The sequence below is a fragment of the Camelina sativa genome, chromosome 10 (assembly GCF_030686135.1).
Source record: "Camelina sativa cultivar CO46 ecotype springtype chromosome 10, ASM3068613v1".
Taxonomy (NCBI): domain Eukaryota; kingdom Viridiplantae; phylum Streptophyta; class Magnoliopsida; order Brassicales; family Brassicaceae; genus Camelina; species Camelina sativa.
This window is the reverse complement of record NC_141889.1, coordinates 12,945,340-13,070,450: the sequence shown is the minus strand read 5'-3', so window position 1 is coordinate 13,070,450 and position 125,111 is coordinate 12,945,340. Positions and strand designations below refer to the sequence as shown.

At 36.6% G+C, this 125,111-nt stretch overlaps 12 protein-coding genes, 4 non-coding genes and 4 pseudogenes across 48 annotated transcripts; 11 read left to right on the top strand and 9 right to left on the bottom strand.

Annotated features, from left to right (window-relative positions):
- Window positions 1-651: 651 nt before the first annotated feature.
- Window positions 652-3,076, top strand: LOC104718906 (nudix hydrolase 7). 6 transcript variants are annotated; one of them, XM_087468203.1, is made up of 10 exons: window positions 708-860; window positions 975-1,049; window positions 1,163-1,310; window positions 1,393-1,458; window positions 1,559-1,699; window positions 1,800-1,877; window positions 2,232-2,282; window positions 2,370-2,404; window positions 2,490-2,601; window positions 2,708-3,076. In XM_087468203.1, the coding sequence occupies exons 3-10, from the start codon at window positions 1,167-1,169 to the stop codon at window positions 2,927-2,929; spliced, it is 849 nt and encodes a 282-aa protein (XP_087324329.1). In that variant the 5' UTR covers window positions 708-860; window positions 975-1,049; window positions 1,163-1,166; the 3' UTR covers window positions 2,930-3,076. The 6 variants fall into 6 exon arrangements, with proteins under 6 accessions (XP_010435025.1, XP_010435029.1, XP_010435026.1 ...); XM_010436723.3 differs by lacking the exon at window positions 975-1,049 and having other exon boundaries at window positions 652-807; XM_010436727.3 differs by lacking the exon at window positions 975-1,049 and having other exon boundaries at window positions 655-807; window positions 1,167-1,310.
- A 3,643-nt stretch (window positions 3,077-6,719) lies between these two features.
- On the top strand, window positions 6,720-7,847 carry LOC104720362 (uncharacterized). The gene has a single exon (XM_010438280.2). It carries the CDS (start codon window positions 6,832-6,834, stop codon window positions 7,621-7,623), a length of 792 nt encoding a protein of 263 aa, XP_010436582.2. The 5' UTR covers window positions 6,720-6,831; the 3' UTR covers window positions 7,624-7,847.
- A 7,007-nt stretch (window positions 7,848-14,854) lies between these two features.
- On the top strand, window positions 14,855-16,534 carry LOC104718907 (proteasome subunit alpha type-4-A). 2 transcript variants are annotated; one of them, XM_010436728.3, is made up of 2 exons: window positions 14,855-14,972; window positions 15,501-16,534. In XM_010436728.3, the coding sequence occupies exon 2, from the start codon at window positions 15,512-15,514 to the stop codon at window positions 16,262-16,264; it is 753 nt and encodes a 250-aa protein (XP_010435030.2). In that variant the 5' UTR covers window positions 14,855-14,972; window positions 15,501-15,511; the 3' UTR covers window positions 16,265-16,534. The 2 variants fall into 2 exon arrangements, with proteins under 2 accessions (XP_010435030.2, XP_087326630.1); XM_087470504.1 differs by having other exon boundaries at window positions 14,868-15,210.
- Window positions 16,535-19,128: 2,594 nt separating this feature from the next.
- On the top strand, window positions 19,129-30,705 carry LOC104718908 (histone-lysine N-methyltransferase ATXR3). 4 transcript variants are annotated; one of them, XM_087470216.1, is made up of 20 exons: window positions 19,129-19,550; window positions 19,717-22,330; window positions 22,493-22,549; window positions 22,955-24,076; window positions 24,299-24,669; window positions 24,750-25,283; window positions 25,362-25,462; window positions 25,878-26,925; window positions 27,018-27,089; window positions 27,212-27,322; window positions 27,400-27,500; window positions 27,958-28,057; window positions 28,189-28,284; window positions 28,499-28,666; window positions 28,751-28,876; window positions 29,022-29,075; window positions 29,208-29,455; window positions 29,544-29,652; window positions 29,736-30,038; window positions 30,132-30,705. In XM_087470216.1, the coding sequence occupies exons 2-20, from the start codon at window positions 19,873-19,875 to the stop codon at window positions 30,309-30,311; spliced, it is 7,359 nt and encodes a 2,452-aa protein (XP_087326342.1). In that variant the 5' UTR covers window positions 19,129-19,550; window positions 19,717-19,872; the 3' UTR covers window positions 30,312-30,705. The 4 variants fall into 4 exon arrangements, with proteins under 4 accessions (XP_087326342.1, XP_087326341.1, XP_087326343.1 ...); XM_087470215.1 differs by having other exon boundaries at window positions 19,180-19,375; XM_087470217.1 differs by having other exon boundaries at window positions 19,180-19,389.
- Window positions 30,706-31,423: 718 nt separating this feature from the next.
- LOC104718909 (formin-like protein 3) lies at window positions 31,424-34,932 on the bottom strand. Its single transcript, XM_010436732.3, has 6 exons — window positions 34,473-34,932; window positions 33,817-34,387; window positions 33,264-33,738; window positions 32,982-33,181; window positions 32,659-32,894; window positions 31,424-32,573 (listed from the first exon to the last, which is right to left on the bottom strand). Exons 1-6 carry the CDS (start codon window positions 34,608-34,610, stop codon window positions 31,722-31,724), a joined length of 2,472 nt encoding a protein of 823 aa, XP_010435034.2. The 5' UTR covers window positions 34,611-34,932; the 3' UTR covers window positions 31,424-31,721.
- Window positions 34,933-35,673: 741 nt separating this feature from the next.
- Window positions 35,674-38,729, bottom strand: LOC104718910 (beta-amylase 5). The gene is made up of 7 exons (XM_010436733.3): window positions 38,464-38,729; window positions 37,507-37,908; window positions 37,262-37,426; window positions 36,913-37,176; window positions 36,461-36,670; window positions 36,138-36,377; window positions 35,674-36,055 (listed from the first exon to the last, which is right to left on the bottom strand). The coding sequence occupies exons 2-7, from the start codon at window positions 37,693-37,695 to the stop codon at window positions 35,903-35,905; spliced, it is 1,221 nt and encodes a 406-aa protein (XP_010435035.2). The 5' UTR covers window positions 37,696-37,908; window positions 38,464-38,729; the 3' UTR covers window positions 35,674-35,902.
- Window positions 38,730-46,029: 7,300 nt separating this feature from the next.
- Window positions 46,030-53,464, top strand: LOC147936071 (ABC transporter G family member 41-like). Of its 12 annotated transcripts, none has more exons than XM_087469692.1 (25): window positions 46,030-46,374; window positions 46,630-46,680; window positions 46,811-47,066; window positions 47,214-47,337; window positions 47,448-47,521; window positions 47,646-47,730; window positions 47,828-47,987; window positions 48,081-48,157; window positions 48,243-48,296; window positions 48,379-48,469; window positions 48,544-49,121; window positions 49,191-49,504; window positions 49,593-49,753; window positions 49,836-49,939; window positions 50,012-50,165; window positions 50,251-50,352; window positions 50,463-50,536; window positions 50,627-50,935; window positions 51,006-51,296; window positions 51,377-51,460; window positions 51,571-51,704; window positions 51,795-52,022; window positions 52,275-52,446; window positions 52,539-52,793; window positions 53,043-53,464. In XM_087469692.1, the coding sequence occupies exons 6-25, from the start codon at window positions 47,647-47,649 to the stop codon at window positions 53,307-53,309; spliced, it is 3,693 nt and encodes a 1,230-aa protein (XP_087325818.1). In that variant the 5' UTR covers window positions 46,030-46,374; window positions 46,630-46,680; window positions 46,811-47,066; window positions 47,214-47,337; window positions 47,448-47,521; window position 47,646; the 3' UTR covers window positions 53,310-53,464. The 12 variants fall into 12 exon arrangements, 9 of the variants coding, with proteins under 9 accessions (XP_087325818.1, XP_087325820.1, XP_087325819.1 ...); XM_087469694.1 differs by having other exon boundaries at window positions 46,060-46,374; window positions 47,646-47,743; window positions 47,925-47,987; XM_087469693.1 differs by having other exon boundaries at window positions 46,060-46,374; window positions 46,625-46,680.
- A 1,010-nt stretch (window positions 53,465-54,474) lies between these two features.
- Window positions 54,475-60,680, top strand: LOC104718912 (ABC transporter G family member 43). 8 transcript variants are annotated; one of them, XM_087470211.1, is made up of 23 exons: window positions 54,475-54,934; window positions 55,011-55,134; window positions 55,224-55,291; window positions 55,375-55,459; window positions 55,531-55,690; window positions 55,769-55,845; window positions 55,920-55,973; window positions 56,054-56,144; window positions 56,225-56,526; window positions 56,608-56,860; window positions 56,971-57,284; window positions 57,364-57,524; window positions 57,610-57,713; window positions 57,809-57,962; window positions 58,039-58,205; window positions 58,306-58,614; window positions 58,699-58,989; window positions 59,057-59,140; window positions 59,227-59,360; window positions 59,443-59,670; window positions 59,764-59,935; window positions 60,025-60,279; window positions 60,369-60,680. In XM_087470211.1, the coding sequence occupies exons 11-23, from the start codon at window positions 56,974-56,976 to the stop codon at window positions 60,633-60,635; spliced, it is 2,637 nt and encodes an 878-aa protein (XP_087326337.1). In that variant the 5' UTR covers window positions 54,475-54,934; window positions 55,011-55,134; window positions 55,224-55,291; window positions 55,375-55,459; window positions 55,531-55,690; window positions 55,769-55,845; window positions 55,920-55,973; window positions 56,054-56,144; window positions 56,225-56,526; window positions 56,608-56,860; window positions 56,971-56,973; the 3' UTR covers window positions 60,636-60,680. The 8 variants fall into 8 exon arrangements, 6 of the variants coding, with proteins under 6 accessions (XP_087326337.1, XP_010435041.2, XP_087326336.1 ...); XM_010436739.3 differs by having other exon boundaries at window positions 54,519-54,934; window positions 56,608-56,895; XR_015569043.1 differs by having other exon boundaries at window positions 54,520-54,934; window positions 56,608-56,895; window positions 58,340-58,614.
- Window positions 60,620-63,421, bottom strand: LOC104718913 (uncharacterized). Its single transcript, XM_010436740.3, has 3 exons — window positions 62,208-63,421; window positions 61,362-61,895; window positions 60,620-61,287 (listed from the first exon to the last, which is right to left on the bottom strand). Exons 1-3 carry the CDS (start codon window positions 63,024-63,026, stop codon window positions 61,177-61,179), a joined length of 1,464 nt encoding a protein of 487 aa, XP_010435042.1. The 5' UTR covers window positions 63,027-63,421; the 3' UTR covers window positions 60,620-61,176.
- Window positions 63,422-66,714: 3,293 nt separating this feature from the next.
- On the top strand, window positions 66,715-67,557 carry LOC147936070 (uncharacterized). Its single transcript, XM_087468578.1, has 2 exons — window positions 66,715-67,087; window positions 67,199-67,557. Exons 1-2 carry the CDS (start codon window positions 66,715-66,717, stop codon window positions 67,555-67,557), a joined length of 732 nt encoding a protein of 243 aa, XP_087324704.1.
- A 464-nt stretch (window positions 67,558-68,021) lies between these two features.
- LOC104720361 (B-box domain protein 30 pseudogene) lies at window positions 68,022-68,614 on the top strand (annotated as a pseudogene). Its single transcript, XR_015568240.1, has one exon. The product of XR_015568240.1 is annotated as a B-box domain protein 30 pseudogene (transcript).
- A 140-nt stretch (window positions 68,615-68,754) lies between these two features.
- LOC104732125 (putative zinc finger protein CONSTANS-LIKE 11) lies at window positions 68,755-70,723 on the bottom strand. Of its 2 annotated transcripts, XM_087470209.1 has the most exons (4): window positions 70,630-70,723; window positions 69,989-70,511; window positions 69,506-69,891; window positions 68,755-69,371 (listed from the first exon to the last, which is right to left on the bottom strand). In XM_087470209.1, the coding sequence occupies exons 2-4, from the start codon at window positions 70,478-70,480 to the stop codon at window positions 69,251-69,253; spliced, it is 999 nt and encodes a 332-aa protein (XP_087326335.1). In that variant the 5' UTR covers window positions 70,481-70,511; window positions 70,630-70,723; the 3' UTR covers window positions 68,755-69,250. The 2 variants fall into 2 exon arrangements, with proteins under 2 accessions (XP_087326335.1, XP_087326334.1); XM_087470208.1 differs by having other exon boundaries at window positions 69,989-70,666.
- Window positions 70,724-71,362: 639 nt separating this feature from the next.
- LOC104718915 (UDP-glycosyltransferase 71B5 pseudogene) lies at window positions 71,363-74,405 on the top strand (annotated as a pseudogene). The gene has a single exon (XR_015569097.1). The product of XR_015569097.1 is annotated as a UDP-glycosyltransferase 71B5 pseudogene (transcript).
- LOC147936069 (small nucleolar RNA snoR80) lies at window positions 71,708-71,835 on the bottom strand. The gene has a single exon (XR_015569812.1). It is a non-coding gene; the product is annotated as a small nucleolar RNA snoR80 (small nucleolar RNA).
- Window positions 71,907-72,003, bottom strand: LOC147936068 (small nucleolar RNA Z152/R70/R12). Its single transcript, XR_015569824.1, has one exon. It is a non-coding gene; the product is annotated as a small nucleolar RNA Z152/R70/R12 (small nucleolar RNA).
- Window positions 72,071-72,160, bottom strand: LOC147936067 (small nucleolar RNA R11/Z151). Its single transcript, XR_015569833.1, has one exon. It is a non-coding gene; the product is annotated as a small nucleolar RNA R11/Z151 (small nucleolar RNA).
- Window positions 72,279-72,381, bottom strand: LOC147936066 (small nucleolar RNA Z157/R69/R10). The gene has a single exon (XR_015569817.1). It is a non-coding gene; the product is annotated as a small nucleolar RNA Z157/R69/R10 (small nucleolar RNA).
- A 551-nt stretch (window positions 74,406-74,956) lies between the features above and the next one.
- LOC104720360 (cellulose synthase-like protein B6) lies at window positions 74,957-88,350 on the bottom strand (annotated as a pseudogene). The gene is made up of 9 exons (XR_015569096.1): window positions 88,066-88,350; window positions 87,547-87,865; window positions 87,021-87,156; window positions 82,873-82,881; window positions 77,793-77,896; window positions 77,072-77,325; window positions 76,213-76,391; window positions 75,739-76,083; window positions 74,957-75,629 (listed from the first exon to the last, which is right to left on the bottom strand). The product of XR_015569096.1 is annotated as a cellulose synthase-like protein B6 (transcript).
- Window positions 88,351-110,423: 22,073 nt separating this feature from the next.
- Window positions 110,424-113,690, top strand: LOC104718916 (cytochrome P450 708A2-like). Its single transcript, XM_087467922.1, has 7 exons — window positions 110,424-110,797; window positions 111,185-111,497; window positions 111,612-111,761; window positions 112,025-112,369; window positions 112,718-112,900; window positions 112,987-113,114; window positions 113,210-113,690. The coding sequence occupies exons 1-7, from the start codon at window positions 110,589-110,591 to the stop codon at window positions 113,298-113,300; spliced, it is 1,419 nt and encodes a 472-aa protein (XP_087324048.1). The 5' UTR covers window positions 110,424-110,588; the 3' UTR covers window positions 113,301-113,690.
- Window positions 113,691-114,730: 1,040 nt separating this feature from the next.
- Window positions 114,731-116,776, top strand: LOC104718917 (cytochrome P450 708A2-like; annotated as a pseudogene). The gene is made up of 6 exons (XR_015569062.1): window positions 114,731-114,998; window positions 115,101-115,414; window positions 115,516-115,665; window positions 115,761-116,257; window positions 116,345-116,472; window positions 116,564-116,776. The product of XR_015569062.1 is annotated as a cytochrome P450 708A2-like (transcript).
- The last annotated feature ends 8,335 nt before the right edge of the window (window positions 116,777-125,111 follow it).

The window sequence follows — 125,111 nt, the reverse complement described above, 5'->3', positions numbered from 1 at the left end:
GTTTTGCAAAGTTGTGTCTATTCCACATAATCTTTTTTGTTATAAGTTTTCATTTTGATAGTTATGTTTTTAGTAATAGTTGATGTATTCAAACTATTCTATTACATTCAAACAATTTCATAATGTATAATTTTAAATTTTAAATTTAATTTTTTTTTTTTCTAAAATACTTCCTCCGCAATGTGGGTGGGGGTCTGAGTCCTAGTAAATATAATATTATATAAACATAAAAATTATTTATTAAAAAAAATATTAAACAAATTGCAAACAAAAATTAGACAAAAAATATATTTAACTATTATTAAACAACACATAAACGTTTGTTATGTGTATGGAAAGAAAAATTAATAAAATTCAAATTTATGTAGTTGAAAATAAAATTAAAAAAAAAAAAAAAACATTAAAACGAGATTCAAACGATCAAAATTGTCGTCTAAACATCATATAAGCGTTTTAATGTCTACAAAGAAACATAAACGACTACCTAGAATCCAAATCCAATCTCAAACATAAACGAGATTCAAACAGTAACAATCCAAATCTTTTCATTAAAGTACAATTAACCTGTAAATGAGAATAATAATAACCATCATGCCATTTTCAATTAATTAAAAAAAAATGACTATATAAAAAGGAGAAAAATGTCAAACTGACAAAACAAAAAGGTTCCTTTTTTTTCTTTCTTTCCTTTCTCCATCTCCCTCACTTGACTTAACGTCTCTCTCTTCCTCTCCTCACGCCATCTCCGTTGGCCGTCGCCGCCTCGGGGAGAGATCTGCCATTAACGACGTCTCTGATTCTGTGTGAGTAAGTCATAGCTCGTCATCGTCATCTGCTACCTAATTCTTCAATTTTTGCCGGTAATGATATTGGCTTTTCATCACCGGAATTTGCAATTAGATTCGAGACTTTGAATTAGAGTTTTTTTCAAATTTATGACTTAAAGTTTCAATCTTGGTCGATTTTGAGACAAGGGTTTGCATAAAGCTGTAATCTTTTCTTCTATTGTGAAAGAGCTTTAGGCTCTGTTTACGCCATTGTTGTTTGTGGTAAGCTGCTTTAACTGAACGTTTGAGATTTGAGTTTTAGTTATAGAATGTTTTTTTTTCGGTTAAGTCCTGCTGTAGAGAGTGTCAAGTGGTTTTTTTCATACTGATGTCAGTCAGATGGAAAGTAGAGCTAAGCAGATCAGTTTACTTGATGGAGAGATTGACAACTACGATGGCGTTACGGTAAACATGGAAGAACCCATGAGTGCTGAGGTTTTTACACAACGGCTTAGGGCTTCGCTTTCGCATTGGAGAGACGAGGTTACTTGTGATTCAAGCTTTATAATACACAAATCTTTTTTTTTTTTTTTTGCAAAATAGTCTTTTAAAACCTTATTTGTAGGGTAAGAAAGGAATTTGGATAAAGCTGCCTATTCAATTAGCCAATCTTGTGGAGGCTGCAGTTACTGTAAGAGGGTTTTATATGATGATGAGATTTGCATCTTATGTTGTTTTTGAATTTTATATGAGAATTAAGTGCTTATATATGTTGGGTGATTTTTCTTTAGGAAGGGTTTAGATATCACCACGCCGAACCTGATTACTTGATGCTTGTATCTTGGATCTCTCCTAGTGTTGATACCATCCCAGCAAATGCTTCTCATGTTGTAGGTGTTGGTGCTTTGGTCTTTAACAAGAAGACTGCCCAAGTATATATCTTTTTGCACATGTAGCTAACACTCTAGTTTTACGCTTGGTGTTTGTTTATGAGTTTGATCTAAAACCGAGATGAACTACTTCGATGAGCAGGTCCTCGTTGTCCAGGAAAGAGGTGGTCGTTTCAGAGGTACTAATGTGTGGAAGCTACCTACCGGTGTTATCAACGAGGTGATTCTAATCACATTTTTAATTGTGTGTTCTTTTAATGTTGCAGTACATGATGAGTTAAACCTAGAAATAGGGTTTTAGGGGAGTATTTTATAGGGTTTGTTAGGACATTTGGTTGAGAGTTGAGAGTCTCTTAACTCAAGTCTATCACGCTTTATCAATTAGAAAAGCAGTTTACATGAACAGAACCCTGAAGTGTTTACACTACTTAGCTAGTTAGCTTGGTATATTACATAATTCTGAGGTCATACAAACATTAAGTGTTAAAAATTGGTCCCTATAAAGAGGATTGATGATATCTTCTAGTTCTGATCTTTCTTTCCTACCTCTTAACTAAATTTTCCAATTTCTCAGGGTGAAGATATCTGTGATGGAGTAGTTAGGGAACTGGAAGAAGAAACTGGAGTAAGTATTTAGCTTTCAGCAAGAAAAATATGCATCCATCTTTTACTTGCTATCTAAAATCTGTGTGTTCTGTTCTTGTAACTTCAGATTATTGCAGACTTTGTTGAAGTATTGTCTTTCAGGTAAATGATTTGTGTCATTTCTTTGGACACATTTGGTCAGGCTTTTAGCGCATCAGTTTCTGATTGATTCATCTTCTATTTGCAGACAAAGCCACAATGCATTCTTGAAAAAGAAATCGGATCTGTTTTTCTTGTGTGTCTTAACTCCTCGCTCCTATGAAATCACTAAACAAAACTCTGAGATCTTGGATGCTAAGGTATATATAATCATTTTGATATATAGTTGATGATAAGCAAGAAGTGTTGTTACTACTATCACACTACTTAACTCTTATCTCCAATTCTGTTATATTGTTTTTATAGTGGATGCCGATACAAGAATACATAGACCAACCGTTTAACCAGAAGAACGAAATGTTCAAGTTCATGGCTGACATCAGCCAAAAGAAATGTGAGGACGATTACTTGGGATTCTCCATTGTGCCAACTAGCACATCATCTGGTAAAAAGAGCTTTCTCTACTGCAATGCTGATCACGCCAATCGCCTTAAAGCATCGCGTGACCAAGCCTCCACTTCTCTCTGATAACATTCTCATCTCATTCTGTTTGAACTCGTAGTCTTTTATTCTATTTTCAGTTATTGATTCCTTCTCCCAATGCTTAAGTGCTTTTTATAGATATACTCCAGTACTTGATTTATTCTTCAACCGTAACCTGATTTTAAATTCTCAGTTGTATTCTTGCCTAAGTGCACTACACACTGGTGATGAAAATGTAGAATCTAAAAAAAGTGTTAAGGGCTTTCAAGGGTGCTATTATATAACATAGGACCTCGTTGAAGCCCCACAAACTGTTATTGCCTGTTGTGTTATAAACAATAGGGAAAAACAAAATTGGGTCGTCGCAACGTTGCGTCTCCGCATAGCTGTCAGCCTGTCACAAAGGCAGTAGTAGCTAGTGATTGGTTGAATTATCAGAGTAGTGATTAAGTATTGATTTGGGGCTCAAACTAGACGATTAGCTAGACTTAGAGCTGTTTGGTTCTTTTTCCTTTTATGCACGTTTTCATATTTCCTAAGATCAATATTGATTTGATATATATTAAAAATGTCCCAAACTGATCATTACATGAAAGCATACTTTTTCGCACATCCACAACACATTCCACATACATACCAGTTTGAGTCTCTTGGGGCCATTGGAGATATAGAAGATCTAGGGAGGAATGTAGGTTACATCTCGAATTCAAATTTTGCAGCGGGAAAAACAATTTAATTCATTCAAATTTTGACATTTTTATGGAGGGGAATAGACCCTCGTTGTCACGTTTCATGTTATCTCATTCTCAAAAAAATATTGTTTAAGTGTATATCTTAAATTCTCAAAACTTTAGATTACGTTTTAATAGATAATCCGCACAACACACATTGATAACTATCCAATTTTCTTCGATCTCACAAAAATATAACACGATATATGAACTGTTACTTATTCTAGTAAGGTGGTGATTGTACATGTCTGTACTCACTCGCAAAAGTATGTGTTCAACAAAATTTGATCCTAAACAGATAGATATAGTTTAAATTCTATACATCAAACAAAATGGATACTCGCTAGTCATGATTCGCATGTTCTGTCTCGAAGAGTATTGGAGAGTTGACATTGATTCGGTAATGAAGATAATCCCGACAATTTGGGGATTTCTTACATGATTAATAAAACTTAATACGTTGGCCCAAGGTTTCAGTATAAATTAATAATGGTGTGGTCACATGCAGAGATCCATGCATGTGAATAGTGATTCATATTTTATACATATAAATCTTACAACGCTTGTACGATTCATTCTTACGTGACATTATCCAGTGCTCGTTTAAAAAACAACAATAACAAAACAATTTCTTAATTTAGATGATCAGATTCACGGGTTACATTATTTTTGCTAGACGACAAGTCTCACCGGCAATTTTGGACGCGTCTCCATACAATTCTCTCGCTAGGTACTAATTAGTAGATTTTGTATTGCCAATTAATTTAAAATAATAATAAAAATAGTGTAGACACAGAACTAGTTTATATCGTAGATATACTTGTTAACTATATTAATCCTTTATATATCTATTATCGACTCACACTATGTCCTGAAAGGACAATCCATGCCATAAGGAGATAAATATAAAAAACAATTTCATAGATAGTCATCAATCACGGACTTACACAATCGCTTCTTGTGGAAAGCTGAGGATCTTAAAAGATGTGAGGAAGAAAGAGTCTAAAACGTAAACCAAGATTTAGTTTATATAATACAAGATTGATCGGTTGCATCAATCCGGCGGCGACATAGACTGCAGCGATATAGATTCTTGTTTAAACTAGTTTTGTAGATTCTCGTTTACTGATTTGTATGCCTAAGTTCCTAGCTAATCAGATCTTTTAAATAAACCTGCATTTAGATTTAAAGAAAGTGAAGGAATGCTATCATTCAAAATGATATTCTTATAGGTTTCAAGAAACTACTACATACTATCTACTTATTAAAGTGCGTATTATGGTTTTCAGTAATTGAATCATGTATGGTTAAACTAACATCTGTCAATTTTCATGTATTGACATATATATTAATGAAAACATACAACTGTTTTCTGTTAAATTAGGTAAAAGTAAAACATATAACAAATGCCTTAAGATCTCTTCAGGCTTCAAAAGCCATCAAAATCTATAACAGTAAAGCCATCAGGATTTAATTATAGAAAGGTAAAACATATAACAGAGGTTTTGCATATTTGCTAATGGCAATCAAAATCAACCTCCCCGCAAGTCTACCAAATTTTTACGTGGATCGACTTTTAACTTTTCTGAAAAAGTTGAATAATTTCTATTTACCTTTCTATAATTAAATCTTCATGGCACTAGATTTGGAGCGTCGACAGAATTATCCATCTTCATCTCAATTCTAAAGCTGCGAAAATCCCATGCATATACAAAAGATTTTAAACTACGACTACCACCATTTTACAATCCCACAGCATAACTTTGCATGTATATATATTGCTAATTCCCATAGTCGCGTAAGTCAATCACATGTATATTCATAGGTTTTAAGTTTTAACTCATTGACAATAAATAGTTTATGCTTTTCATATGTATCCGATGATCTTTTGAATGTTTTTGAGTTTTGACATACAAAACAGGAAAATATTGGGACCGTTAAAATCATGCTAATTAGGTTACCTTAAATCAACCATGTTTAAATTTTGTTTCACTTTTGAGATACGTGCAAGGCTTGTGAAAAACGTTTAATCCCGGTGGTTAATAGAAAGCTACCTTTTGTATAAAAAAAAACTTTGACCTGAATAGATATATGAAAAACTTTGTAAGAAGTCTTAACAAACACTATAAAGTATTCGTTTCTGCATAGCACACATCTGTAATCAAGGGGCAATACAAACACTGACCACTGCCATTATTTTGACATTGATTTATACATTAAACATATACAACTAGCTAGCTTTGGACCTATTTACAAATCATTCTCTTTTATCCAATTCCTTGTTTGCTTATATGGAGTATGGACTATATCTAGGCTACAATATATAGGTATAGACAAAAATACTATATATTCCAAAACATTTGCCTAAATTCCTCATGAAACAAATGGACCCAATTAATCAAAGGAGCAAGAAAAGAGGAAGGATCTCTTTCTTTCTTTGTGGTTTTCAGAAAATCGAGGTGTCTATTCAGTCAAATGACAATGACAAATTCCATCGTTCGTTGTCTCGTCACGCCACTTGCCATTGTTGTTTTTGAGAAATTGAGAGGTATCTCTTCAGTCAAATAATAATGACAAATTCCTTCATTACTTGTCTTTGCCACTACCCATATTAGTAATACAGCAGCAGTCTCAATCCTTTTTTTTTTTTTGGGGTCAGAAAATCATAGGATAAGTACCTACCATTAGCCGAAATGGTAAACAAGGCTGTGGCAATGTCCTTTGTTGTCTCATACAAATCAATACTTACGTATAATACCATCATAAAAAATGCTAATAACCTACTTTCATTAGTAAAATAGGATTCGTAAATAGAGAAACAAATTTGGATATAAAACCAAGAAATCTCCAAAAACAAATTTGGTTATGAACATAGGTTCATAACCAAGTTAACGAAAACCTGTTTTCTCTTGAAAAAAGAAAGGACTCTCTCTACTTCTTATGACCAAGTGACCTGTAAATATTATTGTGCTTCATATTATAGTCCAACTTGATCAATCATCTTACTCGCAATTTGGCACGTTCATATCAACACGGTCACGGATGATGGTAATGTGAACATTAATATTATTATTCTTTGGGTAATGAGAACATTACTATAATAGAGAAATAAATATCTTAGAAACTTGTGTCTATAAAAAGAAGAAGACACTTAACAGTTTGATGTACTAATTCATTACCTGTTCACAAAACCAACCCTAAACTCTCTTTCTCAACATGGGGCTTCTTCACAAGCAAAACCACGCCTTTGTAATACTCCTCCTCCTCGGTCTCCTCGCAGTCTCTTATGCTTGTGACTGTAGTGACCCTCCTAAGCCATCTCCAAACCCGGTTAAACCACCTAAACATCCCGTTAAACCACCTAAGCCCCCCACTGCCAAACCACCTACTCACACCCCAAAACCACCCACCGTTAAACCACCTACTCACACCCCAAAACCTCCCACCGTGAAGCCACCACCATCTCCATACACCCCACCACCTCCCACTCCATACACCCCACCACCTCCCACCGTGAAGCCTCCACCACCTCCCACCGTGAAGCCTCCACCACCTCCCACCGTGAAGCCACCACCACCTCCAGCTCCAACACCACCAGTCGTAACCCCACCACCACCGCCAACGCCAACCCCAGAGACGCCATGTCCTCCACCACCACCTCCACCAACCCCATGTCCACCTCCCCCTCCACAGCAAGTACCAACACCTAAACCAGAGACTTGTCCAATCGACGCACTGAAACTAGGCGCTTGTGTGGACGTGCTAGGTGGTTTGATTCACATTGGACTAGGGAAAACCTACGCTAAGGCAAAGTGTTGTCCACTTCTTGACGGTTTGGTGGGTCTTGACGCAGCGATTTGTCTATGCACAACCATTAGGGCGAAGCTTCTCAACATTGACCTCGTTATTCCCATTGCTCTTGAGCTTCTTGTCGACTGTGGTAAGACTCCACCTCGTGGCTTCAAGTGTCCAGCTCCAGTAAACAGGGCTCCTCCTGCCTTGGGTTGATCTCTTTCGTGTTTCATTTGATACAATGAATATTAAAAAAAAGGGATTGAGACGTTAAGATCTAGTTTCTTCTTTTATGTTTTGCGATAGCGAAGACAGTAATTAGAAGGTTCTAAATTTCATTATATATCGCCCTAAAAATATCAAGCAAATTTTTATGTAATTGTAAGATGATTATGTACGTTGAAATAATGTTATATGAAATTCGATTTTTAAAGGACAAATTCACTACGCAGTGGTCATTACTCAACGTGTACATGTGGTGTGTGTCGTCCTTGAGGACCTTGACCCATACTAAGTCAGTCAAATCGACATATAATGTATATATAAATTTGGGTAATCCAGTGTATGTATAAAACTATATATTATAGATACGTCAGTGCAAAAAAAAGTTTATATAGATAATAGAAAACAACCAGAGATATGGTCCTGCCTCGTTTAAAGATATTTTCTTCTTCTTTTTTTTGTGCGCAACATCTCGTTTTAAAAATCCAAGCGTAAATAACAAAGAGTTGTGTCACATTGACCGTGGTGATATCTTTGATCACCGTCAGTATAATTATATATCCAGTATCCTTGCGCTATCGTAACAAAATATCGGAAACATTTGTTAAGACAGTATAAGGGTTTGATAATTGGCAATCGCAGTGGTAAGATGAATATTGTTTTTCTTGACATATATATATATATATATATATATATATATATATATATATATATATTTTAAAATTAACAATAATAAAAATAAAATTTGAAGATTAGTAGCCTAAAAAGTTGTTTATAAAAGTAGTTTCCTACGTTAACGATTTAGAAAAACGAATTAAACAAATAGTTTTTACATTGGAGGTCCGATGAATATTTTTTTTTTTTGACATATTTTTTTTTTTATTTCTTCTAAATACATAGTGTGTGCGATTGTTAAAACTTTTTTTTTAATTCTTGCTTGTTTTAGTTTACAGCTGTGATATGCTCATGAGACCATATAAGAAGATTATTGAGTTTTGTTCAACACGAACGAAGTTAAAGATCAACTCTTCCATCTAAACTACTATTTGGGATACATTCATTTTGCCAAAAGAGGTTAATCTAGTTGTTCACTTGAAGACTTTTAGGTCCAATTGTTTTAGGAGCTTCCAGAATTATGTATGGCAACCAGAAGTTGTTTTCTACTAAGTCCAAGATGAAAAAATGATACAACCCATGTTGTTTCTCATCAGCAAATTGGATCAAGAAGTAAAAGAGCTAAGAAGCTAAGGAATGCACTTAATGGTCTAATTCAAGAGCTTATGCCCAAAGAGAGTATGTGAAATTCTACTGGGGATGATGTCTATCAAGTCCATCGCACTTTGAGCCTAATTCAAGTCCAAGAAAATCCAAAATAATCACTTTATTTTGTAGTCAAAGAAGAGTGACGAAAATAGAGATACATGAACCTAGAGTCACTTTGGAGGAAGGGATACATGCACAAGAATAGGGTCTTCAATCAACTATCTATCTTAATTGTTCTTTTTAGTTCAAGACTAGTTAATACTTGACTTTGTTACCAAGTTTTCTTTCCTATATAAACTCATGTAAGAGTATTGAAATAATCAATACAACTTTTTATCAAAACCTTTTCTTTGAGAGTGATACTCTTCTGTTCTTTGTGAACAAAACCGATTGCTTGGTGTGATTCCAACAATCAAAACCGACTACTTGGTGTGATTCCAATAGTCAAAACCCTGATCTCCTTGGTGTGAGGCTGAGAAATCCAATCCTTTTGGTGCGAAGCTGAAAATATCAAATCGGTATATCAAGAGTCTTTCCGCAACTCTTGTGCAACCATTCAATCCACCATCCTTATTCTTAAGGCTTCATTGTCTTTTGATTAAGGTGTCTCTATCTTCCAACTCAAAGGTGCCGATTCCTTGGGAGAATCATATCAAGTTGTATCATCATCAATAGTTTTATGGTTTTAGAAATAAAAAATTGCTTTTCTATATGGTATTGATACTAGATACTTATTTTTATTTATTTACTATCAATTTTTATGTAAATTGTAAAGGTAATCAAATGGATATTCTCTTTATTGTGTATTTCTGTATTTTGCGTTAGAATTACTATCTACAAATTACAAAGAGACTTTAATTAAATTTTCACATGCATAGTTATATAGTTTCATAAACGACAGAATATTATAAAATACATAAACGAAAAACAAAGAGTATGTAATCTTGTAATGTACAAGGAACTTCAGTTATCGTTATTCTTTGCAATTATTCTTCATTTCCACGTAGCAGTCTTCGAATTTTTTTTTTTTTTTTTTGCTAAGAATGTAAATATTCATTTCACAATGAAAATGTAGGTTACACAATTAAGGGTAACCAATTTATGGTCCCATGCCAAAAAAAGAATAAAAAACATGGAAGCATACAACATTCTTGAACCGAATCATCAATTCTCGTTAAAGAAGACGATTTGGAACAAGATAAGAAGAATCCCTATAGTGAGCTAGAAAAAGAATCAACAAGAAAACAGAACAATAAAGATCACGAGTCACCCATAAAGCAAGATGGTAGTCCTTTCACCGGTAATCCGAGCTTAGCAAGGAGCTGCGGAATTGCCAAGCTTAATGTGTTAGGCAATGCTCATTCACTCTAGCGAGTCCCTCTAGGAGTCGGTAGCTCAGAGCCTGGCAGCATCTTAACCACAAAGAGCCATACTAACACCACCAAGTGCTTAGGGCAAAAACAGACACTTCAAGTAAAGTCATCAAGGCTTCCCACTAAAACACTAATCTGCTGCGGCTGAGCTAAGGCTTGGGCAAAAGTGACACGAGGGGCAGTAAACTCAAACGCAACATCAAGGATACAAGTGCGACATGCCATGGATTTGCACGGAAATGGTATGGGCAGCGACGTTGGGCAGACCCAGACCCATTGTCAAGCGTAGCCCTCATCTCCATCCTAGACGAAACTCACAAAATCCTACAAGAGCAAGACAAGTCTCGGACGAACACCAGTCCACCTTTTCTGATAAACACCTTTGGCTTGGGAGTTGATGTTAGGTAGCTTGCAAGTAGTTAGAGAAGCCGAATCTAACAACAAACCACAACACAAGACTACCATTTGATGACCAAACGCCCCCGGTATAAACAAAAAGGAAAATCAGAGTCACTGGTGGCTGACGCCTCAGCACTAAAATCCACACCTAAAACAACAACACCCAAGACAGAGACTCCGAGCATACCAAAGTACGCAATGAGCCAGGGAAACAAACGACATCTAATCACGGGGCGGGAGAGAAGGTGAACGGAGTGAAGACATAAGGCAAACACGGAGAGGAAGATAGCGCTAATCTCTTACGCCACCACGAGAGGAGAGCCGCCGCATGCCGGAGAAGCTACCGTTGTAATACGAAGCAACTACCCACCACTTGCCTCTGAAGAATCTTACCGCTGCTTGAAACTGGACAAGCAGAAGCTCCATCGCTAATGGAGCTTAAGAAGAACCGCCGAGAAACACCTTAAGGAGCCTCACACAAACTCAGATTGCCGTCCTCAAACAAACCGAAGGGGGTGAAAGCACCGGGAGGGAGTAATCGCCAAGATTCACAGAAGATTCGAGACAAGCTGAGGCCAATTCTCCACAAATCGGAGCCATCGTTAAAATCGCCATCAAACTCTGAAACCTAATCTCATCAGATCGCCTACCGGAAAAAAGTCAGCTGTATATTACAGTCCTTCTAAAATTGGGTATTTTTTTTTTATGTTACATGTTTTTTTTGTTTATGACTTTAATGGTTTTGGTTTTCTTAAATGGTTTGGTTTGAATTTTTTCAAAAATCCATTTTTTAATCCTTTGAGATAAAAATAGATTCCTAAATATAGGAAATAAAGATTAATTTCTAAGAGTATTTAGTAATTTTCTTACAAAATTCAAAACTCCACTTCAATGGTTTTGTGAAGTTTTCTTCTAAGATTTTTTTTTTTAAATTTTCTGTTTATTTTAATATTTTACTATTCAAAATCCAAAAACCAAAAGCTAAAATCTAAAATTAATAAATAAAATGTATAACCAGAAACCACTTTTTTGAATATTTATCGGATTTTATGTCATATAATATGCTAATTAATTAATATTTAACGAGAAGTCTTTGTTTGCAAAGTTTTTTGGCATGTGAATCAGCAAACGACTCTCTCAAAATAAATAATTCTTTAATCATTCAATCACATATAAACTTAATTATTGCATCTCCGACGTGACAAAATATGAAGTTTGAAACCTTTTTTAAAAAATGTGCGCACAGATTACACTTTTTAGGCTCAGATTGGAAGACACTTTAAACATTTTATAATTAATTTAAAGTCTTAAAAATCTAAATTTTGTCAATCAGACCTTTATTTCTTTATTATTTTTGACAGCCTTTAAAGTATAACTATCCCCTTTTATAGTTTGTACCTACAAATATTAAAAGTCATAAATTTGAGACTTTTTTAGCTGTAGAAAATAAATAATAATAAAAATGTAGTTATTTTTTCTTTTTCTTATTTTCAATGATGATTGAAACTTTCTTTTTCAATCTATGTATAATTTATCACAAATATATTTTGATTCATTAAAAATATATTTTTTTATTCCTGTTATTTTGAGATACATTTTTCATAGTTATTTTTACATCAACAACCATTATATCCCATAATCAATTATGTCATATTTTTTTATATTTATGAACAACATACAATAAAAATATCAGTCAGTGTTAAATTTTTAACAATTAAAGTTTTTATATCAAAAATTTTAACAGTTAAATTTTTTACAGTTACAGCCGTTTCCAATCAGAACCTTAATAATCTAGTGTGGCAAGCACCTGAGCAGCTTCGTAAAAAAAAAAAACTTATGCAAGCGACGTAGTTTGGTTAGGTTATATGATGTTTTACGTTATTACTAGAAAACATGCCTTGGAACGTGTTAGTGAACGTGATGGCACCATATTGGTGAACAGAACAATCAATTTCTAGTACAACATGTCAAAGCTTCAAACTTTGTATTTGGTTTACTGAACCCGATGTGTATGTAGTTCATAACAAACAATCTAACCTTATCTAACGGTTGTTAATTTAGTCAACAAACCTTAATTCTAATATGTGTAAATGATTCATAATTTACCAATAAACTATTTCTTATATGTCTAATGATTCATAATTTAATCAACAAACATGATTTCTAGTGCTATTGCAACTAATGTTATTTTCTATCCATGTTTTGAGATTCTGGTAAGAGGTTCTTTGTAGAGATATTAATAATAACCATATTGAGTAGGCTAATAAGATTATTTGGACCAACCTAAAAAGAGATCACAAGACATTGAAGGTGTGAGAAGTTGGGATACGAAACTAGATAAATAATATTTTTAGGTGAAATTTATGTAAGATTTATATATATAATGTATATTATAGGCCTTTTTTATAAAATTAATATTTCTGTGGATCTTATTATTTATATTTTTATACTAGTGGACTTTAACTTAGACTAGTTACAATGATCTATTGTAAACTATATTACAACTGTTCAAAAAAAAAATTTCCACTACAATGGTTTGTGGTAAGGAAGAAGATAAATGTGACAAGTGTTGTATTTTAACTGGGTGCTTTGATTTTTATGTTTTTTTTCATCTCAATTATATAACTTCAATTATTTCATAAGATTTCTAAATAAATATATCAAAATTTATAACTTTGATCAAAAATCAAATAATTAGTCAAATTTTTTAAACTTACCATATCAGCTCTATGCGGTAGTCTTTGAGTTCTTCCATGCATCAAGAAGGAGCATGATGAGCAGTTCTTCCTTGATCACCCATCTCTACACTCAATCACTCTCTCTTTTCTTTCTAGCAAACGATATGAACCCTGAAATCGATATTAAATCCCCCAATTGTAAGACGAAGTCGTTTTGTTTCAGAGCTCAACACATGCCAAAATGACAAAACGACGTTGTTTTGTCAAGCCGAAGTGCCACGTCAAAGCTGACTAATCAACCATTAATCTTTTGCTTAACACCGTTTGGACGGACGTCGAAATAGAAAAATTTGATGGAGTTTAGATAGAATATTTGAATTAATTTTGAGTTGGGGCTGTAATTTGCAGGGTATCAAAGTTGAGATATGAAAAAGCTAACGAGAAATTGTTGGGGTATATTTTCGCCGTTTTCCCGAGAGTAGAAATTATATGGGTGTTAAATAATGATGTGGAAGATAAATAAGATGATGTAGAGTGTTAAAAGAGAAAAAGTGGGTGTTGTAAATAAGTAACCATTGTAGATAATCTTAACAAAAGGGATCCATAGTAGATGATTAAATAATATAACAATTGGTTTAAATTTTGATTATTTTACTTGTTTTGTGTGTACAAAAGTAAAGTAAAAACAAAGATGATGGAACTATTTGTTTTAGATTATGAGGTTTTAGTATAACTTTTTATCTATATGTTTTTATAGATATGTGAATTTTCATTAAAATGAGAAATCGATTTACGAAAGAGTTTTAATATTTTAGAATCAACTAATGTTGTAATTTTCAAGTGAGCAGAGGTAAAAACAAAAATCTTTACATAATAATAGAAACACTATTTTTTCCTTTTTACTTGGAGTTGGAACATCCTAAATTGTCCGACTGATTTGACTGTCTTGCCTGATATGTCACACTTTCATTTACCCCTCCTCTTTTACCGTTTAATTATAAAAGCTGCATTAATGATTTTGTTAGTTTGCCAAAACGCGTGAGTTTCTAATAGGAGCATAATTTAGAAGATCAGTTTACGAATTTTCGAAATTGAGTTAACATAAAATTTTATGCGATAACTTTTCATAATTTATTAGAAGTTTGTTTTTTTTTTTCGTCTATAAGTTTGTTGTTTAAATAGTTAAATCTAAATAACATTTGGATACAACTACTTTATATCTTATGAGAGAGTAGATAGATATCCTTATAATAAGAAAGGTATACTTGTTTTTTTTTTTTTTAATTAAGTTTGAATGGGATATATTAATTTTTTTTTTTTTTTGAGGAGACAAAATTTTTCTTAAGAATTATATCGGGCTATAAAAATAGAACATAAATCAATCAAACTTTTATAAATCGAACTAATAATTATAAGAATTCTGAGCCGTACCCTTTGAAACGAGACTTTGGGCTTTTTGACCCATTTTCAGTTAGGCCCATTTGTTTTTCTTTTCTTCTTCTCTTCGTTTCCCTTGATTTTTCTTGGAAAACAACAAGTTCACAAGTTTCGTTTAATCAAAAGCACCAAAAAGTTCTTCAGCGAAATCAAAGAATCGAGAACCCAGAAGAAGAGGATTCAAATAGTTCAGGTAATTTTCTACTCACTTTTATTTCAACGATTTCGTTTCCTTCCTACTGGTTTTTGCTCGTAGCATCTTCGAAAACCGATTTCGTTTTCACTTGTGGGATCTGTGTTTCCCTTTACTCAGGACTGCTTGCTGTAAAATCTGAGTGATTTGCTCGATTCTCTTTGATTAGATGCGTAGATAAACCCTAGCTTGACGCGATTCTTTGGTACAATGTAATTCTGTGTTTGCTATGTATTTGGTGCGTGATTCTTACTGTTATCGTCTTCTTTAACCTCTGATACTACTAGTGTCATATTAACTATGAAATTGTTTTCTTGTTCACGAGATGTTCAAATGCAGCTGATTTTTTCTCTGCTTTCATTTTTCCCCCAATTTTTATTTTTCTAAGAATGTCAATTGCACAGAACAATGACTTATGATCTGTTTTAATGTTCTTCAGTTTTCTTTGGAAGCCTGCCCCTTAGTCGTAGAATGAAATAGAGATAGAAACTTTTGCTGATATAGTTTCGTTGGTGGGTTTGTGTGCAGCTGTTTCAACAATGTCTAGGAGGTATGATAGTCGCACTACAATTTTCTCACCGGAAGGTCGTCTGTACCAAGTGGAATACGCTATGGAAGCTATTGGCAATGCTGGTTCTGCAATTGGAATCTTGGCTAAAGATGGAGTTGTGTTGGTTGGTGAGAAGAAAGTTACTTCTAAACTTCTTCAGACCTCTACATCCACTGAAAAAATGTACAAGATCGATGACCATGTGGCTTGTGCAGTGGCTGGTATAATGTCTGATGCCAACATTCTGATTAATACCGCTAGAGTCCAAGCTCAGCGTTACACTTTTATGTACCAAGAGCCAATGCCGGTTGAGCAGCTGGTTCAGTCTCTATGTGACACCAAACAAGGATACACACAATTTGGTGGTCTCCGCCCATTTGGAGTTTCTTTTCTTTTCGCTGGCTGGGACAAGAACCATGGGTTTCAACTGTATATGAGTGACCCAAGTGGAAACTATGGTGGATGGAAAGCTGCAGCCGTTGGAGCAAACCATCAAGCGGCTCAGTCTATTCTTAAGCAAGACTACAAGGATGATGCGACGAGAGAAGAGGTGGTTCAGCTTGCTATCAAGGTTTTGAGCAAGACGATGGACAGCACAAGCTTAACAGCTGAGAAACTCGAGCTTGCTGAGGTGTATCTGACTCCATCAGGAAGTGTTAAGTACCAAATTCTTTCGTCTGACTCGCTCACTAAGCTCTTGGTTAAGCATGGTGTGACGCAACCAGCTGCAGAAACTTCCTGAGCTTGTAACACCGTGCATAGTTTGGTTTCCAATATTATGTGTTGTAGTTCTCCATTTTCCTTCTTTTACTTTTGATTTAAAGATATCGCATCAGAAACAGTTACCACTCTGGTTATGACATGATACATGTGATTGATGATCTGTTTCGTTAGGGGTTATGTTGTTATGAATGGAATTCTGAAACTTTTTATTGTTTGGCTAAAAAACACTAGTTACAGATCTTGGGAACTTGAAGCATTTGACTCAGGTTTCTGGATCTATTCTTCATCATATCCATCTGTTTTATTGATCATATCCATATGTTTTAATCGTCATTAATTATTCCAGATTTATTGAAATTTTAGTATTTATGGTATAATTATTTTCACAAACTGTAGAAATTTGTTTTGGAAGTGTATTCTAAACTATATTACTAGTACTACTCTTTTCTAGGACAGAACTTGTTTCTTTTTTCTCAGAATCTTAAATTAAAAGTTTAGACTTTGGAGGTTACATAATAAAAGAATGAGCAACCACCAACGGGCCCATGAGAAAGCCCATAACATTCATTGATTGAAGTATGTAACGGGTTCTTACTTTGTCTACGGTTTGTTTATTTAATGGCTCAGACTCAAAGAATCAGAATCTCTTTTAAGCTTCACCACGTTTATTAACGGTCAAGGTGTCTGTTTACTAACGGAACAGTGAAAATGTTACCGCTCAAAGCGTATACCTTGAGCGCCAAATGAATTTTCACTGGCTTTGGAGCTTTTTTTTTTTGTTCCTTCTTCTTCTTACCAATGACCATTGGTCGACCATACCATAGTCACCATACTTAAGAGATGATTATACTTACTACTTAGTAAGAGATGATACTTAGTATAAGTTCCTAAAATTTAATCAATATGACAATTTGTTTGTTCTACTGTTCTACTTAGTATACAAGTCCAGTGAATATATTTTGGCTCTGTTCGAAAATTGCCTTTACTTTCCTTCATCTCTTCTTCTTGTGTCGCTGTGATTTCAATTATTCAATTTCAGAATCGCTGAAAAAACCAGCTACACAACTCAAACTTTACTTTAGAAGCAGCGACAATGGCTAGATTTTAAAAATCAAATTATCATTGTTAGATCTGTAAAACTGTATCTTTATCTTTACCGTAAAACTAGAAATCTTTGTTGGGACTTTGCAAAATTTATATTTATATCCCTTTGAATACTCTTAATTACAAAATTGACATGTCAAAAAAAAAAAACCAGTGACCGATTAATCCTGCGACTGTTAAAAAAACACGGTCTTTTGTAAAAAAAAACATTATTTTCTCGAAAAATGATTCAATTTACGATTTACGATAATTGAATTTTTGTTTGTTAATTTTCAAAAGATTTCTAGTTTTCTTTTCCCGTTGTCAAAAAGTAGCCACCAAAAATATTAAGGTATCCCGTAGATTATTTTCTTTATTTTGATTATTATTATACTATAAAATTAAAAATATCAATTTAAGCTTAAAAATTATTGGAAACACCTCATCGTTGTTCAAAATCTTCCACGTACCTCTTTATTATTTGTAAGATATTTTTCCTCCAGAAAATATATTTACATCGGTAATTTTTTCCACAATAATTTACAAGTGTCAATAATATATATTTTTCCACAATAATTTACTAGCTCTATCTATTTATGTATAAACAATATTACATTAAACCATTTACTTGATAGTTAGTTCCTAAAATTTAATCATTACGAAAAAAATTCACTTCTCCTTTATATACAAATCTACCCATACTTTTATGTATACAAAAAAGTTCCTCTCGTCGAAGAAATGATTCAATTTATGTTTTGTGACAACTTTAAGTTTTTACTTTCAAATCCCGTTTTCAAAGAATTATTTTTTTTAACCGTGAAAAGATAGCCACAAAAAATGGTAAATTATGTCATAGATGTCTTTTTTTTATAGATCTGTCATTGTTATATCATATAATCAAAAATACCAATTTAAACGTAATTTTTTTTTTGAAAACACCTCTTCATTATTCCAAACCTTCCACATATCTCCTTTTTCCTCCGACAAATTGATTCACATTGATAGTTTTTCCACAATAATTTAATATAGTTATTATTTATATACTATTTAGGAAAAATGAAAAAAGAAGTAGCTTTTAAGCCTTGTTTCTTGCGTCGATAGTACTTATTTCTAATAAGAAGTAACATTTGTCAATAAAAGTTGCATCCTTATAGTTGAGGACTAGTGTCAATGTTCAAACATATATTCACCTATCTAAATGAACATCATTATACAAAAAGTGATATACATCCACCATGAAAGTGTAATTCAGTCTTCCCCCCCCCCCCAAAAAAAAATGTAAGTTTCTTCACACTTTTAAAAATAGAAATTAATAATATGCAAATTATATATGTAAATAATCAATAAAAAGTGTTACTTAGCCAAATTACCTTTGATTTAATAAATTTAAAATATACACATTTACCAATTAAAATAGTATACTAATAATAACTCTTATTTTTAGTCAACATAAAAATTAATTTGTAGTCAGATTAATTTATTATCCTAATTTTAAATAATAAATAGATTTGATCATATCTATAAAATATAATATAAATTTATTTGATAATTTTAGATATTCTCGTAAAAAGGTAACATGTTACTGAAAAAACAACATATCTCGTCGTATAAATCTGTCCAAAACCGCAAAACATGATACAATTTATGTTTGCTTATTTCAGTACATTTTGATTTCTTCCCCTCAATTATCATATTGTATTGTCATGTAACTTCATCATACTATATATCAATTCATATATTTTTTTTTCTGGATTTATATCTCAATTAATTAAGGTGAGAAAATTTTCTAAAAAGAAAAGTGAAATTTTCAGTAAGTAAAAAATAAATTATACAAAAAAAAAAGTAATTAACACACGACGGCTTTCGTCTTTCAGAGAAAAAAAAAATAAGGGAGAAAGAGAGAGAGAGAGAGAGAGAGAGAGAGAGAGAGAGAACACAAACGATACAGAAGAGAAGCGAAGGTCGCAATAGAGAGAAATAACAACGCCGCGCACAGAGATTTTTCCCGGCGAAACGAGAGCAATACATAGAGAGAGAGAGAGATTTAGTGAGAAGCTTTCTGTAGGGTTTTCTTCTCGATTTCTCTTCCTTTGACCTCGATCTAATTCCCTCTTCGTTCTTCGATAAATTATTCACCTTCTTTCTCTTCGTTCATTCGTATCTCTCTTAGCTTCCATTCTAGGGTTCTTGATCCGTTTCTCTTAGGTTTCTTTATTTACCCGGTAAAACTTTTTTAGCTTCAATTCGTTTGTTTTCGCGTCTCCTCCGTCTCTTCTATTTCGTCAATTTGGTCCTTTGTAGGGTTTTGAGATTTCTTCCTTCTTCCTTGCCCCTTTTTGTTTCGTTGGGTTAAAAGCTAACCCTACATTTACTTTTTGGGTGTTTCAGGGTTGGTGAGTTTAGTCCGGCGTGTTGGGAGAAATTGGCGAACTTTAGCGGTGAGGTTCTGAAGCAAAAGCATGAGTATTGATTTCCCCGGGAAAGGGGAGAATTAGTGGGAAGTGTTTTTTGGTTACTGAGAAATTTGGATTGGTGTTTTCCTCCATGAGCGATGGAGGTGTCGCATGCATGCCTCTACTAAATATCATGGAAAAGCTTCCAATTGTGGAGAAGAAGACGACTCTTTGTGGAGGCAATGAAAGCAAGAGTGCTGCTACTTCGGACAATGGTCACACATCTATCTCAACTAAGGTTCCAGAGTCTCAGCCAGCTGATGATAATAAACCTTCACCGTCTCAGCCAGTTAAGAAGAAGAGAATTGTTAAGGTTATTCGTAAAGTTGTTAAGAGGAGACTGAAACAGCCGCAGAAACAAGGAGAGGTTCTGTCGAAAGAACAGACGACGCAGGTAGTAGTGCAACTCCCTGCGGAGTCACAGTTGCAGCCCAAAGAGCAGGAGGTGAAGAGTGAGTTTAAAGGAGGAACTAGTAGTGGGAATAAAGAAGTTGAAAACGGTGGTGATTCTGGGTTTAAGGATGAAGTGGAAGAGGGTGAATTAGGTACGTTAAGGCCTCCTGGGGATTTGGAGAATGGTGAAATCTCGCCAGTAAGGTCATTGCAGAGGAGTGAGATCGAAAAGGGCGAGATTATTGGGGAGACTTGGAAGAAAGATGAACCTTCCAAGGGTGAGTTCAGTTATCTAAAATATCATAAAGGGTATGTGGAGAGAAGGGATTTTTCCGCAGATAAGAACTGGAAAGGAGATAAGGAAGAAAGAGACTTCAGATCGTGGAGAGATCCCAGTGATGAAATTGAAAAAGGGGAATTCATCCCAGACAGATGGCAAAAAATGGATGATCATAGTTACAACAGATCTCGTAGGAATGGAGTAGACAGAGATAAAACGTGGAAATATGAATATGATTATGAACGTACCCCGCCTGGTGGAAGGTTTGCAAATGAAGATATCTACCACCGGAGAGACTTCAGAAGTGGGCATGACAGGGCTACAAGAATCAGTTCTAAAATTGTAATAGAGGAAAATTTACACAAGAATGAATACAACAATCCCAGTAATCTTGTAAAGGAGTACTCTTCTACTGTGAACAGATTGAAGCGACATGGAGCTGAACCAGATAGCATTGAGCGCAAACACTCCTATACTGATTATGGGGATTATGGGAGCTCAAAATGTAGAAAGCTTTCAGATGATTGTTCTCGCTCTCTTCACTCAGACCACTATTCACGGCATTCTGCTGAGAGGCCGTACAAAGATTCATATTCATCAAAAACTTCACCTCTGGAAAAGTATCCTAGAAAGCATCAAGACGCACCTTTCCCTGCCAAGGCTTTTTCAGACAGGCATGGACACAGCCCTGCACGATCTGATTGGGACCCACATGACCGGTCTAGGTACTATGAACACCGGGATAGAAGTCCTGTCCATCGGGAGAGATCACCATACATCTTTGAGAAGTCTGCACATGCTCGTAAAAGGTCTCCACGTGACCGCCGTCACCATGATTATAGAAGAAGTCCAAGTTATTCTGAGTGGTCACCTCATGATCGCTCAAGGCCCAGTGACCGCAGGGACTGTACTCCTAACTATATGGAAGATACCCAGAGTGATCGTAAAAGGTCTCCACGTGACCGCCGTCACCATGATTATAGAAGAAGTCCAAGTTATTCTGAGTGGTCACCTCATGATCGCTCAAGGCCCAGTGACCGCAGGGACTGTACTCCTAACTATATGGAAGATACCCAGAGTGATCGTAACAGGCGGAACGGGCAAAGGGAAATAGGCAGGAAAAGTGGAGTACGGGAGAGGAGGGATTTTCAGACTGGTACGGAGCTTGAAAATAAGCACAAATATAAGGATTCTAATGGAAAAGAGTTCACCTCATCAAGCAAAGAATTGCAAGGTAAAAATATTCTCTACAACAATAATCCCGTGGTTGAGAAAAATTCCGTCTGTGATTCATCCAAGATTCGAAGTCCATGTGCAACGGGAAAAGAGTCTGTACAAGTTGGTGAAGCCCCTAATGAAGAGTTGCCATCAATGGAGGTAGATATGGACATTTGCGACACACCACCCCATGATCCTGTGGCGGCTGATTCATCCTTGGGGAAGTGGTTTTATCTTGATTATTATGGCATGGAACATGGGCCTGCTAAATTATCTGAACTCAAAGCTCTTATGGAGCAAGGCGTTCTTTTCTCTGATCATATGGTTAAACATTCAGATAATAATAGGTGGGTCACTATTGAAAATGCAACATCTCCTGTGGTCAACATGAATTTTCCATCAGTCGTGTCAGATGCAGTGACACAGCTCGTCAATCCTCCTGAAGCTCCTGGTAATTTATTAGAAGACATTGCAGATACTACAGAAGCAGTGTGTATTGAGCAAGAAGTTGGAGATTCCTTGCCTGAATCAGTGTCCGTCCCAGAAGCTAATGAATTTTTCGTAGAGCATGGTGAAGATTTCCAGATTGATAAGAGGATTGCAAATCTCTTGGAGGGTTATACTATCACTCCTGGCAAAGAACTTGAGACACTTGGAGGTACCGTAATAGATGTACATACATATGCTTTTGGGCCACAAAATTGATGCTTTTCAGCCCAAAATGCTAGCAGTTATAAAGAGCTTTTTTCGTAATATATTTAGCTGATTTCATCCCGAGGCTTCTATGCCCTAAGACACGCTTATTTTTATCACTTTGCAGAAGCTCTGGAGGTTAAAGTTGAGTTTGAAGAGACCAAAGGATGTGTGACATCTGAAGGTATGTTTGGTTTGCACCACTTGCACTTATGTAGCATGACATCATTTTTATCTATTTGCTTCTATTCCTTTCTGCAGTTTCCGTTCCCAACTATGCCAACTTCTCCCCCAAGCAGAAAACAGTACAAAACAAACGTTTCTACTTGTTAGATATGTTTATATTTATATATGTAGTAGATCGTCTTGTAGTGTTTGAATTCCTTATGCAAATATGGCATTTGGCACGAAAAAGTGTCGGGAAGTGTTTGATGTTTGTTAAAGATGTAATAGCTTACTGCCATATGATTGGTTTGTGCATGAGCATAGAGATTCATTTAGACGACATCAACTTTGAATACTCATAGCTTCTTCTATAGCTGCATTTTTTGCATGAAAATACTGAAAATTTATACTCTGGGACTTGCAGGTATCACCTGGCGTCACTATCAAGAGGCAAATAAATGGGATCTGGTGGATGAAGAGTTGTTGGGATGTTCAGAGCCCACGAAAAGGGGGATCGAAGAATATAAGTCAGACGATGTTTATGGTTCTGAGAGTGATGAGATAGGCAGCTGGTTTTCGGGTCGTTGGTCTTGCAAAGGCGGGGACTGGATAAGACAAGATGAAGCTTCTCAAGATAGATATTACAAAAAGAAAATTGTTCTGAATGATGGTTTCCCATTATGCCTGATGCAGAAATCCGGCTATGAGGATCCTCGATGGCATCACAAGGATGACTTGTATTATCCTCTCAGTAGCTCTAGGCTTGAACTTCCCCTGTGGACTTTTTCTGGCGTAGATGAGAGAATTCAGGCGAGAGGAGTAAAAGCTAGTTTTCTGTCCGTTGTTAGGCTGAACTCTTTGGTTGTTAATGACCAAGTTCCACCAGTTCCTGATCCCCGAGTAAAAGTTCGTGGTAAGGAGCGGTGCACTTCAAGGCCTGCTCGTCCATCCCCTGCGTCTAGTGATTCCAAGAGGGAATCAGTCGAAAGTCAATCAACAGCTTGCAATGGTCAAGATTCGGAGGGACTTTGGAGAACTGACACATCTGTTAACACTCCTAGGGATCGGCTGTGTACGGTCGATGATTTGCAATTGCATATGGGTGATTGGTTCTACACGGACGGGGCTGGGCAAGAACAAGGACCTCTGCCATTTTCGGGGCTCCAGATATTGGTGGATAAAGGTTTCATTAAGAGCCACAGCAGTGTCTTCAGGAAATCTGATAAAATCTGGGTCCCTGTTACTTCTATCACAAAAACTCCTGAAACCATTGCCAAGCTTCGGGGGAAAACCCCAGCTCTGCCTTCAGATTGTCAAGGCCTAGAGACACAGGGTTTCAAGCGTTCTGAAATGGACACAAGTCTAAACTCGTTCCATGGTATGCACCCTCAGTTTCTTGGTTATTTCCGTGGGAAACTTCATCAATTGGTTATGAAAACATTCAAGAGTCGGGATTTTTCCGCTGCCATAAACGATGTTTTAGACTCTTGGATCCATACAAGACAGCCTAGAAAAGAGAGTGAAAAGTACATGTACCAATCTTCAGGTATGCATAACAACCAGATTTTAGACGTATATCCCGTTCTTCCTAATAACGAGTACTTTCTTTTGCCCAGTTTCCTTAAACTTATTCTTGGTTTATAACCTTGGGTGGTTGTCTCCTTCTTTTCTTCACTTACTTCTGGTTTTACCTACATTCTATTCTTGCGTCCAAATGTATTTTAACATTTTTCACTCCTCTCTTTTGCTTTTGGTTCTTAAACACCAGAATTTGATTCTTGCTATACGAAAAGAGCTCGCTTGATGGCTGGTGAAAGTGGAGAAAATTTTGAAACGGAAGATACACAAATATTTCAGAAGGATGAGTTGACATTTGAGGATTTATGCGGGGACTTTGCCTTCCATGTTGAAGGATATGGATCCCCTGGCACTGTGGGGATTTACTGGGGTCTGTTGGATGGCGGTGCATTAGCACGGGTGTTTCATTTGTTGAGATATGATGTAAAATCACTTGCATTTGCTTCCATGACTTGTAGACATTGGAAGGCCACTATTAATTCATACAAAGATATTTCAAGACTAGTTGACTTATCTTCTTTGGGTCCCAACTGCACAGATTCTAGGTTCAGGAGTATCATGGTAAACACTCTAAGCTTTCCGTTTACAGAAATTGAGTTATTCCAGTATTTTTCTTGATTAGTTATGATATTCTCTTGCAGAACACTTACAATAAGGAGAAGATAGACTCGATAATTCTGGTTGGTTGTACAAACGTGACTGCCAGCATGCTTGAGGAAATTCTTCAGTCATTTCCCCGTATATCTTCTGTAGACATCACAGGCTGCCCCCAGTTTGGAGATTTGACAGTGAATTATACAAAAGTAAGTTGGCTCAGAGGCGAGAATACTCGATCAGGTGAATTGCATTCCAGGATAAGGAATCTGAAGCAGACGACAGATATTGCTAAATCTAAGGGAATAGGGGGCGATACAGATGATTTTGGTAACCTTAAGGATTACTTTGATCGAGTAGAAAAGCGAGATTCAGCCAATCTGTTATTCCGAAGAAGCTTATACAAACGCTCAAAATTGTATGATGCAAGGAGATCATCAGCGATACTATCCAGGGATGCTCGTATCAGGCGATGGGCAATTAAAAAGTCAGAACATGGGTATAAGCGAGTGGAGGAATTCCTTGCTTCAAGTCTTAGGAGCATCATGAAGCAGAATACTTTTGACTTCTTTGCTTTGAAGGTGCTTTCTGGTACTCGTGTCTGCTATCTATTCTTTATCATCTGTTATAAATAATCCTAATGTATTTTTGGGTACCAGGTTTCTCAAATCGAGGAAAAAATGAAAAATGGTTACTACGTTAGTCACGGATTGAGATCTGTCAAGGAGGATATCAGCCGGATGTGCAGGGAAGCAATTAAGTATGATTTCTTTTCTTTCTATTTTTTTTTTTCTGTCTGAGAAGCTTATCGTACTACATGATTATGCCAATAGCACTCAAATCTATTTTCTGCAAATTATGGATAAATTACTTCTTTGCTATTGATCTTCTGCCCAACAAGCAATATGTTGAATGGCTGCTGATGTCCTTTCTGGGTTATGGGTTATGATTACTCAAGTCAATATTCGTTTTCTTGCCATTTGCTCGGTTTTTAGCCCTCCATTTGTTTGGCTGTAGAATTGTTTACTTCTAACTCTTATGCCTTGCCGTTGAATAATTGAATCCTTAGTTGTTAAGTAGGAGGTAATCTTTTGTAAAAGATGTAAAAGCTAATTTTCCATTTTCTGTGCTACTGGTTTTGCAATTTTGCTTCTGACACTATCTTATGTATCCAGGGGTAGGAATCGAGGGGGCTCGAAAGACATGAACCGAACCATCACACTGTTTATTCAACTTGCCACGCGTTTGGAAGAGGTCTCTATGGTTACCTCTTCATATGGAAGAGATGAACTAATGAAGTCATGGCAAGATGGCTCAGGGCTCTCGTCAGCCTCTAAGTACAACAAGAAGTTGAGCAAAACAGTAACTGAAAAGAAGTACATGAGCAGGACTGGTGACACATTTGGTGTAAATGGTGCTTCAGAGTATGGAGAATATGCATCTGACCGAGAAATCAAAAGGCGCTTGTCTAAATTAAATCGTAAATCCTTAAGTTCAGGTAGTGAAACATCTTCTGAACTCTCTGACAATGGCAAGAGTGACAATTATAGCTCAGCTTCGGCTTCAGAAAGTGAATCGGACATCCGTTCAGAAGGTCGATCACAGGACTTGCGCGTCGAAAGATACTTCACAGCAGATGAATCCTTTGATTCTGTGACCGAAGAGCGTGAATGGGGTGCACGTATGACCAAAGCTAGTCTTGTACCACCCGTTACTAGGAAATATGAAGTGATTGAAAAGTATGCAATTGTCGCGGATGAGGAAGAAGTGCAACGTAAGATGCGGGTTTCTTTGCCAGAGGATTATGGTGAGAAGCTTAATGCACAAAGAAATGGCATTGAAGAGTTAGATATGGAACTTCCTGAAGTTAAGGAGTATAAACCAAGAAAGAGTCTTGGCGATGAGGTTTTAGAGCAAGAGGTTTATGGAATCGATCCTTATACCCATAACCTCTTACTTGATTCAATGCCCGGAGATTTGGACTGGTCACTGCAGGATAAACATTCATTTGTAGAAGATGTTATCTTACGTACCCTGAACAGGCAAGTTCGGCTGTTTACTGGATCTGGAAACACCCCTATGGTGTTCCCTTTAAGGCCTGTGATTGAAGAGCTCAAAGAGAGTGCTCGTGAAGAGTGTGATATACGAACGCTGAAGATGTGTCAAGGCGTTTTAAAGGAAATAGAAAGTCGTTCTGATGATAAATATGTTTCTTATCGGAAGGTATCGATCTGTTATTCCTTCACAAGTATCCCATCAGTTTATTTAAAATTTGTTTGCTAATCTGCTTTGTTGCTACTATTTTTTCCAATTAGGGCCTCGGTGTTGTGTGCAACAAAGAAGGTGGTTTTGGAGAAGAAGATTTTGTTGTTGAATTTCTTGGAGAGGTGGGTCCGTAGCTTTGTAGTTTTATGTTGCTGCAGCAGAAACATTTTCTGAAGTTCATCATTGAAACATTCTTTTAGAGGGATATCTGAACTTATATTTTGACTTGTTTTGGATATTTTAGGTTTATCCTGTTTGGAAGTGGTTTGAGAAGCAAGATGGGATTCGTTCCTTACAGGAAAACAAAACTGATCCTGCACCAGAGTTCTACAATATATATCTCGAGAGACCAAAGGTATGATGAAACTATGATGTTTGGGCTTGTATTTAATATTTTAGACCATGTTCTTACTTTTTATGTTGCACGGGCAGGGTGACGCCGATGGATATGATTTAGTTGTTGTTGATGCCATGCACAAGGCTAACTATGCAAGTCGAATTTGTCACTCTTGCCGACCGAATTGTGAAGCTAAGTAAGTTAAATTCTTCCCTCTGGAATCATCCAATTTTTCCAGAGTTCTGGACTCAGAGAGCAGAACCAAGTGACAGCTGTTTGGATTAGTTTCATTCAAGATGCATGCTTAAACTAGCCTGCCTAAGTATGGTCAGATCAATACACAGATAGTAAATGATTATTTAGAAATTTGTCTATTGCGTATGAATGTGTCTCCTCTGCACGTACGTATCTGGGAAGTATCGTTCGTTTCTTATGCATACATACATTTTTGGAAAAGTGGAGCGGAGAACACTTTGTTTATTGCCTGTGAATGTATTTCCTCTGCACATACGTATCTGGGAAGTATCGTTCGTTTCTTATGCATAGATAAATTTTTAGGAAAATGGAGTCGAGAGCTCCCTGATGCTTGTTTATATATTTGATAAATTGTATACAATTCACTCATTTTTCCCTTTCTCATCTGGTGCTTCCAGGGTTACTGCAGTGGATGGACACTACCAGATTGGTATCTATTCTGTACGTTCTATTGAATATGGCGAGGAGATAACTTTCGATTATAATTCTGTAACTGAGGTCTGTTCATCCCTCTCCCTTCTTTTATGCAGCTCGTACTGTAGCAAACTATATTTCGTTGGATTAATCGTATTGTTCCACTCCACTGTCTAAAGAATGATTCTAAAATAAGATTCTTGTGTATGCGACAGAGTAAGGAAGAATATGAAGCGTCTGTTTGCTTGTGTGGTAGCCAAGTATGCCGTGGAAGCTACTTGAATCTCACTGGTGAAGGTGCATTTCAGAAGGTACTTGTGCTGTTAACAAATATATGATTGTATTTCTGGTGTCAAAGATACATGAGATATTGTCTCTGTTTATGGAGTTTAAAAGTACTAGAGGTTTGCTGTATGCGCTCTTTTACTAATAAGCCAACTTTTTCATTTGTACCAAAAATTTTAGAAATCTTTTCTTTTATCCCTTGAATGTCAATTGAATTTTCTGAACGATATTTGTTAACAGGTATTGAAGGATTGGCATGGTCTGTTGGATCGACACAGACTGATGCTGGAAGCTTGTATACTGAATTCAGTTTCAGAAGAAGATTATCTTGAGTTGGGAAGAGCTGGACTGGGAAGTTGTTTGCTGGGTGGGTTACCAGATTGGGTGATTGGATATTCTGCTCGTCTGGTTAGTCTTGAATCATTTTATGTTTGTTTGTCACATCACTACATGGGATCACAACTTCTGACTAAAAGTTTCTTGTGCGTAAAGGTGCGGTTCATCAATTTCGAGAGAACAAAGCTTCCCGAGGAAATTCTTAAGCACAATCTAGAAGAAAAGAGGAAATACTTTTCAGATATACACCTTGATGTTGAGAAAAGTGATGCTGAGGTTCAGGTGAGATTATCACTCATCTTAACCTTTTGCGGGTTCTTTCAGTCGCTATCATACCTTATGTGCCTAAGAGTTGTGTTAGCTTTGGGGTGTTCTTTGTTTCTCTAACTCTTATATGCTTATTGTATCTGTAACTTTAACGCGACAGGCTGAGGGTGTCTACAATCAGAGGCTCCAAAATTTGGCAGTTACACTTGACAAGGTGACTGCAATCTCTCATCATGAAAGCAAACATAATGTTATCTGCTTTGCTTTGACTTCACACTTTTGGTGCAAGTGTTTTGATATGTTTTTTTCCCAAACGAGAGTAGTCTCTAATTAGTATTATACACAGGTAAGATATGTTATGAGACATGTGTTTGGGGATCCCAAGAACGCCCCTCCTCCGCTTGAGAGGCTCGCTCCTGAAGAAACAGTCTCTTTTATTTGGAACGGGGATGGCTCCTTAGTTGATGAGCTTCTTCAGAGCTTGTCACCACACGTGGAAGAAGGCATTCTTAATGAACTCAAATCCAAAATTCATGCCCATGATCCATCTGGATCTGCTGATGTCCTAAAGGAACTTCAGAGATCGTTACTTTGGTGAGTACATCTATCATGTTAGTATTACGTATGCTTGAAACGCTCTTACGTAATAGTGAACTCATATCAAAGATTATTTCCCATGAAGGTTGAGAGATGAGATCCGAGATCTCCCATGTACATACAAGTGTCGGAATGATGCCGCAGCTGATTTAATTCACATATATGCTTATACAAAGTGCTTTTTCAAAGTTCGGGTAAGTCGTTTCGCTTAATTTGAGTAACGAAATAATAAATCTTGTTGAACTTCTTCTAATAGATGGGTCTTGATATGTCGCAGGAATACAAGTCCTTTATCTCTTCTCCTGTACACATAAGTCCGTTAGATTTGGGGGCGAAGTATGCTGACAAGTTAGGTGCAAGTATCAAGGAGTACCGGAAGACTTATGGCGAGAATTATTGTCTTGGGCAGCTAATTTACTGGTACAACCAGACAAATAGTGATCCAGATCTTACATTGGTGAGAGCAACCAGAGGTTGCTTATCATTACCCGATGTCGCCTCCTTCTATGCAAAGGCCCAGAAACCATCGAAGCATCGTGTTTATGGCCCAAAGATGGTGAAAACTATGGTTTCACAGATGGTAATTTCTTTCTTTAACACACTTCTGAAATGTGTTTCATCTGTCTTTTCGCTTTTCATGACAAGGTTTTTTTTTTTTTTTCTGTGTGTACAGTCTAAGCAACCTCAAAGACCGTGGCCACAGGATAAAATATGGACGTTCAAAAGCGCCCCAAGAGTATTTGGAAGCCCGATGTTCGATGCTGTCCTTAATAATAACTCATCACTTGATAGAGAACTGTTGCAGTGGCTAAGAAATAGACGGCAGGTCTTCCAAGCGACATGGGATAGTTAGGTAAAAATCTTCTCTTTAATTTAGCAAGTTGCCCTTTTGGGAAAGCGAGCAATCAGGGCAACACATAGTTACTATAAATAGTCTCTTATCCATGACCAAAGCCATTCACTTCAAAGGTCTCAGCTTTCCCCTCATTCTTGTGTATAGCTTTGCCATATATGTGATTTTGGAAATTGATAATAACTTTGGGTTAGGGCGATCGTTATATTCCTGGTAGATTAGGCTCACATAATTTTCAGAGAGGAGAATCATTTGACTAGGGTCTCTTCTGTTTTTTTCCTTTACTTTTTTTTCTTTTTTGTTACCTTATATTAATAAATAGTTAATCTATTCGTGTTCCTGAATCTGTTAAAGCTTGGCACCAAAAAGAAATGGAAAAAGAAAAGTTGAAATATATATTTTGGAAGTTTGTATGCAACTTTTTGTTTTTCCTGGTGGCAACTGGATAATATAGCAAGAAACCGGATCTTACTTGTAAGCCATCTTTGGGTCACAATGAAATGGTAGGATTGACAGTGGGCATTTGTTAGTAATCTGTATTCCTACCAATTGATGTGTAAAATCATTTGTGTTTTTACAGTTGAAGTGTAAACATCACAGCTAGGTATGCTTGTGTATATGTACCCAAATTAGAATAAACAAGATGTGCAAATTGTTGTTGAGAAGGTAAAGCACTGAAACAGATCAGGTACTTGCTGAGATTTCAGAATTTTCCCAACTCAAAATGGTTAAAATTATATCTAACCAGTTAGTTCTGACTCAAAATGGTTGAAATTATATCTAACCAGTTAGTTCCGACTCAAAATGGTTGAAATTATTAACCATTTAGGTCATAGTTACCCCGAGGTCATAGTCATATTTCAGAATAACCAATACTATAAGCATATTCATTAGCTTGTGAAACTAGAACTTGGCTCGAAGAATTTTCTCAATGATCTCACTCGTATACCTTAGAAGCCTCGACCAAGATGGTGGGATTTTTATAGATGCAAAGCCGCTGTCTCAGTCACCAAACTTGATAGAAAGTAAGGATAACTTTGGCTCCATACCATCTCACATAAGTTTCCTTCTCATTGAAGTTTTATATAAGACTGAAAATAAACAGAAAGTTCTTCTCAAACACATTTTTTTCGATCGACATCTAAAAACTTAACGTATCATCTATCTTTTTAGTTCACAAATAGGGAAATAATAATACAAATATACGATGTGAGTAAGATTTTCAAGAAAACATAATTAATATCGAACAACTTTGATCTTCACAACAGCTACAACAAACTCACTAGTTTTCCACGCCTTTTTGTTAAACATAAAACTCCGGCTTCCTCCTTTTCTTATTTTCTAAGTTTCCGGCGATCAATCTCTTCCCGGCGTGAAGGAAACCTAAACGGCGTTAACGTTATCAAAAGACTAAGAAGATAAACTACCCTCATCATCGTCTGAATCATCCGAACTGTCCATTCTTCGTTCAGTAATAGCCGGAAATAAACGTTGTCGAATGTCCGGAGATGGTTGAGTACTGTCCGAAGTCCCCATTTCATTCTCCTTCTTACCCGACCGGTTCGTAGTTTTTGTAGTTTCTTTAACTTCTCTGCAAACTTTCTCCAACATAATCAAGAAATCGCGCACTATGGCGAACACTCTCAGCCCTTCGTTCTTGGCTGATTTGCCATGGAAATAATCAGCAGAGCTTTTCACCAATGCCATGATTCTCTCTTCTTCTTCTCTCAACCATTTGATATCAGCATCTGCACGTTCGATAAATCCAGCTAATGCTCGTTCGAAATCACTCTCTTCGTCCATAGTTTTCAAGAACTCTCTCGCGTTCGTCAGTGAACCTCTTAGATTTGTTAACGTTGCAGCCAGTCCATCAGCGTCTATGATTGCTGCTTTCTTGACATCTTCAAGCTCTGTTGTTAACCCCGTAACCACTTGAAGACCCGTGCTTCGGTAACGCTCTAACGACTGTGGGCTAGAATCTGCTGCTGAATCGTCTGTTTTAACGCTAGAGAAGCTTCGGCTTGATCTTTGGAGGCGGAGTGCACGGACACCTTCAGAACGAATGATCTCAAGAACAACGAAATTTAAGAGTGTGGTTTTGCCATCAGTTCCTTTGACATCAGAGAGTTTTAAAAGAGTGTCGAGTTTAAAAGCCTGCGCATCACCCCGGAAAGTTCCTACGTTCATTCTGTTTCCTGTCTTGAGAACTGCTTCTAGTAATTTCAAGAACAGTCTGCTGTTCCTAAGTTTCTTGCAAGCCACCTGACGACACAAAGACAGGAACAGAGAAATTAGTAAAGTGAATGGTAGATTCTTGTTTTGTAAGGGTCTTTGTTTGATGAGGTACCTCAAGAGTTGCGAGAGATTCTTTGAGGCCAGAGACTTCTTCTTGAAGTGAGATCATAAATAGAAGTGACTCTATACGTTTAAATGCAAAAGGTACATCAACAAGAATTTTCAAGAACCGCTCTGCAGGGCCAAGTAGGTGAAGATCTCCTGAGTATAGTCTAAGTTTGAGTTCTTCTTCTTGAGTTGGAGCCATCTTCAGCAATGTTTGTAGAAGCTCTACTGGTAGCTCATTACCTTATGACATACCACAAGAATAAGACACATTTCAGTCCTAAACCAAAGACCCAAATGCCACTAAATGGTCAGACGATTATATTATACCTTCTTTGATGGCATCAACAACTTCCTCTGTTGTTACATTCAAAGCTCTAAGAAGAATAGCTAAGTTTTGAGCTTTCCTAGCATCTATGATCTGTATATATTGAACTGGAGACTCGCTAGCGGAATTACTCCTCTGACCAGTTTTGTTTTTGTTCCCATCATTGTAACAGAAAAGATTCTCCATCATCTCTTCATTGAACCTGAAAGCAGAACGCTAATTTAAGCATTGGCCAGAAACAATATTAGAGAAGTAGTACTAGATTTCACTATTCAACTTCTTACTGGAATGAACCGGCGCTAATCTCATGCCAAACCATTTTCTGTTCAGGAGTAGCCATTTTATCCCAAAAGAACGGCTTTAGTTTTGTTTTTGGAGCTCCAGTCTCAGAATCAACATCAGATCCATCTCCAGAGGAAGTATGTCCTTGACGTTTTGGAGCTGCACCTTTCGGTGGTAGAGGTGGAGGACGAGCAATCTTAGGCGGTGGAGGAGGCTGAGGTTTAGGAGGAGGAGGGGGTGGTGGCTGTGGAGGTGGAGCAGAAGCAGGAGCAGGGGGAAGAGGAGGAGCTGATCTTCCAGGTGGAAGCTTCAGTGGAGGAAGTCCAGAGGAAGAAGACGCATCAGGAGCCGTTGGAAACTGATCATGACCATTTCTCTTAAAAGATACTCTAGAGAGAAACGACCTCTTTTTTGAACTAGCAACACCGAACATTCTCCTGCTAGTGCTTGCAATGGTGGGCGAGTTCTCAGTAGATCCTGAAAAGTTGAGTCACATGAGTTTACAAAGACATTATCAACCCTTTTTGGCAAACAATGCAAGAAGAATGATCGTACCAGTTGATAAACGTAGAAGTGGTCCTTCATCTCTTGGACCATTGGCATTTTTACGATTGCATCTGAAGCAACACAAGAACATCAATGCAACAAGAGCAAACGTCAACAAAGCAGTTGAAGCAACAGCGATGATAAGTTTCATCAAGATATCATCCTTCTTCTCCTTTGGTGGAGGAGGAGGACCCGGAACACTTCGGCTAGGAGCAACACTCGGTTTTTTTCCTTCGCTTGGACCAGGACTCAAATCCTCATCCGGTGTCTCAGCTGATGAATCTGAAGGTTGATTTGGAGTTGGAGCGCTTGCAGGTGCAGCCAGATCATAACTTCTAGGACTCGGTGCCGGACCTGGGCCCAAACGTGGCGCAGGTCCTGGCGCATAACCCAGTCCTGGTACAGGACCGGAAGCTAACTTTGGAGCAGATACACTATACTTTTGTCTTTTACTGACCAGCTTCCTTCTTGGATAGGTCGTAGATTCCCCTTGAGATTCAAGAAACCAATTCTTGAACCAATGCCAATAACATTTCTCCTTCTTCGAATTCCGATGTTGATAAATCCATGTTTGCTCTGCCTATCAGTAATGAGATATGCGTCAAAACAAAATGATCGATACCTAAGCAAAAATGTTCAAAAACGAACAATGACAATAAACTTACCACATCGATAAAATCTTGATTCACGGAGGCGGAGAATGACAAGAGATTCCCTACACCGTCTCGAGAGATAATCTCCTCGGAAACACAAACGAAAACAACGAGAGAGATCGCCAAAAACGTTGTTCTCAATCTCCCCATTCAACTTGTTCGTATTGCGTTTCTCATCTCACGTTCACAGAGCTTAATGATCTCGTTGTCGTAGTTCGCCGGAAGCAAACCGCCATGCAGAAAAGCTCCGAACCCGTCCGAACGCTTTTCTACGGCGCCGAACAATCGTAACCGCAAACGAAAACCTAAAATTTGAAAGAGAAAAGAAAAAGGAAAAAAAACGAAAGAGAAAGCTCTGTTTCAAGATTATTTTTTTCTCTTTGAAAGGAAAGCTTTTTTTAGATGATGTGTGTTGTGAGTTAACAGAAAGAGGAACACAATTTTTTATATGTTTGTTAAGTTGTTCTATTGGATAATCTTTCTATATATATATATATATATATATATATATATCACCTATAAAAGTTGTAAAATCTTATCTAATGATATGTTTCCAAGATTAAAGCATCAGCTTATTTATTTTGTTGGTAAGTAATCATGTAGTTAAAGTTCTTATATCCAATTTTATACAAAAACAATGATGTGTTATACTCCCTTTTTCACAAAGAGTTTCATTTTAACACATTGCACACAAATTAAAAAAAATTGTTTAAATTTCTATTTTACCCTTTATAAATATACTAAAAATTTCTTTTTCTAATTAATTAGCTTAAATAATAGGGATAAAAAAAAAAAAATTTAAACTGCATTAAAAACATAAAATAACACTCTTTTTGTAACAAGAAAATATTCTTTGAGAAACAGAGGAGTATACTATACTTAACGAAATCCTCAAAAGTCAACTAATAAAGAAAGAAGTCTTATATATTTCTCCAATACTCCAGAATGTTAAATCAATTATATATTCGTTTATGGTGTATTCTACGTTCAACTTTAATTGTGGTAGTTCGAGTACAGTTTACACATGAATTTCGGATGATAATACATTAATATATACAAATGGGAAGTCCCAAGTTCGAACATAGGCTGCAAAGAGGAGACGAGTTTGATTACATTGTCTGGTCTTTGCCCTTCCGAACCTAGGTTAATTAAAAACTAAAAAGTGTGGCTGGTCCATTTGTGGCAAATGGCAATCAGATTATTAAGCATAGAATCACCCATAGAAGACTCACTTATTTATTCATATCACTCAATTTATTTATTTATTACAAGAAATTATAGTCCACAAAATACATAGCAAATACGTTTTATTTCTTCGGTCAACACAAAACACACGACGAATTCGCATTTTTATTTATGCAGTTGACTAATAAAAGTCGCAAAACATCTTATTCTCACTTCATTTCATAACCGGCCATAAAAATAGCAGTCGCAGAGGAGGATCAACCGTCGACCTTCATGTCGGTTTCAGAGTCCCACTTAAATGCTCCACTTGGCTGAGCCGCGTCGGCGATATCCCCCACCGTCAGCTGCGAGTTCGCAGTTTTCAATGGCACGATCTCATGCCCGTACTTGGCAGCGTCTCCACAGTAATCCTTATTCCAAAACCATATAAGTTTTTTAACATAAGAAAAGAAAAAGAAACAGTTTCTTTGAGTTTGGAATTTGAAGTCTTACTTGATCAGCGTGCATTTTCCTCACCAACTTCTTGAAAAGCTCAAAGTTGCTTTCTTGAAAGACCGTATCGGACAACCTAAGGTAAGTAAACCCGTACATTCTGAGCTTTGGTTTACCGTTCGGGTTAACCCCATTAGGCCTAGCGTTAAGAAGAATCTGGTTGTAACCTTTGGCACCATAGGTCTCCAATGCGTTCTCACCCGCAACTTCTATACCTTCTTTCCATGCTTTGCTCAGTACCTATATATCAAATGAATGGCCGTTTAATAAACTTTACAAATTGAATCTCTCTTCTCTTTATACGCAGTGGTGAGTTAAATTACCTCTTGAACAAGTTCTTGAGGAGCACTTAGGGCTTCAGCGGTATTGTCTGTATCTCTCATCTCAAGGCAAGTGAAGTTGAGAATTCCGTAGTGTTTTGAGAGCATCCTAGCAATCGGACGGTAACCATCTCTCTTGAAAAGGTTGTAATATCCGGCAGTTAGCTCTGCCGCATGGCTGTGGTGGTTGTACAACCAGTGTATCCCCGAAACCTACCACATTCACATACTCAATTTAGACTCATTTACTAGCTACCTTGCAAGACAAGTTAACTTCAACAGTTGTGCTAGTGATCCCAGTTTGATTTTATAGTTGTTGAAAGTTGAAACCATCCGGTTTATATATAAATTGAATTCAGTTTTTAGCTCATGCATTTTGGTTCGTTCAGTTTGTTATTTTTCAACAATTAGGACTTTTTTTCTCTGCTCCAGTTCCACCATAATAATAGCAATACCTTGGCAGCCAAGTTAACTTTAAGTCCAGCAAAGATCTTGTTGGCTTCTCCTATGATCTGATCTCCATGAAAGATAAGTTTGTTCGAGTACCATGTCAAGAAAAACTTCCCCTCCTCCGAAACATAAGTCCCATTTCTCTTGAAAAAACCAGTTTCTTCCGGCTTATCGTTGTATTCCCCGGCGTCCTCGGGCAACTCCCACTCAGGGTGTCCAGCTTTGGCTGCCGCTTCCTTGAAATCTTTCTTCATATACTTATCATAACACTATAAAATCACCAAAAAACACCGTTTATTAAGTGACAAAGTCGTAAAAAGCAAAGATATATATGATTGAGTTTACGAAATTTACCTGGAACTCTCCGATACCGGGAAACACCCAACCTTGGCTCTGTGGGTAAGAAGGATAACGTAGCTCACCGGCGGGACCAAGTCCAACTTCAATGTCAACAATCACGCCAGCTTCCAGCAATTCCGACATGTTTTCTTTGAAGCTACTCATGTAATCACTATACATCTATTGAAAAATGAAAACACAGTCAGTTTCGTTAACTACAATTTTTTGTTTTGTTTTGTCTTATTCGTAGATTCTACTACCTGAACAGCGGTTCTTCCGGCAAAGAGAGGAACATTATCGACACCGATTGAGAGATACTCGATGTCTCTGGTTCCTTTACGGTTAGTGTAGTAGATGTCGGGGTCGATATCGCCAACATCACGAACCCATTTCGGGATAGGGATTGTGACAACATCGCCAACGTTTCCGCCACATTGGTGAAATGACATGATAGCTTAGATTTTGAGTCCCAAATTTGCGATTAGTTGGAATAGCGTTTTGTATGCGGTCCAATCGTATTGTTTGGGACCTTTTGATTCTATGATTCCCCACCAAACATCGACCATCACGCCATCAACGCCAGCTTCTTCTTTTAGACGTTTGAGCTGCATTTCAAGCGTTTCGGGGTCCGCAAATACGTTTTCCACATTCACGACTCCCAACTGACACATTCACAACATAATGTTATTGATAATTATGAACGATTGATAATTATGTAATACTAGTTATGATCAAGACATTATGGAAAACGAACAAAAAAACAAACAATTTTTTTTTTGTTTTCATCATTTTTACTCTGTTAATTTGTTATAAATCCATAAATGCGACAATGCACATTCCATAACGTGTGAAAATATGGGTAAAATTACAAACCATATCATTGCTAAATTATATATGATGGTGGCCAATGTCATTCAAAGAATGAGTTTTATTTGTTCCCTTGTATTCGTTAGTTCAAGTTTCGGAATGATTGTAATCCGTACGTAACGTAATGGTAGGAAACTTTGTATATTTAAATCAAAGAGTTCGAGGCCGAAACATGTAGATTTTCCTGTCAAGATCTCATATAGCCACTTATCTTTGTATGTTTAACAATATAATCCCAAGTGCTAGGTGGTGATCAATAATATACTATTTGCATACAAATGAAATATAACCATGAATTATATTCTAGAAACATTAGCAAAATGATGTTAACTCAAGATGATGAGAGTTACCGGAAGCATAACGTAAACGGGAACATAGTTGAGAAGAAGTTTCTCGTTGTAATTGACAGCCATTTTTGTTCTAAATACAAACAAAACAAGTACCAAGGAGAGGACTCTTTTTTTTTTCTTTTCTTTTTATTGTGATGTGGCGGTAAGTAGTAGTAGTTGAACTTCACTTGTCTTTCATAAAGAAAGCTCACGAGCTCTTTATATAGAAACAAAAGATATTTAACGAGTGGTTGTGATTTGTGTAACGTAATCTTAAAGACTAAAGCGACTGGTGCTATGTTTGTAGCGGTCCATTTGAGGATTCAATAATGACTTTGTTACCCTCTTTTTTTTGGCGTCTTCCTTGTCCTCTTTCGTCATTTCCTGAGATCCTGTGGAATAATTAGGGTTCTAGTGTTCTCCATCCATGTGTTTGTTTTAAGCACGTGGAGGAAATACATATATGATTTTTTTTGGGCTAATGTTATATTCACCAATCATTTCATATCTTCATGATTGCCTTATAATAAATAGGCTCAATTTCAGTGATGTCTTACAACTCGAATATTAATTATGTATGGATTATGACGAAACCAGTGTGATGATTTTATAAATGGTGGAAAAAAAAGTATTGTCGATCTATCATAATAATGTGTGAACTGAATTACAAAGAAAAACAAGATGAAGGTTGTGAGTTGTAACTTAATAGAAAAGAAAATTGTTTCTAATTAAGAGCAAAAAAAAAAAGTCTTTCTATGTCTTAGTTCTCTTTAATTTTATAGTCGAATTTAAAGATTTGAAGGTTTTGATTCGGTGATTAAAATGTATCAAATTCCGCTGCATATGAATTAGATAGTTTGTATTGCGGTTCACTTTGCTCGGTGGGATGCTTATTCAGCTTGCTGTCCTTGCATGAGTCTTACTTAATCTCTTTATTTTTAGGGGTTTTAGTACGTTTATAGTTTGATACAAGTACTATTGAAAAAAGAGGGTGGTGTGAGATAGAGGAGAGTAGAAATAGGAATAGTGGTGATAGGCATGACCACGGTTACGGTTATCATTGTTACGGTTAAAAATTCTGTTTAATCTTAACCATAATCGTTTAATAAACGGTTAAACGGTTACAGTTAAATACGGTTCCGGTTGAAGTGGTTACGGTTATATATGGTTACAATTATTTGATAATATGATACAGTTGATATTATTTGATGATATGATATAATTGATATTATTTATTTATAATTAATATGTTTTTTTAGTGTACTCATATTTTTTCATATCATATGATTCATATTAAATAAATAATTATTAGTATATTTTATTATGTTTTTGAAACGGTAATATTTGATAGATTCACACTATCCAACAATATTTGAGTACGGTTTAAACCACCGAGCATGTTGGATAGATTCACACCGTCCAGCAATATTTGAGTACGGTTAAAACTATCTAGCAATATTTGAGTACGGTTTAAACAATCTAGCAATATTTGAGTACGGTTTAAACCATCTAGTTTAATAAGGTGTACGGATACAAAATAGGTATATAATATATTTAAAAACTATTAAACAAAATTCATATCAAATTGTAATGAAAAAACTATAGATTTTTTTTGTATCTAAAAAGTTTTCTAAAAAAAATTATATTAATTTGAAAAATCAAGAAATAAGAAGAAAAATAGAGTAATTGTACAATGGCATGAAATGTAATTAGGAAGATTGTTGAATAGCAAAAAAGGCTGAGAAAATAGTCAAATAATATTAAATATGGGTTTTTCTAATTGTAAATAGTGAATAGTGAATATATCTTCTTCTTAATTATGTTTAAAAATGTATCATTCTGCTAATATCTCTTATTCTTACCTCAGAAAACTAAAATGCATTTGCGTTGGGCCCTGGTTTTATACAAAATTTTGACGTTAACATATTCAGATATTCTGAATACTTGATTTTTATTTATCCATACAATTTGGGTATCCACTAATTAGATGGAAATTTTGTTTTGATTTTTTTTTTAATATGATCTACTACTGTCATAAAGTGCACAATGCATACATTGAAGGGTGACATGTAGAAGTAGTACATTTTATAATCATAATATGCAAACATAGGTTCATAAGCACTTCATGACAATTATAATTTTAATGTCATAGAACACAGTAACACATAAGCGTATTTCTACATAACCAATGTGTTTTTGCGTTGATTATTGTTTATAGTTATATTATATATACGGCTCAGAAAACGTTTTGTAACCTTGTATAATGCATGGTTGGTATTTGGTATGTATACTCCTCCCTTTTCTAATCATGGTAAATTGATGTATTAATAATATACAGCTGTTTTATCAACGTCTTACACTCTTTATGCGTGCATATAACATGATCGTTTGAATTCTTCATATTGTATCTTTCAGAACATAACACTATTTGTGATGTGCATTTAAATTGACATATTGTACATTGATCTGTTTGGATTCTTGTCTTCCATTAAAATTTCAAAATTTATAGGGTTTTGCAATGCAGAAAGAAAAAAATGTACATATTTGTAACTATTAGAAGTTTATGTTGTAGATAAGAATTGTACAAATTATGCAAGACTTAGGCCACACACTGATATGATCATGAGACCATCCAAAACGACCCTTGAGTCTTGCTCAACACGAACGAAGTCAAAGATCAACTCTTCCTACCAAACTGCTATTTGGGATGCATTCTTACCGCATCTAGAGCATATCTCGAAGTTGAATCAGTCCAATCAGAGTTTAGGTGAAAGAGTTATTCATTTTACAAATCAGGTGAACTCATGGCTACGCGACTTAGACCTACGAGCATTCAAAGGAGGATTCCGACCAAGCCAGAAGTACTCAAGCTATGAACAAAACTGTTCTGAAATCTTGATCCATCCTAGAACCACTGAGAATTGGAAGCACGTTAAAATCAGTTCATACTTGAAAGATATGGATATTTCAAGTCAGTGGATCTGTCCTAGTTCCATTTTCGCGTCTGAGCCAAAGATCGTGTTACACAGACCAACTCAGAATCAATTTGGAAACGAAATCAACTGGAGGATGTCAATGGATCTCTTATGTTTCCAAGAAGCTCAAGAACACAAGATTTGGCCAATAAACCACAGAGTTACGTCCCATTTGCCAAAGGAGGTGGATCTATTTCTTAACTTGATGAGTTTCAGGTCTAGTTGGTTTAAGAGCTTCCAGAATTATGTTTGGCAACCAGGAGTTGTTTTCTACTAAGCCCAAGATGAAGAAATGATACAGCCCATGCTGTTTCTCATCAGCAAATTGGATCAAGGAGTCAAAGAGAGTTAAAAAGATCAAGGAGGTACTTAATGGGCTAATGCAAGAACTTATGGCAAAAGAGAGCATGAGAAATTATTTTGGGGATGATACCTATCAAGTCCAACCTAGTTTGAGCCTAATTCAAGTCCAAGAAAGCCCAAAATAATCACTTTATTTTGTGTTCAAAGAGAAGTGACGAAAATTGGAGTTCAACTCACCTTGGGAAGGAAACCTTGGGAAGACAAAATTCAAGAGTTGAATCTTCATTCAACTATCTATCTTTATTGTTTTTAGTTTCAAGAATAATACTTGACTTTGTTACCAAGTTTTCTTATCTTATATAAACTCATGTAAGAGTAAAGAAATAATCAACAATCCAACTTTTTATCAAAACCTTTTCTTTTTGAGAATGATTCTCTTCTGTTCTTTGTGAACAAAACCGATTGCTTGGTATGATTCCAACAATCAAAACCGACTACTTGGTGTGATTCCGATAGTCAAAACCCCGATCTCCTTGGTGCGAGGCTGAGAGATCCGATCTTTTTGGTGTGAGGCTGAAAGATCAAACCGGTATATCAAGAGTCTTTCCGCAACTCTTGTGCGACCATTCATTCCACCATCCTTATTCTTGAGGCTTCGTCGTCTTTAGAATCAAGGTGTGTCTATCAACCAACTCGAAGGTGCCGAATCCTTGGGAGGATCATATCAAGTGGTATCAGAGCACACCCTTGAGTTTGGTATTCTATCATTCTATCATCTTCTAACCGTTCATCTTCTTCCTATCATTTTCTATCTTTCAATCTTCTATCTATCATCTTTCTATTTTTCCATCTTCTTTATTTTCATCTTCTCATCTTTTCATCTTCTATTTCTATTTATTTTATTTAAAAAAAAAACAAAAAACGAGAAAAAAAAAGAAGGAAGAAAAAAAAAAGAAAAAGAAAGAAAAAAAAACAAAAAAAAAAGAGAAGAAAAAAAAAGGCAAAAAAAAAAGCAAAAAAAAAAAAGAAAAAAAATGTCTAATGATCCACAAGTTCAAGCACTTATGGGAGAGATGCGACGGTTGATGAGGGTTGAGATGAGTGCAATCTACAAGAGGTTGGATGAAGTTCAAGTGGAGGCACAACAAAGACAACCACAAATGTTGCAGCATAGAAGAGAAAGAGATCAACTTAGAGTATTAAGGGCTGACGATTATTACACTACTCAATCATCAAGAACAAGCCATAGGAGGCCACAACACAGAGATGGCATGGATCAAACTTATGACAACATTGGAGGTAATAAGTTGGAGATTCCTACCTTTCAAGGCAGGAATGACCCAGATGCATACCTAGAGTGGGAGAAAAAGATTGACTCAGTTTTTAGTTGTCAAAACTATTGCGAAATGAAGAAGGTACGAGTTGCAGTCACTGGATTTTGTGATTATGCCATTACTTGGTGGGATCAGTTGGTGATAAGCAGGAGGAGAAATGGAGAACACCCTATTGAGACTTGGGAAGAATTGAAGTCTATTTTGAGGAAACGATATGTTCCCAACCATCACCATCTTGGTTCAAATCATATTCTAAGGAGGCCTTCTAGACCAACTGATGGAGCGTCAACTGTCACACCAAGTTACCAACGAGAAAGGACATCTCTTGTTTTTAAAGAAGAGAAAGCTGCTTTTGTTTCGTTACCATCACCAAAGGAGCACAAGGAGTTGTTGGTTCAGAAAAATCTGTTAGAAATAGCAAAATCACCGAGTGAGCAAACAGAAGCCGAGGAACCAAAGCACAAAGAGATCAGCAAAGATCAGAGTGAGGAAGCCGCGAAGAAAGGCATTATCATCAACAACCTTGATAGTATGGATGATTCATCTGATGAACCAACAAGGAGAGAAAAGCCAACATTCCATTTATCGTCAAGCAAGATAGAGCAAGTTGTTGATTTTTTAGGAACCAAGAAAGATCTCACTATAAACTGTGCAAATCTTCCTCATGGTAAGCCACCAGAGTCACTTCAACACTCTCCAACCCAAAGTCTTACAGTTTCGAGGACGAAACTTTTTCAAGAGGAGGGGTATGATATGATCATAAGACCATCCAAGACGACCCTTGAGTCTTGCTCAACACGAACGAAGTCAAAGATCAACTCTTCCGACCAAACTGCTATTTGGGATGCATTCTTACCGTATCTAGAGCATATCTCGAAGTTGAATCAGTCCAATCAGAGTTTAGGTGAAAGAGTTATTCATTTTACAAATCAGGTGAACTCATGGCTACGCGACTTAGACCTACGAGCATTCAAAGGAGGATTCCGACCAAGCCAGAAGTACTCAAGCTATGAACAAAACTGTTCTGAAATCTTGATCCATCCTAGAACCACTGAGAATTGGAAGCACGCTAAAATCAGTTCATACTTGAAAGATATGGATATTTCAAGTCAGTGGATCTGTCCTAGTTCCATTTTCGCGTCTGAGCCAAAGATCGTGTTACACAGACCAACTCAGAATCAATTTGGAAACGAAATCAACTGGAGGATGTCAATGGATCTCTTATGTTTCCAACAAGCTCAAGAACACAAGATTTGGCCAATAAACCACAGAGTTACGTCCCATTTGCCAAAGGAGGTGAATCTATTTCTTAACTTGATGAGTTTCAGGTCTAGTTGGTTTAAGAGCTTCCAGAATTATGTTTGGCAACCAGGAGTTGTTTTCTACTAAGCCCAAGATGAAGAAATGATACAGCCCATGCTGTTTCTCATCAGCAAATTGGATCAAGGAGTCAAAGAGAGTTAAAAAGATCAAGGAGGTACTTAATGGGCTAATGCAAGAACTTATGGCAAAAGAGAGCATGAGAAATTATTTTGGGGATGATCCCTATCAAGTCCAACCCAGTTTGAGCCTAATTCAAGTCCAAAAAAGCCCAAAATAATCATTTTATTTTGTGGTCAAAGAGAAGTGACGAAAATTGGAGTTCAACTCACCTTGGGAAGGAAACCTTGGGAAGACAAAATTCAAGAGTTGAATCTTCATTCAACTATCTATCTTTATTGTTTTTAGTTTCAAGAATAATACTTGACTTTGTTACCAAGTTTTCTTATCTTATATAAACTCATGTAAGAGTAAAGAAATAATCAACAATCCAACTTTTTATCAAAACCTTTTCTTTTTGAGAATGATTCTCTTCTGTTCTTTGTGAACAAAACCGATTGCTTGGTATGATTCCAACAATCAAAACCGACTACTTGGTGTGATTCCGATAGTCAAAACCCCGATCTCCTTGGTGCGAGGCTGAGAGATCCGATCTTTTTGGTGTGAGGCTGAAAGATCAAACCGGTATATCAAAAGTCTTTCCGCAACTCTTGTGCGACCATTCATTCCACCATCCTTATTCTTGAGGCTTCGTCGTCTTTAGAATCAAGGTGTGTCTATCAACCAACTCGAAGGTGCCGAATCCTTGGGAGGATCATATCGAATTTGACAGCAACATGAACTCCATGATATCTAATTTGACAGCAATATTCGCAACACAACCGTTCGCTATACTATTCAAATACACCATATGATAATTTCTTTATTTATAAGAGCTACATGTGTGTATTTTACTTTAGATAAATTTCTATTCCAAAATTTAGAATTTTCCTCTGTCTTTCAGAGCAATTACTCTAAATTTGAAGGCAACCTAGAAATTCTTGAATTTTAAAGATAAAAAAACTTATGGAATGATCTTTTCATTATTAATGTAAGTCATCTAATAATTAGTATATTAAATGTATATTTTTGAGAAATTGATGCTCAAAAAGAGTTTGGTGAAAAAGGGTACAAACCCGGTTAAATCGCTGGTTTACTAATATAAGAAAAATTTATTGGGTTATGTTCTGTGTCTTTGGTGTGGGCTTAGATAATTATATTCGTGGGTTCCTAATTTCAGTTGGATTAGGATTTTGAAAAAAGTTTTAAGATATAAGGAATAGACTCAATCTCAGGATCCAAGACAATTACAAGAGCTTATATATCAACCATGCATTATACAAGTTTACAAAATGTTTTCAGAGCGAAGAAATCCTACATTAAATTTGCATCTGCAGTTAATCTTATTGTAGATGGATGTTTTGTTTTGTTGTTGTTGCTTGTTGTAATTTTTCTTTCAGTTTTTTTTTTGAATAATTATTAGGAGGTTTCCTACCAATAAAAATACTGCAACTTCTACAAAATGGCTTGATTAAGCTAATATGTAAATGGGCCTAAGCCCAGTTAAAAAATAATCTAATAAGATTAAAAAACTCCTCTGATTGGACTGTTCTCACATATAAAAAGAAAATTCAAATAACTAATTTGAAAATTTGAAGTCGCGTCACCCCCAATTCTCATATTGTCGGCGTCGGCGAATAAGTAATAACACTGTGAACGCGTCAGCCAACGATTCGATTCGGCAAAGAAAATGTTCATCCTCTGTAAAACTTGCAATGCAAGCTAACTATCTCATTAAAATCTCTGACATGAGATAATTTTTTTTTTTTTTTTTTGTGTGTGGACGACGTGATGTTGAAGATATGCTCCATGTGATTGATTTCACCCATGCATTGTCTTTCATTCGATTCCATTTGATTCGATCTGCAAACAGAAATCTCAGGGAAAAAAGTAATATTTGGGTAAAGTCATATCACTGACACAGATAAATGCTTACAAACTGTTCGATGGAATGCCTCAGAGAAAAAAAAAAAAAAAAAAGAAACCAATATGACACATTGATGGAATCAGTTCCGACATTGTTTAGTTGAGTTGACTATTGTCTGAAAAGATATCGTCTTTTGATTCTGTTTACTTATTTTAATCACCAGATTTTTCAACTCTTAATCACCTTCTTGATTACTTTATTCATTCTTTATTTCTCTGTACAAGACCAGATTCTATGGAGGTGATCACGTATTCACACGTGCAGCTCGCGTGATTTTAATGTATGCGTAAGGTTTATTAAAGTTATAGTATATATATAATACTCTGACTTCTATAGCTTCTTCATGTGAAGTTTTGCTTCTCTTTGTTATTAAGGGGTTCTTTTTTGTTGTGTGGAAATGGCTCAAACAGGTGAAGATGACAACAAGGAAAATTCTTTCCAAGTTGAGCTTCGGTCGCAGTGGGCAACAGTTGAGAGATTACCAACTGTTAAAAGGGTTACTACTGCTTTGTTAGATACAAGAGATGAAGCGTCGGATAAAGGGAGAGTCATTGATATTACTAAACTTGAGGCTTCTGAGAGACACTTGTTGATTGAAAAACTTTTCAAACAAATCGAGGCTGATAACCTCCATCTACTCAGGAAAATAAGAACGAGAATCGACAAGTAAGCCACTGCAAGCCTCGAAAAAGTCCAATGTTATAATCTCTGTTTTGGTTCCTGAGTATAGTTTTTTATGTGTCATGCCGTGGATGATTTCGATTTTTTATGTTTTAGCAACCTTTAAATTGGGTGTAACACTTGTTATTGTAGAGTTGGTATAGAGTTACCAACGGTGGAAGTGAAGTTCAAGGAGCTTTCTGTTGAAGCAAAATGCGAAGTAATTCATGGAAAGACTATCCCAACTCTTTGGAATACGGTCAAGGGGTTATTATCTGTAAGCGCTATCACTCTGCTTGATATGGAGCGTTTTGCTGCTTTCCATGTTCTTTTATCTATGTCCTTTTGGCTGTGTATGCTTCACTAAAAACCTGATGGTTGTTACAGGAGTTCATTTGTTCAAAGAAAGAAACCAAGATAGACATCTTGAAAGGAGTCAGCGGAATCATAAGGCCTGGAAGGTAAAATATTCAAGAGGCTAAACTCTACTCCCTTAGGTTGCATGGAAGAATAAATGAGGCGTGATTGGCTCTCTTGTGTTGTAATTCTTTACTGAGTTCAGAAGATGTATTTGTCTTCCTGCAGAATGACGCTATTGCTTGGTCCTCCTGGTTGTGGTAAAACCACTCTGCTACAGGCACTTTCTGGAAGACTTTCCGGTTCTGTAAAGGTTTGGCAAGACCGCTAGAGAACTTAAAAAACATAAGCCTGTTGAACGAACATCATATAAGATATTAAACATCACAATGGTTTTCTTCACTTTACAGGTTGGAGGAGAAGTAAGTTACATTGGTTGCTTACTTTCGGAGTTTATTCCAGAAAAAACGTCAAGTTATATAAGTCAAACTGATCTGCATATTCCAGAGCTGACCGTGAGAGAGACGCTCGACTTCGCAACGTGTTGTCAGGGTGTAGGGAGCCGTATGGGTGAGGACCAGATTTGTCATATTTATTCGAAATGAATGATGTTTTGATCTATTGAACTTAGTTCACATTAGCAAGATATGGTTTCTTCAACAGAAATTATGAAAGAAATCAGTAGAAGGGAGAAACTCCAAGAAATCGTTCCAGATCCTGTTATAGATGCTTACATGAAGGTAGCTAATGAAAGATTGATATTCTTCTTGCAACACTATTAAGACGTAAGAAATCTCAATTTGTCTTTTACCTTTGCTGTTACAGGCAATATCTGTTGAAGGTTTGAAAAACAATTTGCAAACTGACTACATCCTAAAGGTATGCTACTTTCAGGGTTGCTTCTAATCTTCTGACCATTTCTATGCTGCATTTTATTCAATTTCATGAATCCATATTTCAGATCCTGGGACTCGATATCTGTGCAGATACACGAGCCGGAGATGCCACGAGACCTGGAATATCTGGTGGCCAGAAGAGGAGGTTGACAACAGGTACTTGCACTTCTTACAACCAATCACAGTTGTTTGATGAGAGCTATTAAAGATTTGTATGTCGACTACTGCAGGGGAAATAGTTGTGGGTCCAGCCACTACTGTGTTCATGGATGAAATATCGAATGGTTTGGACAGCTCAACTACGTTCCAGATAGTGTCATGTCTCCAACAATTGGCGCATATAGCTGAAGCCACCATACTGATTTCACTTCTTCAACCTGCACCAGAAACGTTTGAGCTTTTTGATGATGTGATTCTTATGGGGGAATCAGCTATATGCCCCTATATTATGGCGTATAAGAGTAAAATTGGTCATTTTTCTAATCTATTTGATGGAAACTTTATCCTTCACATGCTTCTGCTACAGGTTATGTCTAGAAAAGATCAAGAACAATATTGGTGCCACACAAGCAAGCCCTACAGTTATATATCTGTTGATTCATTCATTAAGAAGTTTGAAGAATCAAATCTTTGGTTGCTGCTAAAGGAAGAACTGACAAAGCCGTTTGACAAAACTCAGACTCGCAAGGATGGTCTATGTTTTAGAAAATACTCACTGGGTAAATGGGAGATGCTTAAAGCTTGCTCGAGGAGAGAATATCTTCTGATGAAACGGAATTCTTTCATTTACTTGTTCAAATCTGGACTGGTACATTCCTCTTCTTTGCCAGTGACTCCTTATCATGTACCATTCCTGCTAACCTTTTTCTTTATGCAGTTAGTTTTCAATGCGTTAGTCACAATGACTGTTTTTATTCAAGTTGGAGCCACGAGAGATGCTCGTCATGGGAATTATCTTATGGGTTCTATGTTCACTGCTCTCTTTAGACTTCTTGCCGATGGGCTTCCAGAACTCACTTTGACAATCTCTAGAATGGGAGTGTTCAGCAAACAGAAAGATTTATACTTCCATCCTGCTTGGGCATATGCAATTCCTTCAATTATCCTAAAGATACCTCTATCAGTTCTTGATACATTCCTTTGGACGTTACTGACATACTATGTCATAGGTTACAGCCCCGAAGTCGGAAGGTGAACAACTTTTTAAAGATATCTGCAATGATAAATCCAGATTCAATTGAGTAAACTAGTTCTAACGTTAAGTGTTGCTTTCCTTCAGGTTCTTCCGGCACTTCCTTATCTTATTTACATTCCACCTTTCATGTGTATCAATGTTTCGCGCTATAGCAGCAATCTTTCGCACTTTTGTTGCTTCAACATTAACTGGAGCTACTTCGGTATTGGTTCTCGCGTTATTTGGAGGCTTTGTTATTCCAAGATGTAAGTTTCCGGTAACTTTTTTTCTCTTTTAATGAAGTTATGCTTTTATAGTTCTGAAAAATTAATAACACTCATCTTTCAGCGTCCATGCCTGCTTGGCTGGGATGGGGATTCTGGCTATCTCCCTTATCATATGCTGAGATTGGTCTAACGACAAATGAATTTTTCTCTCCACGTTGGAGAAAGGTAATAGTTCTTCAGAAGACTTTCACACAAGTCTAGGAACTCTAGTTTGCTTAGTCGCTTTATATTCTGTAGTTAATCTCTGGAAACACTACGCTGGGAGAACAAGTGTTAGATGTCCGTGGATTGAATTTTGGTAGGCATCCTTACTGGACAGCTTTTGGTGCTTTAGTCGGGTTCGTATTGTTCTTCAATGCCCTCTACTTGTTGGCCCTGACATATCGGAATAGTAAGTTCACCAAATATGACAATACATATGAATTCATGAAGTGTTCTCCAACTAAATATTAACAACATTGTCTTTGTAAGTTAAGATCCACAAAGATCCCGTGCTATTGTCTCTCATGAGAAGAACTCTCAGCGCTCAGAAGAAGAATTTAAATCCTGCCCTGAAGTTACTTCCCGAGCTAAAACAGGTATCTCTACTTTAATAATCTATTCCATGTGTTTATTTTCTAAACAGGTCAGGTGTCTGCCATCCCTTGTGATTAGATATCTTTTCACATCTTTTGGTCTAATTTTTCAGGAAAAGTTATCTTGCCTTTCACGCCCCTCACTGTCACATTTCAAAATGTGCATTATTATATTGAAACTCCTCAGGTAAATATCGCGTGAGACTAGTATGAATGTTTTGAGATGCTACAGTCACAAACAGAGCAAAAATTTACATGTGACGCACGTTCTTTTTAGGGAAAGACGCGGCAACTTCTCTCTGATGTTACAGGTGCATTGAAGCCCGGAGTTCTCACATCTTTGATGGGGGTCAGTGGGGCAGGGAAAACGACTCTTCTTGATGTACTTTCTGGAAGGAAAACTCGCGGTATCATCAAAGGAGAGATTCAAGTAAGCGGATATCCCAAGGTTCAAGAAACATTTGCCCGAGTATCAGGTTACTGTGAACAGTTTGATCTTCACTCTCCTAATATAACGGTGGAAGAGTCTTTGAAATATTCTGCTTGGCTTCGACTCCCTCATAATATTGATTCAAAGACCAAGAACGTAAGTAATCAGACTCTCAACAAGAAAATGACAGCAATTTATTCTGACTATATTCTGGATCTGGCCTCAGGAACTCGTCAATGAAGTCCTTGAGACAGTTGAGCTTGATGATATTAAAGATTCGATGGTGGGACTTCCTGGAATTAGTGGTTTAGCTACAGAACAACGCAAAAGGCTGACTATAGCTGTGGAGCTTGTTGTTAACCCTTCCATCATATTTATGGATGAACCTACCACAGGGCTTGATGCAAGAGCCGCTGCCATTGTTATGAGAGCTGTGAAAAATGTTGCTGAGACTGGGAGAACGGTTGTTTGCACGATCCATCAGCCGAGCATAGATATCTTTGAGACATTTGATGAGGTAAACACGGTTAAAATCATTTTTTACCACATAATCTGAACTTTGGCACCCATATCAACTTCTAATTCCGTTGATTGCAGCTGATCCTGATGAAAAATGGGGGTCAGCTTATCTACTATGGTCCTCTTGGAAAACATTCAAGTAAAGTGATCGAATATTTCGAGGTCAGTTTCTCTACAATAATAGACTATTTTCATCTCAGCTGGGTTTCTTGTTTTATTTTCATCTCAGCTGGATTTCACAAGATAACTCTTCGAAAACTATAAATTGACAGAGCATACCTGGAGTTCCAAAGATCCAAAAGAACTATAATCCAGCCACTTGGATGTTAGATATTACTGGTAAATCTACAGAGGACAAACTTGGAATGGATTATGCACAAGCATACAAGGATTCAACTCTGTACAGGTGAGTCTTTGTGCAGCAATCTTCATAATGTTACATTTGAGCGTTAAAACTATTGTCTCAGTGCTGGTTGTTCGATCTTTTTCTTTGCAGGCAGAACAAAATGATGGTTGATCAACTGAGTTCTGCATCTCCGGGATCAGAAGCTTTGAGCTTTCCTTCACGATTTTCACAAACAGGTTGGGGGCAACTAAAGGCTTGCCTTTGGAAACAGCATTGCTCTTATTGGAGAAACCCTTCACACAATCTCACTCGCATAGTCTTCATATTGCTCAACTCTACGCTATGTGGCTCTCTCTTCTGGCAAAAAGCTAAAGACATGTAAGTTTCCGCTCCTCGTTTTGGATGGATGAAGCACATAGCATTATATGACACCCTACCAAATAGTTCAGTTTCCAAAAAACCTTTTGTTTACTGAATCTCACGGATTAGCTTCCAGAAACATTTTGTTTAATAAATCTACAAAACCTTAGTTCTATATAATATGGTTGTAAGTCTCCATCAAATACCACCAAAATTTCACAGATCAAGAGGACTATATGTTTATTAATATGAGTTTCCCTTAATTTGCAGAAACAATCAGCAAGATCTCTTCAGCATATTTGGCTCAATGTACACTCTCGTGATCTTTTCGGGAATAAACAACTGTGCGACAGTGATGAACTTCATTGCAACCGAACGCAATGTTTTCTACCGTGAAAGGTTTGCGCGGATGTACTCCTCATGGGCGTATTCATTTTCTCAGGTTAAGATGTTTCCATCAAACTTGGATTTTGTCAAATTTTAAGAGATAGATCTTATAGCTTATTAGGCTTCCACATACTTAATGTTTTGCAGGTCCTAGTTGAGATTCCATACTCACTTCTCCAGTCTCTACTATGTACAATAATCATATATCCTGCGATCGGTTACCAGATGTCAGTTTACAAACTGTTTTGGAGCTTTTACAGCATCTTCTGCTCGTTGCTCGTCTTCAACTACTATGGCATGCTTATGGTTGCTTTGACGCCAAATATTCACATGGCATTGACTCTACGCTCGTCGTTTTTCTCCATGGTAAATCTATTTGCTGGCTTCGTCATGCCAAAACAGGTAAGCTCCCTAATCTCTCACGCCCTTTTTTTTTACATACTGTTAAGACCCTAAGTATATGTTATAGAACCTGTGTTCTTTCTAGACTTATTGCATCAATAACCAATATGCTAATATTTAAAACTTCATTTCAATCCATTGCATGTAAATGGTTGTGGCATGGATTGAAAGAAAGAAATGTATGTGCCATGGATTGAAATGAAGTTTTTAGACTCATGAACACAAATTATTTTGAAACGTATTACGCAGAAAATCCCAAAATGGTGGATATGGATGTATTACCTGAGCCCGACATCATGGGTGTTGGAAGGGTTACTGAGTTCGCAGTATGCAGATGTGGACAAAGAGATAACAGTATTTGGAGAAAAGAAAAGAGTTTCAGCCTTCTTGGAAGATTACTTCGGTTACAAACATGGCTCATTGGCTGTAGTAGCGTTTGTTCTTATCGCTTATGCTATCATCGTAGCCTCTCTTTTTGCATTCTTCATGAGCAAACTCAATTTCCAAAAGAAATAGTTTTTCTAGTTTTGTAATAATAGAAGTTACCTCAAGTAAGCTTTTCTTTGTTGTCTCACCATCAATTTTCTCTTTTATGTGGTCACAACAAAATAGCTGGTTTGCAATGGCCTTTTAAGGTTTGTGAGTAAAAAATAAAGCCTTATCTCAATTCATTAAATATCTTACAATGAATTCAATTTTTTTTTTGTGTGTGTGACATTGATCTTCGTGATGTTAAAAGATAATCCTGTATACTTTTTTTTCCCATGCACGTGTCTCTGACTACAGATTCGATTCGATTGGATCTGCAAAATCGTTACTCTGATTCAAGTTCTATCGTTGATTTTAAATAAAGGGTCGTCCAAGTGTTTTGATGGAATGCCTGAGAGAGAAAGCCAATAAGTTGCGTTCAAGTATGAATATACACTCGTGTTGGCACCTTTGTTGTTGAAAAGATATCGTCTTTATCCAGATTTGCGTGATATCAATGTTTACGTAAGTTAGTATTGTTACGAAACATTCTGACCTCATTCAAAAAACGCTTGTCATTTTGTAAGGTCACAAAAGTCGCTGGTTATAGGACTTATAGTATATGTCACGGCCCTGATCATCCCTAAACTTGGACTGTTGCTGGCTTGAATATACAAACTCTGATTCTCAAATGTCTCGGTCCATCGTAGATTTAACAGGTTGGTATTAGAAACAGAGGTTTTGATCTCTGAGAAGTGAGAACCGTTGAACTTTGGTCAGGTCTGATCTCTCTTCACAACTAGTAGTAAAATTGGGTACAGGGTAGTTTGGTAAAATCAGGACTGCCCTTATGTCGATTCCATTTCCACTGCGAGTTTGGGTGATTTGATGATGTAGCAAACATTATATATAATTGAAACGTACTCTAATTTGGTGATTTGATGATGTAACAAACATTATATATATATAATTGAAACGTACTCTAATTTGGTGATTTGATGTAAAGTGATTACACTGTAAAGAACCTTTTTTGCAGGATCATCACGAAATAAAATATAAAAAAATCTTCATAGGCTGCTTGATTTTGTTGTGTTCTTCAAATATAGTATGGTCTAAAATGTTTCAACTGTAACGTCTCGTGAAAGCAACTGCAATGTCTGTTTATGACTTTTTTGGTTTGACTTTAGTTGCTAGCTACCATGCTTTTGTGGTCGTGGGAACTTTGCATTAAAGACCTTTAGATTCCTGTCCTTATTCAGAAGCCACTTGGTTGTGATTATTTTTTATTTGCAAGCCATACTTCTACTCTAACTTGTAGTATAACATTTCCTCCTCTCTCTATATATATATATATTTTTTTTGGTGGGGAAAGTATCCATTTTAGGAATGCCTCAACCAGATGGAGTTGAGTTAGCTTCTAGGAACAATGATGTTTTTGAAGATGAGGAGCTTCAGTCTCAATGGGCTGGTATTGAGAGATTACCAACTCTTGAAAGGATCAATACTGCTTTGTTCTGCAAAAGAGATGAAGAAGGGAAGAAAAGTGAGAGACGAGTCATGGATGTTTCTAAACTTGAGGATCTTGATAGACGTTTGTTTATTGATGAGCTCATCAGACATGTTGAGGATGATAATCTCCGCTTATTGCAGAACATAAGGAAGAGAACTGACGAGTAAGTCACACTTATCTCTTTCTATTAGTCTCGAGTATTCGTGATTCAGAAGACAAGGTTCATGTATTTTCTGTAGGGTTGGTATCGAGTTACCAACGATTGAAGTGAGGTTCAGTAATCTTTTTGTGGAAGCAGAGTGTGAGGCTGTTTATGGAAAGCCAATACCAACTCTGTGGAATGCTATCACTAGCAAACTCTCTGTAAGTGTCATTGAGTTTCTTTGACTTGTCTTTCTATTTTCATTTTCTGCTGAGATTCAATCTTTCTTTGTAATGGTTGATTTTGACAGAGATTCATGTGTTCAAAGGAAGAAAAGAAGATCTTGAAAGGTGTCAGTGGCATCATAAGGCCTAAAAGGTAGATTCTTGAAGTAGAAAACTTCCTGCATTGCTTTCAGGAATGATGAGTTTAATTCAGAAGATTTGAGGTTTTTTTTGTAGAATGACTCTGTTGCTTGGTCCTCCTAGTTGTGGTAAAACTACTCTACTACTCGCACTATCTGGAAGACTCGACCCTTCTTTAAAGGTTTGGTTCATTTCTGTCATTGAAGTGTGTTTATTTTTCATAACTCAATATGGATTGCTTCCACTTTTCAGACTAGAGGAGAAGTTAGTTACAATGGTCACTTCTTCTCAGAGTTTGTTCCTGAGAAAACATCGAGTTATGTAAGTCAAAATGATCTGCATATCCCAGAGCTTAGTGTGAGAGAGACACTCGATTTTTCGGGTTGTTTTCAAGGAACAGGAAGCCGTCTAGGTAAGGGTACTAATGAATTCTTATGTCTTTGTATTTTTATTGACCTTGAAAACTACTATAATCTTTATTACTCAATAGAAATGATGAAAGAGATTAGTAGAAGGGAGAAACTGAAAAGGATAGTTCCAGATCCTGATATAGATGCATACATGAAGGTAAAATAAACTTATCTTCAATATGACAAAAATCTATAAAACTTGATTTGAAGTTTAACTTTTTACCATGACAGGCAGCTTCAATTGAGGGTTCAAAAACTAATATACAAACCGACTATATCCTTAAGGTACTATATGATACTTGCAGAGTCTGTTCTTTTTATACTTCTCCTTCTATCAGAAGTTAACTAATGTGTCTGTGTTTCAGATACTAGGACTCAATATCTGTGCAGATACGCGTGTTGGAGATGCTTCAAGACCAGGAATATCTGGTGGCCAAAAGAGAAGACTAACTACAGGTACTTTTTAACTTTTCACACAATGGTATTTTAGGATCTTCCAAAGCAAACTTTCATATTTTGGTATATACATCTTGTAGGGGAGATGATCGTAGGTCCAATAAAAACTCTGTTCATGGATGAAATAACGAATGGTTTGGATAGCTCAACAACATTCCAGATTCTATCATGTCTCCATCAGTTTGTACGTCTCTCTGAAGGAACCATACTAGTTTCACTGCTTCAGCCTGCACCAGAAACATTTGAGCTTTTCGACGATGTGATTCTTATGGGAGAAGGAAAGATAATCTATCACGGTCCACGGGAACTTGTCTGTGGATTCTTTGAGGATTGCGGATTTAGATTTCCAACTAGGAAATCTGTAGCTGAGTTCCTTCAGGAGGTATGAATATGATAAATGATGATATATACTCTCTGGTCTTGTCTTGAAACTTTGATGATCATCATGCTCTTTTTGATGCAGGTTATTTCAAGAAAAGATCAAGAACAGTATTGGTGTCACAGAGACAAACCATATTGTTATGTCTCCATTGACTCATTTATTGAGAAATTCGAAAAGTCTGATCTTGGATTACAACTACAAGATGAACTCTCCAAGACATGTGAAAAGTACTCTCAGACGACTCACAAGGATGCACTTTGCTTTAGAAAATACTCACTTAGTAACTGGGAGATGCTAAAAGCTTGTTCAAGAAGAGAGTTTCTTCTAATGAAACGTAACTTTTTCGTTTACGTATTCAAATCTGGACTTGTGAGTTCTCTTTTTACTTTGCCAAAAAAGCTTTACTTGTTTCTTTACTAAACTTTTGTTGCCCTCTTTCTCCAGCTAATGTTGATTGGATCCATCACAATAAGTGTTTATTTACGGACTGGGTCTACAAGAGATGCTCGTCACGCTAATTATCTTATGGGTTCTTTATTCTTTTCTCTCTTTAAACTTCTTGCTGATGGACTTCCAGAACTCGCCTTGACAATCTCGAGGATTGCCGTGTTCTGCAAGCAAAAAGAGCTTTACTTTTATCCAGCTTGGGCATATGCAATCCCTTCAGCTATTTTAAAGATACCAATTTCATTTCTTGAATCATTCCTCTGGACCTCTCTGACATATTATGTCATTGGTTACAGTCCTGAGATTGGAAGGTACTAGTGCTACAATCTCCTTCAGTTCTTGAAACTTTTCTCTTCTTAACCAATTTTTTTTTTTTTGTTCTTCCTTCAGGTTCATTCGCCAGTTCTTGATCTTCTTTGCTTTACACCTTTCATGTATATCAATGTTCCGTGCTATAGCTGCCGTCTTTCGAGATTTTGTTATTGCCACAACCATGGGAACCATCATTATAGTGATTATCACAGTATTTGGAGGGTTTATTGTTCGGAAACGTAAGTTTGTTACTTGGAACTTGAGTTATATAATAGGTTTTTGAATTTGGAGGTTTCATTGTAATGGTGCTCTGTTATTTCTCAGCTTCAATGCCTGCTTGGCTTGAGTGGGGGTTCTGGCTTTCTCCATTGTCCTACGCTGAGATTGGTCTAACCGCTAATGAATTTTTCGCTCCACGGTGGAGCAAGGTACTGAATTCTTCTTCATAAGGCTTTCACATTTTTGTAGCTAATTGTTTTGTTCATTACTGATATATCCTTGTCATATTTTTTATTACCATTAGACAACATCTGAAAACATAACTTTGGGGGAACAAGTTCTAGATGCTCGCGGGTTGAACTTTGGTAGTCAGTCTTACTGGAATGCATTTGGTGCTTTAATTGGCTTCACACTCTTCTTCAATACTGTTTTTTCACTGGCCTTAACCTTTCTAAAGAGTAAGTTCACAAGATACATATCTATAGAAGATGTGACTTGATGAAGACGTGACTTAATGAAGTTGTTATTTCTCAGTTTCGCAGAGGTCTCGCGCTATAGTTTCTCGTGAGAAGAAAACTCAAAGCTCATACAAAGATTATGAAACAAGTTCTGAAACTGCTTCCCAATATAAAAATGCATTGCCTTTCAAACCCCTAACTTTCACATTTCAAGACGTACAATATTTTATTGAGACTCCTCAGGTAAAGAGACTAAAGAGTATTATAAATTTTATTGAATCCTTTCCAATCAAGACGTAAGAGTTATATAATGAGTGGGATATATATCATTTATGTTAAAAAGGGAAAGAAGCTGCAGCTTCTCTCTGACGTTTCAGGAGCATTCAAGCCAGGTGTTCTCACTGCTCTAATGGGTGTGAGTGGGGCTGGTAAAACGACTCTTCTTGATGTTCTCTCGGGTAGGAAAACACGCGGTGATATTAAAGGAAAGATAGAAGTAGGCGGTTACCTTAAGGTTCAAGAAACCTTTGCACGAGTTTCAGGTTATTGTGAACAATTTGACATTCATTCTCCCAATTTAACTGTACAAGAGTCTCTGCAATACTCTGCTTGGCTTCGACTTCCTTCTAACATCAATTCAGAAACGAAGAGCGTAAGTCATTATTTGGAAAAAAAAAACAAAAGTTGTCTTTTAAGCTTCCTTGTCTGAGTATTTTTCTTTATTATTTACTTTCAGGCAATAGTTAATGAAGTTCTTGAGACGATAGAGCTAAAGGAGATTAAAGATTCCATAGTAGGAATGGCTGGAATTAGCGGTTTAACAACAGAACAACGCAAAAGACTAACAATAGCTGTTGAGCTTGTTTCAAATCCTTCAATCATATTTATGGATGAACCAACAACAGGATTAGATGCAAGAGCTGCTGCAATTGTAATGAGAGCTGTTAAGAACATCGCTGAGACTGGCAGAACTGTTGTTTGCACAATTCACCAGCCGAGTATAGATATCTTTGAAGCATTTGATGAGGTATAAAGCTGTGAAACATTCATCTCATTATGAAGTTTCATACATCATATTGACCAAACCATTGCAGCTGATTCTGATGAAAAATGGAGGAAAGGTTTTCTATTATGGACCTCTTGGGCAACATTCATGCAAAGTTATTGAATACTTTATGGTCAGTTTCTATAGATAATACTGATACTGTTGCATACAAAGATTTGGTTTATTCTTAACTTAGAACAAGAAATGTCTTTACTGTAGAGCATTCCTGGAGTTCCGAAAATGAAAGAGAACTCTAATCCAGCCACTTGGATACTAGACCTTACTTCTAAATCATCAGAAGACAAACTTGGTGTTGATTTGGCACAGATGTACAAGGAATCAACTCTGTTTAAGTAAGTCTATATAAACAAGATCTCACTTAATTATACCTTGGATGTTGTTTGCCTGAAACTGTTATTGTTGGTTCTGTTTTAGGGAGAACAAAATGGTAATTGAGCGAATGAGATGTACATCTTTAGGATCTGAAGGTTTGATCTTGTCTTCACGATATGCTCAAACGGGTTGGGAACAAATCAAAGCATGTCTATGGAAACAACATATCTCTTATTGGAGAAACCCTTCCTACAATCTCACTCGCATCATTTTCATGTGTTTTACTTCTTTGCTCTGTGGCATTCTTTTCTGGCAAAAAGCCAAGGAAATGTTCGTCACACTCCCGCCGCCATCTTTATTGAATCCGGCTTTGAACCGCGTGATTTCCTTAATCAAACTTTGTTTAACTCTCCTTCTTTGCAGAAACAATCAGCAAGATCTATTCAACATATTTGGCTCAATGTTCACGGCTGTTCTATACTCTGGAATAAACAACTGCTCAACAGTATTGTTTTGCGTTGCAACCGAACGTAATGTCTTCTACCGCGAAAGATTTGCCCGTATGTACAACTCATGGGCGTATTCCCTTGCTCAGGTTAAAACACTTTCTCAATCAAACCATAAGGAAGAAAGAAAGAAAGAAAACTCAGCGTTGGTATTGACTTAAAAGGCTTACGTTTGCAGGTGTTGGTTGAGATTCCATACTCATTGTTCCAATCTATTGTATATGTGATAATCGTATATCCTATGGTTGGCTACCACTGGTCGGTCTTCAAAGTGTTTTGGAGCTTCTACTCAATCTTCTGCTCCTTGCTCATCTTCAACTATTTCGGCATGCTTTTAGTCGTCGTGACCCCAAACGTTTACGTTGCTTTTACTCTCCGCTCTTCTTTTTACTCAATTGTCAATCTCTTTGCTGGTTATGTCATGCCAAAACCAGCAAGTCCTCTTACCTCTCTTCACCAAGTATCTAAATTTCTATCCTTGCTGTTATGAGATTTTGAGAGTTTTTTTTGTCGTTGATGCAGAACATTCCAAGATGGTGGATTTGGATGTATTACTTGAGTCCTACGTCATGGGTTTTGAACGGATTGCTCACATCGCAGTTTGGAGATATGGAGAAAGAGATATTCGCTTTTGGAGAGAAGAAGAAGGTTTCAGCTTTCTTGGAAGGTTATTTTGGTTACAAATATGACTCTTTGGCTCTTGTAGCTGTCGTTCTTATGGCCTTCCCCATTCTCTTGGCATCTCTTTTCGCATTCTTCATTGGTAAACTCAATTTCCAAAAGAAGTGAATTCCAATATACTTAAATGAATGAGAATGTTTTGGTATTTACAAATGAGTTTTTTCTTGTCCTTAGAAACAAGTAGAAAGAAAATAAAAAGCTTCCAAAATTAGTGAACAAACTGATACTACAATTGTGCAAAACAAAACAAAAAGGTGCAATCGAGAAAACTCACATAACTTCAAACTCAAAAGTCAAAACTTTGGATAGAGAATGAGACTAACCATATACATAAGAAGGATCTATATTTTCTTCTTCTCCTTCCACTTGTTACAAAAAGAGAGACAAAGAAACGAGCTATGGTGTTAAATGCAGAATCGTGCGAGTTCTCAGGGTGGTCAAACTCAGTCTTGTATGAGTCACTTTTTCCGAAGTTGGTCAGGAAGATAAAGCTAACCCACCTATTGAGCATTAAAGCAGAGTTCTCTTACACACTGTGTCGCATCAACAAGCTTACCTCGGAGTCCACCACTAGTTTCGAGCAGAATAACCGTAGACCTTGCTCTGGCTTTTTAGCTGATTCTTGAAGAGAATTGCCAACACAACATTGTTAAGTGTTCATGGCAATTAGCTCATCCGGCATGCATTGCCTTATATTAATGACCATCGATTTGTTATAAGACGAGGAGATGTCACAACATTGGCGGCGAGGAGAACCCATCTGAGGAAAGAAAAATGTGAACCCGGGCAAAACTGAAGGCATTTTTACTGATAAGCAAGAGATATAGATTATACCTGTTCAGCACCAAGTTCTAGCTTACGAGATAGAACTCTGATGCGTTCTAGACGCTTAACAGCTTCTGCTCTGTGGCAATTTCCGACTCTATGGAGATAATAATTACTCCATGTTCCCTCATTCCCATCTGATCCTACACTGTCCAAGAAAAAGACGAGGGGTCTCCCGCATGGATCCCTGGGATAATCTCTTGTACTGAACATATAATTGCTTTGAACCCCTGACCCTCTCCTCCATGTAGAAAACGTCTTTTGCAGGGTGAGAAGTTCCGGGAGAAGTTTATTACCTTCATAAACTTGAATCGCGTAACCCCACACAACCGAAACAGTCACTGTGTTCAAAGAATCATAACACACACTCTGCTGCAAAATCCTCCCAGTATCTAAACCTGAAGCCCCGATAAGACGAGCCACAGATTCTGTCCGGTTCATTTTTGGAAAGAACGGATCAACTGCATCCAAGTGATGAAGGGATACCAATGGAGATAAAGGGTGTGCACATAGCAGACCAAATATGTTCCCTCTTACATCGACCTATGAAAAGAGCACATATATATAGTAATATTAAAATTAACTTCTCTAGCAGCACAACTCATATCTGGTAAGGTAAACAAATTAGACTTATCCGGAAATTACTGGAACAGAAAGGCACATACTAACTACACATAAGACAACTAACCTAACTTTCAATCACTGAACTAAACTCGTCTAATATAGAAATCTCTCAGAAAATTTCTTGTTCAGCAATCAGCATCAATATCACAGTGAAAATTTCTCAATCATACCAAAATTGTTTTCAACTAATTTACTAAAAAAAAAAAAAAAAAAAACCAATTCCTTAATTACCTGATGAAATCCAGGTTCATGAGTTAACGTAACACCAAGCTCAGCCAAGCAAGAGAAGATCCTAGAGTCACTTCCATACATATGCGAATACCTCATCAAACAAGAATCCAAAACCTTAGCCAAAACCTTGGCAAGCGAAGCACTAATTGCGAATCCTCCTCCACCAAACGCCATATCAAACGAATACCTAACGTTCTGATCATAAAACTCCGAATTACTCCCGACGTAATACCATTTCCGGTGATCATACTTTGACAAAACCTTCACCAAATTATCTACAAAGAACACAGTATCATCGTCGCCGAACACAAACCACCGCACATCTTTATCTCCTCGATCCACAATCTCCTTAACGACACGAGCCACACGAATCGCTGATCGGAGACCACCAGGGAAGTTATAAGGAAACCTAGAAACGTCTTTAGAGACAACCACAGGAGGGAGAGTTAGATCGGGCTCGAATCCACCGCGATCGAGAAACACGACGGCGCGTGTAGACTCAGGAGTATACCAGAGACGAACGTAGGAGCTACGACGGAGCCAAGAGTCGTGAGAAGCAGCGATCGAGAAGAGTAAGTGACGGCGTCGAGTTGGGAACACGGTCAAGGATCTAGCGATCGATGAAATCTTCTCGCGGCGGAAGGTTCCGTAGGAGAAGATGATGTAGATGATGAAACAGAAGATGAGTAACAAGAAGATGTTTCTGATTCGTGTATAAGTTAGCGCCGGAGATTTGGCCGGGAAGAGCATTTCCGGCGAGAGGGATTCGAGTCTTGAGAGTGATGGATCAGGTCGTCTCTTACGTCTCGTTTGGTTCATTTTCTGAGTTTTGGTTTTTTAGAGTTTCTTCTTCTTCTTCTTCTCTGTACTGTAGAGTCGACGACGGTTAAGTTTCTCTCTCGGAAAGTGGTAGAGCGACGCCGTCACTTTCAGTGAATAAGGCTTTGGTCATTTGAGTTTGCGGGTCAGGTATTTCAGATCCGGCTCTAATTCTCGGACCTTCTAGATGATGTTGAAGGTTAGGACTTAAGACTTAAGGAGTTGTGTAAATCTATTTTGTAATAATGACTTACGAAAAAAAAAAACCAAACATATATCCTCTAAGTATTATTTTCAAAAATACTTTATTTATTTTTTTTAAGATTAAGATTTTCATGTGCCGTACACTGTAGTACTATAGTTTTAAAAATATATAATTTATTTAAAAAATTAACTATATATATGACTAATGTTTTGTATATTTTAAATATATATCCCTTATATTATTATGTTTGAGGTTTACCGGTTTAAAATATAAGAACAACAACCAATACACTACTAGATAAAAAATTTAAAATTTAAATTGTGTTTGTTTGTGAATTTTGTTTTCAGTTGTGAGATTGTATTATTGTATTTTAATTTTAAATTGCTAAATTTAGAATATAACATATGGTATATAGTAGTACAAATTGTTTTTTTACATAATCATAATTTAATTAAAGTCAATTATATATGCCTATTATTCTAATATTGATTGTGTTAACAAAATAATGAACGTATTGTAACGGTTAATGATAATTTTAAATTTTATGATTTACTATTTAAATTTCACACTTCATATATTTCAACACCATATTACCAGTTTACAAAAAGACACACCCCACTACAACGTTTCGTTCAAATAAACAACCATATGACCATATGCTAAAATGTAAACAGAAACATCATATCAAAACAATAAAGCATAAAACATGCATTTTCCAAATTCTCATGCGTACATGTCTTCTTGTTTCACTAGGAATTAAAGAAAAAAAATCTAGTTGAATGGTAAGCTAAACAATCTAGTAACAAAAAAATGCAAAAGTTAGGTATGCTTATGATATAGAGACGCTAATCGAGTTTGGTGAGTTTAGATGATGCTGGTGTGGTGAGAAGTATTTATAGAGTTTTGAGAATACTATAGGGTTTTGGGTAGATGAGTACCAAAAATCTTGATGATCAAGTATACAATATCTTCACAATCTTTTAATTTTGGAATTGTTAACGTAGGATTCAAAATTAAATAAGCTATAGAATATGACATTTTTTCCTTTTTCCGTTTTCGAAGATAAAATGGAGGAATACATATTGACATAAAGGTTTGTGTGTGATTTACAAATATCATTATTGCTAGCATAAATATTGTAATGAATTAAGGAGATATTTTTAGGAATTTGACAAAACCAATATTTAATGAGATATGGTAACCAATCATTGATTGATTAAGGAGATATTTTAGAAAAAAATTCTTAGACCAAAATCTTGGTTTTAAATTATATGCTTAATATATTAAATATCAATAGCATTCTTTATAAATATGTTCCAACTTTAAGATTTTTTTTAAAAATGTACTTGGAAAATGTATATATAGATACCCTAAAAAAATTTGATTAAAAATATCAAAATTTCATTGCTGCTAACTTTATGCAACATTACAAAACAAGCCATAGGCATGTAAGTATATGGAAAAGCTAATGGCGGTAGTAATCAAGGATAATGACATATGTATGAAGAATATCCTAAAGCTGCTTTTAGTTCATTGCTTCAAATCTTTGTAATTTGGTTCAAATTACTACAGTTTTGCATCATTTATGTAAGTGACTCAAGTGCTGATGCAAATATATGTATTAGCTGAAATAATTATTTGTAGTGGTGTCTATAATCAATATTAATATGTATTAGTTACAAAAATGATAGTTTTATAATATTTGTAAAAATCAATGATGTAAAGTTTGCACCAGTTTATTAATATTACTTTTAATATTGCATCAATTATCTAATTAATGTAAATTCATATTTGAATCACAATGATGTAAATTAATATATATATATATATATATATATATATATATACATCAAAATTTAATGAAGCGATATCTAATAATCAATAGCAACATTCAAAAAAGATAAACTCACTCGACAATTGGGAGTAATGTTTTGATCATCTCATAGTATTACAAAGTTAAGCTGAATGATAAATGGGCGAAAATTCAGAATGAAATTGATAAATGGACTCGACTATTAAAACCAACACAAATTTAATGAAGCGATATCTAATATAAATTGTTGTAATTGATATAAATTAGATATTTTGAAATAACTAGTAATAATCTATATAAGCAAAAATCAGTTATTTATTGACACAAAGTAATTGATGCAAAACATCTTTTTGTATAGTTCAATTGTTCTAAATATGTGCAGAATAACTAATATCAAAGGAATCAGTTGTACACTTGTAGTATCACAATCTTGTCAAATATATATATACTAGATTAAGACCCGTGCTAGAGCAAGAGTTGAAATTCATTTTATTTATATTGTGATTTTTATATAAAATATAATTTATGTGATTGTTTTAAAAAGTTTTTTTGGATAAAATATTATGCAATAAAATCATATGCTAAATATGATGACTTGAAAAATACACTTATTTTGTAAGTTTTATATTGTTAATGATTCTAGATAAGTACTCGTGCTATAAAGTTTATTATATTATATAAAACTATAAAATTCAACAAAAATATGAAATTGACTTTAAATATTCAAATTTTGACCCGTTACTCAGTAAAATTTTTAATTGAATAGATATTATTTTTAAAAAATAATGTTACTAAAGATTGAATATTTTATATATTGAACAATTTATATTTGTTTTTAAAAAATTAACTTATGGTATATCCAGAAATAAAACTATTTTTTAATTATAATAAATAATATGATAATTTATTTGTTTCACAAAATAGACTCATATATAAAAATGAGAGGTGAAGTGTAATGATAATTAACAACTAATATGTTAAGTTATATATCAAATTAATATGGATGAATAATTTAATAAAGGAATTTAATATGATAATTTAGATGATATCAAATGCTTCTTTAGAATTTTCTCTTTAAGATTTTAGGAAATAAATTAAAGTTGCACCCACTCTTTAACTTGTAACCAATTAATCTATCAATTAATCTATAATCTATTTGTAACCAACTTATTAAAATTATATCGTCTACAAAACAATGTTGTGTATTTCAGTTTTATTATATAAGATATATATATATATACATATACCAAAAGAATATTATTATTCTGTATTATATTTGATATATTTTTAAAAATCACTAAAAAAATAAATTTTGTATTCAAATTTGGTTTTTATTCTCTTATTATTTTATATAATTTAATATAAATTTACAGCATCTTGATGCAAATACTTGTTATACTCAATATTGTCACAAAAATGGTAAAATATAAAAGCAATATGATAAGGAGAATAGAACTGAAGTACTTATACTTCACCTCTCATTATACTTCACCTCTCAATTTTGTACTTCACCTGCTCAATTCCCGAGACCAGCACTAAGCACAAGGTCGCCTTCTGACCCTTTGCTTCGAGTTACAAATTTTATTGACAGGAGCTCTAACTCCTGGGATATAGCTCAGCTTACGGCTACTTTTGTACCAGAGGATGTTGCTATAATTTCAGCCTTGCCGATGCGACAACCGGATGCTCCGGATTTGTTGGGCTGGCATTTTACCAAGTCTGGTAAATATTCGGTTAAATCAGGGTACGATATTCTTCGCTCAAATATGAAAGGTCCTTCTGAATCGAAAGTATTTGGACCAGACATTGTACCTCTTCAGGCCTTTGTATGGAAAATCAGGTGTCCACCAAAACTTCTTCATTTTATGTGGCAAATACTTTCTGGTTGTGTCGCGTTTACGGCAAATCTACGCAAACGTGGTATGAGTTGTGATACCATGTGCGGCCTTTGTGGCTGTCAGGAGGAGACGATTAATCATACTCTCTTTGAATGTCCGGCAGCTAGACAGGTTTGGGCGTTGTCGCATTTTCCGACAGGCCCGGGTTTCTTCCCCTCGGCGTCTGTTTTCACAAACATGGATTTTCTTTTTTGGCGATTTACAAATACTCCAGAACATGAATTTTTCCCTTGGATTTTGTGGTATATCTGAAAAGCGCGCAATGATAAATTTTTTGGTAACCTCGACTCAAACCCCCTGGCCATTTTGCGGTTAGCGGAGGATGAGGCGAAAGCATGGGCTCTGGCTCAAGTAGAGGATATGGTATTAGCTTCGGATGCTACCACTGCGGTGGTTCACCGTGGAAATGGGGGATTAGGGGTTCCTAGGTCATGCTCGAGCTATATTTGCTTCGTAGATGGGTCCTGGAAAGCAACAGATCGTTTTGCGGGTAGAGAATGGTTTTGTACTTCGCCTTGGGGTGATGGCCCTACTATGGGTGCTGCCAATCATCGTCGTAGTCTCTCTCCTCTTCATGCCGAGATTGAAGCCCTTGTTTTGGCTACGCAGTTGTAAAGACTGTCACTCTCAATCTATTTCTCAAATGGTCACATAATTCCACATTTTTTAATGTTATGTTGTAATCAGTGGGTTATTGATTCTCTAACCACTCTTTTCGGCCATGAATTCTCTTTAAGACCAAACGACCAACTAGTTAAGAGAAAGAGTGGCACCCCTGTCACCCAAATAACATAAAAAAAAATATTGTATGGTTTAAAATAATGTGTTGTTTAATCATTAAGGAAATTCTATAGACCACGAAAATACAATGATTCATTCTAGAAGGTGTGACTGCGATTTGAGATCCAAAGAGTCAACCACATGAGATCGAGAGATCGTCTGGTGGATGGAAAAATAACTAAAATGATTGACATATTGGTCCTCTAGAAACAATTTAGTAATTTTTATCAAAACAATAGGTCAATACTCTGCCATCTGTATAACATGTTTAATGACATAATCCAAAATAACCATTTTCTTTAAATAACAATCATTCCTATAAACCTCTAAAACTTCAAGACTTCATCAACACAAGAGAGACAAAAAGAGAAAGAGAGAGTAAAAAGATTTGCAAAGGAGTTGAGAAAGAAGAAGAGAGAAGAAGCGAAGACGGAGGATGCAGAAGACTCTGCACGGAGAGTCCCAAAGCTCCGGTGAGCTGTGAGCTTTGCCACGAGAACGCAGCCGTGTATTGTGAGGCAGACGCTGCTTTCCTTTGTAAGAAATGCGACACATGGGTCCATTCTGCTAATTTTCTTGCTCGGAGACATCTCCGGAGCGTGATCTGCTCGACCTGTCGGAAGTTAACTTGTCGTTTCCTTGTCGGAGATAATTTTAATGTCGCTTTACCGGAGATAAGGACGATGGCACGAGGTGAAGAAGATAGTACTGATCACAAAGTCCCCTTTGTTTTTCTCTTATTTTTTTTTTGTTCTCTCGTAATTGAGATTAATCTTGATAGGGTTTATGTAATAATATTTTTTTTTCTAAAGAAATTGTTGGGAAATTACATTCTTAAGCTTAAAAGTTAAGAAATTGCTCAATCATTCTTAATATATTTGAAAGTTTGTTTTTTTTTTGGTAAAAATATTTGAAAGTTTGTTTTTCTAGCTGCATCACCACTTTCTCTTAAGAACTTCCTTAGACACATAGAAAAAGTTAAGACAAATTAGTAACAATGATGCGGTCCCAATAGTAAGCTTTAAGAAATCAAGAAACTATGGCAAACATAAAAATGTGCCTTTATTCTTATGCTTTATTTCTCTTAAATAAGAAAACAATAAAACGTTACATATTACAATCAAGTGAAAAAGGACAAGTAGCGAGAGTGGTCCAAAAGACAAACAAAAAACAATCTTTTCTATTATCAACATTTAATTGAGATTAAAGAACTGTATGCAAGAACTAGGCAATGACTCTTTCTTAGTTTCTTGATACTCTTGTTTGGTTTCTTAATTCGGTCTGATCGTTCTCGTCGCTGTGATCGGTAGTTTCTTTGGTCCCATAAAAAACCGAGGAAATACTCTAGTAAAAAGAGCAACTTTGAGGGGGTTTTTTTTTTGGTGATTTTAGGGTTTTATAGTTTGATCTTGTAGTTTTTCTCAAGAAGTTCTGTGTTACTTTACCAGCAAGAAACTGTTATTAATCTCTTGGGTGGAGTGAGATTTTTTCTTTACTTGATAGTTCTTCGAAGAGAAGCATCACTAGTTCACATCACCATTGATGCATCATAATCAAAATTTTCTCCAGCTTTCACAAATCTTCCTTTCACCCGCTTTCTAGTATCGGCTCTCGCTTTGCGTGATGCATATCGTATTTGCTTCCCAAACCTACCAAAACAAAAAAAACGTACCACAAAATATCAAAATTTATCGTCAGAGATTATGTTTCAAAAGCATGACCCTGACTCCGATTCTGTTATATATGCCAAAGCATGAACCTTGACTCTGTTTCTGATACTTACATGCGCCTTGACTTCTTTTGTTTGTATCTCTTTTTAGCCTCGTCCCTTGATTTTGGATTATAAGTAACTTCAACATTTGATTCCCATGGCGAATCTCCGATAAGAAACCCTGGAGAAATCCCGCAATCTTGGTAATCAGTGGGACTGCTTTCTCCTGTGATGTTGGTCATTGAAAGCGACATGCTTGTAAAAACATTCCCGCCGTATAAAGCAGGAAGAAAAAGAGGAGAGAGGCCAGTTTTATTATCTTCCTTATATGAACCCTCGTACTTGTAACACTTGGTTTGATCAGGTGATGAACATCCAATAATATCATTGCTTGCGTTAAAATTCAAAGGTGCATCATCTAAGTTAATCCCTTCGCATAGATCTAAACCAGAACATTCCTGCATAAGAGATGGAATATAATTAAACAACATGAAAAAAGCTTTGTTCTTTTATCATAATTTAACATTTTGACAGATTACTTAAGCAAGACGTTACCTCCTCTATCACATTAGGAAGATTATATTCCATGGAAAAGATAGAAGGATGGTCTTTGAGATTCTGAGTTTGTGTAACCATAGGAGTAGATAAACCATCCCAATCAACTAACTCATTTATTTTGATGCTATCATCAAATGGAGAAACCCAATTCGTGGCGGAAGGTTCTATAACCGAAGACCAGATCTTGGTGAAATCTGATGGAGAAGGACAACCAGAGTAAGGGTTCAGATTCTGAAGTTTGTGTCCTAAACCATTGCAGTTACTTGCGGTCCAGTGACATCCTTGGCAAAGAGATACCTTCTCGTTCATGCAATGGATTACCGTAGGCTGCAAGAAACATTTCTCGCAGAGCAAAGATCGCGTGTGTCTTTGAGACAGAGGATTGGCTGAGTGTACATTAACGTCACAGTTTAAGCAAAGTTTAGCCGAATCAGATTTGCAGTAGATTAATGCTTTTTCGGTTCCACAATAGTCACATTGAGCCTCCATATTTCTTCTAAGACAGACACCCCTAAAACTCCTACAGCATAAAGATATCATAAGATGAAACAAAATTAAGATCGTAACATTGTTGGTTCATGTTTATTTGTGTGTGTGTGTGTGTGAGATTCAATGGAGGTTAGAAGAGAAGCACTCACTAAACAAATAAACGTGTAAAAATAGTATGTGAGTTAGGGTTCAAAGATAGAAGCGTTACAAGGGTGTGTAAGTGAGTCCAGTGGCAAAGGAGATGAGAAAGAAAAGAGAAAAAGGTTTTGCTCTGTTTTTATTCTGTTTGGTGCCCAACACGTGGGGGTATCTTTGGCACGTGTGTCTCTTGTTCGTTAGATACTTTTCTGTCCTAATGTGGTTGACCGTACAGTTCGGAGTATTGGTTTGATTCTTTAGTTACTATGTGTGGCTCTCATTTTAAAACACGTTTTCATTTCGCCGAGGCATAAATATCTCAGTTGCCCAAAACATCCGAGAAACAAGACTAGTTCGAAGCAAAGCTATTCCGTGTGCTCGTTTAACGTGGGTTAGGACTAATGAGTTTGCAGCATACCATACCAGACACGTTTGTTTTAACTTTTAACCGGTGGGTTATGGTTAGTGTACTGTCCAATTTTTTCATGACCTATATGTTAAAGATCATTATTGATGAGAGATGCTTAGAGGGTTATACACTTTACTTTATTGAGAAAGCCAGTAACCATCCATGTCCAAACAAGTAGTTGATTCCATTTGTGATTTCTTGACACAGACCTTTGGCCTTTGTGTCGACTTCTCTCAACCAAGTCTGAGACATGTTCATCACTAGACTGCAAGATTGTTTAAGAACCTCTTAACTTATGAGATTAGATAAGTTAGCAAGTCTACAGCTCGATTTATACTAGGAAGGGGTGTACTACTGATAAACCTTTCAATTTCTTTTATGAGACCAAAAATATGAAATTAGAACACATTAACAAAAGATTAATCTGTAAGAAAACAACTTTAACAAAAGATTCAACACATCAAATGTTCTATCTAAAAACAATGGTCTCTCTCATCGATCTCAGCCTCTTTGGTCACCACCCCATTGTTATACTCCTCAATGTTGATGATCACAATGTTCTTCAACCAAGAGGTTCACCACCCCATTCAAATTACACTTGTCTATGAATTAATAAAGTAACACCTTCCGATTTCCAGGATAAACAATAACAGAAAACAAAACCCAATGTGATTGATACAAAATATACGAGGCATTTCCAGGATCAAAAGGCAGAGAGAAAAGCAAGATGATCAGGATATACCACAACATATATAGCGTCACAAGCCATTATACCTGAAGGAATTGTGTTTTATCCATCAGAATTGGTAATGGACGCCACAATAAAAATAACCTAAAAAAACACTTTCAATCAATTAGGAAAAAAACAAAATAAAGGAAAATGCTCAGTGGAAGGAGAAGTCGTTTAATTAAGGAGAGCTCACGGTATAACCCACTGCTCTTCTCACTCTTCGTGCTTTTCTCTCATCATTGTATCATCATCAAAACAATAACAATCCAACCAAAACACAAAAAAAAAAACAAAACAAATGGTAAGAAACACAAAGCCTCAGTGTGTGTAACAAATTCAGATCATAGATTCAAAGAACCTCACTGAAATCCGCTAAGATAATTGTTTTTATCATCATCAGCTTTTTCATACCCCAAACAAAAACACATCCAATCCAAACAAAAAAACCTTCAAAACAAAACTTTATTCAATAATGGATTTTTAAAAAAAGACAAGATTTTAGTATGAAAGAAAGGGAGGTTAATAATATTCAGACAGCCAAGGGTTAATCTTCAACTACTGGGAGAAGAATCCCAGATCTGAAACTCTAGTCCATATATACACTTTTGTCATCACCATATCATCCTTACCCCCTTTCCTTACAACACCCATTCAAAAACATCACAAACCTCTTTCAATAAACCCTAAAAACCAAACAACTACGGCAAATAGACAAGAAAAGAGAGAGAGATCCTATGAATTGAAGAAGACCAAAGTCACTAAAAACCATATAAATACACAACACAGACAGACACAAAAGAAACTCATCTGAAGATTAGGGTTTTACTTCCGGCGGCTACCCTACCAATACCATAATCTATTCTTAAGGTTTTCTTGGCCCAATAATACTTAATGGGCCAGCTTACGTGACCCAACAAACAACTTCCATTTATTATTAAAACCCACTACCTTTTGTCATTTGTCCCTATCAACGAAGATTCCAAAAAAACAGTAATGACAAAGATCGAGCTTGTGTTCATACCTTCACCAGGCATCGGCCACCTCCGGCCAACCGTGAAGCTAGCTAAGCAACTCATCAGCAGAGACGATCGTATCTCCATCACTTTCATCATCATCCCTCCTAGAAACGACGTCGGCGATGTAACCACTTATATCGCATCACTCACTACAAAGTCTCAAGATCGTCTCCGTTACGAATCTATCTCCGTGGTTAAAGAACCACCGAACGCTGATCTAGAGCCTTCTCAGGTTTACATCGAGAGAAAAAAGGCTCAAGTGAGAGATGCAGTTACTAGCATTCAAGATCCAACAAGAAAGCTGGCAGGGTTCGTGGTGGACATGTTCTGTTCCTCGATGACCGATGTAGCCGACGGATTCGGAGTTCCATGTTACATGGTCTACACATCGAACGCTACGTTTCTTGGAATGACTCTCCACGTTCAGGAAATGTACGATGAGAAGAAGTATGACGTCAGTGATTTGGATGAGTCCGTGGACGAGTTGGTGTTTCCTTGTTTGTATCGTCCTTATCCTGTGAAGTGTCTCCCTCATATCCTCAGTTCAAATGAGTGGTTTCCTTTTATCCGGACTCTAGGTAGATCGTTTCGGAAGATGAAGGGTATTTTGGTAGATACTGTTGCTGAGCTGGAACCTCACGCTTTGAAAATGTTCGAAAGTGGCGATGGTGATCTTCCTCAAGTTTACCCAGTTGGACCAGTGTTGGATCTTGAAGACGGTTCTGTCGATGAGGACGAGAAGGGATCGGAGATTTTGAGGTGGCTTGATGTGCAACCGGATAAGTCTGTTGTGTTTCTTTGTTTTGGAAGCATGGGAGGTTTCACTGAGGAACAAACTAGAGAGATAGCTGTAGCGTTAGACCGAAGCGGTCATCGGTTTCTTTGGTCACTCCGTCGTGCGTCACCGAATATAATGAAGGACCGTCCCGGAGATTTCACTGATTTGGAGGAGGTTCTTCCGGAGGGGTTCTTGGACCGGACGTCGGATAGAGGGAAAGTGATCGGATGGGCACCACAAGCGGCGGTGCTAGCGAAACCGGCTATAGGAGGATTCGTTACTCACTGCGGGTGGAACTCGATGCTAGAGAGCTTGTGGTTCGGTGTTCCGATGGTGACGTGGCCGCTTTACGCGGAACAGAAGGTGAACGCGTTCGAGATGGTGCATGAGCTGGGACTTGCGGTGGAGATACGGAAGTGCATTACAGGAGATTTGGTGATGGTCAGTGAGATGGAGACGGTTACGGCGGAGGATATAGAGAGAGCGACCAGGTGTGTGATGGAGCAGGGCAGTGATGTCAGGAAAAGAGTGACGGAGATGGCTGAGAAGTGTCGTGTTGCGTTAATGGACGGTGGATCTTCGCATTTGGCTTTGCAAAAGTTTATTCAAGACGTTACCAAAAATGTTGCCTCATTTGGGTTTAGGGACGTATGAGATACGGTGACTCAGTTCCAACTTCCAAGTGTTATTATGTATTTGTTTGCTATTGCTATGTCTTTTGTTTGTGTTTTTTTCTTTTTTTCTTTTTTGTGTTATCGTTATGGTGTTATGTTTTTTTCTGTCTTGAATCTGTAGACGCAACTGTTTTTATGTAATAATGTACTTTAATTAGTACAAAGAGAAAATCTGAGCTAGTAGACGTGTGTTTTTAGATTTTAGTATGTTTTGGAGAAACTTATCGACATCCGTTGGCCAATTCTCATACAGTCGTCGCTGATTCTTTTGAATTCTGATTGACTAGAATTTAGAAGTTAACTCTCTCTTTTTTTTGGTTATTTGTTCTCGTTGTACTCGAAGTTTGTATCCTAATTCCTACAAAGCGTTGTTTGGACTATCCTATATTCTCAAGCATAAAGACGAAATCTAAAAAGACTAGAAATATTCAGTTTTCTATTTCAAGTGTTCCAAATTATATCATAATGTACTTTCTAATTTTCACAGAATATGAAAAAAAAACTTAAGAATATGTCTTTTAACATTCTTAGAACAAGAGTAAATGTATTATAATTTTCATTGAACGTAACAAAGTATAAAATATTTATTCTCTATACATATTCTAAATTTTCGAAAGTATATTTTAAATTTCGTAAAAAGATGGCTCTTCCTCCAATACATTGGAACCTCGGATAAGATTTGTACTATTAACCTGTAAAAACTGCATTTCATGAGACCCAAACTCCAAACATGGCGTAAAGTATTATTAAACCTTTGATCAACCAGTGAACCAAGTAAATTTCCACATGTTGCACAACAAAACAAAAACCCATATCGCCGCTACACTACTTTCCCACCGAGAAAACAACAAATAAAACTGTTAAAAAGGCAGCTTTACAGACTGTAGACAATGGGATACCATATTTTCCATGCTCAAACAAACCTTTCAGAAATGGAAAGAACAACATAACCACCATAATACATCCACAAGCCTCCGCAAAACCGGACCCATCTCCTCCATGACTACAACTCGACTGTAGTAGACGAACCAAAAATTCAGCTAGAGCGGCAAGATTCACCAACATAATAAATGTGCCGGGAATGAAATGACACGAGCTATCAAATTCAAATTTGCCTAAGTCTAACTTTTGACCATCATCTTCTCCTTGTGATGTTTTAGACTCATCTACTGATTTTGAATCAGGCATAGTCTTTTTAGCGATTACGAACCCTACTTTCGAGATTCCAAGAAGCTTGAGTATGATATCTTGAATGCTAAATAACCAACTGCTAGTGGCTATTATTCTCCAAAGTGATTGGGAGACATACCACGATTGTACCGAAAACCCAAGTTTCATGAATTGCCATAGACTGTTGAGACAATGCATCCCAACAAGTGTCACTATTATGCCTAGAAAAGGTCCCTAATTAAATCCCACACAAAAAAAAAGATGTAAGAAAATATTAAAACTTTTTCTTCAAATTAATTTTATCAAAATATAAACGAAACTATATTCAAAGAGAGAAAGACACCTTGGGAAATAAGGTAGAGTTGTGGAGTAGGCGATAAGCAGGCAAGAGACAATAAATGAGCTCAGGGGTTGACCTTATACATATGAGGATCCAATAATAAGCTAACCGTTGTCGGAATTTTATTTTCCGGCGAAAACCGATCAACGGGCTTTGTTTGCTAAAAAGGACTTCAGTCGCTCCTGTAGCCCATCGTCGCTGTTGGACTATCGTCTCTAGTCCTACCGATGGCGTAGATCCAAGAAACGCAGGTGGATCCGGAGAAATGAATGAGCTAGTCCATCCTTTCATATGGATTTCAATACTTGTCTTTATATCATCTCCCACTGAACCGTATAACCAACCAAGCTGCATGATTTATATAGAAAAACACATTACTATGGGAAAAGGTTTATATATTCAAGAAAACGACACGTTACCATTTCGTGATATGTTTGATTGTAGAATTAACTGATAAAAATGAGAAGGTAATATTACGTTGCCCCAACTGGTTTGGTACTCGTAGTGACAATGCCCTACTTCTTGAGCCACTTCAATGAAGTTTGTAAGGCTACTTTGGGGATTTGATTTTCTTTGTAATGCATCCGTCACCGATTTCAGGAACTCTTTAGAGGTTCCATATTTCCTCACTAAACTTTCCTCAGCCAAAAACTCCCCTTAATAAAATAACAATAACAACTCTTTAATGAACTTTTTTTTTTGATAAATTCTATAAGTTGATCCGGCCAGTCCCGGTAAAAACGCACTTAATGTATGCATAGTGAAATAACTGAATATTAGTTGAACGGTAGAATAACAAAATTATGATGAACTGAATGTTAAATGATGTATAGGAATGTTACTAGAATAATGAAAAATGAAAGTGTGAAGAATAAAGTATTTACTATCTCTTGAAACTACGTCTAAGATGAAATAGTTCGAAGAAGATACTATAAAATGAGAGATCCAAACCCTCCACATTACGAACTACACCACAAACTTATTACCAATTGTTCTCATTAGACGGGGTTTAATGACACTGTGGTGTTGTCGGTGAAAGATCTGGTTCCCTCCTCTTTTTACATATACTTGAGTGATATTAAAATTGTATACGGGTTTATTACGACTCAAAAAAGTTTTGGTTGCGTATTTTGCAGTTGAGAGTAGACTTCCAAAAAAAGGAAAAAAGAAGTTTGAGGGTTCTTTAAGAAGAAAATCATTTAAAACTAAAACTAACACTGTCACACACCAGATTGGAAAAACAAATATATTATAAGTAATACATTATATGATGTTTTAAGATATTAGAATGTTGTCGAGGAATATATGAAAATCTCTTACGATTTCTAATACTTAGTTGTAGCAACTGAAGAAAGACTTCCGTTGTCTTCTAAATCATCAGTTGACAATCCGTACATAACTCTTCTAATCGTTGGTGTAAGAATCATAGAACTCTTGAGGGAATTGAACAAAAGCACAATGGTTTGAATTCTTTGCGTTTTGTAAAAACACACACATTGCTTGTCGCACCACATCTGCTTCATTGGCATACATGTCACAGTCTACGTTCAACATGTATGGTGCATTTGTCATCAACCCTGACACTCTTAACTGTTCAAATATTAGGCTCATAACATTTTGATAATTATAACAAAAAGCAATAGAATTGTAGTTGTTAATACTCTATTTCAATTGAAATTAAAGACATAAATATGGAATTTAATTTATATTTGATTGCTATACTCTTGTTGAGAGATAAGTATATAGTAGTTCTCTTATACCATTTTACCTTCCTTGAGGACGTATAAATCTCTATTTATCGAAGCTCGTCATTTCTTTTGTAATCCATCATGTTTAACGAATTAAACTCCTACTATTTCGAGGTACGTAATTGCTCGATTAGAAATATAGGCGAACCTAAGTCATAATAATCAAACGTACATATGCTTGATGAATACTAATCTATATCTCAACTAATTAGCATTGTAACCATGACACGCTGGTCACAACTGATGTAGTAACTTTGAAACTAGAAAAAGAGAGAGAAAAAAATAAGATGTCTGAGATAAATAACTAACCAGAAAGTTCATGGCTCCAGTTTTGTAATGATGAAGGCAATTTGGTCTTTTCTCTCTTGAAATGTATACAAGATGAGGGACTTCTTTCTCGTCTCCCATACCACCTGCACATGACACATTAAACAGGATTTCAATCATCGTTATTGTAATGACCCTCGCTAAGGGCAAAAATCTCAAAATAAAAGTTCGAGGATATGGCCAGGAAAAGACTTAAAAAGGAAGAGGAGGAAAAACAAAGGAGAAAGGCCGAAGGGAAGTTCGAGGAAAAATGTACGGACCGGAGGATGACCGAGCCAAGGCCAGAGTGGCCGGATGTACGGTCAAAACATTAAGATTGATCGGAAGATGTCAGTTTACGCGGAAAACTGCGTATACGGGAGCGATGGTCCGAGACGTACCAGAACGGACAATACGGACCAAGTTGTACCCGAGGGACCAGTATGGTCTAAGAGATGAACCGGAAGGGACAGGAAGGACCCGAGAGAGAAGACCGGGAGATGGCCGATGGTACCATGTACCATGTACCATGTACAATGTACCATGTACCATGTACCAGGTACCGTGTACCGTGTATTATACGAGACGTACGTACGAACGGACTGACGCACCAGACGATTGCCGAGAGGACCGTTAGTGTCCAAGGAACCGTGAGAATTGTCCGAGTATGACCGATAGAACCTATAACGTCCTAGCGATGACCGAAGGGTAAACGGACGTGAGCACCGGAGGAAGGACGAGAGAAAGGAGATGGAACTATGGGTTGTGTCGTGAGAAATTGCCCAATCAAAATGCATGCACACATGCAGAGAGAATTTTGGTGTTTATGATGGAATGTCGCGAGCTGATAGGGCGGTGAGACACACGCGCCACATGCAGCTAAGGAGGAAGACACTTGTCAAAATCCACTAAGGAGAAGAGAGGAGGAGTCTCGCCTATAAATATGGAGTTGGCGATTTCATTTGGGAAGTTTTTCTCGTTTTTCTCATTTTTCTCCCAAGCTTTTCAACTCCCACTTTGTTAAAAACTCTAAAGATCTTTTCTCTCAAAACCGAGAGAGAAAGAGAGAGAAAGGAGAGATCGCCGTGAGAGGGTGTTGGTGTTGAGAGATTGTTGGTGTTAAGGGAGAAACCAAGAATAAATCCTTGAAGAGAAGGTGGTTGTTGTGTCGGAATCACGCCGAGTCTAAGGGTCGCGAACCAAGAAGAGACAAAGGGCGGTGAGCGGTCGGAGCAAAAGGGAAAGTGGTCTGATCAAGTGGTGCAGTGAAGTCCGGATATCATCATCGGCGTAAAGGTGAGTTCTGTGGTAAGGCATGTAGAGTAGATGCATGTAGAGATGGTTTAAATTTGTTGCATGCATGTCATGGTAGGATTCATGTTAGAATCACCATGCGAAAGTGAGTTTGGTGCATGCATGTCATGGTAGGATTCATTCTAGAATCACCATGTGAAAATGAGGAATTGCATGTTAAATAAGTTGGACTCACCTAAGAATTGGTTAAGAATAAATCCGGATGCATGTTAAGCAACTTGGAGGATTTAAAATTTGGTGAGAAGGCTTGCATGCATGTTGAGACTTAGCGATTTGTTTTATTAGCATTGTCTTGCTTAATAAATCGGTTGCATGCATAAGAGGAGGTGAAGTTAGTTGCAATTTTTATTGCTTAATTTTTGGTTGAGGTTAGCTTGATGCTAAGTAAACTTAATGATTTTAAGTGTTAAACCGAATTAGTTGCATGCGTGTTTGATTGAGATTTACGTGGTTAAATCATATTGTTTGCATGCGGATAGACAAGTGATTTGTCTAAGCGATTTGAGTTGGTTACATGCATATGGTTTAATCTTAAGATCCTTGAATTTTCATTCTTGTTCTTGTTGATTAATGCATGTTCTACCGCGTGAATGTTCTTGCTTGTTGGCTTGACTTTCTTGTGTGAAGCGGTAGTAAGTGTTTTTAGCCAAGTCTCTTGAATTCGTTTCTTGAGTCTTAGCTAGAGGATGTGTAGTCGATAGTTCTGGTTCCGAAGATGTGTGTGTATCTCGTAAGAAGTTCTCGAAGATCACTTACGCGAGATACCGTCACGGCTAACTAGCTATTAGCGTGACCGTTACATGACGATGTAACTTTGGTGGATCTCATGCTGGTTACCTGGGTGGTTTCAACATGGGAGCTCATGCTGGTTACCGGGGAGGTTTCAGCATGGGTAGTGAGGAGGAACGGAACAGAATATCGAAGGGCCCTAGGTGAAGGAGTCTAGGATGAGTCAAGAGTCCCTTGTACTATTCTAGTCGTCCTTACATGTTGTGTTGGAGTTAAGAGTCTAAAGTGTCCAAGAGGTCCTTGTTCCTTTAGTCGTCTTTTCTATGGTTTGCGAGTCTAGATCGTCTCAGTTGAGTCGTGTGGATCTAATCTCACTCGCTTGTTGTGTGTTTTGTTGTGCTTCCGCTATAGCTTATGTTGTGTAGCTTTGATGACTTGCCTTGCTTGTTTGTTTACTTGCCGGGGTAGTCGAGATGGGAAGTAGAATCCTGTTTAGGATCAAGGGGTACCCAGGCTCACTGAGTAATCTTACATTACTCATGATATTATTTTTGGTCTTGCAGGGAAGCCTAAGTGAGTCTAGAGCTGGAGCAAACATTAGGGTATCGGATAGGGTTTTTCATGTGTTTATTGTAAAACCCTATATTTTCATGAAAGAAAACCCGACTATCTTTGTATATTACTTTAATGATTTATTTTCAATGTAATAAACTATTGAAGTAATATACAATCGTTGTTTTGTGAAAGCATGGCAAGTTGCGAACAATACTCGGTCTTGTCCGGACTGACACAACGCACCAGGCCGCAAGGGTTGCAAAGCCTAAGTAGTCTCGATTGCGGGTGGAGTTGTACTAGGAAAGACTGGTCGGGAAGTCTGCAGCTTCCGTCCCTCGACCGGATCGACCCAGTGCAATTCCCATCGTGGCGTCCCGTGGCTGTCCGATGGCCTGCATGGTCATAGGACGGTTCGAGGGCGTTACAACGGGTGGTATCAGAGCGGTGTTTTCGAACCCGCGAGCACTTGTGCATTTCAAAGTTTTATTGAGTAAATGAGTCGCAAGAACACAAAATTTCTATCCGGTTGTTTGCTTGTCTAGTTTGAGTGAACCTTAGTCCATACTAAGTATCTCACCTTGTTTCTTGTGGGCTTTAGATGTCTTCATGTGATTCAGGCCGCGGGGATGGTTCGGGAGACGAGGGGCCGAGACATGAGGGTTGTGAGCACCACAATGGGTATCTATCGACGGAGTCAGAGAGTGATCATGAACCAATAAATCCGAACACATGGAGTGTGGATCGGAGTTTGCTTGGGGATGAGGATAATGTATTTGTTGAGACTGATCCGTCCGAGTGTCCGGATGAATCGGAGGAAGTGGTGGTAGATCAGGATGATCATACAATTGTGTTGGAGATTGGAGAACCAAGTCGTCTTCAAGTTAGAATGGACGCACAAGGAAAGTTTCAAACAATTCCTGTCGGAGAGCATGGAAAGGCAGAGGTGGAGCTCGCCGAGCAGTTACAAAACTTGTTGTTGGATCTGGTGGAGGATCAAAGTGATAATACGAATCTGGAGGATCATATGAGGGAATACTCGGATACAGTCGGGAGGATTCTAGATTTCTTGACGGACGTGTATACGCCCGAAGGTGATGTTGCTGCTGGTAGGAGTGGGGTAACACCCGAGACCGGGAGTACCAGTGCGGAGCGACCAGTGGAAGAGAGGCCGGAGACGATTGCAAGGATCCTTCTGATGTTGGATGAGTTGCACTCGCCGGAGAGAGTAGATGAAGAGAATGGTGCATTGATTGTACCGGAACCTGAAAAAGAGGAGAGGCCAGACCATGGAGACCCTAGGTCCGAGGAACCAAGGGCAAGAGGGGATAGAGTTGTGGAGGTGATCGATGTCATATCGAGTGATGATGAGGGGATTCCGACTTTTATAGTGGAACCAAGACGTGACCAAAACTCAATACCAAGAGACCGAGACCGAGATGGAGAGATCCGCATGGATCATGGAGAGGATGCGAGATCAAGAGCTAGTTCAAGTCGAGACGAGAGAAACCAGGGTGAATCAAGTCGAGTGATGTCAGACCAAGTAGTGTCCAACCAAATTGTACCAAGACCCAGTAGTCCTATCCGAGTTGTACCATTGTGAATGATACGTGCGGACCAGGAGTGGGAACCGAGAGATCTAGTGTTGGGGATCGATAGACCAGAAGAGTTAAAGAGATTGAACCGAGAAAGAGTAAGGTTTGAGGAAGGAGAAAGTAGTTCCAAGAAGCCGTGGATGTCTTACCAAGAGTTTCAGGCAAGAGAGAACCCGGAGGCGCGGTCAGTGACTTACCAACCGAGAGGCCGACTGAGAGTAAGAGCCACTCCCCGGAAAAGAGTGGTTTATCCAAACCAAGTGCATATAAGGAACCAGCCGTACTGTGAGTTGTGCGAAGGAGTGGGACGTTGGACCCGAAATTGCTGGAGGACATCGCTAAGGCGTATGTTGGCACCGGAGAATGCCAAATGTGATTGGTGTGGGATGCGGGGACACTTTTCTTACCGTTGTCCGAACCCAGGCCATATGAGGCATTGGAGGCCGTGTGATTCTTGTGGAGAACCGGGACACTTGAACAATCACTGTTGGAGGGCTAGACCAGACCGTCCTATATTCCCAGAGCCTACACGATGTATTGAGTGTGGAGGAAGTGGACACTTTTCCAACCGTTGTCCATACCGGGTTGTGCGAGAGAATTTGAACCCATCCAGTCAATTTGTGGGAACGGGAGAGCACCCGTTAGAGCAAGCTGACCAAGTGGAAGGGAGTTCGACGAACCGAGCTGGAACCTCATTGTCTGCCGCCTCTACCGCAACCGAGTCTCCCGCTGAGCCGTCGCCTGATGAACCGCCTAGGTTGTGTGTGTGCACCTGCAAAGTGTGTACCAGGCTTAGGAACCAGTGAAGTGGTTAAGAGTAAGAAAGGGAAGTTCTTTTGGTTGTTGTGTAAGGGTTGGATAGTTTTCCTTTGTTGTAATCCTTTAGGGCTAACCTTTGTTGTGTTGCCTAGGATCTGAACCCTTATTAAGTTATCGGCTAAGTGGTGTAGAACTCGTGTTTTTTCTTCAGTGATTGTGAAAAGTTCTGTGGAGTTCTTTAGCCGTGTTGTGTGGTTGTTTGTGTGTTGCTTGCTAATCGTTGCTTGTTTAATTACTTGCTTGATTTGCTTGAGTTTTATAGGTTGCATTGTTGATTATTTTCACATAATTAACTTGCATTGTTATCGCGCGATCGATGAGGATTCACGTAAGACACCATGGAGCTTGATCAGACAAAAGAGAAGAAGATCAAGAAAACTAGAGAGGTTTTGATCAAGAAAGAGGAGTCGGTTTGAAATGAAAGAAATGAGAGAACGGAGGAGTTAAGGCAAATCCTAAGAAATAGGAGGAGCAAGGGAGCATTGCAAACCAATTGAAATTGGTAAAGTAAGTCGAGAGAATTGAACTAAGTGCGAGCAAGGGAGTGCAAAAGTAATGCATGATCCAAGATCTAAATGCATAAGAGAGTGCAAGAAGATAATGGATCGCGAGAACGCATTTCTATGCTAAGTAAAGGCGAAGAAATAGCGTGTCTATATAAGGGCAAAGGAAAGCATTGTTATGCTAAATGGCAAGTGGTGAGTAAGAGTTGTCAAACCAAACCATGTGAGAAAAGGAGTTAGGAAGGAATTAAGTGACTCGGAAGGTCAATCAAGGGAGGATCAGACGTGAGTGGCGTTTGAAACCAGTAAGGTTTTTATTGATCCAAGTATGGCGGGAAGTCATCAGACTCGGAAGTGGAGTTCAAAGTAGTTAAGGAGAAAAGCTAAGTGGAGCTAAAGAAATTAAAAAGGGCCGAAAATCTCTAAGGCGTAGAGTTAAAAGAGCCAAAAGAAGTAAACAGACAAAAGCTGAAGAAAGAGAAGCTTTGAGTTGGAGAATCCAAAGGAGCGGACCAATGTTAAAAAAAAAAAAAAAAAGGAGAGAGCTTAAGTGTTTGAAGAGTTGGAACATTATGGGGAACCAAGTGGTTGTTGGAGATGAAGAAGTCTTCCAAAAGCATCAGCGAATGGTGTAGATAGAGCAAATTTTGAATGGAGTACATCTATGGCAACGAGGAAAGCCAAGAAAAGATGACAAGGAGTAACAACATCCCAAGAGAAGAAGGAGATGGTTGGAGAATTCGGGGACGAATTCTTATGAGGGGGGGAGAATGTAATGACCCTCGCTAAGGGCAAAAATCTCAAAATAAAAGTTCGAGGATATGGCCAGGAAAAGACTTAAAAAGGAAGAGGAGGAAAAACAAAGGAGAAAGGCCGAAGGGAAGTTCTAGGAAAAATGTACGGACCGGAGGATGACCGAGCCAAGGCCGGAGTGGCCGGATGTACGGTCAAAACTTTAAGATTGATCGGAAGATGTCAGTTTACGCGGAAAACTGCGTATACGGGAGCGATGGTCTGAGACATACCAGAACGGACAGTACGGACCAAGTTGTACCCGAGGGACCAGTACGGTCTAAGAGATGTACCGGAAGGGACAGGAAGGACCCGAGAGAGAAGACCGGGAGATGGCCGATGGTGACATGTACCATGTACCATGTACCATTTACCAGGTACCGTGTACCGTGTATTGTACGAGACGTACGTACGAACGGACTGACGCACCAGACGATTGCCGAGAAGATCGTTAGTGTCCAAGGAACCGTGAGAATTGTCCGAGTATGACCGATAGAACCTATAACGTCCTAGCGATGACCGAAGGGTAAACGGACGTGAGCACCGGACGAAGGACGAGAGAAAGGAGATGGAACTATGGGTTGTGTCGTGAGAAATTGGCCAATCAAATTGCATGCACACATGCAGAGAGAATTTTGGTGTTTATGATGGAATGTCGCGAGCTGATTGGGTGGTGAGACACACGCGCCACATGCAGCTAAGGAGGAAGACACTTGTCAAAATCCACTAAGGAGAAGAGAGGAGTAGTCTCGCCTATAAATATGGAGTTGGCGATTTCATTTGGGAAGTTTTTCTCATTTTTCTCCCAAGCTTTTCAACTCCCACTTTGTTAAAAACTCTAAAGATCTTTTCTCTCAAAACCAAGAGAGAAAGAGAGAGAAAGGAGAGATCGCCGTGAGAGGGTGTTGGTGTTGAGAGATTGTTGGTGTTAAGGGAGAAACCAAGAAGAAATCCTTGAAGAGAAGGTGGTTGTTGTGTCGGAATCACGCCGAGTCTAAGGGTCGCGAACCAAGAAGAGACAAAGGGCGGTGAGCGGTCAGAACAAAAGGGAAAGTGGTCTGATCAAGTGGTGCAGTGAAGTCCGGATATCATCATCGGCGTAAAGGTGAGTTCTATGGTAAGGCATGTAGAGTAGATGCATGTAGAGATGGTTTAAATTGGTTACATGCATGTCATGGTAGGATTGATGTTAGAATCACCATGCGAAAGTGAGTTTGGTGCATGCATGTCATGGTAGGATTCATGCTAGAATCACCATGTGAAAATGAGGAATTGCATGTTAAATAAGTTGGACTCACCTAAGAATTGGTTAAGAATAAATCCGGATGCATGTTAAGCAACTTGGAGGATTTAAAATTTGGTGAGAAGGATTGCATGCATGTTGAGACTTAGCGATTTGTTTTATTAGCATTGTCTTGCTTAATAAATCGGTTGCATGCATGAGAGGAGGTGAAGTTAGTTGCAATTTTTATTGCTTAATTTTCGGTTGAGGTTAGCTTGATGCTAAGTAAACTTAATGATTTTAAGTGTTAAATCGAATTAGTTGCATGCATGTTTGATTGAGATTTACGTGGTTAAATCATATTGTTTGCATGCGGATAGACAAGTGATTTGTCTAAGCGATTTGAGTTGGTTACATGCATATGGTTTAATCTTAAGATCCTTGAATTTTCATTCTTGTTCTTGTTGATTAATGCATGTTCTACCGCGTGAATGTTCTTGCTTGTTGGCTTGACTTTCTTGCGTGAAGCGGTAGTAAGTGTTTTTAGCCAAGTCTCTTGAATTCGTTTCTTGAGTCTTAGCTAGAGGATGTGTAGTCGATAGTTCTGGTTCCAAAGATGTGTGTGTATCTCGTAAGAAGTTCTCGAAGATCACTTACGCGAGATACCATCACGGCTAACTAGCTATTAACGTGACCGTTACATGACGATGTAACTTTGGTGGATCTCATGCTGGTTACCTGGGTGGTTTCAACATGGGAGCTCATGCTGGTTACCGGGGAGGTTTCAGCATGGGTAGTGAGGAGGAACGGAACAGAATATCGAAGGGCCCTAGGTGAAGGAGTCTAGGATGAGTCAAGAGTCCCTTGTACTATTCTAGTCGTCCTTACATGTTGTGTTGGAGTTAAGAGTCTAAAGTGTCCAAGAGGTCCTTGTTCCTTTAGTTGTATTTTCTGTGGTTTGCGAGTCTAGATCGTCTCAGTTGAGTCGTGTGGATCTAACCTCACTCGCTTGTTGTGTGTTTTGTTGTGCTTCCGCTATAGCTTCTGTTGTGTAGCTTTGATGACTTGCATTGCTTGTTTGTTTACTTGCTGGGGTAGTCGGGATGGGAAGTAGAATCTTGTTTAGGATCAAGGGGTACCGAGGCTCACTGAGTAATCTTAGATTACTCATGATATTATTTTTGGTCTTGCAGGGAAGCCTAAGTGAGTCTAGAGCTGGAGCAAACATTAGGGTACCGGATAGGGTTTTTCATGTGTTTATTGTAAAACCCTATATTTTCATGAAAGAATACCCGACTATCTTTGTATATTACTTTAATGATTTATTTTCAATGTAATAAACTATTGAAGTAATATACAATCGTTGTTTTGTGAAAGCATGGCAAGTTGCGAACGATACTCGGTCTTGTCCGGACTGACACAACGCACCAGGCCGCAAGGGTTGCAAAGCCTAAGTAGTCTCGGTTGCGGGTGGAGTTGTACTAGGAAAGACTGGTCGGGAAGTCTGCAGCTTCCATCCCTCGACCGGATCAACCCAGTGCAATTCCCATTGTGGCGTCCCGTGGCTGTCCGATGGCCTGTGTGGTCATAGGACAGTTCGGGGGTGTTACAGTTATAATCAAACCTTATGATCTGTCCAGAACGATAGAGTAGACATTATATTTAAAAAAAATTAAAAAAGTTTTGGCATATAGTTTCCTTGAATATAATAATACCTTAACTATAGTTGAATGATCATTTGGTATTGTGTTTGAGAAAGCCTCAAAATCATCATCTGAATCCAAACAATGGGGATCTTCTGTGGCATTTTCAATTTTTCTGCATAGCTTCTCGTACTCCCTCTTTATATTAATACAAAAATAAACAGAATAAATAAAATTTTCCAATATATAATATGGAAAACAACATATACATAATACTTAAATGTTAAAATAGTTACTTCAGTTTTTGTCTTTTTATATAATATAAAGAAACAAATAGATGAGAAAATAATGAGAGAAGCGTAGTTAATCAGAGAATGGTGATCACTTAAATTTTGTGAACATAGTCATCGGTTCAGATGTGTTTCATCCTTTTACTTGTTCAGTTAAAATGTGTTTGTATCTCAACTCAAACTTGGCAAGGAGTGTTTTTGGTTGCACTGGCAGAACAAGCCAGTTTGAGTTTGTTTTACAAAATCAGGACCTTTTATTTTAAACAACCCCAAATGCCAACTTAATAGTCAAACTCACCTTCGTCATTTCCCAGTCTTTAATGTATACTGAATCATCTGTTACGACCAAAGGGTTTAAAAAATATCTAAAAGGAGCTCTAACTCTAACGTTGTATTTCTTGCAGAAGGGAACCCAAATCTTGGCGAACTTTGAAGCTTCCCTAAGTGAGAAGAAAGTGTGAGGTGAACATCCATCGTCTGATACATAACACGCTAGTTTATTCGCTGGATAATTCAGAGCTAACAGCGAAAGCAAAGTGTTCACAACAATAATTGGCGGCTCCCTAACGGGATCTGCCGTGGGAACGAACATATCTACTGAAGGAAGGTCATGAACCCTGAAATTAAAAAAAAGAAGAAGAGGATGATAACATAGAAATGAATGATGTTACTTAATTGTTTAAGACAATACTGTAGAATTTTAAACATGTAAATCCTTGATTTTATTTGGATGAAATTATATGGATCATTGTTTGAATAAAATGAAATTATAGGGGTTTTAAATGTATAGCTTCATTATTTGTAAATAAAATGGTACCTTTCATCAAGTCTATTTGGATAGGGTTTATCTTCAGCAGGACTCCATTTTATGCAGGTAATAATCAGCCATATGAATGAGAAAATAGATTCACAGAGAAAAGCCACAAGCCAAACGTTATCATTTTGGCTCATATGTAAGATTCGGTATAAAAGAAGAGAAAAGAGAAGGCCGAGAATCGTGAGATCCACAGTTCTCAAAACATAGCTTTCGTGTGAGATCTTTTCGCTTAGAGGAAGGAGAGAAGAGTTTGAATCCGCCATTGGAGGAGCTTGCTTGTGAGCTTTCTTGCTGTTTACGGATATGAATATGTGTTTACATGATGTGTACTATGTTATGAACCAACTATTTGCTTGAGAATTAAGTAGGATAGAAAGCTTAGCTCCCTCTTAACCCTAATTCTCTCTTAGAGATTAAGGTTAATTCTTGGGGCTTCCTTTCTCATTAATCAATAAAGACCATTATATATGTCTTGATACAACTTAATCAAAACCCTAATGCATAAATGGAAAATACTTAAACCAAATTCATAAAGTAAACCACCAAAACTAATTAATTAAATTGTCCTAACCATACGCTAATCTACCTAACCATGATCACGTATCATTACTCCACCCTTCCATTCGGAGCTTGTCCTCAAGCTCCAACTGCGGTTACACGACTCTAGCAGCTTCTTCATCGCAGAAGCCGGTGGTTTCGAAGTCACCGTATCCATCACCACGTATGGAGACTCCTCCTCCTCCTCAGACGTCTCCTTAGTCTCGTCCATGATTTCTTCTTTGTTCCCCACTTCGACCAGCAAGCCAACTCCCATAGAATAAGCTGCTGGTGATGATGTACGTACTTTATGGTTTTGAGGCTTCATTGGCTCCGACGCAGCTTCAAACACCACCGGGTCTGCTGGTTTCTCCGGCTCAGACAGAGATTTTGCAGCTTCTAGCTCTGCCGAGACTGAAGCTTCAGCCCTTAACGTTTCCATCACGGTTGTTGTAGTCACGGCCGGTAGTTTCGAAGTCACCGTCTCTACGACTTCTCTCCTCACGTCGTTTGGTTCCACCGAAACCACAACCAACACTGGATCCGGTGTTGATGTCACCGTCTCCGTCACCACCGCTTGTTCTTTTGTCTTCTTCTCTTGTTCGGCCTTCGCTTGCATGTTCTTCACCATCTCAATCATCTCATCAATTCGTCTCGTTAACGAATCAAAGTGGAACGCCATGGTATCTTTTAGGGACTTCACAGGATTAGTTTCTCCCATTGAATCGGTCGGCTCTCATACCAAATTGTTATGAACCAACTATTTGCTTGAGAATTAAGTAGGATAGAAAGCTTATCTCCTTCTTAACCCTAATTCTCTCTTAGAGATTAAGGTTAATTCTTGGGGCTTCCTTTCTCATTAATCAATAAAGACCATTATATAGGTCGTGATACAACTTAATCAAAACCCTAATGCATAAATGGAAAATACTTAAATCAAATTCATAAAGTAAACCACCAAAACTAATTAATTAAATTGTCCTAACCATACGCTAATCTACCTAACCATGATCACGTATCATACTAGTGCGCTGAGAAAGCATATATATACACACTAATATAGAATTTGATTTGTCCACAATTTAAAGTTGAAAATAAATATTTGTAGATATACCTAACTAAATTAGAGTAGATATGAATTACCAACAATGAAGTAAGTCATATTGATCTAGCTTAGTCTTAATGGAGAAAAGTGGTTTTTGGCCAGCCCACTCTATCTCTCTCAATTAGTTTGGTAAATCTAAGATTAGGTGTTTAGATTCATTAGATTAATGAGGTGGATATACTAGTTAGGTTTTGTAATAAAAATTATATGGCTACTTTTTATTTTATTTTTTACAACATGCATTATACGACAACATTAATACAAACCACTTATACAAGTTATGGTAAGGTTAGTTACGATTTGTAATTTAATTCAAATTCAGTTTTGTTAAAATTATTAATTTGCTGGAATTAGTAAGATTAGAATGTATAGATTCAATATTACTAGCTAATTCGAAGATTAATAATGTTACAGTATTTATTTTTTATTTCCAAACCACAGTCATCGATCGAGTGATAGTTTACCATTCATAACGATTAGCCCTTTAGGATTTAGTCTCAGCCCATGTCGAGCCCAATTGATGAAGGTCGTTTTTTTTTTTTTGAATATAATGTTAAATTAATTTAAGAAAAATTAACGTTCACTTTACAATTGGTCTGAAGTGTTCTGAAACTTTAGAATGCGAAAACAGAGCAAGAAAATTCTAACTTTGCCAGAATTGGCGATGATTAGTATCCCCTGGAAGTTAGCCAGAAATGTAGAGCAGGTTCATAACGCAAATTCCCTGCCCATTGGATGATTAAGAGCTTGTTTCGAATTGGTCTGAAGTGTTCTGAAACTTTAGAATACGAAAATAGAGCAAGAAAATTCTAATTTTGCCAGAATTGGCGATGATTAGTATCCCCTGGAAGTTAGCCAGAAATGTAGAGCAGGTTCATAACGCAAATCCCCTACCCGTTGGATGGTTAGGAGCTTGTTTTGAATCTGTCTGTCAAGCAAAGAGATGAGCTGAGCTGCTTGGATAGCCGCTGTACCATGCTTTCTGTCATTCCGTTCTCTCCATAACTTACATTCTCTTTGGCGTTGTTTCTAGTCTATATGTTTAGAAGATGAGTTCGCTAAGCTGCAAATGGCCATATTTGCTATTATTTGTCTAGATACAACATACAGGGTCACTTGTATCCTTTAATTTTTTTGTTAAAGAAAGGGTCCCTTGTATCACCTAATAACACTATATATGATTTAATAATATATATGTGTGTGTGTGAAATATCTCATCTATCCAAAGAACTTGCGTAGATCAAATCTTGAATATATTATACGTAATACCCATTACATTTACAACACACCTTCAAATATTGGAAATATAACCTACGGATCACCAATTCACCATTCACCACAAACGAATTAAAAGGGTTGTAGCTGACCTGATAAGTCGCGGTGAACATATATGTATATTATGCATCACGATCCTAATCACTAATGGACACAGAACATACCAATATACCATTGGAGCAAAAAGTTCACAGTGAACTACAAAATAATTAATCTTACAAAAATAATATGTTTGATTGAAAATTCGATAATTTTGTCATATATGTGAAAAGTACATGTATTTATTAATAAGAAAATTGGTATGTAAAGAAAATTTAAAAGTAAAATGAGGACTCATTATCTTTATTTTAATCTCTTTTCTTAACCATAATATAAGTCCTTGCACTTGCTGAATTGATAGACATCAGTTTCAGTAGACTTTTGAATTCTCCTTGTTGATATATATAATCTTTTTAATTAGGTCGTTAAGTGCATTTTTAAGCTCTTAGTATTTTGTTCATATATATAATTCCTCAGCCTTGCTAGAATTTTTGAAATATGTTAGAGAAAGAAAGAAAACGTACGTACAATATAGTCAAACGTGGGAGCACTAATCAAATATGAGAGCGAGCGGTCCTACGCTAACCGCTTCATAATCAGAGGTATGTGGCCCAAACGAATCAGAGGTATGTGGCCCAAACGACGGCTTTGAAAATCTGTAAGCTCTCTAATATATCATAGTTTTTACAGTTTTTAACTATGATATTAGGAATCTTTTATAGTATTTTGATTTATTTTGTAGAATGTTTTAAGTCTTTAACATGTTTTCTAGAATTTTGGCATAGAAAAAGCAAAATGGAATAATTATAAAGGATTTTGGAGCAATTCAGCTAAGAAAGAAAATTTGGAGCCGAGGAAGGATGAAAGTGTCGATCGACACTGCCTTAGCATCGATCGACACCATGTTCAGCCGAGAGAGAAGCAAGTTTTGGAAATTTTACAAATCTGCCTTAAAGTTTTCCATATTTGCATCATTAGTCCCTGACGTGTTTCTGAACATATAAATAGTATTTTTAGGTTTTAGAAGACCCTTAAGTTTTATTCTAGCAAGTTTTATTTTCTGCAACCCTGTAGGATTTTGAGAGCTTTTGGGAGAGAGATCTGAACTGCTTTGAGAGAAGAATTCATAAACTCCCTCTTTACTCTTTTAATCTCAATTGCTTATTATTCATAATTATGTTTTGTTCTTCATTGAATATGTCTGAGTAGTTTTCTTGTTAGGTTCAGAGTTTTTCACAGAGATTTTATGATTTATTAGATCTGTTTATTTGGGATTCATTATCTTTCTAGATCTTCCTCATAGGTTGTTCTTCATATTAATCATTGATTGGCCATCTAGAATTAATAACCTAGGAAAATAAATTGATATGAGAATATAATTGATTTTCCTGACAAAAACCTTTTGATGAGCAAAATTACTTCTTGCAAAGAGATTTGATTTAGTAATTTTGTGAACAATCTAAACTTGTTTTTAAAGCTGATTTTTAACCTAGAATTTTACAAAGAGATTTGGATTTTCTGGTTTTAAATTTAGATAATATTTGCAGTGAGAACTGATTTATTTTACAAAATTGTTTAGAGTTCTAGATCTGATTTTAATTTATTGAATCCTAATTAATTTATTGATTTAATATTTCATAATTTCCTGAGAAATTTCGTAGACCTAGCTTTTTGATCATTTGAATTTACACAACTTTCATTTGATATTTTGCATTGTTTATTTTAATTCAAATTATTCTCTTTAGTGTAATCATAAAACTCTATAATTTATTGTGTAGACTTGAGTCATTGTGGAATTCGACCCCTAAGTATTACCATGACCTTTTAATTTGAGAGAGTAGCTCTAGGGTTTGATTTGAGCATATCAAATTTTGGCGCCGTTGTTGGGGACTCTTTGATCTACCATTAGATTTGTGTTTTTAATTTCGTCTAAATTTTTCTTTTTATTTTCTATTTACACGTTTTTGTTTTTCTTCTCTTTGGTGTTTCAGGTGCATGCCTCCTAGACCTCATACAAGGAGCAATAAGACTGATCCTACTATGAATCTTTCAAACCAAGAGTTGGGAAAACTTGAGCGTGAGAACAGAAAAACAAACAAATCCTTGAAGATGGTTAACAAAATCATTCTGGTTCGTGATGAGGATGGTGCTTTGAGGGATCAAGAGGGCCACTTGCGCAACGAGCAGGGCCAAAAGCTTGATGCAGAAGGCAATGTGATTGATGAAGCTGTTGTTGTCAACGAGCACGCTGCTGTTGGCGACGAGCAGACTGATGGTGTCGATCGACGCCTACTTGGTATCGATCGACACCCACCTCAGCATACGGACGTGGAGCTGCCAACCACGTCCAGAACCCAGTTCGAAGACAAGAACAGAACCGGAACTTGATCAGGACCATTGCAGACTTCAACAGAGCTGACCTGGTTTATCAGAACCGATCTGCAATTGTTCTTTCTCCATTCGAAAGGAATGACTTTGAGCTAAAGCCTGCTTACTTTCAGCTTGTTGGGCAGAGACCTTTCTCAAACCTGCCCAATGAGAAGCCTTTGGACCATATTGAGCACTTTGAAGACCTGGTAACTAGTATCAAGGCTAATAGAGTGACTGAGGACTACATCTACTGCAAGCTCTTCCCATATTCACTTGCAGGAGAAGCATCTCAATGGCTGAAATAGTTGCCAGCTTGATCTTTGACATCTTGGCAACAAATTAAGGTGGCTTTCCTTAATTATTTTTATGATGATGCTATGTCTAATGAGTTGAGAGTGAAGCTGTCCTCTTTCAAGCAAAGACCAGATGAAGCTTTCAAAGCAGCTTGGGTGAGGTTCAAAGCTTATCAGAGGGACTATCTACACCATGGTTTCTCAAGGGTTCAATTGCTAAGTATATTTTTTCAGAGGGTGTGACTGAGAGTATCAGTTGGCTTTAGATGCTGCAAGTCATGGGAATTTCAAAACAAGATTTCCAGAAGATGCTGAAGCTTTGTTTGAAAACTTGGCTTCTAGCAATAGTACTAAGAGAGCAGATGTTGAAAGGAAGAGATTGCGTGGAGGATTTGATGCAAACCAGTTAGCTTCTGTTAATGCCAAGCTGGATTCAGTTCACAATCTTCTTGTGGGTAAGAAGTCAGTTCACGTTGCTACTGAAGTTGAGACATTTGAGCCACAACCTGAGACAGGGAATGAAGAAGCAGATGTCAACTTTGTCTATGGAAATCAGGGTCAGAGATTCAGTAATCAACAAAGTAACAAGCCTTACAGTGGAAACTCTTCAGGCTACACTCCTAAACCAGATTACCAGAAGCAGAAACAAAACAATGGTCATACTAGAACCTATGGGAACTCTTCTTATTAGTCTCCTCCTCCACAAACATCTTCTGAAAGTAGAATGGAAGCTATGCTAGAGCAACTTTTGCAAGGTCAGGAACAGTTATCAGTGACATTCAATGGGAAGATTGATAATGTCTAAAATGAGCTTACTGGGAGGATTGATGCTTTGAACATTCATGTCAAGAAGCTGGAAAATCAGGTTGCCTAGACTGCTGGGTCTGTTAAAAGGCAAGAGGGGTTTCTCTCTGGAAGAACTGAGTCAAACCCCAAGCATGCTTGCAATGCCATATTAGTGAGGGATGAAGAAGATGGTGAAATTGAAACTGCAGAAAAAGGAGAGTAATCGGCCAAACCCGAGACGGAGAATTCGACTTCAGACGATTGTGACACCACATGGGTGTCAGTCGACACCCCTCTCAGACAGAACCAGAAACTGCAAAATCTCAGGTTCCAACAGCTGTTGAGAGGGTGTACAAGCCTATGGTCCCTTTTCCTAAGCCAAGAAGGTCCAAGTAGGAGCTTGAGGAAGCTAGATGCAAGAAAATGATAAATAAGGTAATGATTGAGATGCCTTTAATTGATGCAGTAAAACTTTCACCACCACTTAAGCGGTATGTGAAGAGGATGGTATCCAATGGTTTGAGCCCTGAGGAAGGAGCACTACTTACCAAAGATGTCAGTGCAATTCTTTTGAACCAGCCCTCACAGAAAAAGAAAGAGAAGAAGCAAGAGGTGGTTGTCTCTAAGGAAGTGAGTGCAATGATTCAGTGTAGGACTGTAGAGAAGTTACCAGACCCTGGAAGCTTTGTACTTGATTGCCCTATCTCTGCAGAACGGTTTGCTCACTCACTCTGTGATCTAGGCTCTAGTATTAACTTGATGCCACATTCTGTTGCTATGAAACTTGGGATGACAGAATTCAAGCCAACTAGATTATCTCTTATCTTAGCTGATAAATCTCAGAGAATTCCTGAAGGTGTCTTAGAGGATATTCCAATTAAGGCTGGAAACTTCATGATTCCCACTGACTTTGTGGTGCTGAAGTATGATAAAGAGCCTGGTGATCCTCTCATCTTAGGAAGATCTTTCTTGGCAACAGCTGGTGCCATCAAAGATGTGAAGAGGGGACAAATAGCACTGAATGTGGATGGTTTGAGTATAAATTTTGAGATGGATAAGCTGAGGAGAGCTCCTACCATTGATGGACAGACTTTTCTGTTGAGAAGGTTTCTGCAACACGAGCATCAGGCTCGGTGTCGATCAATACCCTATCAGCATCAGTCGACACCCCTCCACATCCGAGCCTGCACTTGTCCACAACTGATGCTCCAAGTCTAACAACTGTTCCCAAACAGAAGACTCACCCCTCCACACCCCAGAGTCCTCAGGTAAGGCAAAGGTATGCATCTTCTTCACCCAAACCCCCTCCTATCATCAACAAGGCTTTCAAAGGACATAAAAGAAGCAAACTCATCCCAAAATCCCACCCAGGTCCTGTTCCTCACATCCTTGGCAGACCTCATGCACCTAAAGCTTATACACCACCTTGGATGAGGAGGACATCTCTCCGAGGCATTCACTGCCACGTTCTGATCCACCGGATGCCTGAAATCCGCTGCACAGTCAAGCTAATGACTGAAAACAAGCGCTCGGTGGGAGGCAAACCACTTCTAGGTTTTTCTTTTCCTTTTGAGTCATTTTTCTTTTTGCATTGAGTCAGTTTTTGTTTGAAATTTGTTTGAAATCATGAACTATCTATCTATCATGTTGCTTTTAACTTGTGTTTGAGTGTCTCTAAACAGAATAATCATCCAAGGATTGATCCATCAACACAACTATCTGCAACTAACAAGGAGTTACGGCCAAAAACACCATTTGTGATGAGTGTCGATCGACACTGAAATGGTGTCGGTCGACGCTAATAGGTAACAGAATCAGTTCGTCTTTTCATTACAATTTTCAATACGTTTTTATTTCTTTTTGCTTTCCTCTTACTTGAAAACACTGGGGACAGTGTCGTTTAAGTCTGGGGGAGGTTAGTACTAACTACTAACATAGTTTTTGTTCTTAGTGTGTCAAAACCGATTTTTGTTTTTATTGAGTCAAATTTTTCAAAATTGTGTTGGGGACTATGATTTTTCTTTTTAGGTGCCTTGGTTGATTAATGCTGCAGATTGAATCCTCTAATCCGACTAATGAAAAATCCAATGGCTGACCAGTAAACCAGAGACATCCATATTTCCAACAGAATCCATAACTTCTGTACTTTTCTTTTACCTCATCAAGGAGATTGATGTTCATAGAGCTTGACTCCTTGTTCATGCCTGACAAGTAAGATCTTCAAAAGAAAATGGTACTCCTCTCCTTTATTTAAGTTGAAGAGATTATTTCTGAGAGCTTTGTTTAGAGGAAAAAAAAAGAGAGAATAAAAAATTAGATGATTTTGATCAGTTTAGAGGGGTATGTAAATTACCTGTGACCTCATTATTCTACTCTTGAGTCAAATGATCACACAAAGCTTGGAAGCGAGGGGTAGGTAAATTACCGATGACCCCATTATTCGCCTACACCTTTGGTTTAAAAAAAAAAAGAAGTAAGAAAAAAAAACAGTAAACAAAGCTCAAAGGAGGTTAGAATAAGTCTGGGAAAGAGGAAGACTACCACATGTTGTAAAAAGATATATCTTGCTTGTTATGGTATAGTACGGGAATGAGTCTAGCAGGTTCTTGACATTGATCAAATTGATGAGACCCACTGATGAAGGCTTAATGGAGGAAGTAGTGGAATTTGGTTTGAATTTGGGATGCTACAAATGTCAACGGAGAAGTACATGGTGGTTCGATTTGGATTTGTCTGATTAGCATAGGGATTATGGTTTGGATGATCATGGCAGTGCCTTAGAGAGAAAATGAGTTTCTGTGTTTTCAAACCTCTTTCACAGGTCTAAGTTTCTGTTTTGCTTGAGGGAAAGCAAAGTCTAAGTTTGGGGGAGTTGATATATCATGGTTTTTAACCATGATATTAGGAGTTTTTTATAGTCTTTTGATTTGTTTTGTAGGATGTTTTAGAGTCTTAACAGGTTTTCTAAGATTTTGGCATGGAAGGAGCAAAATGGAGCAATTATAAGGGATTTTGGAGCAATTCAGCTAAGGAAGAGAACTTGGAGCCGAGGAAGGATGAGAGTGTCGATCGACACTGCCTTAGCATCGATCGACACTATGTTCAGCCGAGAGAGAACCAAGTTTTGGAAATTTTACAAATCTGTCCTAAAGTTTTCCATATTTGCGTCATTAGTCCCTAACGTGTTTTTGAACATATAAATAGTATTTTTAGGTTTTAGAAGACCCTTAAGTTTTATTCTAGCAAGTTTTATTTTCTGCAACCCTGTGGGATTTTGAGAGCTTTTGGGAGAGAGATCTGAACTGCTTTAAGAGAAGAATTCATAAACTCCCTCTTTACTCTTTTAATCTCAATTGCTTATTATTCAGAATTATGTTTTGTTCTTCATTGAATATGTCTGAGTAGTTTGCTTGTTAGGTTCAGAGTTTTTCACAGAGATTTTATGATTTATTAGATCTGTTTATTTGGGATTCATTATCTTTCTAGATCTTCATCATAGGTTGTTCTTCATATTAATCATTGATTGGCCATCTAGAATTAATAACCTAGGAAAATAAATTGATATGATAATATAATTGATTTTTCTGAAAAAAACATTTTGATGAGCAAAATTACTTCTTGCAAAGAGATTTGATTTAGTAATTTTTTGTGAACAATCTAAACTTGTTTTTAAAGCTGATTTTTAACCTAGAATTTTACAAAGAGATTTGAATTTTCTGGTTTTAAATTTAGATAATATTTGCAGTGAGAACTGATTTATTTTAGAAATTTTTTTAGAGTTCTAGATATGGTTTTAATTGATTGAATCCTAATTAATTTATTGATTTAATATTTCATAATTTCCTGAGAAATTCCCTAGACCTAGCTTTTTGATCATTTGAATTTACACAGATTTCATTTGATATTTTGCATTGTTTATTTTAATTCAAATTATTCTGTTTAACGTAATCATCAAACTCTTTAATTTATTGTGTAGACTTGAATTCTTGTGGAATTCGACCCCTAAATATTACAGTAATTTTTTAATTTTAGAGAGTAGGTCTAGAGTAGCTCTAGAGTAGAATTTGAGCATATCACTCTTAAGTCACCGCTTCACGGATCAGTTTGCATGTGAGCGTGAAACTTGGGACAGTGAAAACAAATGAGGAGCGTACGCAAGACATGTGACAAATAACAAACAATGTGTGTCGTTCTGCACATTAAATTTCAGTTCCATGTTGACATGCAAACTTGGTAACGCTTACTCTTTGTGGAAAAATCAAAATTGGCAACGCTTACACAAATTAAAGCTCAACTAGCTCAGAGCCACGTCTTTTCTTTCCTTTATTTCCCTCGCATTTTCTGGAGATCTCTATCGCTGTTGTGCAAGCGTTACCAATTTTGACTTTTCCACAAGAGAACCATATATTGTAATTCTGTTTAATTTTAATTTAGTGTAACTAAATATTTCAGGTATAGTTTGGTTTGAAATTGGTTCGGTTTGGATGGTACAATAAATTAAATATAAAATATTAGGGTTAAGTATAATTTGCATTACGTTATGCCACGAGATAAATTATGTTAATAAAACCTTCAAGTTATTTTTCCTATAGTTTACATTTCTTGTAGCACATCGTGAAGACAACGATTCAACTCTTTATTCAGGAAACAACAAGCTAAAGTACAGAATTAAAACCAAGATACTAGGATTCAGGGAAGCAAATGCAAGCAGATCTGGGTTCTGTTCGAATGACAACATGTTCTCTTTGAAAGAAATGGAGAATAACAATATTTGACTGAAGTAATATATTTCCTCAATAGTTTGCTCAATGAGCTTACAATTGGTTTTATAGGAAAGTTATCTAGAATAATCTAGAACATGGTTGATCTTATCCTTGGGTACAACTGTAGAGCTTAGTCATCCTCTGTAGCTTGCAGACTGTTATAGCGGTTTTTTAGCCGGAGTGTCTCCTTTGCTATTCTCATGTTATGTTCTGTAGGTGCAGGTACTAAAGCAACTTTCGTCTCTTTCTGTTGCAGGTGAGTCCTTTCTGCAGCTGGACCATTTGTTTTATGGGCCGATGATATCTTCTGGGCCTTGGAGTGGTCCATCTTCTCTTTCTCACTTATATTCCCCCGCAAACTCTGTGTGGGTGGTTCAACGACACCGAGTTTGTACCTGAGCTCCATGAACGGTTTCTTGGGTAATGATTTTGTAAAGATGTCAGCCAACTGAAGTTCGGAAGGAACATGCCTCGTTTTGATCAACCCCAGCGCAACCCGTTCTCTGATATAGTGATAATCAGTGTCAAAATGTTTAGACCTGTTGTGGAGTGCCGGATTGGTGCTGAGGTAGACTGCAGAAAGATTGTCACACTGCAGTAGAGTGGGATGTGATTGAGAAATTCCTAAGTCACGGAGTAGGAAGGACAACCAAGTGACTTCTTGAGCAGTGGCTGTGAGTAACCTGTATTCGGCTTCAGTAGACGAGTTGGAAATAGTTGGTTGCCTTTTGGCTGACCAAGAGATCATATTAGGACCGAGCAGGGTGCAGAAGCTTGTGGTGGAACGACGAGTTTGCTTGCAACCAGCGTGATCACTGTCACAATATGCCGACAAGGAGAGACTGGAGTGCTTGCGGATAAGAAGACCCATATTTATTGTCCCCTTCACATAGCGGAGGATCCTTTTGAGGTAACCAAAGTCAGATACAGTAGGAGAATGCATCCGTTGGCAGACAAAGTTGACTGCAAATTGAATGTCTGGCCTAGTAATGGTCAGATATTGAAACTTGCCGGCAAGACTGCGAAAGTAAGTGGGTTTTGCAAAGAGTTCGGAGTTGAGCTTGTCTAATTGCTAAGGAAGTGGAGTTGGCATAGGGTTGCAATGTGACATGGCTGCTTGATGGAGAATGTCTTTTGCATAAGCAGTTTGATGAAGACACATGCCACCAGAGAAGGAGTCAATTTCCACACCAAGAAAATATTTAGGTGGTCCAAGGTCCTTCATCGAGAAGCGAGTGTTGAGAGTATCAAGGAGCTCATGGAGCAGAGAGTCATGGCTCCCAGTAAGGAGCATGTCATCAACATAGAGGAGAAGGACCAGAGTCTTACCATTTTTGTGATATGTGAACAGAGATGGGTCGGATTTACTGCAGGAGAAGCCAAAATCAATGAGGAAGTTACTGAAGGTGTCATACCAAGCTCGGGGAGCCTGCTTCAAACCATAGAGAGCTTTAGTGAGGCGACACACATAATTTGGTCTTTGAGGATCAACAAATCCAGGGGGTTGTGACATGAAAACAGGTTCCTGCAATTCTCCATGTAAAAATGCGTTAGACACGTCCAGTTGCTTGATATTCCAATTTTTAGCAGTTGACACATCTAACACCATCCGGATCGTAGCTGTGCATACGACAGGGCTGAACGTCTCTAGGTAGTCTATACCCTCCTCCTGTTCGAATCCCTTGGCCTTTGTTCTTGGAAGTGCAGTGGTTAAAGGTGTTTGAGTTGTTGGTCGTGGACGTGGGCGTTTTCGTGGTCGGGCGGGTTTCCAAGGCCAGCGAGTGTGTGGTCCAGAGTTCCACGAGGAGGTATGTCGTAGGATCGCAAGCGTATCAGGAGGGACCATAGAGGATTAGCCGGTGAGCGTGTCAGGGGTGCTGGGAACCCATGTGTGGGGTTGCAGCAGGTGGAGCCAAGGGTCAAGATGATTGCTTGGCGGATCCGTTGGCGTGCTGTGGGAGCGGTTACTGAGAGGGGTACCAGTGCAGGCTCTAGTTGTACCCCATGTGGCGGGGTGCAGCCGAGGGCTGCAGATGTTGAGGACTATCCATCTTTTGTTAGGAGGATGGAGCAGTTGTAGATGACCGGTACAAGATTCTTCTCGAGAGGTATCGAGCCTAGAGAGGCAGATAGGTGTTCATATGCAGTTGGATCAAATACTTCTCTGTTTGGTGGGTAATCCAGGTTGATATGAGAAGTTGAGTGGGAAGGTGTAACATTGCAATGTTATACTCGAATCACAGGAGGTACTTTTGGTCGGGAGATGTTTATAGTCGTTAAGGATTGTTGCTCCTGAGGGGATGGTGATTCTCCTGAATACCGATAGCTCGAGGGGCTGGAGGCTCCGAGAGTGGAAGAGGGGATTATATTCCCCTGAGGGGATGAGTAGTTCCCTGATACCGAGATCTTGAGGATTGTGGTCCAAGAGTGAGACGGTATAACTCGAAGACGCTGGTCTGAGAGTGAGATCGGTATGGCTCGAAGGTTACGACCTAAGGGTAGAAGAGTTGGGAGCAAGCAATGCCTAGGACGTGAGTATAAACAAACCGATTGAATGTAGACCTCGAGAGATTGACGGTGGTTTAATCTCGGGTTTTTGATGCGTTGACCAATGGGTCAGGGTTTTATGACCAGAGCGGTTATAAATGTGTGGCTGTTGCGCCATGAGTGTGAGGCTGGTGGTGCTGGGGTCCCGGGAAGGGGAGTTGCAGCAGGTTTGGGCCGGAAAAGGCATGTTTTCCAGATACATAAGTTCACGAGAAGCCTTTTTGGCAGGATAATCTAATCGTTGCGACAATTTTGGTTTACGTTCATTATGGTTGGTAGATTCAAGGTTTTGGTAAGCTTGTTGAGGGAAACAAGGCAAGTGGTTTGAGTTGGCGGCTTGCAAAGCATTCGATGCGGTGAATTAGAATATGCAAACGTATGGTACTTGTTTGTTTTATTACGCTCGTATTGATGATTTGCTATGGAGAATTGCTAAGCGGGAAGCTAATTTTGTAATAAGCTATCTTGTGGGAGTTTTCTTAAGAGACAAGTTACTAGAGGTTCTTGGATGGACAAGAGGTGTTGATATCCGTGTGGTGGTGAGTTGATGTTAGCATACTTGATTATTAGTCTAGTAGAGCTAAAGAAGAAAATGGGGGGGGGGGGGTTCTTACGTCTTATCACTTCACCGTGGGGAGCGTCGGTGTTTTTCGTCAAGTAGAAGGACGAGCTATGGGTTTATGAGTTCGTTACGATGCTGTTTGTATTAACAAATGCGCCAGCAGCGTTTATGAGGTTGAAGAACAGCGTGTTTCTGGAGTTTCTGGACGTGTTTGTCATCATCTTCATCGATGACATCCTGGTTTATTCTAAGAGTCGTGAGGAGCATGCAGTGCATTTGAGGGCAGTTCTGGAGAAGCTGCGGGAGCAGAAGTTGTTTGTCAAGTTAAGCAAGTGCTGTTTCTGGCAGCGTGAGATGGGTTTTCTGGATCACATAGTTTCTGCAGATGGGGTTTCTGTAGATCCGGAGATGATTCAGGCTATCAGGGATTGGCATAGACCGCAGAATGCCACAGAGATCAGGAGTTTCCTTGGGTTGGCAGGTTATTACAGGAGGTTTGTTCAGGGCATTGCGAGCAGAGCACGTCCTATGACTAAGTTGACAGGGAAGGATGTTCCTTTTGTTTGGTCATAGGAGTGTGAGGAAGGCTTTACAAGCCTGAAGGAGATGTTGACTATTGCTCCGGTTTTGGCTTTGACTTTACCTGCGCAGGGAGAACCCTATGTGGTGTATACATATGCATCCAGAGTTGGTTTCAAGTGTGTGTTGATGCAGCATGGGAAGGAGATTACCTATGCTTCGCGACAGTTGCGGAAGCATGAGGACAACCCTACCCATGATTGGGAGATGGGTGCTGTAGTCTTTGCCCTGAAGATTTGGAGATCTTATCATTATGGTGCAAAGGTACAGGTGTTTACAGATCATAAGAGCCTAAAGTATATATTCACTCAGCCCGAGCTGAATTTGAGGCAGAGGCGGTGGATGGAGCTCGTGGCGGATTATGATTTGGAGATAGCCTATCACCCTGGTAAGGCTAATTTGGTTGCAGATGCTTTGAGTCGGAAGCGGGCGGCTTCGACTCAGGAGCAGGATATGGAGTCTCTGGTAGGAGAGATCAGTGCGTTGAGCTTGTGTGCGGTTTCTCAGGAGCCGTTGGGTTTGATTGCAGCTGATAGGGCAGATCTGCAGAGCAGAGTGCGGTTGGCTCAGGAGAAGGATTTGGGGTTGGTGAATGCCTCAAAGGATGTTGATTCCGAGTACCAGGTTTCGGCCAATGGTACTATTCTGGTGCATGGGCGGATTTGTGTGCCTAAGGATGAGGAGTTGAGGCAGGAGATCCTGTGAGAGGCTCATGCGAGCATGTTCTCTATTCATCCAGGAGCGACTAAGATGTATCGTGACCTCAAGAGGTACTATCACTGGGTCGGGATGAAGAAGGATGTGGCTAGTTGGGTTGCGAGATGTGATGTGTGTCAGCTAGTGAAGGCTGAGCATCAGGTGGTTTGCTGAAGAGTCTTCCCATTCCAGAGTGGAAGTGGGATATGATTACTATGGACTTCATGGTTGGTTTGCTAGTGTCTAGGACGTTTGATGCTATCTGGGTCAGTGTGGACCGGTTGACTAAGTCGGCACATTTTCTGGCCATTAAGAAGACTGATGGAGCAACAGTCTTGGTTAAGAAGTATGTGAAGGAGATAGTCAGGTTGCATGGGGTGCCAACTAGCATTGTGTCTGATAGGGATTCCAAGTTCACTTCGGTGTTCTGGAGGGCATTTCAGGCAAAGATGGAAACTAAGGTGCATTTGAGTACATCTTATCATCCCCAGACAGATAGACAATCAGAGAGGACGATACAGACGTTGGAGGATTTGCTGAGGATATGTGTGTTGGGTTGGGGTGGCCATTGGGAAGATCACTTGAGCTTGGTAGAGTTTGCTTATAACAACAGCTACCAGGCGAGTATTGGCATGGCTCCTTATGAGGCTCTGTATGGGAGACCGTGTCGTACATCGTTATGGTGGCGGTCCTGTTAGGACATTTGTTTGGCCTTGGTGGCGGTCCTGTTTAGGACATTTGTTTGGCCTTTATGGCGGTCCTGTTTAGGACATTTGTTTGGCCTTTGTGGCGGCCCGTGGGGGCAGTGAGATGATCCTTGTGTGGTCATGAGGTATTCCAGTGAGGGGATATGTGGTTGGTAGGACATTTTGTTGTCTTACGCGAGCCACGGGGAGGAAACCTGGATAGGGATGGGACTCAAACGTGTTCAGAATTGTTTGCTCGCGACTCTTGGGGGACTTCGGTTCTCCTAGTACCACCATATTCTAACACTTTGTGGCTTGGGAGTGTGGTTGGTATATCGACTTCGGATGACGATCCGATGGCGCGTTGTAGGGTGACGACCCGAGAGACGAGTATTGGATTTTTCCTTATACATTATGGCATGCGGGCTTAGGTCCGATGAGGAGCCAATATTATGGCATGCAGGCTTCGCCGTGATGAGGAGCCAATAAAACTCAAGATTTAGGTCTATGAGAAAAGGAAAGTCCAAAAGTCGAGCAAATAATGCCTGGAGCGTGAGTCTATCGCCTAGAGGTAACCTTTCGTATATCGGTCGGAGGAGTACGGGCCGTGGAGACGGTAGCACGGGAGTCTTTGACCGAGTGTTGTTCGAGATTCGAGGATGAATCTATGTTGGTGGGGGAGAATTGTAACACCCGCAAACCAAAACTGTGCGTTTTGGGGGAGGGTGTCGATCGACACCATGGTGGTGTCGGTCGACACCACTTATTTCTGGTTGGGCCAGATTGATTTAATTGTCGATTTTGGTCGGTTTGGTTTAGGGAAAACCATAGAACCGAGATATTAAAGTGAGAAAACGACCTAGGTCGTGTTTTTGTGGGTTGTCGCCGCTTGAGAGAGAGAGAAAGAGGAGAAAACAGTTTCTAAAGGTTCTTGAGAGTTTTTGTGAGATTTCAAGGCCTTTAGGGTGAGATCTTGCTGTGGGAGTGAAGATCCAGGGCTAGTAACGTGGTGGGAAGGTTGTTGTGGTGGTAGCTTCGTCTTTTGGGCTTAGATCTCATTGTTTGGCTAAGGTGAGTGCATGACCATGACTTATCTAAGGTAAGATCTCTGTTTCTGTGATATTGTGTGTTGTTTGGTTGTTTCTTTTGGTTGTTTCTTTTGGTTGTTTGTGAGTTTTTCGTAGCTCCTGACGCTTGGATTCGTTCCTGGGATCAGGACAAAAAGGAGAAGTTTGGAGGCGAGTTTCGGAGGTTCTATTCGAAGGAAATCACTGCTCGGCAGTGGTGTCGGTCGACACCAACGGGAGGACGGCTCGGGGACTTAGCGAGTGTCGGTCGACACCATGTGGAGGTGTCGGTCGACACCATGTGGAGGTGTCGGTCGACACCATGTGGAGGTGTCGGTCGACACCGTTATGTTTTCGGGAGTGTCGAATAGGTGTCGGTCGATACCCAAGTGGTGTTGGTCGACACCAGATGTCTAGTGTCGGTCGACACCTTCGGGTATCGATCGACACCCTTCTGAAAGTAACCGGTTTGTGTCGGGTCGCTTTGTGCATCTTCGTGGTTTGTTTTATTGTTGTTGTTTGTGGCATGAGAGATTTTATTGCTTGTGTGTATAGCCCAATAGATGAGAGGATTGCCTCACTAAGTGTTTATCAAATACTCATGCATCTTAATTTGTGTTCTAGGGACTCGATTGGATGTTGTCTGGCATTGTTAGGTTGCTAGAGTTGAGTCTTTAGAACTTGTTAGGTTGCTGGTTTTTTGTTTTTTGTTGTTTGATATTGGAATTGTTATGTTTTGGATATTGGTTATCTTATTATTGGATATTATTTGATATTGGTTTTTGGTTATGTTATCCGCTGTTGTGTGTTTGTGGTTAGGTGGCTAGTGAATATGGGACTACTAGTTGTAGTGTATTTATTATTATTATTATTATATTATTATTTATTAAAAAAAACGAGTCATGTCGTTTCACATTTGTTGTAAATGATTTATATATAGCATCAGTTTGAAATAAACTAATACAAATTATTTGCATCAACAAATAGTAAATCATTTTTTAAAGTGATGGAAGTTATTTTTACATCATTTAAATCTGATGCAAATATATAAAATAAATGATCCAAAACAATAGTTTTTTTTGTAGTGCTAGTGCCCTAGGCAGAACTTAAAAATATGTCCTTTTATATATTATCAAAAAATTATAACCAACAGTATATAAGACTTTATATTTAATGTTTTAAAATTTTATTAGCACAAACCAAAGCTAAAGCATTAGATTTGAGGAAAAGGTTTATCTAATAGTTTAACAAAGCAAACTATTAACTTTAAAAGGGAAAAAATCAAAACCAAAACTAACAATTAACCTCAAAAACTATGTTTTGCACTTATATTAAAGTCCACATTTTTGTAAATATCTTTAGATGTATATAAAAACTCTATAAAAATTTTACAAAAAAATGCTTTAAATTTTTTAATGTTTTAATCATTTGCTTCAATTGCTTGCCCTATGGACCATACATAAAATTTATGAACAAACGTGGGTAAAAACATTTTTTATTTTATTTTGTTGTTGTTATAAAATAATAGATATATATGCAAAATCTTGTCAAATCTCATTTTTTGGCTAGATATAATTTTACACTCAGACTCAGGTTCTTAATCTAATCTTGTCTATTTTGATCTCTCTAGCGACTAGCGTGGTGATAAGTATAAAGAGTTCAAATACAGCATAAAGATATATTTACGACTTACGAGTCTTGGTTTATAACTGTTTTCAGCCAAATCAATAGGCTTTAATACGTTTTGTTATGTAATCTAAAAGAATGTCCATAACAAAATAAAATAAAAATCTAAAAGTAATATATATGGGTTCACAATTTTGAGGAAAACGGTATTGATATACAACAACAAAAGTGATTTTATAATCTGATTTTGAGGAGATTTTAAATAGAAGGCATCTATCTAAAATAACTTCTGTTATTGTATTAAGACGCAAATGTATATTGTAAATTAAGTTGTATAAAATTTCTCTACTTCTATAATCATTTCTAAAATTTTAGTTAGATTGTAGAAGAACATTGAATATTAGATATTAATATTCAATTACTTAGATTTAACATAAAATGAAAAATTTGTTTCAACGAACTTGTTAGTTAATGAAGAAGAGACAAATATAAAGAGAGTTCAAAAGACATGACTATTTAAATAGGCACACCTATTAGAACAAAAAGTTTTGATGAAAAGATATAAATAAAATATAGTGAAAAACACACTATATTATCGCAACCGTTTGAATTAAAAAAAAAACAAAAAAAAAAAAATTTACGAAATGGTACCACAAAAAATCACAAATGTTATGTCTGCACTTAATTATACCTAATAACCCATACAAACTGAGTTAAAATAGAAGACATATTTATTACCATATTGAAAAGTCAAATCCAAAAACTCACTAACTCTTGGAGAAAAACTCTAGGTATTTTCATTAAATTTTTATATTTAAAATTAACTAAAATTGTAAATTAGATTCATCATTCCAAATTTTTTTTGTTAAATCAAGAATTAGAGGAATTTCTTTACTTTTAAAAGAATGAATGTTAGAGAATAAATTAGAAAGCTGTAAAAAACCGTTGAGATATAAATTTTATATTATTTTGTATCATGACAAAAAAAGTGAAACAGTTCAAACAGACAAATATATATAGATTTCAAAAGATATGAATATTCGAATAAGCACAAATCTACAATGAACAATTGCAATTTTACAAAAAAAACCATTACAATGAACAATCGCAACTTTTTGTAAACCACACAATTTATTTTTTTTTACAAATTTTTTTTCAAAATTATCCAAAAGATATAATTGAAAAAACATAAATTTCGGTGGCATTTATTAGGATTGCTATTATATATAGATTAGTCATCTTTTGTTATATCTTACAAGTTGAAAATTAACGAAAAAAACCTAAGATTCCGATATGAAAAAATTCTGTTTTATATATGTCCAAAAAGGGGGAAAAAGTTCACTACGTTCAACTAATAAATCAAATACATTTGATAAGAACCGAGAGACAATAAAAGGAGAATCGTTGATCCTACTTTCTCTCCCTAAAGTATCCTAGACTTTTCTACCAACGAACATAAAGTGATACCCTTGTTTAGTAGCTTTCACCAATGCTCATACAGAGAAAGAATCTCCAGAGAATGTAACATTTTGATAATTTAATTGTTAATTTCTATACGAAGGAGAGAACTTCTCTTACACTATGTACATTGGTTCCGGTTTTCAACAACCTATTTTTTTTTTTTTAACACTCTACATCATCTTCTCACTTTTATCATCTATAATAATTTTGTTAAATAAAATTCAACACTTTACCTCATTATGTTATATTTTCTTATTTTTGTTTTGTTTATGATTTGTGATTACATGTTTAATAACAATTATCGACTAAAACTAAATTAATATAATTTAAAATTTTATAATTTTATATAAATTTATTTTTTATTGTATTCTATAATTGAAATTAAATTTATTTTGTAAATAAAATAAAAAAGTTTAAAATACCCTGGTCTCTAACCTTGAGAGGATGTACGGTAGGTCCAAAACCTCTTACTAACACAAAAAAAAATGAAGAAAGTTAAACACACCAAAAAAAAAATTGGTTCAAGGAAAATAGAAAATTCTAATAAAAATTGATGTTTTTTTATATCCAAATAAAACAAAACTAGTCTAAAATAGATTTTTTAAATGATAAATTTTGGTATACTTTTTATTTTATCAAAAATAAATGAATATAAAATAATTAAGATAAAATAAAAGCTCACAAAAATCAACCGGCTACAACACATTCACCGATCTTTTTCTTTCATGGTTCGCTACGTGTCAATGTAGATCTCGTTTTCATTGGATTCAACAAGTTGAATCTATTCAACAAGTTGAATCTATTCAACTCAATTTAATATACATGACTTTTAAAAAATTCAACAGGTCCATTCCATAAATTAAATAGCTGAAAAAAATATTCAACATCCTCATCGTACATTTTCTTTAAGGCTATGGCTTCTGCTTCGAGTGCTGAGTCAATTGGTTCAGTTGATACATAACCTTTGAGTACATAACCTTTGAGTCAATTGGTTCAGTTGATACATAACCTTTGATACATAACCTTTGAGTCAATTGGTTCAGTTGATACATAACCTTCCTCGTGAATCACGTAAACTTTATATCCTATTTCCGCTTTACAATTTTTGGTCAATCCAAGATATTAAGTCCTAGTTGGCTGGTTACAAACTGAATTAAAAAAAAAAATGAAAAAATCATCTGGAAAAACCGTTTATTTATTTATAAAGTCCAAGTCAACCATGGCAGACAAACAAAAAGTCCAGCTCAATCATTTCAACATTTTTACATTGTCGTGTTATATCTTCATACTCAAAAATCAAAATTAGATTCTGATAAATTTTATGACTATTCTATTCGAAAAAATGTTGGGGTTTGACTCGGATTGGATCGATTTTCATAAAAAAGCTAAAAAATATATTTTGTTATAATATAAATTGTACAAGTTGACAAATATAATTATAATTTGTAGCTATTTTGGTTATTTAAACATTTTATTATTTAGATAAAAAAGATTTTTTATTTATGTAAATTTTTTTACTATTCGATTTGGTATCAGAATTAGTTTTTACTGGTTCAGTTTTCAGTTTCGAATTTTATGCCCATGCCTACTCAGAATACTCCATACACCCCTATTTAAAAGTGGCCATTGCATGTCAATAATATTAAGCAAAACAGTAGGACCAGAGATAACTCCGGCCATACTGTACTTATCTTTTTGCAAAATATAAATTTCCATTAAATAAAAGGGAATGAATCTAGTTCTACGAGTTTTCTTTCAGACTAGTTGAGAAAAGAGTAATCTTTTTACTATTATCAACTTGATCAAATATAGAGCGAATTGGTCAAATAAGAATATTGAAGATGATTAAGAGAAATGGCAATCAGACTTAATCTATTTTATTTAAGGGAATTATGTGTTTTTTAGTACCGTTACATGTCTGAAAATCTAATATTCATTTAAGATTGTCATCCTTATGGGTACAAATGTCATCCTCCGTAACAAGCCACGTTCTCTTAAATATAGAGTACATCTAAAAGGAAGAACTAGTATATATATTAAGAGAGAGCAGAGCCTCCTCCCTTAAATATCCTACAACCAACATCATAACCAAAATATTTGAAAGAAGAAAAAAAAAGAGATAAAACTTAACATGGTAGAGGTTTATGAGTTGTGGGCTGTGGTAGTTTCACTCATAGTGGTAAAGTTGTGTCACTGGATCTATCAGTGGAGAAACCCGAAGAGTAATGGAAAACTACCTCCAGGATCAATGGGTTTCCCAATCATTGGAGAGACTTTTGAGTTTATGAAGCCTCATGATGCTATTCAGTTACCAGCTTTCGTGAAGAAGAAAGTACTCAGGTTATTCATGTTTTTATTTATCGTAATTAACTTAATAACTATATATATATGACCCCTACGATCCAACATTAGTCAAATTCTATAACACATAAACCTCAATATATAAAGGAACCCACTTTCCTTTTTTTGGAGTAACTGGCTAGCTATAAACTCACTTTTTACTGAAATATATTAACAGATAACTACAATAAGGTTCTTTGCTTAAATTTAAAAGTTAATATAGAAAAACAAATTTTAGATAATACCAAACACATATCAATTAAATATCAGTTTTATACTTCTCAAGAAATATTGTATAGTGATAAAGTTTTCTCTAAATTAACTACTCCTAGCAAAGTCAACTATGGTGTCTTACTTTTTCCTTTTTTCCTAATGAAAACAAATTAGACATGGATCACTTTTTCGGACAAGTTTATTTGGAGGCAAAGTTATAATCTCGACTGATATTGGAGTAAATATGGAGATAGCAAAGACAAATAATATTCCTGGTATGCCAAAGAGCTTAAAGCGGCTATTTGGGGAAAACAACTTGTTTGTGAACTTGGAGACACACAAACATGCCCGCAGCTTGACAAACCAGTTTTTAGGTTCACAAGGTTTGAAACTAAGAATGATTCAAGACATTGATTTATTGGCTCGCACACACATGGAAGAAGGTGCTAGGAACGGCAGTCTTGACATTAAAGAAACGTCAAGCAAGGTAAAAGTGTCATCCATTTTACAGTGTTTGTAACGCATCAGCACGATTACGTTCTAAGTTTTTTTACTCAGTTACTTTAATGGATCATCTTACCAATGACATATCACGTTACAGATTATTGTTGAATGTCTTGCGAAGAAAGTACTGGGCGACATGGAACACGAGGCGGCAAAAGAACTCACACTTTGTTGGACATATTTTCCTAGGGAATGGTTTCGATTTTCTTGGAACGTTCCAGGAACTGGTGCCTATCGAATGGTTAAGGTGCGTTTTTTTAGATCATTTAACCTTAATAGCACTCTGTTCGCATAGGGTTTGGGGGAAAACAATAGAGGTAATGGTTTTTTCAAATCAAATAATTTTTTTTAATGTCCATAAGCATCTTTTTAATAAAATACACGACGTCCTCATATAATCTTATTAGAAACATAGCTGAAAAAAAGTCAATAACTTTTTGGATAACATAAAACCCCCATACACCAAGTGCCTTCACTTTTCTTGAACTAGGCATGTGTGTTATGTGACAGGCGAAAAATCGGATGATGAAGGTACTAAAAGAGACAATACTTAAGAAAAGAGCATCAGGAGAGGAGTTTGGGGAGGTTTTCAAGATCATCTTTGGGGAAATGGATGGAGGAGCAGACACTATCAGCGTAGAGAAAGCGATCGACTACATCTTTACTTTATTTGTGATTGCTAACGAAACAACACCAGGGGTCTTAGCGGCTACAATAAAACTAATAAGCGATAACTCTACAGTCATGCAAGAGTTGAAAAGAGAACATGAAGGAATAGTCCAAAGTAAGATTGAGAAGAAGGAGAAGGCTGACCTAACATGGGAAGATTACAAATCAATGACTTTCACTCAGATGGTGAGTATCCAACAAAAGAAAATATTATAACAAGGATTCAAATATCTCCAGTATATTATTTGAAAAGTAATTTTCTCAAAAAAAAAAAAAACCCCTACATTCGACTTAAACTAAGGGTGAGTTTAAATTGAATAAGTAAAACTTATATATCTATATATAATATAATACATTGGTAAATAACAAAAAAAATATGAGTTGTGTAGTCTAGTACTACTTTGTGTCAGTATTGCTGTTGTAGATCACCATTCAAATTTAAATCATTTAGAATCTATGTTATTGATACTATATTATATAGGGAGATTTTGTCATATATATTCTATTAATTTTGAACAATGCGTTTTGGTTTAGGTGATAACTGAGTCGCTAAGGATCACAAGCACAGCACCAACGGTGCTTAGAATAATTGATCGTGAGTACCAATTTGGTGATTATACAATTCCAGCTGGTTGGATCTTCATGGGTTATCCTTATGTCCATTTCAATCCAGAAAAGTATGATGACCCTTCAGTATTTAATCCATGGCGTTGGAAGGTGATTTTATTTGATCTTCATCCTTTAATCTAATTAATTTAACAGGATTTTAAACTAATACTGACATTATTTATTAAATTTATCAGGGAAAAGATTTGAGTGTGAACGTATCCAAGACATTCCTTCCCTTTGGCTCTGGTTCTAGATTATGTGTAGGAGCTGAATTCGTTAAGCTGCAGATGGCCATTTTTATCCATCATTTGTCTAGATACAGGTTCATTTTTATCACTCAGTCATTTGGACATTCAATTTAGTTTTATATTCAGTCAAAGTTTTATTTTTACTTATGTCTATACATATGGTTCAAAGGTGGTCAATGAAGACAGAGACTACAGTACTTCGAAGGTTTATACTTATGCTTCCAAGTGGATCTGATGTTCAAATTTCAGAAGACACCTAAGAGGATAACTATGTTGGTTATTAGAGTGATTGTATTTCATTGGAGGTCCTTGTGGGAGTCAGAAATATATTTTACCGGGGTAAAATAAATATACTAAAAGGATAGTCAATAAGCCATCTAAATATTCTATAATATTGTATTCTACGATCACTTATAGGTTGAAATATTTTGTTATCACTGATTCATCCTCAAACATATATATATTTTTTAAAAAACAGACTGATTAGTTATTTGTTATTTCGTGAAGAAAATGCAATAATTAACAGTTTTAGAGTTTTTATGTCACAAGCAAAACTATTACTAAAAAATGAACTATATCTGAAAGACGTATTGCTCAAGAAAGCCCTGTAAACGATCGTGCCGAGTCGTTGAATACCAATATTTACCCTAGTTTTCATACTTTTATATATACCAATATCTTATGAATCAATAAAGGAAGATATTTCTATTCATACTGCGAAATTTAGCAAACTACATCACCGCCTTGTTCGGGTCATAATTCACCATATATTACTCCATGGCTTTAAATTATGTTTTAACTTATCTAATTCAAAAACCCAAAAATAAAATCAATAACTTATGCAAGGAAAGAGAGATCGAATTCTTGCTTACATTAAAGTTTTGTTAACAAAATCATAGTGTAAGGATTGATTTTCGTGTACAACTATTTATATCACTTCTTCGATTCTCGAAGCGTGGACTTTATATACGTCCAGGCTGTCCAGCGGACATTTTAAACACGTGAAACTTGATAGACAAGCAACATAATCAATCGCACATGTACTTTACATTCAATACGTCTCGTTACAAATTCCGTATGCGTCAAGCAACACAATATTGAAATCTTATTGAAAAATCACCCGAAAACAAAAAATGATAATGAAAAAGAATGTAGTTCATCATATAATCAGTAATTTCATTCATTATTGTGTGTTTTTCTACAATTTTATTTTTACCAAAGACCAAACAACCAAATAACTCACACAGTCACACGTACATTGTTATGCATGTATAACATCACCATACGTCCATACCACATACACCTCCAAGTACATGTACAAATGACTGTGTAATCTCTCATATATATGTAGTTTTGATAAATTCGATAAATTTGGTTTTTAAAAGTAGTTGTGTGTAGTGTGGTGATGAGTTCACAAAGTAAAATTTGAAATTCTTTTACAACTTCTTTTCGTGTTACCCTTCTTAAACCACAAAAAAAAAAAAACGTTTTCTTCTTAAATGATCTAGACCAAAAACTAACAATAATTTTAAAAAAGTTAGAGTGAACCAAAAAAAAAAAAAAGATTTAGCAGTGAGTTATTGTCTGTACCAACCAGTGTCTCAACCAACTTGAAAAAAATTATATAGTATTCCTTTTTAATCGACGAGAGAGCAGTAGCATAAAGAGGGCACATCCGTCGTAGAATCATGCATCCCTAAACCCTCAAACCAATATAATCCAAAGGTAGAAAGAATGAAATAAGTTAACATGGTAGAGGTTTATGAATTACTCACTGTGATAGTTTCAATCATAGTGGTCAAGTTATTTCATTGGATCTATCAGTGGAGAAATCCAAAAACAAATGGAAAATTACCTCCGGGGTCAATGGGTTTTCTAATCATTGGAGAGACTTTTGAGTTCATGAAACTTCATGACGCTCGTCAACTTCCAACATTCATCAAGGAGAGAATCACTAGGTACTTTTGCTAATTTCTCCAGCATGCATATGTATGTATGTTTCAACATATTTTTTTTACATTACTCCTAAATGTTGTCTTGTCTTTTACGGGAAAAAATAGATATGGACCAGTTTTTCGGACAAGCCTATTTGGAAGAAAAGCTATAATCTCGATGGATATTGAATTAAATGTGGAGATAGCGAAGGCAATATCTGCCTGGTATCACGAAAAGCATATTACGACTATTTGGGGAAAACAACTTGTTTATCCAGAGCAAAGAGTCACATAAACATGTTCGAAACTTGACATTCCAATTGTTGGGTCCACAAGGTTTAAAACTGAGGATGGTTGAAGACATCGATCTTTTGGCTCACACATACATGAAGGAAGGAGCTAGGAACGGCTTCGTTAACGTCAAGGAAACATCAAGCAAGGTAAAAAAAAAAAAAAATCCATCCATATAGTACAGTTTGCAACTCTTTGCATTATTACTTATACTCAATTACTTAATGTATCATCTCATCAAAATTTATAGATTTTAATCGAATGCCTTGCAAAGAAAGTTATGGGCGAAATGGAACCAGAGGCGGCAAAACAACTCGCACTATGTTGGAGATATTTTCCAAGGGAGTGGTTTCAATTCTCTTTGAACGTTCCTGGGAATGGTGTTTATCGAATGATGAAGGTACATATTTTCAGTTTATATAACCTTTATAGCACTATATATGTGCAAATGATTTGGTTGTAAAGGACTCAAAACAAAAATGTGTTTTTTGACAGGCAAGAAAGCTGATGATGAAGTTAATAAAAGAGACGATATTAAAGAAGAGAGCATCAGGGGAGGAATTTGGGGAGTTTTTCAAGATCATATTTGGAGAAACTAAAAGTGGAGCGGATACTATGAGCATAGAGAATGCGATCGAATACATATACACTTTCTTTTTGATTGCTAATGAAACAACGCCAGGAATCCTTGCGGCTATAGTAAAACTCATAAACGATCACCCTAAAGTCAAGCAAGAGTTGAAGAGAGAGCATGATGGAATTAGTTTGATATATATAGTAGTTCAAACAAATATGGTGTTTTATTTCAGGTGATAAATGAGTCGCTTAGGATAACAAGCACAGCGCCAACAGTTCTTAGAATAACCGATCATGATTTTAAATTTGGTGATGACACAATTCCAGCTGGTTGGATCTTCATGGGCTATGCTAATGTCCATTTCAATCCAGAGAAGTACGATGACCCGTTAACATTTAATCCATGGCGTTGGAAGGTGAGTTAAATTTAAACTTCCATCTTTTTAACTTATGCAAATATTTTTTATAGATTTTTCAGCATAAAATAAACACTAAAAATTTAGAGGGAAGACTTGGGCTCAATCCTCTCCAAGACTTACATTCCCTTTGGCGCTGGTTCTAGACTATGCGTAGGAGCTGAGTTCGCTAAGCTTCAGATGGCCATTTTTATCCATCATCTGTTTAGATACAGGTTCACTCTTATCACTAAATGCTTTAATTCATTTTTTAACAATTCAAAGCTTTTTCACTTACATGTATTTCTATGTACCCATGGTTTGAAGGTGGTCAATGAAAAAAGAGACTACCGTACTTCGAAGGTTTATGCTTATGTTTCCATGTGGATCTGATGTTCAAATCTCAGAAGAATCCAAAGAGGATAACTCTGATGGTTATTAGAGTGGTGGTTATATTCTTAATTAAGGTTGTTGGCTCGAATGCTTAAATGGATAAAAGTCATACGATGTTATCTAGTAAACTCTTTTTTACTTTCACAATGATCTCATTTTGTCGTGACTTGTTGTTCAGAAAGTACTGAATTGTGATATGATATTGAATTACACGGAAACATACATAGTTCCTAAATCTGCCCTTTGCCCAAAAAAAAAAAAAATCCCTAAATCTGCCAATTAAGTGGTAGAAAAGTTCTTGAAGACGTTAAATACGTATTATGAAGATGCTGCATCTTAGATGCATATTCAATTGAAAATGTGGGTTCTCTCATCACAACCCCAAAACACACACATTTCTCTAACATCCCCCTCCCCTCCCATAAAGACGAAAGTGAAATATAACAACGAAGCTTTAGGATTAAATTACAATTACGACGCTCCATAATTTGTCTTTTAATGTTCTAGCTAGGAAAGTGGTGATAACAAAAAAAAAATGAATAGATGATGAAGAAGAGAAGATTTGATATCCCGAGGGGTTTTTTGAATTATTAAGATGGGACTTTGGATGCCCACACACACAAACACACATACACACTATTTAATGAACCTGGTTTTCCCCTCCTCCTTATTTACTGCACTTCCCATCTCCCAATCATATGGGATTGGTGTCGTATACATGACTGACAAGATCGTCGTTATCTACTATATCATCATGACATCATCATAATCCAAGAAGTAGCAACCGTGAGTTTGGCATCCACTTCCAAGCTAAGCGACTAATGACTGACTTATGGGACCATCCTACAACGAGTGTTGATATTGATTTATATTTATTTTGATCGATTGTTAATCAATAAAATATATTCTTCCTTCATTCGGTAGAACACTCCACGTACAAACCAGTTAAAATTTGTCTCAACAATATTAAATACTAGTTGATACTCACGGATTTAGTTTACATTGTATTTGAATATATTTTTTTTGTAATTTTGAAGATTATTAGTTAATGAAGAAAATATTAATAAAATAAAAATATTATGTAAGATTTGAAATATGAGAATTAGTAAAATGTGTATTTTTCTATTTATAAGAGAAATTGTAGTTAAGAGCATACGGAAAATTTATTATTTAATTGGATAATAAAAACAATAATATTTATATCAATTACGTAAATATAATTTATACTTTCTCCGGTTTTTTATTTGCCGTTTAAAGTTTTCTCACACAAATAAAAAAAACTACTAAATTATCTGTTTTACCCTTAATATATTTTATAAAATATTTCATTGGTCAAAACTTTAAAACATCAGGGATAAAACTGAAATATAAAAGACAAACTAAATTAAAACAGATGGAGTATTTCATTGTTATAGGAGTCACATAGTTTATGTGAGAGTTATAAATATGCAATCATTACATATTAATATATTTTCTTATATATGTAATATTTCTAAATACTATTATTAATCATTCACTGCATTACTATAAAGTTACAAAATGAGAGTTAGTACAAAATATAGGATTGATGAGATCAAATAGAAAATTTAATAAAAAATGTGTCAGGTTTATAAAAATAGATTATTGTGAATTAATAACTAAAATTGTCTATTGTTTTAAATATATATTCAAGAGTTATACTCCCTCTGTATCATAAAGTTTGATGTTCTACGATTTTTACATGAATTAAGAAAAATATTTACTGTATAGCAATAAGTGCATTATTTATTTATAATAACAATTTTTTTTTATAATCATTAACCAATCATATTTCATTAAACTTTTAAATTCTCATTTAATGATTCTTGAAATTTACAATTTCTTAACATTAATTAATAAAAGTATACAAAAAATCAATCTTTGTGATACAACAAAAAATCCTAGAAAATCATCATTTATGATACAGAGGGAGTATATTATAAATATATAACTATGAAAGGACATCTTAGCTAATCAAATCATGACTTTAAATATATATTCACTTCTCTCTTCAAACAGAAATATATACAATTATCTCTTTCTAAACAAAAAATTCAATTCTCATTTAGTTATTTAGAAATTATATATTAAAATATACTTTAATTTATTTTAAATGGATTGGAAATTAAATAAAATAATTTAATATCAAGATTATGTGAATTATAAAATTAAAGTTTGGAAATAAAACATCCAATTATTACTCGACATTATCATATACAACCCAAATATATACTATAATCTTATATCCTTAAACTATTTAATCATCAAATTAATTGTTAAGCAAAAATTTTATTATGTAAATTCAATTGAATAAATTTGTTACACTAAAAATTAAAAGAAACAAAATGGCACTTGTGAAAGAAGAGAGCATCAAATGACAATCTTGTGGAGCTTTCCAAAAGAAAACTTTACTTTATTATTAGATGATATAATATAGTAAGGTTTCTTTCAACTCATACTCTAAGAATATGCCCATCATCATTATATAATAAAATTCTTTTAAAATCAAATACACATGAAATTATTTATTTCCTTTAATAAATATTTTAAAATTATTGCATAAATCATCAAAACATGAACAATAGTAAAAATAATTTACAACTTTTGAGAAACTATTCAAGACTTAGTAAAATAATATTTCTTCGAAATTTAGGAACTTCCCACAAACGGATGATCCGAACAACGATACTATTGATACCAATGTTTTTTTGTTTGTTGGAGATTGAATCGAGGATATAATAAAAAGTAAATGTTTTAGTTTTCACAATACTCTGAAAGAGGATGTGTTTGTATATAGGTTGTTTTTAGAAAACTAAACTTTATAGAATGTTTGAGCCTTTAAGAGATAGAAGGATTGAAATCAAATATTAATGATTAAATTTGCAAGTATTTCAAAATAATAAGTTAAAAATGAGAAGTAATATAAACAAAAATGAAAATTGAGGAAACAGTGGGTAGATATAAGGCAATGCATAAAATGATGGTATTATATCAAATCAAAACATAACTGATTATGTTCATAATTTATTCTGAAATTCCTAATATAAAAACTTATAAATTTTATGTAATTCAAGAATATGACGTTTGAAATAATAAGTTTGAATCGAATAAAATAATTATAAAATTAAATCAAAATAATCTCACAATCTTACGTAATTTTCTAGAAAGTAAGCTCAAAAATTTAATTATATACTTACAATTTTTTTAAGAAAAAATTAAAATAATTTACTTAAATAATACCATCCCACCATCTTACTTAAATTTGATTCTGTTTGTGCCCGTGAAAATTATATAAGATTTAAACACATAAACAAAACCCAAGAATTCAAACCTATAAATCTAATTTAATGTTGGTATAATTCCAAAATGAAACACCCCACACCTATGACATTTGTTTTCTTTATTTTTCTTTTTATTGAGTCAGTTTGTCATGTGAGTCGAACCAAAACTTGTGGGAATTAGGACCAAAATCTGTGATGTTTTTAACCATTTGTGAGTTTGACCGTTTTTCCTAGTGACCATTGTTGCAGAACTAAGAGTACAGAGACGAGCTAATACCTCTTCACATTCGGACCCTTCTCCTGGCCAGAAAAGCTTCATCCCATTAAGGTTTCACCGGAAAGACTTAGACTCTACTTTATTGGAACCTAACCGGATTTAAATTCTTCTCGTTTTGGGCATTAGGATAGGGAACGTGTCACATATTCAGGACTTCTTATTCATTTTGCCAATCTTGCTGATCCTGAATAGCTAGCTCATTTTAAGTTAGTACCCACCCCGAGGCTAACCTCTTTTCAAACCACTTGCACTTGTATTTTTGTTTTCTCATTCTGTGCAGCTATGTGCAAAACGGTCGGGGAGAGCAGGACTGACACAATCTCTAACTCGCTCTTGCTGGAGAACCAAAGAGGAAAGAGCCGGACGGACAGAGCACGTGCTCCAACCCAGCGAGCACCTGCTCCGAAATTATATACATCCGAGTCCGCGAGTTGTTTTGAGAAGAGAGAGAGCCTAGGATACGGTCCGCATGCTCCAGGGGCAATATCAGAAGAAGATCCCCCATCATCCTTAATATTAAAAAAAAAAAAAAAAAAAAAAAAAAAAAAAAAAAACGCTTAAGGATGATGGAAAGGGACCAGAGCTAGTGTTACACACCCCCGAGCATGCGTTGTACCCTGAGGAGAAAAGAGAGGCTGAGTTTGAGAAGATAAGAAGAGGAGAGTGATTAGAGGTTGTGGACATCAATGAGTCCACTCTCCCTTACCATTTTGTGCGATATCCTGCATCTCTTTCGAAGTAATGGTAACCCCTAAACACTCTATAGCTCCACCATTAAAACAGCCTTTTATCTACCAAGCCTCGATTTCACTAGCTTAATGCCCTTAATGAGAAGCTCACGCCAATTTTAATTGAATGTAAAGAGTCTTTGTCTGGAAAGTGATCTTTTTCTGGGTTTGATTGCCAATTATGGTTCTGGTTTTGGAGATGTTTGCTGGAGAAGTTTTTGGTATAGCTTGTTCTAACACATGTGGTCTGCAGGTCATGGTCTACTCACGGTTTCTGAGATTTTTGCGAGTTCCCACCTTGGCTCTCTTGGCGCTTGGTTTGAGTTTGTTTGAGGACAAACAAAGATCTAAGTCCGGGGGAGTTGATATGTTACGGTTTTGACTCACTTTGACCCCGTTTATTTGATAGTTTTGTAGTTGTTTGAGTCCTTTTCAGGTTATAATACGAGGCTAGGAAGCTAAAAGCAAGGATTGGAACAGCAGGAGCAATCAGAGCAGAAAAGAGTTGAATTGGAGCAGAAAAGCTGATTTTAGACCCAGGAGCACATGCTCCCGATTTCCGAGCACATGCTCCCAACTCTACGGATTCATGACGACATGTGGCAAGCATCTAGGCGCCGATTCTCTGCCTAATTCCCCTTATTTTAGGCGATCCTTTGTGAGAGAAAGAGGGCTGAGATCGCTTTTTAATAGGAAGATTTGAATTTGGATTCTTTCCTTATTTTTCTCTACTTGTATGCTATTTAACCTAGGGTTTTTAGGAGAGAAAATATACCTTTTTCTTTTGTTTTTGAGCGACGCTTTTGTGAGAGGGAGAAGAGCGGCTACCTTGTGAAGCATTCTCTGAACCCTTTTTATTTTTATGTCATTGAATTTCTCATCTTTTGCTATGATTCATTTCTCTATGTCTGAGTAGTTTTCTTTGCTAGATTAGGGGCTTCAAAAGGGGTTTCATGGGTTAGCAACAGAACACAAATAGGGCTTTATATAATCGATTGTCTTCACTATTGTTAGACTTAATGCTTAGGTTGATTTGATCACCCAATCTATGATTCTAGGTTTATCTATTCATCAAAAGTGTAATAGGTTGCTAGAAAAGACATTAGTGGGCAAATTATCCTAGACCTGCGAAAGTTGATGTGTAGGTGATTTGTGAACTTATCATTCCTATTCTTTAATGCTTGTCTGCGATTCTGGGCTCAAACGACAGTTTAGGGTTTATGGACCGCCGAGCATGTGCTCCGGATGTCTGAGCATGTGCTCCGCGTTTCCGCACAGAATCGATCAGATAGAGTTATTGATACCACGACAGTGGACCAGTTTATATTTATGTTTGAGTTCTAGACTGGTACTTAATCTATGCCCTGAATAGTTGTTTAGTTGCTATCTCTGAAATTCCCGAGAATTACCCCTGGTCTAGTGTTTTGCTTATTGCCTTTTCATACCGTTTTAATCGCGTTATTGTTACCAAACAAACCCAACTTTGAATTGTATTAGCTTGAAATTGAACCAATAGAACCATAGAGTAAAACTTGGTCTTCGTGGGATTCGACCCCTAAGTACTACTTCTTTGCTGTGCACTTGTAGTAGGAAAATAGGGTTTAAAACTCTGTGTATCAGTAAGTAAAGTTTCTTTCCGTTTATTTAAATTTATTTTCGGTAAAAGACGTTTCACTGGTGAAATATTTGAAATTGGAAAGAATTTTAAGGTGGTATAGAAAGTTTTGATGTCTTTTTGTGTTTCTAAAAATCAAATTTACATATTTTACATTTGACATTATTATTTATATCACTATACTATTAAATAGATAAAGCAATATTTTTTAGACTAATCGATTTAATTTAAACTAATCCTAAGTTTAAAAATACAATGAGAAAAATAATAAAAGTTGTAAAGAAATGAATAACCAATATAAGATATAAGATATAAGATATCTTATAGCCAAGTGTCACCTCCTTAGCAAAAGTTGAGAAAAACCTTCTCATATTATATAAGATATAAGATATCGAAGGATATAAAAGATTTTTATTATACTTTTAATATGTGTATAAAATGATAGAATGGCATTACGAGAATTGTTCCAAAAATATGGTTGTTTTATGCTAGCATGAAAAGAGTGGATAATATTTTATGTGAAAAAGTACTATACGACTTTTTTAAGTGAGTATGATTTTGCTTTTTTATTTTATTTATTCCTGAGTATGATTGCTTGTTTTTTATATAGTAATAACTAATAATTAATCAACTATTAAGATTATAATGAAATAAGAAATTATTAATCATTGCTTGTTAGGTTAAAATACAAAATGCCAAAAGAATAATAATTGTTATATGAAATTTTATATGTGTCCTGAGATTCTTCTTGGATCTACCTTTGATTGATGCTAAATATTTAATAGTTGGTACAGTAACAAGATGAAACCAACCACAAACTGATATAAAGTTGTTTTAGATTTTTGGGGGCTGCATATGTTTCTGATTAAAAAAGGGATGAAGGAAATGTTGATGGTTTTTTATTATTATTTTATGGGCCTGTAGTTACTAAGGTCCAAAAAAAAAATATAGGTGTCAAAAATATAATAAGCCAAGTGTCATCTCCTTAGCAAAAGTTGAGAAAAACCTTCTCATATTATATTAAACCAAGTGTCACTTCCTTAGCAAAAGTTGAGAAAAACCTTCTCATATTATATAAGATATAAGATATCGAAGGATATAAGAGATTTTTATTAAACTTTTAATATAATATTCTATGTGAAAAAGTAGGATACGACTTTTTTAAGTGAGTATGATTTTGCTTTTTATTTTATTTATTCATGAGTATGATTGCTTGTTTTTTATATAGTAATAACTAATAATTAATCAACTATTAAGATTATTATGAAATAGAAAATTATTAATCATTGCTTGTTAGGTTAAAATACAAAACGCCAAAAGAATAATAATTGTTATTTGAAATTTTATATGTGTCTTGAAATTCGTCTTGAATTTACCTTTGATCGATGCTAAATATTTAATAGACTCGACTTTGCTTAAGTAGATTTTAATTTGTGGTACACTATATCTGTCGGGATATATTTTTAAAAAACATTAATTTGTTTAGTAGGTTAACAATGTACTATATTATTAATGTTTTATATATTTTAAATGTATATCTCTTATAGCTAGGCATTTTAACAAAACATATCAGTTTTTTTTAGGACATCCGAATCTGGATTTGAATTTGCTAGATATGTAATTTCAATATTTGGATCCAGATCTGTTGGCGTCGGATATCCAGAATCTGGATTTTCTTGAAAAAACCAAATATTAGCCGATATCCGAATTCAGTTTTTTGGATCAAATTCGACTATCCGCATATATCCAGATATTGTTTATGAAAAATAACATAAAAATCAATCATGATTAATATTAAAACCTATATACAATTATTTAAAAATTAAATTGTAGTGAAATACAATTAATTATTCATATTGGAAATTAAAGTTAGAGAATGATTAGTGTTTAAAAATAAGACTAGCATGAATACATATAAGGTTTGATAACATAATTTTAAATTTATTGATTTATTATTATTATTTGATTGCTCGAGTAATTACCCGATACACTTAGCCGTGAGGCAGTATATGCAGGGTCAAATCCACAAGGACCAATGGTACACTAAAGATTTGCGAGACTTGTAAATAGCTGAAGAAGACGAATGTTTGTTTGTTTGGTTTTCAAGTTTGTAAATAAAAATGCAAAGAAACAAAATCGATTAACTTATAAGATTAAAGCATTTGGTCATAGGGTATTTTAGAGTCAATGACTAATGAGAAAATGAAATATTGAATTCAATAATTAAGAACCGTTCTAGAACATGAACACTATAATAGACTAATCCTCTTTCAAGGTATTAGAAACTAAATTTGACTTTTAGTTTGCTAAACTTTCATTTGCAACCTCATAGCGAAATTTGCATTACAATCAAGTTCATTAAGTTCACAATGCATCCTAACATCAACTTTCGCATACTAGAAATACATTGCTAAATTCACACTCATTCAAGCATTCTATCGAACACTTATGATGCATAGAAAAACCTAGAGTCTAAAACAAGGTGATCAGTCCTATTTTAGCATTAAGATCATGTGAATCAAAGAACCTAAGGATTAAGAATTCCAAACAAGTAAAACATAAT

Bases quoted from the DNA above. Each gene is read 5' to 3' on its own strand.
- LOC104718906 (XM_010436723.3), top strand. From the start codon at position 1,167: ATGGAAAGTAGAGCTAAGCAGATCAGTTTACTTGATGGAGAGATTGAC. The intron at 1,311-1,392 runs GTTACTTGTGAT...CCTTATTTGTAG, and splicing joins TTTCGCATTGGAGAGACGAG to GGTAAGAAAGGAATTTGGAT. The intron at 2,602-2,707 runs GTATATATAATC...TTGTTTTTATAG, and splicing joins CTGAGATCTTGGATGCTAAG to TGGATGCCGATACAAGAATA.
- LOC104720362 (XM_010438280.2), top strand. From the start codon at position 6,832: ATGGGGCTTCTTCACAAGCAAAACCACGCCTTTGTAATACTCCTCCTC.
- LOC104718907 (XM_010436728.3), top strand. From the start codon at position 15,512: ATGTCTAGGAGGTATGATAGTCGCACTACAATTTTCTCACCGGAAGGT.
- LOC104718908 (XM_087470216.1), top strand. From the start codon at position 19,873: ATGAGCGATGGAGGTGTCGCATGCATGCCTCTACTAAATATCATGGAA. The intron at 24,077-24,298 runs GTATGCATAACA...CTTAAACACCAG, and splicing joins GTACATGTACCAATCTTCAG to AATTTGATTCTTGCTATACG. The intron at 29,653-29,735 runs GTAAGTCGTTTC...GATATGTCGCAG, and splicing joins AGTGCTTTTTCAAAGTTCGG to GAATACAAGTCCTTTATCTC.
- LOC104718909 (XM_010436732.3), bottom strand. From the start codon at position 34,610: ATGGGGAGATTGAGAACAACGTTTTTGGCGATCTCTCTCGTTGTTTTC. The intron at 33,182-33,263 runs GTAAGAAGTTGA...TTCTGCTTTCAG, and splicing joins ATTAGCGCCGGTTCATTCCA to GTTCAATGAAGAGATGATGG. The intron at 32,574-32,658 runs GTACCTCATCAA...TTGTGTCGTCAG, and splicing joins AATCTCTCGCAACTCTTGAG to GTGGCTTGCAAGAAACTTAG.
- LOC104718910 (XM_010436733.3), bottom strand. From the start codon at position 37,695: ATGTCATTTCACCAATGTGGCGGAAACGTTGGCGATGTTGTCACAATC. The intron at 37,177-37,261 runs GTAAATTTCGTA...GTGATTTTATAG, and splicing joins CCGGTATCGGAGAGTTCCAG to TGTTATGATAAGTATATGAA. The intron at 36,056-36,137 runs GTAAGACTTCAA...TTTTGGAATAAG, and splicing joins GGAAAATGCACGCTGATCAA to GATTACTGTGGAGACGCTGC.
- LOC147936071 (XM_087469687.1), top strand. From the start codon at position 46,798: ATGGCTCAAACAGGTGAAGATGACAACAAGGAAAATTCTTTCCAAGTT. The intron at 47,338-47,447 runs GTAAGCGCTATC...TGGTTGTTACAG, and splicing joins CGGTCAAGGGGTTATTATCT to GAGTTCATTTGTTCAAAGAA. The intron at 49,754-49,835 runs GTAAGTTTCCGG...CTCATCTTTCAG, and splicing joins AGGCTTTGTTATTCCAAGAT to CGTCCATGCCTGCTTGGCTG.
- LOC104718912 (XM_010436737.3), top strand. From the start codon at position 54,648: ATGCCTCAACCAGATGGAGTTGAGTTAGCTTCTAGGAACAATGATGTT. The intron at 55,460-55,530 runs GTTTGGTTCATT...TCCACTTTTCAG, and splicing joins GACTCGACCCTTCTTTAAAG to ACTAGAGGAGAAGTTAGTTA. The intron at 55,846-55,919 runs GTAAAATAAACT...TTACCATGACAG, and splicing joins ATATAGATGCATACATGAAG to GCAGCTTCAATTGAGGGTTC.
- LOC104718913 (XM_010436740.3), bottom strand. From the start codon at position 63,026: ATGAACCAAACGAGACGTAAGAGACGACCTGATCCATCACTCTCAAGA. The intron at 61,896-62,207 runs GTAATTAAGGAA...CTCTTTTCATAG, and splicing joins ATGAACCTGGATTTCATCAG to GTCGATGTAAGAGGGAACAT. The intron at 61,288-61,361 runs GTATAATCTATA...TTCTTTCCTCAG, and splicing joins TAGAACTTGGTGCTGAACAG to ATGGGTTCTCCTCGCCGCCA.
- LOC147936070 (XM_087468578.1), top strand. From the start codon at position 66,715: ATGCGACAACCGGATGCTCCGGATTTGTTGGGCTGGCATTTTACCAAG. The intron at 67,088-67,198 runs GTTTCTTCCCCT...ATATCTGAAAAG, and splicing joins GCATTTTCCGACAGGCCCGG to CGCGCAATGATAAATTTTTT.
- LOC104732125 (XM_087470208.1), bottom strand. From the start codon at position 70,531: ATGATATCTTTATGCTGTAGGAGTTTTAGGGGTGTCTGTCTTAGAAGA. The intron at 69,892-69,988 runs GTAACGTCTTGC...TCTCTTATGCAG, and splicing joins TTCCTAATGTGATAGAGGAG to GAATGTTCTGGTTTAGATCT. The intron at 69,372-69,505 runs GTAAGTATCAGA...TTGTTTTGGTAG, and splicing joins CAAAAGAAGTCAAGGCGCAT to GTTTGGGAAGCAAATACGAT.
- LOC104718916 (XM_087467922.1), top strand. From the start codon at position 110,589: ATGGTAGAGGTTTATGAGTTGTGGGCTGTGGTAGTTTCACTCATAGTG. The intron at 111,762-112,024 runs GTGCGTTTTTTT...GTTATGTGACAG, and splicing joins GTGCCTATCGAATGGTTAAG to GCGAAAAATCGGATGATGAA. The intron at 113,115-113,209 runs GTTCATTTTTAT...TATGGTTCAAAG, and splicing joins CATCATTTGTCTAGATACAG to GTGGTCAATGAAGACAGAGA.